Below are 143,719 nucleotides of genomic sequence, written 5' to 3'. Positions count from 1 at the left end.
CCACTGACCATGAACAACAGCTGGCTGGCCTCAGACAAACCTCTGAATCTTCCAAGGGGACAAAGCGGCCGCCCGTGTTAATCCAGAGAGGCAAAGATTCTCAGGGATTCTGGGGTTGCGAGGCTCCCCCCACCAATGACTAGAAGACTGCTTTGCTTCTCAGCGCTGATGCCACAGGACATGACCTCTTCTGTGCGCCCTCCGCCCCCACCAATGCCGTCTCCAGTTTGTGCGATTTGTATAGATGGAGAGGCAGCTTGTGAGACCGAAGGACCTTTTGCTGTACATTTGCAAGAGAAGCCGAGGCCAATACTCAGAGTTTGGACCCTCCAAAGGCAGAAACACTGGGTTTAAGCAACCTGGCAAGCATCTTTCAATCCATGGGCACCCAACGCCCGATGGAATAGACCCCCCCCCCAGGACTGAAAAGTTTGTCTACTAGTAAGATTTAACATTTCAACCATAGGAACCTAGAATCAGAAAATCGTGAAGTTGGAAGGGGCCTCTAAGGCCATCAAGTCAACCCCCTGCTCAATGCAGGAATCCAAATCAAAGGAGATCTGCCAGGTGGTTGTCTAAGTTTTTCTTGAAGGCCTCCAGCGTTGGAGAACTCGCCACCTCTTAAGGCCCTCGGTTCCACTGTCTTACTGCTCAGAATAACGAATCTTGTGACACCTTCAAGATCAAACAAGTTTTATTCGGCATAAGCTTGTGCGGGCTCCGGCTGCCTTTGTCCGATACGTGAGGCCTGCCAGGATCTGGAATCTAAGAAAACTTACCCCAAGAAAACTTGCCTTTAAAGTGACACAAGACTTTTTGTTTTAATGCAAAGGACCGACATCCCCAGAAACCTCAACGTTCCATGAACATTGGAGTCATTCTCATGACAAGTGTACAAATCAAGACACCCTAACAACAACAACAACACAACCCTAACTGTGATCACCACCATGTCTACACCCCTGAAGGCTGGAGAAAAGGCTGTCGGTTAATACCACAATATTGACCTTTCATACTCACTCATCGTGAGGGTGCCAGGCACACTGAAAGCAAAAAGGGGTGGGCGCAGATGGGTATATTTTCCAGCATACACCAGTATTTTTCCATCTGCACCTCTTAAAACGGCAAGCAAACGCCATGCAATGTTCGGTGGCCAAGGGAGAGCCCCTTTCCCCTGGGTGGCTTCTGCTGAACATGCCAGAGAGCCTGGCTTGTGCCTCAGAGCCACCTCAAGAGGGTACAAAATGGCGGGAGATCCCCTCCCACCCATGCACCGATGTGTGGGCACCGGCGGGTCCATCCCTCAGGGGATGTAGGAGGAGGAGGGGGGCAATCATCCAGCCTGAGTTAACAGAGAAACAAAGTGGCCCTTGTGAAATCAGAACCTGGGGGCTGGTGTGCGTGCGTGCATGCATGGGAGGGACAGACCCGGGTGGGAGGAGACAAGACGGTGGGAGCATAAAGCTGCCTGTTTGCTCTCCTCCTTCTCAACCTTGCCTAGAAACCTTTCCTGTTTCCAGGATCCCACCACCACCACCACCACGAAGGACAGGCTGAGTCCCAGAATACGCTGTTTCTATGCTAGTTCTGCTCAGCCCTGGTTTTGAAAAAGAGCCCCCCCCCGCTCCCTCCCTCCCCCTCCCAGCAGATGGAAAACACTTCCCGTCTGGTCAAACCACCTGTATCCCTCTGGAAGCAGGACACGTCCACTTCGAGAAGAGATCACGTCGCATCAGATCTCAGGAGTCTGCCAGGATTGAACCCCCCCAGTCTCTCCTTCTAGTTCTCGTCTCCCTGCCTTTCCAACCTCCTCTGGCTCTGGATTCTTGGCACACTTTGTGGAAGAAAACATAGGCATCTTGGGGGTGGGGGTGGTTTAGCCCCTGCTGAAAGCAGGCAGCCGGAGGGCCTCCCAAGACTGGCCGGGTCAAGGAGGAGACGGATGGGCCGCTGGGGGGTCCAGGGACCCGGCCTCCCCATTCCTTGATCCAGCCCCATCCGTTCCTGCAAACGCTCGCCCCCCCCCACTACAAAAGCTGCACCTGTCCTCATCAGCCCTCGAAAGGCTTGAAGGATAGCCCGGAAAAGACAGGAGGGCAGCTCAGGCCAAAGAGGGGATCCATCACCCGCGCGGGGGGGGGGGCTTTCTGTGTTGGGCTACCTGCGGGTGAGTGGAGACCTTCTAAGGAGCATCAGAAAGGGGCACAGTAAATAGCCGGAGGAGTCAAGGTGGGCAAAGGGACTTACAAGGAAGGAGGAAAGCCTTTGAAGTGGGGAGGGGGAATCAGATGGGGGGGCAGATGTGCCGATGGACCAGGAGGAGGAAGGAAGAGAGGGGCAGAATTGGCGGGGGGGGGGGTTAAAGCGCAGAGAGACCGAGGGAGAGAAAGTGGGGGAGAACGAGGAGTGGAAAGGAAGCCACTCCAACTAATGACTGACTAATGAGGAAATCCAGAAGAGAAGGATGATGCGGAGGAAATCAAGCGCGGGGGGGGGGAGGGGGAGGCAGGAAGGAACTGTTGCAGCCCAGGTTGGCTCAAGCCTCCTGCTGCCATCCTCGCGGGTCTCTTGGGGCTTGCTGGCTAAGGAGAATGGGAGCTGTAGTCCATCGCCCTCTCTGGGGCGGCAGGATTAGGGGAAAGGAGAGGGGCAGCGGGGAAGCGGAAGGGGAAGGATGATCTTAGGGAAAGGGGATGGAGGGGGGAGGGTGGTTAGGGCAGGAAAAGAGGGAAGAGAAGACCCCCCCCCCGGAGTTGGGGGGGAAGGAGGCTGGGCAGCGAAGGGGGGGCTCTGGAAAGAAGCGGGGGGGCGCCACACACACACACACACACACACACTCCCTCCCGCCCGGCGCGGCTCCCAGGGGTGGGGTGGGGGGGGAAGCTGACCTTGTGGAGCTTCCACATGGCGCCCAGCGCCTTGACCTCGTGGCTGGCGTGCTTGCCCTCCTCCAGGCACTGGTAGCAGACGGGCATCTTGCACTGGACGCAGTACATGCTGTGGTTCTCCAGCTCGTGGTCGGTGCAGGTGGAGATCTTGCGCGGGCTGAGGCGGCGGCTGACCCGGCCCTGGGCCGGGGGCAGCAGGCGGTGCTTGGCCAGCGGGCCCCGCGGAGGGTGGCAGCGCAGGCGGCACGGGTCGCAGTAGAAGACGTCGCACTGCTCGCACATGACGGTGGCCTCCTTGGGCGCCTTCTCGCACAGCTGGCAGCGCAGGGCGGCCGCCTTGCTCTGCTGGTAGCGGTCGATCACCCCTTCCAGCACCCGGTTCCTGGGGAAGCCGCGCAGGCCCCGCTCGTCCAGGATCAGGCTGCGGTGGCACTGCGGGCACGTCAGGCAGGAGTTGCGCGGCACCGGCGCCAGCGCCGAGGAGGAGGAGGAGGCCGAGGCGGCGGCGGCGGCGGCAGCGGCGGCCGACGCCGGGGCCAAGTGGTGGCCCGTTCCGCCGGCCGCGGGGGGCACGGCCGGAGGGAAGACGCGCACGCCGTTGGGCGACTTCTGGCACGGGGTGGTGGGCGCGCTGGCGAAGCCGCCGTACGAGCCGTAGCCGCTGTCCGCCTCGCTGTAGAGGCTCATCTTGTCCAGGTCCAGGTAGTCGTAGTCGGAGGCCGTGCTGGCCGAGGCGCGGCGGCTCTGCGGCGAGTCGGCCTCGGGCGTCTGGACCAGGATGTTGCGGGCGCAGGCCTGGCACAGGTTGTGCGAGCAGGGCAGGATCAGCGGCTCCCGGTAGAAGGAGCCGCACACCGGGCACTTCAGCTCCTCCTCCATCTCTTCCATCGGGAGGGCGGCCGGGCGCCCAGGCAGCGGGAGCGGCAGCGCCTTCAGCACCACGGACAGCGGCGCCACCAGCACCACCACCGCCGGCGGCCGCAGCAGCAGCAACACCAGGAGGAGCAGCAGAACTCTCACCCCGCTCGCCCGCCCGCCACCCGCGCTCTGGCGCCCGGACCCAGCAGAGCTTCGCTCCGGCGCCGCCGCCTTCGCTCGCCTTCCCAGGCTCCACCCACCGCGACGCTCCATTGGCGGCTGGCCGCGGGGGTCGAGCAGCCATTGGGTGAGCGTCCCCCCCGAGCCACGCCCCCGTCCGCTCGCTCCGCCCCCGACCCTGCCTAGCGAGGCACAGGCGGTGGGGGGCGCTGTGGCTGCAGACAAACGCGCGGCACGTCTGAACGCGAGCGGGAGGCAGTCTGTGTGTGTGCGGGCGCGCGCGTGTCGGGTCGGCTTCCGTCCTCGCCCTGCCCCACAGAGCCTGCGATGGCCCCGGACGGGGTGGGACGGGTTGGGTGGAGGAGAGATTGGAGTGCCTGTGGGCGGAGGGGTTCCTGAAGGGGAAGCCGAGCAAGGGATAAGGCAGGACGGCCAGTCATTTTGGGGAGACGGGGACCCCTTCCCCCCCCTGCTGCCTTGGCGATTCGCCCGGAAAGCCCTGGAAGTCTCGATCCGAGCGCCGTGGGGATCCGGGCTGTCACTGATTGGGAAAACTGAAGGAGGGGAGTTCGAATCTCCCGGCTTCAAACACTCAATTTCACAAGAGGTTCCGGGAGGGGCGGGGTGGGGGTGGAGGTCTCCTGGTCTTCCCCGTGGAGGCCGTCATCCTGTCTTCCATTGCTTCGGCGAGGAAAAGAAAAATCAGTTAAGGAGAAAAACCCTGATGGAGCTGCGGAAGGGCTTCCGACCACTAGGCACGTCAGGAGTTCACCCAAAGGAAGAAAGTTGAGTCCTGGGATCAAATCCGGCCAGGGTCTAGAGTCCCATCTGGGTGGGGAAACAAGATGCTTCCAGACAGGCGGGCGACGCCTAATAAATAAAGCAATCTATAATGGTTCTCTCTTTGGGTGTTTAATGGACACCATTTTTTCTCTCTGGAAAAATGCGGATTTCACTTGAGGGGAAAAAGAGGAAAGGAACAATGGGGAAAACTGGGCTCTCCTCTGGATTTGCCTTTAGTTCTGAGCCCCATTTTCTGCTTCTGTGTGTTCTGAATCTATTGCTGATCAATACCTCTTGAGTGACAAATGAGTCCGGATGTATCTTGGAAGAGAGGGAGGAAAACCGGTGGCTGGCTGCTTCCTCCAGGCTGCTCACAACCCTCTCTTCCTCTGCCCTGACCCCTCCAGGGAAGACTCTTCAGTCCAGGCTCACAGATCAGTGATGCAGCCTCATCACATATAGAAAGTTCAGCCCCTGGCATCCTCTAATTAAAGATCACCAAGGATACCCTGATTAGCAGAGACTCTGCCATTATTTGCTGCCTCCAACTGTCCCCACCTTATACAGGATGTGTCAGGAGGATGGTTTGGTCTCGAATGGGCAACGAAGAGCCGTTAGCTTCATAAAAGACTTGCTCCTTATTTTTCTGATATAGCCCAAACCAGTTGCCTGTATTTTACAACTGTCCATGGTAAGTGGAAGGGGGCAGGAAGCTAGCCATGGAGACTGTTCCAGGGGGCCACTTGTACTGCCAGTCACAGTAAAAAAAAACCCTCTTACAAGGTCTTTTATAAAGTTCATGGCTCTTCATTGCCCATTGAAGACCCAGTATGAAAGTAGAGTGAATTTGCAACAACATACTGGCTAGGACCGAGAATTCTCCCCCCCCCCACACACACACTGAATCATGCCATGCAGCTCACAAAATCCCCATCTTTTTTAGCAACAGTCAGTGGATAACGCAGGCCAGGTTTCATCCGTCTTCTGGATTAAAATCCTGGCAGAAGAAAAGATAGCATGATCCAAATCAAAGCCAGTGTCTATGGAGAGCCTTTTCTTAGCTGATTCTGATAGAAGCCTCGCCTTTAACATTTCTTGCACCCAAGGCAGGAAATCCTAAGGGAACACACCCTAAAGTGGAAGCAGTTGATGAATCAATCAATGATCAATGGGCGATTGCTTGTCACTTTAATTAGTACCCCAGGATCTCCTCTTAAGACAGGTCACCTCACTTGCGGTCAAATGGACCCGTCTTCCTTCCTGGGCCCATTTTTTTTAGCTCCACAGATGCTCAGAGAACACATTTCCCTGAGGAATGTGAGCATCGCTGGGGGTAGAATCAGCCACATGAACATAGATGGAGGTGGAATACTCCTTGTAAGTAATCCTGACGTCTCTTGGCTGCTGCCTCTCCCAAGGAGTTTATTTGGTGTGGTTTTTTTTAAATATTCGATTGCCTTCTCTACCTGCAAACCTTCTCCACCCCCTTTACAGAGCACGGGCTCCCTCTGGCTAAGCCAAAGAGCCACCCCCCTCTCGTTCTGCCGCCCCCCCGGGCCACCCTGGGTCATTTTTCATGACATCAGGGTGAGTGAGAGAGGTGGGGGCCTGAAGGATCTGCTTAGCATGCTTAGCCGATGGTCTGAGCGAGCCACACGGACCGGGAAGCCAGGGAGCCCAGCTCTGCTTTAGGTAACCTTGCTTCCCTTGATCCTGGACCGTCCTCTCACCTTGCACTTTCCTACCTGATACACAGCAGCAGCAGCACAGACTATTTTCATGCAGGAAAGCAACACACTTTTGGATTGTGCAAGCTGTTAGGGCTTCTCCTTGTCATGCTCAAGGTTGCCTTTCTGTCCTCCTGGCCGTTGTTCCTTTGGGTCCTAGACTCTTTGGTTAGATGTGTGGGAAAGGGGGATACAGTGGACCCTCTACTTATGGAATGAATCCGTATTGGAACGGTGGCTGCAGGTCGAAAAGTCTGTAGGTCACATCTCCATTGACCTACAGTGCATTGGAAACCGATTAATCCCATCACCGGCCGATGTTCCATTTGGTTTTTTTTTCCCTGGTCTGTAGGTCGATTCTCCGGCTGCAAGTCGAATCTAAATTTTGTGGCCAGAGAAGTCTGAAACTCGAAAAGTCTGTAAGTCGAGCCGTCTGTAAGTCGAGGGTCCACTGTAGAGCCAGCTGGATGGCATGGCTTATCAGCTGTCATCTCTGTGCACCATATTGTTGTTGTTGTTGTTGTTGCTATGGGCCGTCAAGTTGCAACTGACTTACAGAGACCCTAACAAGGACTTACAAGGTAAGTGAGATATTTCAGGAGTGTTTTTTTTTTTCCAGTTTCACTCCCCAGATCAGTTTACACGGCTGAGCAGGGATTTGAACCCTGGTCTGCAGCGTCTTCGTCCATCATTCCAGCGGTACACATGCTGAACATTGTTCTTTTTTGTTTTAAAAAACGATCCTTGGTCTCAGAACAAGACTCTGCTCTTGTGACAGGCAAAATATGGGTTTAGCAAAGTAACCGTGCAGGGGCAGATGACATCATCGAGAGAATCTCATCTTATTTAAACGTTCCTCTTTTTTTTAAAAAAAAAGGTTTTTAAAAAGTTAAATTTCTAGCCCGTGTGGCCACACACGACAGGCTTGGAAAGGTGTGGGAAATTTATCTTGATATCTCAGAACTGGATGGTCATAGGGTGGTGGCAGCAATTTTTAGGGGTGAATTTTGAGGCTCTAGTGACTGTTTGCTTCTTCTCGGGAGATTAAACAAACTCATGGAGAGTTCATCTGTCCGTGGCCACCATTCATCATGGGTGATCATGTGCTAACCTCTAGCCATAACTAACCAAGGTTTAGGTGTCCTTAAAGGTGGCAATTCATTGGGAGATGCTCCAGAAATTATCCATGATGTGCAGTCCAGTAATGCTGATGTGCAGCTTCCATGGCCAGGCAACCCCTTTGGTGGATCGGGCCCATGTGAATGGGCAAACAGAGAGGAAAGGAAAAGGCTAAAGATCACACACATGATCTTTAGCTGCCTGACAAATACCTCTGTGACTATGGCAACTGAGGAAACCGCCAGGGGTCAGGACCCGGCTGGTTGTGTACCACTTCCGTGTGTTTCGTGGTCAAAAAGAATGAAAAAGTCATTCAGGAGAGAGACGGTGTGATAGTCAAACAGAGTTCACTCTTCACAAACGGTCCCCAGCATCCCATCTCCCTCCACCTGTTCTTGAGATTCCAGTAGTAATTGGTCACACGTGTTCAAACCTTTTTTTTTTTAAAGCAATCTTAAGAGTTTGAACTTGCAGTTTAAAACAAGGGGAAAAGAAGAAAACGGAGATTCTTAGGGTCACGAATTCTGCACTGCTGCTTTGCTAAACGGTGAGATACGCTCTCCTATTTTGTCATGCCTTGCTTCTGGGCCAAGCCACTTCAAAACACAACCCAGACAGAGAGAGATTGCAGGTAAGCTGTTTGAGAGCAAGACTAGGAGGCTGTGTCTCTGTGTCAAGCTGGCACCGGATGAGCCAGGAAATTTATCCTGCTTTCAAAACTCATAATCAGGATGTAACAGTAAAGAAGACCAAAAAGTGGAAAATCAAAAGGGAGAATCAGGGGGTTGAGGCAGAAGCTCAGCCATGTGACAACCTCCAAGAGAGGATGAGCGAGCAGAAGATATTTTCAGTCTATGGGGGGGAAACCCCACACAGGGGTGGCCTATTGGGCCTGAGGGTCCTGGGAACAGCCAGCTACATTTCTTCACTTCTTTTAACTAGGCCAAAGTCTCTGCTCCATTTCTTGTGCTGTGCTGTACCCCCAACACCTCTCCCTTTCCTTCTCCGTCTTGCTGATTAATTGTTTTGCAGTTTCTTGGTCTTTATTCATTTGCTTTCATATGTCTTCATGGGTCACCCTCTCAGTCCATCTTGGTTCCAAACCCTGATAGCGCAATGGTTGAGACCTCCAGCTGCGGAGCCAGAGTTTGGGAGTTTGATTCCCCCATGGAACCTTCCTTGACAGGGGTGGACTTGATGATCCCACAGAGTCCCTTCCAGCTGTCCAGATCTAAGATTATTAAGACTAAGATTACCCTTTCTATAATAATAATCACGTGTGGTCGATTCAAAGGTTTTCTAGCTCAGGAGTACTCCGAGGTGTATTACCACTTTCGTCCTCTTGGGGCAGCCTGATACAGTACAGCTGGCCCAAGGCCACCCAGGCTGGCTCTGTTCAAAAGAGGCCCCATGGGGGGAATCAAACTCCCAACCTCTGGCTCCACAGCCAGAGACGTAAACCATTGAGCTATCCAGCCGGCACACCCTTTCTATAGCTGCCTGAGTTAAAGACCATGAATGCATGCTTTTTCCTAGCAACAGCAAAGCGTCCGCCCTGATTCTGATTCAGCAGACCTAGGATCCAACAGCCTAAGGGCCAGACGGTGTGTCTACTCAGGACAGCCCTACAAAGCTGGCCACCCAGCCAAAGATCCACTTCCTGGAATGAATGCTGGTTACTGAAAAGAGCGGGGCATCGGCTGATAACACTGTAGTAATGGGGCCCTCTCTGTTCGTGGTTCTTCTCATCTTCCTTGCCAAGATCGGTGACTCACCCACTTCCCATGAGTCATGCCTCCTCCTCAATTCTGCAATGAGAACCGTCTGCCAGAAACCATTCCCTGGCCGAGCATTCTCTCGAACGTTGAGCCCAGATCGCTACAAAACTCATAGAAATGGCTTTGTTGGCCCACCATCTCCAGGATTCGGCACTCAGCCAGAAGACTCCCTGGGAGGTTTGTAAGAAAAGCATGGTGGACATGGCTGATTTATTTATTTATTTATTTATTTATTTATTTATTTATTTATTTATTTATTTATTTATTTATTTATTTATTTATTTATTTAATATCCTGCCTATCTAGCCGGTTAAGACCATTCTAGGCGGCTTACAACATAAAATGGAACAATAAATATATATAAAACAGTATTACATAAAGTAGACGTAATAAAAGACGCAAATAGAGGGGGGGAAAAGACATCAGGGATTGATTGGAGGGGAGGTCTGCCGAAACATCCATATTTTAAGTTGATTTTTGAAGATACCCAGTGAGGGAGCCACACGAAGCTCAGGAGGTAGGTTGTTCCAGAGGCGAGGAGCCACCATGGAGAAGGCCCGATTTCTTGTCTTTTCCTTCTGGGCTTCCCTCGGCGTTAGGCTCCTCAGCCTCACCTCCTGGCTCGCACGAGTGACATGGGTAGACCTTGATGGGAGTAGGCGTTCCGCCAAGTATCGAGGTCCTAAACCGTTTAGGGCTTTGTACGTGAGCATCAACACTTTGAAGTCGATGCGGAATCGGATGGGCAGCCAATGCAATGCGGCCAGAGTGGGAGAAATATGCTGGTATTTTTTCAGTCCACTAAGTAGTCTGGCCGCCGCATTCTGCACCACCTGAAGTTTCCGCAGCAGCCTCAAAGGCAGCCCCACATAGAGCGCGTTACAGTGGTCTAATCTTGGGATTACGAGCGCATGCACCAAGGTAGTGAGCGCCCCAACATCGTGATAGGACCACAGCTGGGCTATCCACCTAAGATGAAAAAAGGCGGTACGGACCACCGATGCCGCCTGGGATTCCATAGTGAGCGCCGGGTCCAGATGGATCCCCAAGCTGCGGACCCCATCCTTGGCGGGGAGGGTCACCCCCCCAAAGGAGAGGGAGTTTCCCAAACCCCCGACTGTGGGGGCGCCCACCCTCAGTACCTCTGTCTTGTCCGGGTTCAGCCTCAGCCCATTCTCCTGCATCCATTGCAGTACAGTCCCCAGGCAGCGCTGAAGGGACAGAACGGCATCTCCTGCAGTTGGTGAAAAGGAGATGTAGAGCTGAGTGTCATCTGCATACTGATGACACAAAGCCCCACACCCCCTGATGACCCCACCCAGCGGCCTCATATAGATGTTAAGCAGCATTGGGGAGATAATTGACCCCTGTGGAACCCCACAATCGAGACTCCACGGATATACTTGTTATCCTCTGTGGATCTGTCTGTCTATAGCTGCCTGGGTTAAAGACCATGAATGCATGCTTTTTCCTAGCAACAGCAAAGCATCCACCCTGATTCTGATTCAGCAGAATCAGGGTGGATGCCATCACTACCTCTGATGGTAATGAATAATAAATTATAATAACCATGTGATGTCAAGTCAATTCTGATTTATGGCAACCCTTTTAAGGGTTTTCCAGGTAGAGAGCACTCAGACGTGGTTTCCCGTTCCCTTCTTCTGGAGCCACTTCTGCGACTGTGCAGCTTGCCCAAGGCAACTGGTTGGCGCTTCTTCCAGGAGGCACAAGTGGGGAATCAAACTCCCAACCTTTGCAGCCAGATTATTAAACCACTTACCTATCCAGCCAGTTTATGACAACACATTTCCTGTGAATTACCTTTCACCTGAAGGAGCCCCACTTTCCTTTGCTTGTCTGCTGTTTGTTGCTTGTTGGTATCGTTGGGCGATCTGGTGCTTCGGCATTCAAGCCTTTGGCATTTAGCAGCACAGAAATTGTTCCAGTCACCCTTTCTGCTCTGCATGCAATTTCGTAAATGTCTGTTTTCTTGCCTTCTCCTCCTCCTTTTTCTCCCACACTGTGAATGAAAAAAAGGAGCGCACGGCATAGGAGTATTTTGAGCCCGGGCCTCCCCAGTTCCCAGTGAGAAGCAGGAAAAAGGTCAACACCTCAGCACCTGCTAATTAATTTCAGAAATCCTGTCACTTTCTTGGAAGCGTTTGGGCACCTTTTTAAAAGGACTCCTAATTTCAAGCCAGGAGTAATCGAAACACGGCTTCCTGGGTTGCTTAATAAGTCATGCAAGTAATTCTCCCCCTTTAGCCTCCTCCTGACCCGCCTTCAGCTTCTTCCTGACCTGATATGGCAGCAAAGCAGCATTGCTTGAAACAAGATAATGTACGCGTTAGGGCTGGATCCTTGGTGATGGCTGTGCTGAGCCAGGACTCGGGAAGCGAAGCCAAAGGCCATGCAAAAGGAAGAGGAAAAAGTGCATACAACGAGCTTAATGACAAACCTGGAGGGATCAAGGAGCTCAGGAAGACCCTGCAAACTCAAACAAGGCTCAACCAGAAGATGGAAGTTCCCTTCTAGGTCTTCCTGACCAGCATGGGTGGGCAGAGTCTGTCCCGTGTCGGAAGACTCTCCAACCATCACCTGCAATTCAGGATGTTACTAAGACTTCTAGCTTTTAGAATGGTTTGCCCTCAAATTAACCTTGAGCCATAGCTATACAGCAGTAAATAGGGAGGCCAAGTAAGGAATTCCAGAGTCTTAGGTTCTTCTGTGCAAGAGATCTCCCAGGCAAAGCTAGGAAAAGGGTTTCTAAGCTTAACAACAACAGCAGCAGCAACAACAACAACAGCAGCAGCAGCAGCAACAACAACACACACACACACCCTTCAACTCTCAGAATCTCACCTTTAGCAGCATCGATGCCCAGAGTGGTTGGGTAGGTATGGGAGCTGGAATCCGAGAAAGAAATAAATAAAAATAAAAGGCAGACATGTTATTCTCAGCAGCTAGAAGTAGAGTTTTTACATGCCGTAACTGAGAGGAACAATGTCATGGAGAGGCAACGGGGCATAGTGGTTAGAGTGTTGCTAAGACTTGAGAGATTTGCCGTATTTTCCCATGTATAAGACTATACTTTGGTCTAAAATCTTTAGACTAAAAATTGAGGGTCGTCTTATACATGGAAGTAAGCTGAGGAGAGAACAAAAACAAGTGGAGTGGAAAGCAGGGATCAAAGCGATTCCGCAGCGCTTTTATCCCTTTTCCCCTACACTTGCTTAGATTTCTTAATTTTGGATTAGAAAAGTGGGGGGCGTCTTATACGTGGAGGTGTCTTATACATGGAAAAATACAGTAAATTCTAAAGCCAGCTGAGCCATGAAACCCTCAGGGTGAGGTTGAACTGGTTTCTTTTCCAGCCTGATCTACCCTACAGGATGGTTGTGAGGGTGATTTAGGAAAGACAAGAATTATATACGTTAGCTTCAGCTTGTGGGGGAAAAGTGGAATATCAATGTAACAGACTGACAAATATCCATCGGAAAGAGCAAGAGCCAACTGCGGGTGCCCTCGGAAGGGTTGGCATTTAGCCGAAATAATACACCTTCCCTAGTGTTTTGCTTCAGCCCCAGCATTGTTGCATGGCTTTCACTCGGTGCTCCTTGGCACCATAGTCGCTCCCGGTTGGACCAGAAACTCTGGAGGAGGTGGACTTTAAAAAAAAAAAAACGAATAAAGCAAAAGTGGGCCAGCATGTTATTCTGCAGGCGGGGGTGAACAGGCTGTCTTCAGTCTAATTCCATGCAATCTGCTCCGCGGTGGGGAGGTTTTGGATACACCGAGGAGGAGGCCAAAAATAAATGCAGAAAAAGTTAGTTTCCTCTTGTATCCTAGCGCCAAAATTCTAGTTGCTGCCATAGCAACCAAATTAGCTAAAAATAAAAAAAGCACTACCTTAAATGGTGAACCTTCCTCTGACGTCGGATGTACCCAACTTGAAATCTGTAATTCCTGGCTCTTTCTGACAGTATTAAGAAGCGCAACAGCTAATTTTTATCCTGGCCGTGGAGGAGGCGAGTTTACCACTGGTGGGCCCCCTGTCTACTCTTACCCCCCCCACACACACACCCCTGAGAGCCTAGGCAGAGCGGCCACCCCGGGTTCTTTAGAAAACTGGGAGGAGAGAAGCCCAGGGGTTTCCAGCAAGCTGGCAGATGGTGGAAAGGCTGGCTGGTGGGAGAGGAGGAAGGCCTGTTGAGAGAGCTCAAGGTGGGGGGGGCAGCCAAGGCTCAGGGTCTTCTTCGGCACTTGGACCCCCCGGGGAAGGATCAGCTGAGTAAGAAGAGACCTTGGGAGTCTGCCGCAGGGGGTCTGGAGCCCACCCTCCGTGTGACGGAAGAGCTAGCTGGGAGCGAGAGGACCACCTTTGTCAAGACCTAGCCAGCAGCGTCCCAGTGGCTGAGGTCCGAAGGCAGGCAGGTGGGACCTCCACCACCCCAGCCCCAGAGAAACGTCCAGCCCCGACAGCTCTGTGGCTTTCCAGATACCCGGCAGGCCCTGTGGAACCCCCCCACCCAGCTAAGGCACTGGTGTCACAAACGTCAGTGCAAAAGGAGAAGACGTTTCCTTAAAAGAGAAGACTCCCTGGAAAAGACCCTGATGTTGGGAAAGTGTGAAGGCAGGAGGAGAAGGGGACGACAGAGGACGAGAGGGTTGGACAGTGTCATCGAAGCGACCAACATGACTTTGACCCAACTCTGGGAGGCAGTGGAAGACAGGAGGGCCTGGCGTGCTCTGGTCCATGGGGTCACGAAGAGTCGGACATGACTTAACGACTAAACAACAACAAGTGCAAGAAGCTCAGTCCTCTGGGGTGCCGGAGGAGAGTGACAGAGCACCAGTGTTAAAAGCACCTGTCTTAAAACAAAGCGCCCAAGCCTAGCAACCTGGAACGGATGGAGAGAGTGCCAGAGGACTCCCAAGGCCACCAGCTCCACCAGGGATGGCAGGCATCGCACTGGCATAATGCCACCCATGTTCATTTTGGCTGCAAATTGCCACAAGTGAACAAGCATCACAGCACACCACAGGAAACGTCTAGTCTAACGTCTTAACTAGTGTCAATTTGCTGCTGGGATTTGCCCCAATACCAATGGAGCCATTGAGACAAACTGGGTCAGTGTTTTCTAATGAATTAATTGGCTTACCTCCCACCTCTCTCCCCTTTGGGACCTAAGGCAGCTCACCACACCCATTTAGAAATGGCCGATTGTGTTTTTGTTTTTTTAAGGAAACTATAAATTACAGTATTAAAACTTTATTAAACAGATGATCGCATTAAACCAAGCCCTCACTGAATACCGTGGAGAAGCATTTAACAGCAACAGAAAGAGCAACAAAACCCACTCTGAAAGGGTGTCAACCGGGCCATGATCCTAGACATCCGATGTAGTCGCATCCTCGTGATATGCCAAAGGTCTCAAGAATCCAGAAGACAAAGACCCTTGAAGCTGTTTTGCTGCCAAGGAATGTTGTAAATACACAAATGTGGAACCTTTGGGATGCACCAAAGTTTTGAAAAGTTACTTTTCAGGGTTATAGCTGTCAGAAAGCAGCTGTCTGGACAGCTCAGTGGTTGAAGAGTCTGGCTGCAGAGTCAAGAAGCTGGGAGTTTGATTCCCCCACGGGGCCCCCTCGGAGAACAGCCAGCCTGGGTTGCCTTGGGTGAGCTGAAGGTGGGAAACGACTTCTGTGTATTCTCTACCGCAAAAACCCTGGAAAGCCAGAATTGATTTGACAGCACAGGATGATGATTACTACCATGATTCACTCTCAGACGCTCAAGTGGCCAGGCAGATTCCAGGATTCTGGCAGTTTTAATCATGAGCAGCAGCAACCACCAAAAATGATGATTTCCTTCTCTGACTCAGACCCCGTGGAAAAGTCACTGATCCCGGGTCTGTTCTAGAAATGATCATGATCTAAGCAGAAGCCCTGTTTCTGTCTGGGATGCTGTCCGAAAACGAACCCCACCCTCTTTACAGGGGGTTCAGAGAAGAAACCAGCCACAAAATGACCGGTGGCTCGGCAGCTTAAGAGACTTTAATAAGATGATTCCCCTAATGCAAGGGAGGGGGGGAGAGGGTTGTCTGAGCACCCGCACCCACCCAGGTGAGATTGCAACAGATGCTGAGTGACCCTCCTGGAAACGCCGCTTTGGAGAAGCTGCCTCTTCACAATAAGAATTAAGCTTCCTGACCATCTGGAGAGAAGAGGGGATATTTCTTCAGCTGCCCATCCCTACAGAAGAAAGTAATTGTGCCAGTTCTGGGGGGTGTTGTTGTGTGTTCCCCCCCTTTTCCTAAAGCTGTTGGCAACTCTGATCGCTTCAGACTCACGGATGGCTTTGTGGGGTCACTGTGAGCTCAGCCAGGTTTTCACATCTTGCTTCCCAACAGAAAATTGCAGCCGTTGGCAGCTAGCTGGGAACTGAACGACCAGGTTTGTTTTAAACATACCGAGCGCCTCCAGAAGAAGGGAATGGAGAACCACTTCTGAAGACCCCATATCTGCCAAGGGACCGCCATAAGTTGGAATCAACTTGACGGCACGCAATTATTATTCACTGCTTTCTTCAACGACAAATATTATGACAACCTTAGTACTGCAGAGTTGAAAGGCACCATACAGATGTTTGAATCCACCCCTGCCAAGGAGGCACCGTGGGGGAATCAAACTCCTAAACTCTGGCTCTGCAGCCACAGACCAAAAGCACTGAGCTATCCAGCAGCTCTTCCTTGGGGAAACCTCACCTTTCAATATCTATGGAAAGCTGGCTCTCTCCATCACGACACCTGTGGGTGGCATGAACCTTAAATGTTCTATCAACTGAAAAGCAACAGAAACAGGCTTGGCTGATAGAGCTAGGGCCAACGAGGCATCAACTTGACAGTAGGGGTCCGTGTTCAACTTTGCCCCTGCCCCCTTGGCCATGCTCCTCCAAGCCGTTCTAGGGTGGGGACCCAAAGCCCTTGCCCTCCACCGGCTCAAGCACCCCTGGCAGGTGGGCCAGAAAAAGCACGCTGAATAGAGACAGTCCCTTCAACTCGTTGCAGAGGTGAGCCTTGGGTACACATGACTGCAGGACCTCGGGTAGCACTGCTTGACTCGTAAGGTCCAGAAGGCCTCAGCATCAGTGCAGTTGAGGACCAGACTCACCTGGATGGTCCTCGATGGCATACCAACGGGAGGAGGTGGACGTGCAGGTCGCAGGGAGGGACAGATAACTCCCTCCCCATTTCAGGGGGTGAAGAGCACCCTTACAGTGGGCTCTCTGTTGATTTTCCGCATGGCGAGACTCACAGAGCCTGGCCTGATCCTGCCTTCTCCAGGGGCATGAACAGGTCCATCCAGCAGCCTCAATCTGGATCATGACAGTGGACAACCTCCCAGCCTTCCTTTTGAGGCTGTGAGTCCCAACGCCATCTCTTCTAACTTGAATACCTCCCAATCATGGCGTCAGCCCACCTGTCTTCTCCATATCATCTCCGCCATCAAGCGGAAAGACTCTACCCTTTATGTCTCTACTTTGTCTTACAGCTGCTTGAAATTACAGGCTTGTGTATGCTGCTTTCTTTACTGCACCCATACGAACAACCAACTAAACAGATCAACAGCAAACAAACAGCTTCCATAGACTACCAACAAAAGTGCAACGGACAGATTACATAACTGATCATATCCTGCCTTTTCACTAGAAATGGGAAATGCTTCATCATTGGCTGGCTTTAAGATACTGGCTTTACGAGGATTACTGTAAGCTTCTGGGAAATGTAGTCCTGCAGACAAATGTTTTCCCATCTCCACTTTTCATGATAGCCCAAACCTGACTGTCTGGGGCCTCATTTGACTAGAACTAGGGGCGGACGTTGGAAAAAAGTGCTCCCAGGATTTTCCACCTCGTGGGCCAAAACAACTTGACTTGGCTGCTCTTGAACTACCAGGGCCCCCTTCACTGGGTAGAAGGACACATCCTTTCTGATTCCACCTCCGTAAACCAACCGTCTTGAACCACTCTGGAGGAGGAGGATGTCTGTCAAGAGGAGGGCACCCTGCCAGCATCTGTCTTTGCCTCCTGCTTTTAGACAGCCCTCGAAAACCATGCAACGTTGGACTACAACTCCCATAATACGCAGGCTGGGGGATTGTGGGACTTGCAATCCCAAACAGGACTACGTCCAAGCTCTGTTTCTAAAGCGATGTGCGTGTAAATAAAACAGGGATCACAAAAACAGGGTCCACCTCCAGAGCCTTCCTCCAAGAGAACCCCACTCCGTTTTTGGTACCTCTTTGGTACCAAAGGCTCCTGACCCTTAGGGGTGGGAAATGGGGTGGTGGGGTGTCCCGTAAACCCCTCCTTCCAACCCAGCTCACATCTGAGCGCCATGAGCTTCCCACAGCCCTGGTGGCTGGTGGATGCTTGGAAAAATGTTCTCTTGGGGGGGGGCAGAGGGGAAAGAGGCTGACACCATGACCAGAATCTATAGAGGTTGCCATGGCAGCAGCGGCCGCCTCAGCAGCAGCACCACAAATGGCTTCGGAGACCCGCTCTGGGGCAGCCTATAAAACATGCCCATGGTTACCAAGGCAAAGAAGCCTGCGAGAGGAATTTTTTAATTGTCTTCCCCCCCCCCCCGCAACCTTTCCATGCTCCAGGATGGATTTGCAACAGTAAAACAAGAGCCATTTATGTACAGAATGGGGGGGGGGAGAAAGGGGATGCCTCACGTCCTCGCTCTGTGCAGAAGAGGGGGGCCTTCCATGGGGCAAAAGCCAATTAGTGTTCTCGAGGGGGGGTGTCTCAGCAGCCGTGGAGAAAGGTCCAGGTGAGCCCCGAAAAATGTTGGCACTTAAAGGCAAAAAAATAAATAAATAAATAAAAATAAATCCAAACCGTCGGGGCCGGCCCTACCATTCAGCAGAAAGTGGCTGCATCCCCAGGAAATGATGTGCATGTAACCAAACAATGGTTATTTCGTTTGCCCTCGAAACTGAACCATTTGTTCAATTTGCTGACTCTGTATTGCAAGGGAAGCGGGGAGGTCCTTGTGGGATGGCCGGCCTCATCGTGGGAGGGTGGTTGGAAATCTGGACTAGGATTCAGGGTCCGAATCTCGTCCGGCCGTGACACTCACTGAGTCAGCCTGACCTGCCTCACACATTTGTTGCGCGGAAGATGGCGTGGAAGGAAGTCGTAAACTCAGAGGGAAAGCTCGCGATACATGTGACAAACAGAACCGAACAGCCTCCTTGGGGTAGAAGGCGCCACGGACCTCTGTACATAAATGCCCCATCATGCTTGCATTATAATCCAGCATAGGGGTAAATCAAGGGCCACATGAGTCTGCTCTTTCTCCTAGAAAGCGCAAAGTGGAGGCATGGAGGAGTCACCTCACTGTTGGAGGCAGGAAGAAAATAGGAGTGTGGAAGGAGGGGGGAGACAAAAGCTCAGCTTTGGTATGTTGACATCATGAGGGTATCCAATCAGACCATATCAAATTAGGTTTATTAAATTAGGAACAAGATGGGTGTTACAGCTGCCCCAAGAAGCCTCTGGAATACAGATGGGCATGAACCTCAGTTCGGAGGTTCGCACCAGGTCATACTCTCCCTTCCCCCGGCTCCCCAGTCTGTGAACTCCCAAGGAAGCCCATGCTCCTGCTGGGAGACTGGCCGAACATCCGAGGAGGATGAGGAGGAGGAGGAGGAGAAGAGCACACTCTGGCTGGTGGGTGAGGGATCCAGCCAGGGAGATGGGGAAAGGCCGCCCATAGAAGCTGTGGGGCTGCGCGTACGAACCAGCACGAACCTCTGAACCGAGTTTTGTGCGCATCTCTCCTCTTGAAGAAAAGGCCAGGAATTGCAAGATGTTGAACGCCAGGTACCAGAGCCTGAAGGGGTCAGTTCAAGTGACCAGAAACAGGCAAGAGTCAAGGGTGTGGGTATGTTGTTGTTTAGTCGTGAAGTTGTGTCCGACTCTTCGTGACCCCATGGACCAAAGCACGCCAGGCCCTCCTGTCTTCCACTGCCCCCCCGCAGCGGGGTCAAATTCATGTTGGTCGCTTCGATGACCCTGTCCATCCATCTCGTCCTCTGCCGTCCCCTTCTCCTCTTGCCTTCTCACTTTCCCAACATCAGGGTCTTTTCCAGGGAGTCTTCTCTTCTCATGAGATGGCCAAAGGATTGGAGCCTCAGCTTCAGGATCTGTCCTTCTAGTGAGCACTCAGGGTTGATTTCCTTCAGAATGGATGGGTTTGTTCTCCTTGCAGTCCAGGGGACTCTCAAGAGTCTCCTCCAGCACCACAATTCAAAAGCATCAATTCTTCGGCTGTCAGCCTTCTTTATGGTCCAGCTCTCACTTCCATACATCACTAGTCAGAGGTTAGACTCTATGAGAGTGAACCCAAGCCAAGACGCTTGTGCGGTGCCCCTCCAGATAAAAGAAGATCAACATCTTTCTCTGGTGCTGTTGCTAGAGTGTGGAAGCCCTGAGTCAGGGGGTTTGCCCAAACGTTTGGCTTGGGCTGAAGTGGCGAAGGGTACAGGGGGCACTCGCATCGGTTCCTCTTGCACCCACCCATCAGTCAGATCTTCACATACTTAGCATGGAGACCCACCAAGGGGAGACGGTCAGCAGGTTCAGCACAACACATCTACAAAACTCCCAGTCATGTTCACGAAGCATAGAGGCAGAGTGGTGCTGGCTGGGGCATGGGGCTCCATCAGCTGAGACTGTAAAAGCAAGCCTGCCCCATAGGTGCTGGTGCTCTGGGGTTTCTCTCTCTCTCTCTCTCTCTTTGGGGTTGTTTTCTAAGGGAGTGATGGGAACACAGTAAATCTTGTAGAGTATTTGCGAAAGCTTTCACGGCTGGGATCTAATGGTTGTTGTGGGTTTTTCGGGCTCTTTGGCCGTGTTCTGAAGGTTGTTCTTCCTGATGTTTCGCCAGTCGCTGTGGCCGACATCTTCAGAGGACAGCACTCTGTGCTCTGATGTAGTTGGCTTGAGAGTGCAATATTTATGGCAGTGAGATAGGCTTTTGTCCTTTTCAGGAGATGGGTGATTATGGTGATCAGTGTGTTTTTGTTGTGGGTGTATTCTCCTCTGAAGATGCCAGCCACAGAGACTGGCACAACGTTAGGAAGAACAACCTTCAGAACACGACCAAAGAGCCCGAAAAACTCACAACAACCAAATCTTGTAGAGATTTGTAATTTTAGATCCAACAGCAAAAACAGCAGCCACAACAAAAATACAAACCCATTGGATGCTAGCATGTACACCATGGAAGATGGTCTTCTCCAGGTCTACCATGGAAAACAGGAACCTACAGGTCCTTATGTAAGGGCAGAAATCTAAACTTTTGTTTTTAAAATATAACTGAACTTTTAAAGCAAAAGTATGAACTCCAAGCTACTTTAATCATTCAGGACCTCCTTTTAGAAGCGGTCTGCACCAGTTTGTCCAATTCTGGGCAGCCTGTATGCCCAAAGATGGAGAGTGGTTCCTTCACTTTCCCTCTACACGTCTCGAAGGCTTAAAACAGCCTTTGTCTCTGCCCCTCTGCTACTGAGGGAAAGTGTCATCTGCCTCAGCTTCCAGTTGTCAGAGGCTGTTAAAGTGTCTCTGTTCACGGCACAATGGTTAAACTGCAATACCGGAGTCAAGACTCTGCTCACCACCTGAGTTCATTCCCAGCAGGCTCAGGTAGCCAGTTCAAGGTGGACTCAACCTTCCATCCTTTCGAGGTCAGTAATTTGAGTAACCAGCTCACTCAGAAAGCGGGGGCAATGTGTGTAGCTTTCATAATTAAATTGTAAACCACCCGGACAGTGCTTGAAGCACTAAAGGGCGGTATTTAAGCAGCACAGTTTCCTCTCTCTTTCTTCTCAAACGACTGGCCCAGGACAGAAGACGCTGAGCCCCTCTGGATCAGCACGACTCCTGATTCCTGAACATACAAACATAATGAGAAATCACCAGGATTTGGGTTTACCGTGGGGCCGCTGCCTCCAAATTAATTAAGATAATGTGGACAAGTTTAAGAAACAAAAAACAGCCGCTGGAATTCGCCGGAGATTAAAATTTTGAAATGAAGTCTTTTTTTTAAAAAAGAGCTGGATGCTTAAATCTGCAGTTTAGCCTTAAAGCACCTCATGATGAATGATCAGTTCTTGGACTTTTAACATCCATTTAGCTATGTAATCAGGGTGGATGAAAAATATTAAAATACCTGACCTACATTTTAACTGGCATTTCTCCCCCACATGGTTTCCGAGAGTTTAAAGGGGTTGTGAAGGATTTCTAGGTCAGGAGCACAAATCCTGCACCAATGGGATTCTCTAAAGATGAGCGTATTTATTTATTTATTTATTTATTTATTTATTTATTTATTTATTTATTTATTTATTTATTTATTTATTTATTTATTTATTTATTTCCTGCTGTGAGGGTTCGACTTTCGGCTCCATGCTCGGCTCAAAGAAATTAGTAGATTTTTGTTGCTTCAAAACAGGTGAAAGATTTATGGGTGTGTTTAACTGTAAATGAATGTCTGCAACATGTTCTGCCAATGGGTCCCGAAGGGGCTTCCAATCTTCAAACAGGAACGGATTTCCACAACTTGTGTTCCACGGTCCCGGTAGATCTGCAGGGACCCGGTCTCTCACGATCTGCCCCGTCGAGCCTTCCAGCAAGGGCAGGATCTCGTCATCCCGATCATCATTACACAGGGTTCATCCCTCGGGGTCTCGGTTCTCCCAGGATCTTCCCTGTAACTCTTCTTCCTCATCTCTCTTACTCTCCATTCCAGCCTTTCTCTCTTTTCTGTCTCAACCCTCTCTTTTCCCTCTCTCCATCTCCTCCTCCACTCTCTCACCTGTTGAGGGTGGCAGGACCGAGAGAAAGCCCTGCCCTGATGATCTTAAAGCCTGAGGAGGCTCATCAAGGGAGACAAAACTCTTTGAACTAAAATTTATAACGAGATAACTCTGCTGGTGTTATTAGCCATGAGCCTCATAGTGCTTGCCTTCTGTATTAGTCTGTACAGTTAATCTGAGTGTCCATCAAGCACACATTTGTTGGGAGATGATCCGGTGTGGGGTTAACATTCCACCCACCATGAATCACTAGCCACCCTAACTGGCGCTAACATCTAATTGTCCCAGTTTTGGGTCCTCAAAGCCAGGGGTATTCTGGTTCCACAGACACTCAGAGCCACGATATAGGATGTGTGTCATTAGAACTGTGAGTATCCACAGCTTGAAAACAATGCTTTTTCGGACTTCAGCTCCCAGATTCTGTCCCCGTAAAAAGAGTAACCTTTCCAGTTTATCCGCGAAAACAATCAAAAGATGCAAGAGGTATAACACAGCGACACGGCAGTGGTCAGCAGCCCTCCTTATCAGGATGTTAGTCTCTAAAGTGACAGAAGATGTTTTCTTGTTTCTTGGGGAAATAGCTTAACACAGCAGCTCCTTCTAGAATCAGTGGTTCCCCAACCTTGGGCCTCCAGATGTTCTTGGACTACAACTCCCAGAAGCCTTCACCACTACCTCCACTGGCCAGGATTTCTGGGAGTTGAAGTCCAAGAATATCTGGAGGGCCAAGGTTGGGGACCACTGTTCTAGACAGTTTTCAGTATGGTTGTTGTGGGTTTTTCGGGCTCTTTGGCCGTGTTCTGAAGGTTGTTCTTCCTAACGTTTCACCAGTCTCTGCGGCTGGCATCTTCAGAGGACAGCACTCTGTGCTCTGTTTTCAATATCCTAATCCCCTCTGATTCCCCATGAGCTCTCTCTCACCCTGTGGTCAGCCTTGGCTGACCCTGTCGTTCCTGCTGAAAGAGAAGAGGTTGAACTGGATTGGAGGCTACTAAAAGATCCAAGATCAAACATTTCCCCAGAAGAACAGGACAGAGGTATGCTTAAGAAGTCCAATAACATGGAAGGAGTGCCTGATTTAGAGGGGGAAGTTGAGAGGAGACAAATATTTTGTCTAGAAAAATATCCCAGGCTTAGGTGGCCGAAAGCGTTTATTTTCTTGCGACAAGGCACTGCGCTGTATTGTGCTTGGAATTCACTGGTTTAGCTGCTGTGATTTGAATATACCTTTAAAGGCAGTGGCCTTCGTGACCAACCTGCAGGTCACCTCTGGTTACACTTTCTTGACCAAAGTTCTGAACCTCCCATTCGGAGGTCACCAGGCCTGCCTACCTGGAAAGCATCTTCTGCCGTCCCTCCTCCCCCCCCTCCAAATCTAATTCTTCAGCTCCCTAACGTGCTGAGTGTGGGAGGAAAATGTCTTGTTAGCATCAGTACTGAAAGTGGGTAGGTGGGAGCGTACAAAGTCATTTGCAGACAGAACGGGAGGGAGGGAGGGACCGCTGATTCGTCACCGGAGCCTTTATTTTATTTTTTTAATCCCTCATCTAACCACTGGCAAGATTGCCGCTTCTAAAAACAAACTCCCCAATCCATATGGTGGTAATGCTTTTATTAGGCCAATTAAAAAGATGCCAAAATGCATGCACGCTTCCAGGATTTCACAGTCAAGGAAGAGGTTAGCAAAGACGCAGGCAGCAAGCTCATGGGGGCTGGGGGGGCTGGGGGGGTGGAGGGCTTCTTTGCTTTTGCCTTCAGATGCCATGGAAGAAGGGGGTGCAAACCGGCCTTAAGCCAACTCAATGACCGCTGCCTGTTTCTGGAAATCTTCGTTTTTCTGAGCCAGCTTAGAAAAGCCGACATTTGCATCAGAGAACATTCCCACGGCGGGCACAGGCCTCCATGTTCCATCTCGTAGAATCCCTGTCATCAGATCCCATAATAATCAAAATAGCTTGGATGTTCAGGTCGTGCATTTGTGCAAAGCAAGCCAGTTGCTGAAATTTCTTGGAAACATCTGATTTGGAGAGCTGAGCCTTAGTTACATCAGCACCAGAATCCTGTAGGGGTTTTTGTGGGAAGGGCTCCCTCTGAAAAGTGCTTGGGCATTCCATCTAGTCCAAAATACTGCAGAGGGTCTGTCCGACACAGTCCTGCTCTGCTCTTCTAAATTCAAGGCTTCCTTTCAAGGGTCGATCCATCTCGTGTTTGGTCTTCCTCTTTCCCTGTGGCCTTCCACCTTTACCAGTGTGATTATCTTTTCCAGATCATCCCATCTTCTCAGGATGTGCCCAGACTAATGCTGTTAGGAAAAGGCCTTTTTATTTCCCAGGTCTTCGCAATTAATTTTAATGAAGAGATCTTAAGTAATTAATTAGTGTTTTAATTTTAATTGTATTTTTAAAACACAGTAAATTTAATTCTGTTTTAATATTGATGACCTTCCACGTTTTAATTCTACTGCTTTTTCTGAACTGTAATGTCATTACTGCTTTTTAACAGTAAGTGCACACGTGACTTCTTTCCAAAAGGCGAAATAGGCTGTATTAACTTTTCTATTTTGCAGAGGTTGAATCCACAAATTCAGTCGGCTGCTCCTTATTGCTGCTGCTTTTTTGCTAAGAGTAGAAGCCAAGCCCATGCATTAAAAACAACAACAACAACAACAACAACAACAACAACAACAACAACAACAACAACAACAACAACAACAACAACAACAACAACAACAACAACAACAACAGAATGGCAGGTTGCTAACACACCCATAAAACGTCCTGGCTATTCTGGAGGTTCAAATTCTCAGTGACATTATAAATTAGGAGAACCTTGTGACTTTAATTCCGGTGCTGGATAACTCCATGGTTTAGGTACGATTTCTCCCTGGGCTTCCTTGGCAGGGGCTGGAATGATGATCTCTAGAGGGTCCCTTCCAGCCCTGCAGTTCTAAGATAAATTAATGGCCATTCAGATGTGTGTGTCTCTTTATTCTAGAACCTGCTTATCTGCAAATCATATGTTCACGTACATGTGTCACTACCTTTTATTTTTATTTTTTATTTTATTTTATTTTTATTTTTGAGAATAGCACTTTGGCTTTCCCTCCAGTACCTTTTGTGGCCCCTGTGGAACTTACAGTACCCTCATCATAGGCATCCTTCAGTCTCGAGAGACTATGGAAACATGCTCTAGTTAATTTGGAAAAGAGCCTGAGACGAGTGATACCGGGAGGGAATAATTCCCAGAGTGCTATAGCGCTGATGCAATATAACCATCTCTCCTGTTGCATCAAATTTCGTCACTACTTAAACAACGTTAATGTAATTGTACAAATGAGAGAGAGAAAAAAACTATTGGACTAGTTTGTGATATCATGGGTGATACAACTATGGTAAGAGATCGTGCGATAATAATGTAACATTTCATAATTCAACTTGTTTTAAAGTCTGCAATGTAGGGAGGTGGATGGGTGATTTCAGTTGCCAGCTTCGCCAAACATTCAGTATTATATTATAGTGTATCATATTGCATTGCACTGCATTGAACAAACTAGTATATGCAATAGCACACATTTGACAGCCTTCTTCCTCCAAGATCTGGGTGCTGAATGGATGAAGTGATGCTTTTTGTGGGAGGTCCGGGATTCTGCCTGCTTCCTCCATCCCAAAATCCAGCTCATCGGGCATTTCATTCGTAAGCAAAAGCCAAACAAGCAAAGGCGTCATCATTCAACAGCAAACCAGGAGACAGATGGTCGTGGGCCCTGAATCATCATGTTGGAACAGAAAATCAAATGTGGGTTTAGGTAGCAAAAAAAGAGAAAATTCATCCACCACCATCCAGCCCCCCGTCATGCAGAGGGACCCTTTCCCCATCAACATGGGAATGGGGGGGGGGACACCAATCCTTGTAAGCAGATCACCTATAGGTGATAAAGGAGGGAAGCCAGACAGCTGAGGAAAAGCAACCCTTTCATTGAAGGAGCATGTGTGTCGAAAAGGTTGGTCCTATCGGCTGGAGCTTCAGAAATTGGCGGGAGACCGTTGAGCCCCTCCCACCCATGAGAGAGAATGAAGCAGTCTCCTCCCCGTTGACGGATGCTCGGAAACAGAGAAGAGGAGTAAGGCTAGGAGGTAGGGCTCGGCGTGTCACATAACCAGTTCTACACCCACAAAGCTGTCTGTGGAAAGATCAGCTTTTTTGGAGGAGGGGTGGATTCCCAGAATTCCCCAGTCCAGGTGGAGCTGGAGACCATGCTCACAAGGGCCTTCTGGGAGCTGATGGGCAAAGAGGCAGCTTTTCTGAGTCCTCTCTCTCTCCCTCTCTCTCTCTCTGTCATGGAAGATGCTGAGTGTTGTAGGAAGGGGCCACCCTGGCGTTGCACATCCTTCAGGGAGCAACATGGCTGTCGCTTCCAAATTATCCATGACTAGCAAAAGCCAGGTAACAAAATGCAACATAACCATTGCACAGAGTGCTCAGCACAAATGATCATGGCCTGCGGCAGGCATACAAAAGCCATAGATACCTGCTTTTTCCCCCCACAGAGAATTCAGATGCTTTTCTCTCAACAGTTCCTTTTCTGTTGTTGTTTTTTAAACGGACAGAGTGTATGTGCATCCTCTGGATCGATGTTCTGCAAGAGGTAGCCTAAAGGCTCTTTTGGATTTGCCTCGAGACTGTAATTCAGGCAGAGATTCCCAAGGACCCTTCCTCCGACTGGGCTATGTGGCCAGTCAGAGCAGCTTAGGCGCACGATCATCCCGCTGGATAAGCGAAGTCAATTCAGAGTGAGGGCAGTGCTCCCTCCACAAAGCACACCTTGTTTTAAACAATTCCTTTTTGAGAAATAAAATCTTCAGAGAGGAGAAGGACATGGATTGATGCAACTGAAAAGGTGTTGTGGGTGCTTCAGATTGCCTTCACTAAGTTTCCAGTTCCCATCTACTTAACAAAAGGTTATCTGGTCTTCTCTTCTGTCTTGAGTGCATTCTAGAATAAATACCAAAGACACCCAAGGTTGGAAAATTTACTTTTTTAAAATCACAATCCCCAGAATCGTGCTGGGGGTTATGAGACTGACTGTCCAGTAAAGGGAAATGTCCAGGCTCTGCTTAGGTCCTATCCTGACCCCGTTCCCCATGTGATTGCCCAAAGGCTTGGATAATTATTACGTATTAAGAAGAATAGATACAGTGGCATGCCAAAGGCATCCATATGTGGGCTATGGGAAGAGGGTGTTTTGACTCCCTTCTGTAATGGAGGTATGGCAGAATGATGCTCACAGTTCTAAATGATGGTGGGATGATGTTTTAGGACCCAGACATCGTCCTATTACAACTCAGTTGTAGATTGTTTCACCATGTCATCCTATCCATTTTTGTTAGGGCCAAACTGTACCCCTAGAGGTAACCCATCACTAGACTTATAAATGGTTTGGCATTAATAGTAGGCCTCCTTCAGTCTCGAGAGGGACTATGGTCACGTGCTCTGAATGGAGGACTTGGAACAGCATCTCGTGTAGCTGAGAAGGCCAATTCGAGAGTGAAAGTCCCTTCCACACTGAAGGTAAATACAATCTGTCCCGTCCAGCTCTCTGGTTTTGCTGATTTCGGGACTGCCTCTTGGCCTCAGCCTGCTGGACAAGGGTCTCTTCAAATTCCATTCCAGAGACATCATTTCAACAGACTTTGTCTGGAAATCTGATCTTAGATTTCCAGACAAAGCCTGTGTTTAGCTTCGCAAGATCAATGACAAAACAAATGAAGCTAACTTGCAAAGCACGGGAGGTAAGAAAACTTCCTGCTGCGACAATCACATTCATTTAGCTGCCGAAGAATTCCTTCTTCCAGCAATAAGTTGACTGCAGTGTGTCTGTTGACCTCTCATGTTCTCACTATCCTCACTAGCCAGGCGTGTTAATCTGCAGCAAAGGTCTTCCAAGTCACAGACAGTCCAACAAGGGCCTCAATCCAGTATCCCTAGTGGTGTGGAAGCGCACACACACACACACACACACACACACACACACACACACACACACACACACACACACACACACACACACACACCTCTTTGCCAGCACCCTCACACTTGTACCAAGAACCCAAAGATAAAGGGGTTTGTGGCAGCTGCTTCCATTTTTTTTTACTCCAAGAGTCTGGAAATGTTCCTTTTTAAAAAAGGCACTGGTGGAGGGAATTCTAGGATTTTTCATCCAAAAAAAAAGAGAGAGAGAGAGAGAAGCGCTATGATGAAGTCAGGGCATGAAGGACTGCAGGGGGACCTCCGCTGGGCCCAGGGTTGTGTGTTTTTTGTTTGTTGTTGTTCTTTAGTCATTAAGTCACCATCTGCAGTGCTCATAGAGCCCAAGAAAGTAAAATCTGTCACTGAAGATACGATAGCATTCTGCAAATACCGGTAAAGTTGTCATACAGGAAGGGAGACTCTGTTCTCTGTCGTCCCACAGTGTTGTTGTTTTTTAGTCATTAAGTCGTGTCCGACTCTTCGTGACCCCATGGACCAGAGCACACAAGGCCCTCCTGTCTTCCACTGCCTCCCGGAGTTGGGTCAGATTCATGTTGGTCACATCAGTGACACTGTCCAACTATCTTGTCCTCTGTTGTCCCCTTCTCCTCTTGCCATCACACTTTCCCAACATCAGGGTCTTTTCCAGGGAGTCTTCTGTTCTCATGAGATGGCCAAAGGATTGGAGCCTCAGCTTCAGGATCTGTCCTTCCAGTGAGCACTCAGGGTTGGTTTCCTTCAGAACGGATAGGTTTGTTCTCCTTGCGGTCCAGGGGACTCTCAAAAGTCTCCTCCAGCACCACCATTCAAAAGCATCAATTCTGTGTGTTTACACGTAATCTAGTAGTTGTTCCCAGGGATGCTGACAAGTCTTTGTGGGGCAATTCCTAACTCCCGAATCCCGAGTCTGAGTCCATATTAGAAACAAGCTATGACTTGAGTTCCCATCCCTCCTTGTTTCTGACAGCCTAATGACCTTTAGAAGATTTTTTACCATTGGCACATCCTTAGCAATTCAAATCAGCCTTTAACAGAATATTTATTCCCAGACGTGCTGTTTCACATGCACCGTGTGTCCGATTGCTTTCACCGATGCCATCCAATCGGAGCCTCCCCAGGATAATGGATCTAAGCAAAGCTTTTCTGCTTTTCTTAGGTGCTTATATAAGACACTCAAAATACACACCGACGCCATCCCACCCATGACTTTGTCTGCTCTTCCTAAACTATAGAGATATAAATACATCCACCCTGGGCTGTGAGCAAGATGTTGCAGGAATAAAAGATTATGCGTACAACCACCCATGGTGCCGATGCTTCCTTTCCAGTTTGTGGATTTGGGGGATATTTTCCATTTTTCTCATCCCCAGTGAAATTGCTGGCGTCGGGCAAAGGAGGTAGCATGCTTCTCTACACTGGCTGCTTGCTTGGTTTTTGTGTGGTGGGCTCAGGAGAGGCAGGAATACCTCCATCTTTCCTCCCCCTGTGCATTCATTGGCAGACTTTGCTTGCTTAGACAGATCCTGGTCAGGTATGGATGCCAAATTAGTGCTAGAAGGGTATCCTAAAGGCGAAAGGGAAGTCTCGCCTAAGGGTCGTCAACGTGCAGCTTGTGAGCAGTGTTTAGCCCTTGAGAGGTCCAGACTTGCTTACAGGACCCTTGCCTCCTCAGCAATCCCACCTACAGATTTTTAAAGCATTTTTTTAAAAAAGAATTACATTAATAAAATCCTTATGCCCTCTAGAAAGCATAGGGGCAATTTAGCAGTGCTGTCAGGCTCCTGCAACACTCTGGGACCTCCCCAATCCTCTTTGTTCTTTTCCATTTTAAAATATATATTCGTGCCCACTAGAGGGCGTAAGGAAGATTGGTCAGTTTAAAAAAATGTGTTTTAAAACAGTGAGGGTTGCAAGAATGGGTGCTACCCTTCCATTCGTTAAGTGCCCGGGAAATCAAGGGATGAGAAGGCAAAGGAGGTCCAGGGCTGGTTGGGTGGTCTCTGGACTTTTGGAAGTGGCCCTCCCTTGATCTGACCTGTCCAAGCTAAATCCATGCTCCTGGCAGATCTTCGATCAACAATGTTGCCTGTCTCCTCTCTGGCTTTTCCACCTGCCATGTTTCTCTACCCCACCCATTCCAGAAAGCCTTCTTGATGGTCAGAGCCCTTGGCCAGCACCATTATTCGGCTCTTGGATGAGAGATCAAGTCACGTGTGCTAATTGAGGAGTCGCAGCGGAGGAGCAGGTATGCTCTTTTGAAATCCACCACAACTCAGGCTTTGTGAAGTGCCAATAAGTTGTCATTTGCTGTATTAGGTGCACAATGGTTCATTGAAACATGCAAGTTGTTACTCAGAGCTGATGCCATCGCCTGATGAACATGGATATGTACAGCAGCCCTATGAGAAAGCTGTTGTGCTGGCCACAACCTGCTTTGGGTCGGAATCTGAAGCTTGCCACCTCTTAGTCCCTCGTTTCGTATTCCTGATACAAGAATACGACAAACTGAAACAAGATGATCAGGGGACTGGAAACCAGGCCTTTATTTGGAAAGACTGAAAGAGTGGGACACGTTTAGTCTTTAGAAAAGAAGACAGAGGGAAGAGAGAGGATAAAACTTTTAGACTTCTTGAATGGTACAGAGGAGAGGCGGGATCTATTCTCAATCATGTTGTTGTTTAGTCATTAAGTAATGTCCGACTCTTCGTGACCCCATGGACCAAAGCACGCCAGGCCCTCCTGTCTTCCACTGCCTCCCGGAGTTGAGTCCAATTCATGCTGGTCTCATCCTCTGTCATCCCCTTCTCCTCTTGCCTTCACTCTTTCCTAACATCAAGGTCTTTTCCAAGGAGTCTTCTCTTCTCATGAGGTGGCCAAAGGATTGGAGCCTCAGCTTCAGGATCTCTCCTTCCAGTTCTCAATCATCCCGGACTGTAATTTATTAAGAATGGGCTCAAGCTACAGGAAATCAGATTTAAGCTTGAGTTTCACCCTGCCATGGTGGTGCAGGTCCACCCCAACTGCTCTGCTCAGAAGCCATCTGAGGATGGGGAACCAGGACCTTCAAGGCCCCTACTCCTGAGCCATCATGGGCTTCTGGCCTTGGAAGCAGGAGTCCATGGAGAGAAGGCATAGCAGCACCCATTTTATAAAGTGTACCTGCCATCTCTCTCATCCCCGTATCGTCTTCTTTTCCCTTCTGTTCTATCATCTCTTAAGATTTTCTAAAATCTTTCCATTGGCCATTGCTTTTCAGCCGTTCTTTAGTCCCTTGTTCCAATTCAGCAGGTGCAAAAGGCTGCAACCCGACTGCTGATGGATCCTTGTTATAGATAATCACCCTGGCCGTCAGTCAGTTCCCAAGCCTAACTTTAAATGTGGGTCATGACCTATAAAGCCCTAGATGGTTTGGGTCCAGGCTACTTAAAGGACTGTATCTCAGGGGAGGCCCTCCTCTCGGTCCCATGGCCAGCCCAGGCACCGCGGTGGATGGGGACATGAGACGGGGCCTTCTCGGTGGCAGCTCCCAGGTCATGGGATGCACTCCCGCAGGAGATCCGTCTGGGCCCCGTCCCGTCTCTCCTTCTGCCAACAGCGGAAGACCACCCACCTCTTCAGGCAGGCTTTTAACCATCACGATGGAGTCCCTGAAAGCCTTTTTGAAGTTAAGAATGCTTACTTGCTTTGAATGGTTCAATCGTATTTTAATTACCATATAGTTTAATTGCTTTTTAATGTTTCACTAATTACGTTTTTAATTCTATTCTTTTTAATATCGCGTGTCCCCTTGGGTCCCTTTATCGGGAGAAAGGCAGCCTACAAACCAAACAGACAGACAAATAATGGTATTAAATTAAGCCCGGATATTTCCCCCTTTTCTAATGCTGTCCTTATGTGTTCCTTATTATTCATCTCCCAATCTTTTAATTTTTATTTTTCCCAAATTTTCTTTCACATTCTCTGCGAAGCTTTCTGATTCTATTAGTGGATAGAACGATGAGCCTGATGGAATAATTCTTTCCCCATACTTCATCCAAATTGGTCCCATATGTTACATACAGCACTGATGTTACCTGTCTGTCATGGGTTTGGAGGGAAAGTTCCATCCTATGGGGAGTGGAAGGCGGGACATCAGGAGGAGGGGCTGTACTGTATATATATGTGATGCCTGTGTGGTGAGAGAGAGATGCTGGGAGATGCTGAGAGACACTGGGTTGTGACGAAGCAGCAGCTGGGAAGAAGAAGCTGTTGTGGTAGTCTGTGTGTCAGACAGGGTACTACTGTGTGTCAGAGTACCAACCTGATAGGTTCAGGTGTCTGTTGGTTAGCCAGAACTGATAGGTTCAGGGTCTGTGCTTTTAGTTAAGGGTTCTGTGTGAACCAAACTGTATGCTTGTATGAGTGAGAATAAGCCACGTTACTTTATTTTATTCACCTGATTGTTTTATTTTCCCTGTGTGTATTTAAAATAAACCTTATTCCTTGTTTGTTTGAAAATCCATCCCTGGTCTGTGTGACTTCTTACAGGGAATGGTTGGTGGCAGCTTAGTGTAACTGTGTGACATATCCCAGTAGGTCTGGGTTTGTCACATTGATTGGTGTCCAGCGTGTGGGATACGACTGGTCCAGTTGTCCAGCGGTCCAGCAAAGCCTTGGCAAGTGTGCCCAGAGCAAGGGGGGTCTAGTCAGGGACAGTTTGAGGCGCGTAGGTAATCTTCTAGGTGTACCTCACGGGGAGGTGCGCTAGTAGAAGAACGTGCCAACTGGGGAGACTTAGATTAAGGTGCTCTGAGGCAGCCTAGTTTTGGCGGGAAAAAGCTGAGGAAAAACTGCGTAGCAACAGCGAGCTAGCTTGCCAGCTGAGAGGCCCAGCAGAGGGGGGTAGGCTCTGACTCGATACTGTTGCAAGTTTAGTGCTGAAGAACAGCAGCAATCTCTATAGGGAAAGCTGGTTCTGAGGCAAAAAGGAAAAAAGTGGTCGTTTTATTTTGAGGCTTGACTTTTAAAGCAGCCTGTTCTGAGGGGGGATTATGCCCTTGACTCGAAGCCAGATGGCCGAAATGAGTGAAGTGAAAGACCCCCAGATTGACCAAGGTTCTGAGGATGAATTTGGCTCAGTGCAGGGTGACAGCACAGGAGAGCAGAACCCAGAGATCAGAAAAATACTCCTAGCCCAACAGCATGAACTGAGGGTGAGGGAAATGGAGAGGCAGGAAAGATTGGAGAGAGAGAGAATGGAAATGGAGAGAGAGAGAGAGAAAATTGCTCTGGAAAAAGAAAGAATGGTGTTTGAATTAAGAAAACTGGAACTGATGAACCAGAACAATAATAATAATAGGGATTCTGAGGGAGGCCAATTGTCTAAGGCTGACCTGAAGAAATTCCCTGTGTACCACAAGGGAGATTGTCCTGAAGTGTTCTTTTCCTTAGTGGAAAGAGCGTTTGTGGACTTCTCAGTGAGGGAAACTGAGAAGATGACCATCATGCGATCTTTAATCAGTGGTAGCCTGGCTGAGGTTTATGCCGAGATGCCTGAGGAACTGATGAAAGATTTTGCAGAGTTTAAGAAACTGGTGTTTGCAAGACATGGGATAAATGCAGAGCAGCTGAGACAAAGATTCAGGTCCCTCACCAAGAAACCAGAACAGACTTTTACCCAAGTGGGGGCCCAATTGGTGAGGCTGCTTGAGAAATGGCTATCTCAGGAGGGGACAGAGACCTATGAGCAGCTTAAAGATTTGATAGCACTGGAACAGTTCTATTCAGTCCTGCATGGGGAATTGAAATTCCAGGTGAGGGAAAGGAAACCGAAATCTGTGGCAGCAGCCGCAGAGATCGCAGATTTTATTTCCCAAATAAGAAAGCCCTTGGGTGAGGGGAAATCTGTAGGTAAACCCAAAGAAGCCTACAGCAAGTACTCTCAGGGACCAGGGAAAAACCAGCAAGGGGGAGGGGCCCATGGTGAAGGGAAGCCCTCAGACATGAAACAAAGACCTCAGATTTTGGAGGGAAAACCAAAACAAGATGAGAGAGAATCAAAATACACCAGAAAATGCTATTTCTGTCAGGGAAAGGGTCATCTAATCTCAGAGTGTGAGAAATTAAAGCAGCTAAAAGGAATGGTGCCTCAGAATTCTAGTGGGACCAAGCCAAAAGCTGTGTTCTGTGTCCAGAAAGAGCAAGGCTCAGTGTCACAGAGGGAGCCGGTTGCCATGGCTACTCAGTCTGGAACAGCTACCGCTGCTGATCAGGCTGAGGAAAATGGTCCTCTTGTGGAGGTAAAGCGCTGCTTGCTGATAAAAACAGATTCTCAGTTGTTTGAGACAGCAGGGGTGGACGTAGGAATACTTGACCGTCAGTATAGGGGGCTGCGGGACACTTGTTCCCAGGTAACCCTGTGCCATCCAGATATTATTCCTAGGGAGTTTATAATCCCAAATGAGAGCATGAAGGTGGCAGGGATTGAGGGGCAGGTAATCTCTCTGCCAATAGCAGAGGTACCTGTCAACTTTCAAGGCTGGAGGGGGGTTTGGCGGCTAGCGATTTCACCGACTCTGCCAGCAGCCGTGCTCGTGGGAAATGACCTGGCTGAACATGTGAAACGGGTGCTAGTGATTACACGCTCACAAGCCACCACGGGGACAGTTCAGGGGGGTAATGATGAGCCAGAGACGGAAGCAGAGGGGAGTTCAGAAGCTGTGGTGGAAACCTTAACCACAGACAGCAGATTTGGACAGGAGCAAAAGGCAGACGCCACTCTCCAAAAGTGTTTTGAACAGGTGACTGACGCCCAGCTAACACCTGAAACCCCAGTGAGATTTCTGGAGAAAAAGGGGATTTTATATAGAGAAACCCTGAGGAATATCTCAAAAGGGGGAGATGGGATCAGAAGTCAGCTGGTGGTACCTGAAAAGTATCGCCCCATGATCTTACAAAGGGGTCACTCTGACATGTCTGCTGCACACTTAGGGGTGAAAGGGCCCCTTGATTTGATCAAACAAAATTGGGAGCAGATCACCCAGGATGACCCACAAGACGTTGTAACATACATAGACACCTTGATGAATGACCTAAAGAGAAATCTAGAGCTGGCAGCAGAAAACCTGCAAGCTCAGAAGGTCAGACAGAAAACATGGTATGACCACAAAGCTAGAGAGAGGCACTTTGACCCAGGGGAGGAAGTGCTTTGGCTTAGGCCCTGCAGAGAGAATAAACTGCAGCTCAAATGGGCAGGACCATATAGGGTCATTTCCAAGATGTCAGACCTGAACTACCTAATAGAGCAGGAGGAGAACCAAGCAAGGAGGGTGGTTCATGTGAATGCCCTAAAACCCTACTACAGAGGGGAACAGAGGGTTTTATTCGCGATAAAAGCAGCTGAGAGTGAGGAAGCTGAATTACCCTTCTGGGAGGGTAGAGGGGAAGTAAAATACAACCCAGAGGAGGTAAAGATCAGTCCTGCACTCACCCAAGACCAGCAGCAAGAACTAAAAATGCTGCTTAGTAAATATCAACAGGTGTTTTCCAACAAGCCGGGGATAGTGAAGGGAGTGATGCATCGGATCCACACAGGGGATGTACCCCCGCAGGCAGTATCCCCATACCGAGTAACGGGACCCTATAGGGACAAGGTGCGGAAGGAGCTGGACGAGATGCTGAGGGAGAACATAATCGTCCCCTCTTCTAGTCCTTGGTCCTCTCCGATAGTCCTTGTGGACAAGCCTGATGGGAGCATTAGGTTTTGTGTCGATTACAGGAAATTAAACCGTGTAACCACTCCTGATGCCTACCCAATGCCCAGGCTAGACAACCTGATTGAAACCATAGGGGGTTGTCGGTTCATCTCATCATTGGACCTGGTAAAGGGATATTGGCAATTAAGAATTGATCCCAGGGATCAAGAAAAAACTGCCTTTTGCAGCCCTTTTGGTCTCTATGAGTTTCGAGTCCTGAGCTTTGGTCTCAGAAATGCACCAGCCACATTCCAAAGGCTGATGGACCAGACCTTGGCAGGGCTCAGTGACTTTACAGTGGCCTACATTGACGACATAGGGATCTTCAGTAATACCTGGGAAGATCACCTGATACACCTGGAGTTAGTGCTGCAGAGGTTAAATGCAGCAGGGCTAACAGTAAAGGCCAGCAAGTGTCAGCTGGGTAGCCCAGAAATAAAATACTTGGGTCACATGGTAGGGGGAGGAGTAATAAAACCCCTGGAGGCCAAAATAGAAGCAGTTCGTGATTGGCCTAGACCCAACACCAAGAAAAAAGTCAAATCATTTCTTGGGTTGGTGGGCTACTACAGAAAGTTCATCCCGAGGTTTAGCGAGATTGCGGCTCCGCTGACCGATCTGACGAGGAAGACGGCTGATGACCGCATCCCGTGGACCAGCGACTGTGAGGCGGCGTTCCAGAGGTTGAAGGAGGCGTTAATCAACTATCCTGTCCTGCGTGCTCCAGACTTCGACCGGGAGTTCATCATCTACACCGATGCGTCTAACAGCGGGATAGGAGCAGTTCTGTGCCAGGAGGATGAGAATGGTGACCAACATCCAGTGTCCTACCTGAGTAGGAAACTTCAAAAAGGTGAGAGACATTTGGCAACCGTGGAGAAGGAGTGTTTGGCCATAGTCTACGCGATCCAGAAGGCCAAGCCTTACATCTGGGGAAGACATTTTATTCTGTGTACTGACCATTCACCACTGCAATGGTTAAAGACAATGAAAACCCACAATAGCAAACTTATGAGGTGGGCTTTAAACCTACAGGACTATGACTTTGAAGTGAAGGTGGTCAGAGGGTCAGTGAACTGTGTTGCTGACGCCTTATCAAGAAGACCTGAAGATTGAAGACGGCGAAAGAACATGGACTATATGTGTATATAATGATGACAAAAGTTAAATGTACCTGGTTTTGAATTGGTTTGTATGAATAAAGGTAAATTGATGTAATGTATATGGTAAATGTTTAAATGCCTGATTGAAATGTTTAACTTAGAATGTAAGGATAAGTAAGTATAATATGGTATGTATAACTGTTGTTGTGTATTTTACCCAGGTTGTTTTTTGGTGAAAAGCACGTTAGCTTTCCCCCTACAAAACAACTTATAAAGAGGGGAGGTGTTACATACAGCACTGATGTTACCTGTCTGTCATGGGTTTGGAGGGAAAGTTCCATCCTATGGGGAGTGGAAGGCGGGACATCAGGAGGAGGGGCTGTACTGTATATATATGTGATGCCTGTGTGGTGAGAGAGAGATGCTGGGAGATGCTGAGAGACACTGGGTTGTGACGAAGCAGCAGCTGGGAAGAAGAAGCTGTTGTGGTAGTCTGTGTGTCAGACAGGGTACTACTGTGTGTCAGAGTACCAACCTGATAGGTTCAGGTGTCTGTTGGTTAGCCAGAACTGATAGGTTCAGGGTCTGTGCTTTTAGTTAAGGGTTCTGTGTGAACCAAACTGTATGCTTGTATGAGTGAGAATAAGCCACGTTACTTTATTTTATTCACCTGATTGTTTTATTTTCCCTGTGTGTATTTAAAATAAACCTTATTCCTTGTTTGTTTGAAAATCCATCCCTGGTCTGTGTGACTTCTTACAGGGAATGGTTGGTGGCAGCTTAGTGTAACTGTGTGACATATCCCAGTAGGTCTGGGTTTGTCACACCATATTCCTAAAGGAAAGAGTTTTCTATGTTTTGAACAAGATCCCTGATGATGTTTTTAAAATACCTACCAGTGATCCTGCAAGTTCTTGAAATATAGACTTTTAAATTATCGGGGCTGCAATACAATCCTTTCATCCTTTGTGAGCCGTTTTACAATTACAGTGTGCTTAAATGTTTAACAGGATAGCCTTCCTAAGGGGGTGGGGGATGAAGATTGCAAGGGTTTTGTAAGTTACCAAACTTATAAAGTTGTAAGTTTGCCAAGTTACCCCCTTGGCCCAGAACCACAGATCAGAGGATGTTTGCAGTTTGGCTCGCCAGGAGGCGCTCTTCCCGAGCCATGTCAAAAGAGAGGCCCTCCATCAAACAGTGGGGAGCTACCCTCTGCACTCATTTTTTTTTTTAATGAGAATCCCCCCAGAAAGGTGGCTGGCTTGCTGGCTTCTTTTCTGCAGGTAGCCTTTCTGTTCTGTGTTTTTCCCTCCATGAGCAGAAAAGACAGCATTTAAGGACACACTCTGGGTCACAAACAAAAAAACAAACTGAACGATAAAGCCTGCAGTGCTGTTGATGGATGGCTGCTTTGGTCTCCCGGCGGATTAAATGATGGGTTTCCTCGAAATGTTTGAGATTTTACAGGACCAGGATGAGATGTAGTTGGATCTACTCTTCCTGGGACCAACTTTTCGCTCTTTCCATAGGCTGACCATCACCGCCACTACAGGCTCATGTTGTGAGACACACACACCCCATCTTTTATTCCTGCCACCTGGACAACCAAGAATCCATCCGAGTCGCTGACTTCCGCACCACTAGCCCGTTCCTTCTAGTCCTCGTTCCCTCTTGCCTGCTGTTGTCGGGAGTGTCTTAATATCCTAGCTTTAAAAAATGTAGGCAGAGAAGGAATGTGAGTAGAGGAATCCACAGACAGTTGATGCCAACTGCAAAGCTAAGCGTGCTGCTGGTAGACCACCCTATAGTGCTTAAAGCACTCTCTGGGCAGTTGACAATTTAATGATGCAGACTATTGGTTCTACGCACATGCTCCAGCCAGCCGGCAACTCAGTGAACTGACCTCTTGAGCGGAGGTTTGGCAGCAGTACTGCAGTTTAACCACTAAATCACCTTACAGGTACATTAGGCTTCTCTGGGCTATTGTATGGCATGCCCTGCCATATAAATGGCTGGGAATCGCTGTGAAGCATTTTGCAGACTGTGCCCCCCCCCCCCAGTTCCTTGTCTGCTTTCTGCTTCCATTTTCGTGAAAGGGTGATATGTGCCGGGGCAGCCCTCCAGCCTTTACTAGTACTTTTCTCTTGAATGAAGGCTTACACTCAACAATCTATTTTCTAGCTGCAGCACATTTTTGTTAGGGTTTATTTATTATGATGAGAGACAGTGTAGTGTAGTAGTTAGAGCATTGAACTGGGACTCTGGAGGCTTGAGTTCAAATCTTTGCTCGGCTCTGAAGCTCTTGGGTGGGCGTTCTGGCAACAGCGAACCAGTCCTTGAACTTCTCACATCCCTCAAAAACCATATTAAGGTCCCCTTAAGTCAGAAATGCAGCAATTTATTATGCTAGCCAACCTTTCCTCTGAAAGGGGTCACCTGAACCAGAATTAGCTTTAGCTGCGATTTATTTTCATATTTGTTTCCTCCATTAATACATGCCTGAATAGCAAAAATCACACCGTAATACAGTGGACCCTCGACTTACAGACGGCTCGACTTACAGACTTCTCTGGCCACAAAATTTAGATTCGACTTGCAGCTGGAGAATCGACTTACAGACCAGACAAAAACCAAAATGGAACAAAAATAGAATAAAAACTGCCAGTTATGGGATTAATTGGTTTTCAATGCATTGTAGGTCAATGGAGATTCGACCTACAGACTTTTCGACTTGCAGCCACCGTTCCAATACGGATTAATTCCTTAAGTAGAGAGTCCACTGTAGCTGAAACCATGACATCTTGATGGGCTGAAAGCCCTCTTCTCCTAATGCCTGAGTATGCAATAGCTTCCCCCCTTTTTTGCAAGTCAAAAGAAGCAGAAATAGTTCACCAAAGGACTAAGTGATGGAATTATGATCAAGCCTTCTGCTGGCACAGGGTGGCAGACTCAAACGAACATACAGTACAGACTAAGTTGGGAATCACAGCTTGATTTGCGGTAAGTCTCATGAAGCCTTAGGTCCAAAATGTTAAGTAGAATTTCTTATCTGTTATTACGTGCTCACCTCCCAGACTTTGTGTGAAGGATCTAGCAGGGCAATTATGGTTTCTTTGCAACAAAGAAATATCTGAGGAAGGAAGGAAGGAAGGAAGGAAGGAAGGAAGGAAGGAAGGAAGGAAGGAAGGAAGGAAGGAAGGAAGGAAGGAAGGAAGGAAGGAAGGAAGGAAGGAAGGAAGGAAGGAAGGAAGGAAGGGAAGGGGAGGGGAGGGGAGGGAAGGGAAGGGAAGGGAAGGGAAGGGAAGGGAAGGGAAGGGAAGGGAAGGGAAGGGAAGGGAAGGGAAGGGAAGGGAAGGGGAGGGAAGGATCTCCACTGCCTTCCATCCTCTGGACCGTCCTACCTCTGGAAGGTTGCCACACTGTCTCTGAGAAACTGGCAATTCTGTAAGAATCATCCATGGGGATGAAAGAAAGGATGACAGAAGAAATCTACCCAGAAGGTCCAGAGAGGTCCATATAAAATGACTTTGGGGGGGGGGAAATGGGGGGGGAACTGTTCCCCCCCCCAATGTTTCTTTTCCCCCCCACCCCAGGCCTTCTCATCTCTAGACTGGTGACAGTGGGTTGAGCAGGAGGAAGATGGGGGGAAAACCTGTGTGGAGACATCCGAGTGACCCAATGGGAGGCTGCCAAGGAAATCCCACGACTCGTGAGTGGTCATTGGCCACAAGGTGCTATTGTTCCGAAGGAGATGAAAGCCACCACACCCTGGGTCTGCCTCCTCTCCCACTCGGCTCTGACCCCGAAAGAGGTCAAGACCATTCAGTCGCCTCCTAGCAGCCGGAAGCCGAGGTGATGGCCCTCCATCCCATGACCTCCTTCTACAGAGATTACAGAGAGACAGGCTCTTCTGAGCCTCCAAAGACATGTACGGGGAAGGGGAAGCAACGGTCCCCATCTTTGGACTTGGGAACCGCCCAAGAATGGACCGCTGGAGGATGGGCAGAGTTGGAGCAGTTCTCCAATCTTCCCTTGGCTTAGCCATGAAAGAAACCTGGGCCTCTCTGACCCGGATGCCGGGACCCCGGGGTGCTCCCCTGACCATGGAACCCGGGGCGGGGCGGCACCTGCACCCCTCTTTAGGCTGCTGCTTTGGAAATAACTGCCTGTTCAGTGGGGTCCAGGAATACATGAACTGCTACTTTTCCGTTGCCTCTAAACGACTCATTTCCTGTTACATCAGGAAAGAGGAATTAACTACTGGGTCCCTGCATGGTTTCTTTCTTCTTTCATTGTAAAACCATTGCTTTTTCACAAGTTGGAGAGCAAATAGGAGAGAGCAGTCAATCGAGGCTGTGTGTGCACCATGCCATCTCTTCCATGTGTGTGTGTGGGGGGGGTCATGGAGCAGAGAGGTGGCCCTGAACAGTTTTTATCCATTCACCCAACTATGAGAATGGCTGATGGTCGGATTCCAAAAGATCTCCTGTATGGAGAATTAGTGCAGGGAAGCCGCCCCTGAGGGAGACCACAGCTGCGTTACAAGGACATCTGCAAGCGGGATCTGAAGGCCTTAAGAATAGACCTCAACAGATGGGAAACCTTGACCTCTGAGCGTTCAGCCTGGAGGCAGGCGTTGCATCATGGCCTCTCCCAATTTGAAGAGACCCTTGTCCAGCAGGCCGAGGCAAAGAGGTAGCCCCAAAACCAGATAAATAAGGGAGCTGGACAGGGGAAAGACTGTATTTGTCTTCAGTGTGGAGGGGATGGTCACTCTCGAATTGGCCTTTTCAGCCACACAAGACACTGTTCCAAGACCTCCATACAGAGCACGTTACCATAGTCTCTCGAGACTGAAGGATGCCTACCACCCAACTATCCAGAGTTGGCAAACGGAGGGCTGGGCATTATCCTGGCCTGACATCCTTCTCCCCTCCCCGAATCCGGCCATGGCCCTTTGCTGGGCCCAAGTTCCACTTACTGGCCCCCAGCTTCACAGCCCATGATGCCTCTGAGGTTCACCTACCCCACAGGGTTGTTGTGAGAGCAACAACAGAGGAGTTGCAAGGCTGATTGGCAAGGAGGGAGAATGGAGCTGCGGGACTCGTTGTGGAATTAGACTTAAATCAGACCAGTGACTCAACTCGAGTTGTTTCCCCCACCCCCAAATGACTGAGATTCAACTCGTGACTCAGAACCCACCCACCCCTTCCTTTTTTCTGGGGGAAAAGCTTGTTTTTTATAGGGACCCGGGACTTGGAACCAAAGACTTGCTCAAACTCAAGACTTCATAACAAAGACTCAAACTCGGGACTTGGAAGCAAAGACTCGAACTCGGGACTTGGAACCAAAGACTTGTCAGCATCCCTGCAGTTTTGTACACTGAGAAGTGCGATAAAGAGGTCACCACTAGCAGTCTCAAGAAGAAGAAGAAGAAGAAGAAGAAGAAGAGGAGGAAGAGGAAGAAGAAGAAGAGGAAGAGGAAGAGGAAGAAGAAGAAGAAGAAGAAGAAGAAGAAGGGAAGGCAAGTATGAACACTGCCTGGGGTGTCTCTCTTTTCTCTTTTGTGAGGATCTCCCTTTCCTACAGCCTCCCGTGGCTTCAAAAGCAGCCACGGTTTGGGGGAGGAAGTCAGGAGAGGGAACTGTGGATTTCATGATCTAGACCTCGTGCCTTTCCACTCATCCTCGGGGGCAGCGATGTTCCCCTCTTGATGACCAGTTTAATAAGGAAAGCAATTAGAATAACTTACTTACCTTGTTACTAAGCAACTTGCAGCCTTATTTAATTGCACAATGCAAAACAACTAACTCCTGGAATAGCTACGGGGGGGGGGGGGAATGAACTGCTCAATCCCTGGCGTGGCTTGCCTTCGGAGTGACCCAGCTGAGACCGGGGGTCACTCAAGGGCTGCAAGAAATGGGTTGGTTTCCATGTGGACCCCCTTGTCTATCAGTTGATTTGGGTACCCAAAGAGCCTTCCAGAAAGCTACCAGGACATGCGTGAGTCTTGCTGCCTCTGACTGTGCTCTTATAATGGTCAGTTGCTCTAGACAGACTGTAAAACCCTTGTTGTTGTTACGCAGCCCCAAGAATGTTGAGTGCTGGCTTTGTCAGATTTTTAAATAGAAGTCTCTGCCCCATCCCGCTACAAAAGAGTGAAAGAACGAGAATGAGGGAAAGGAAATATATATGTGTATTTCCTTTTCCTCGTTCAGGATATGTCAGTAGGTAGGCCTATGTATTAATGTAAGGTGGCTATATATATATTTTTTAATTATCTGCTTGCCAGTGATTCCATGAATTATTTGACCTTGAAAAAGTTCTGCCATCAACAGCCCAGTTCAGGCCCTGCAAAGTCACGGCGGGGGCTTCTTTTAGGAATCATTGGGCCAACTGGAAAGGATAATAATTATGCCTACTTAAGACCTACACACCAAAATAGGGAGGCTTTTGAGATCATAAGCCACTTCTTCAGATAGTCTATTACAAAAGCAAGCAGGGTGGGGAGGATGGAAGAGGGGAAAGGGGGAGATCCTGATGTTGAAACTTTGCAGGAAAATGTCTTGAGGTGTAATGGAGGAGGAATCATAGAATCCTAGAAAAGTGAAGTTGGAAGGGGCCCACAAGGCCATCAAGTCCAACCCTCTCCTCAAGGCAGGAATAAAAATCAAAGGATACCTGCCTGGTGATTATCTAAGTTTCTCTTGAATGCCTCCAGTATTGGAGCACTCACCAACTCCCGAGGTCATAGGTTCCCTTGTCGTACTGCTCTAACAGTTAGGAAGTTTTTCCTGATATTCAACCGAACTCTGGCTTCCTTTAACTTAAGCCCATGGTTGCGTGTCCTGCACTCTGGGATGATCAAGAATGTATCCTGAACCACCTCTCAAATATTTGAAAAGTGCTATCCTATCACCCCTCAGTCTTCTTTTCTCAAGGCTAAACATGCCCAGTTCTTTCAGCCTTTCCATCAGGTTATGTAGAGCTTCAAATGAGATTTACCAGGCGACTTAATGTGGTTAGATTTCACCTGGAGGCTAGAGAGGTATAAAGGTTCTCCTCCACCTTTAGAACAGAGTAATCCTCCCCCCACAATCAACTCAGACCCGTTCCCGCCCTCCCTCTGCTCACAAGCTCCAGAGTTAGAGAAAAGGGCAACAGCAGGCAAGCTTTACATTAATAGGAAGGCTGGACGTAAATTTGAATGGTGGGAAGCATGCATATGAATTATGGGCACGGAACGGGTACGGATTCTGCTTGAAGAAGCTTCGAAAGAATTGCCCAGGAGGACCATGTTGGTAGGAGAAGGTCCAAAGTCTACACTAAGGGGGGTGCATATAATCAATAGGTCAACGAGAAAGGTACGAAAAAACTGGTGTGCAAAAGCAGGGGGTGAAACCTGCAAGTTTTCGAGAGAACACTCTCTTCATCAGCAGAGGAAGAGGAGAGAAGAGGTAAAGGCTTGCTCTCTAGACCTTGTTTGCAGGTTCCCCCCAATGGGATATTTATTTATTTATTTATTTATTGGACTTATATACTGCCCCATAGCGCTACAAGCACTCTCCGGGAGGTTTACAATTTTTAATTATACAGGCTACACATTGCCCCCCCCCCAGCAAGCTGGGTACTCATTTTACCGACCTCGGAAGGATGGAAGGCTGAGTCAACCTTGAGCCAGCTACCTGGGATTTGAACCCCAGGTCGTGAGCACAGTTTTAGCTTGCAGTACAGCGTTTTAACCACTGCGCCACGAGGCTCTTGGAGATAATAATCCCCACTGAAATGCAGAGCTGGAAGGGACCCGATGGGTCCTCCAGTCCAGCCCCAGTTTGGGAGGCACCACTGGGGAATCAAGCTCTCGACCTCTGGCTTCGCCACCAGACACCTGAACCACTGAGTTCTGTTTATGAAGGGGAGGATACTTCTGTGGCCTCTTCCGGACCGTCCGCTTGTGAGTTGTGCTTGGGCAGGCATGTGGAACAGATGATGCCATGTCCTCTTGGCTTTCCTGCCATCACCATGTGTGGAAATGTGCCTGCCAGGCCAAGTGGATGGAAAGGGAACATCCAGGAGGACCACGGTGAGAGGTGCTATAGATGTTAAAGTCCCTGGTTGCAGGAGGCAGCTCTCCCTCTCGTTGCAATACTCAAGACTTTGCTGCCAACCAAGCACAGCATGATTCTCCCAACACCAAGTGACACGGGTGTTAGATCTGGTACGGGAACAGCCAGCATAGATGTCTCATAGGGCTACCCTGTCCATCACAGAAATCACGAGAAGAGGTCACAAAACCAAGGATTCGCAAGCAACGTTCCTGATTGGAACAGCTTTGCGTTCCTCCAGCTCTACACGCTGCCAACCCTCTTCCAGGCAGTGACTCACCTCTTGTGGGCCGGAACGAGTGACTGTGCTGCTCAGCTTGTAGGGTTTCCAGCAGAGATGGGGGGCTGGCAGCCAAACCTGCCTCTCTTGCTCACTGGAGCAGAGAACCGATGGGATGACAAAGCCATGTGGCAGAAGAAGCCACATATTCCAGCTGTCTGTACCTTTCCTGCTCCACTGTGCAGTGGCAGCTGGTGGCAACTCTGATTTGAGGGGGTGATGCTGATTGGCTCTGGGTCTTTCACAGGAGCTCTCCTTGGTGCTGAAAGTCCTTCTTCCAAAGAGGTGCCAGGAGAACTCAGAGAAAGGGCAGACCAACACTCGGAGCGGATTGACCGTCCGTCCAGTACTGTCGACACCAGCCACCACTGCAGGAAGCAGATAGGACTGCAGAAAGAGATCCTGACAAGGAGATTTCGGATCAGGTCCACACATACATGTTGCTCCACAGGGTCTCATGGAAAGCCACCAAGCTCAGTCTCCGGCTTCTGGCTGAGAAGCAACGGAGGTCGCTCTGAAAAGCTCTTCTCCCCCACTTCTCGGACTTTTTCACGCTCTTCTGCAATACAGCAAAGCCTTTTCTTTTCACAAAGGATTCTGGATTATGAAATGCGCCAACGCAGCTTTTTAAAATGTTGTTCTTCTGCTGTCATTTGATGTGGATGCTTTTAAGAGCATTCGGCGCTCTTTGTATAGTTAATAAGCATGTTAGTGCTTCAGCCACTTCTGTGTACAGTATTTTTGTCTTGCTTGTTTTAGCAGGAGTTGCAACTCTCTTTCTGTTGCTGTTGTCATTTTGTTTTTTAATGCTTGCATTATTATTTTGAATTGCAAGGTTTTTTTTTTCTTACTTTGAGCCTTTGAATTGCAGAGCTGGAAGGATCGCGGAGTCCAGTCCCTCTCGAGGAGCCACAGTGGGGGACTGAACTGCCAACCTCTGACTCTGCAGCCAGAGACCTCAACCGCTGAGCTATCCAGCAAGAGCTATCGATTCACTTCTGACTTCGGATGACTCTATGTTGTCTGCCTGCCTGCCTGCCTGTCTAAAATCTCAGGAAAACATTTCTGGCTCAACACTGGGAGGATCACCTGAGCTGGGAATGCAACAGACTGCCATGGCAGATGATGGACTCTCCTTCGTTGGAGGTTTTCCAAACAGGGCCTGGAATTGTGATCTGCCAGTTCTGGATCCTTGCATGGATAGGAACTGGATCCGATGATCCCTGGGGTTCCTTCTGACTCTGCAGTTTTGTGAAGTGGTATGCTACGGCCACTCTGCTGTGCAACAGGAATATTGAGAAAGGTTTGTTTCTTGGAGATCCAGAGAAAGAATAAAGATGGGAAGGAGGGCTCCCACCTAGTTTTGCCCGTTGAGTGAGGCATAAGACAAAGTAACAGCACCAACACAAGGGTTCCCCTGTCTTTTAATCCCATCCAGAAAGACCCTCATTTCAGCCTTGGATATCTCTTGCTGAAGGATCTCAGCTGCCATGGCAATGTCCATACCAATCAATGCACCCATTTTATTAGCTATTCAATGAACAGAGTGGCAAAAACCAAACAGAGGACAATTGGCACTGAAATTGGTCAATCCCTGGAGGAGGGCTAATGTTGTCCCTATGTTGAAAAGGGGCAAGAAAGAGGAACCTGGGAACTACAGGCCACTCAGCCTGACATCAATCCCAGGCAAAATTCTGGAACAAATCGTAAAGCGGTCACTATGCAAACACCTAGAAAACAAGGCAGTCCTAACTAGAAGCCAACATGGATTTGCCAAGAACAAATTCTTTCAGACTAATCTGATCTCATTTTTTTTGATCGGGTAATCTCCTGGATAGACAGAGGGAATGCTGCAGACATAATATATCTTGACTTCAGCTAAGCTTTTGACAGAGTGCCCCATGATATTCTCATTAGCCGCCTAGAGTGGTCATTCGACTAGATAGGTGGGGTATAAATAAATAAACAAACAAACAAACAGACAGACAGACAGACAGACAGACAGACAGACAGACAGACAGACAGACAGACAGACAGACAGACAGACAGACAGACAGACAGACAGATAGATAGATAGATAGATAGATAGATAGATAGATAGATAGATAGATAGATAGATAGATAGATAGATAGATAGATAGATAGATAGATAGATAGATAGATAGATAGATAGATAGATAGATAGATAGATAGATAGATAGATAGGTAAGCAAGTTAACTAGGTATGGTCTGGATAGAACAATTGTCAGGTGGAGACACAGTTGTCTACAGAATTGTACTCAGAGGGTGGTGATTAATGGTTCCTTCTCAAACAAGGAGGAGGTAAAAAGTGGGGTACCCCAAGCTCAGTTCTATTCAATATTTTTCTTAATGACCTGGAGCAGGGGACAATGGAATGCTAATCAAATTTAGCTGGAATAACTAACACCCTGGAAGTCAGAAACAAAATTCAAAATGACCTTGATAGGATGGAGCACTGGGCCGAAAGCAACAGAATGAAATTCAACAGGGAGAAGTGCAAAGTCCTACACCTCGGAAAAAGAAACCAATTGCACAGTTACAACATGTGGGATGCCTGGCTCAGCTAAACTACGAGCGAGAAGGATCTTGGAATTGTCGTAGATCACAAGCTAAATATGAGCCAACCGTGTGATGGGGCGTCAGGGTTGTGCACTGTTGCCTTCAACAGTGGGAGCAAGGACGCCAGGAGCCAGCCAACAGCACAGAGGGCCAAGCCCAAACTCACAAACAGAACAGCTAGCCAGGATAGGAGCAGAGGAGAGGAAACCAGAGTACCAGGAATGGAACTGGGCCGCAGGAGTGGGAGCGCTGAGCCAGAGCAGGAATTACTGTACAGGGTTAGGAATACCAGAATTCAGAGCAAGAAAGGAAACTGGAGCAGGAGCACCAGGGCTTAAGAGTACAGGACCACCACAACACGGCTGAAGACCTATGTTGCTAAGGCTGCTTCTAGGAGGGAAAAGTCCTTCCTTAAGTAGACCTTCCCTCAGAACTCCCAAGTGGACCTCACAAGAGCCCCAGCAGGGCTTGATCCTGCAAACACTGGGCTCTCCCTGGGACCAAGCTGGCCCCAATCCTTTTTTTTTTTAATTTTTATTTTTTAACATAAGGGGTGACAAAAAAGGAAAAGGGGACTTAGGAATTTGTGAGGAAGAGGAGAGACCATAACATGCTAACACCATTCTGTACTTATTGCCATATCAAAGTTTTAAGTTATTCTGTTTTCTCTTTTCTGCCTTTTAGATTAAGTTCTCATTTCAATATATGCTATTTACACGTTGCCTGTTAATTTGATCCATTTGTTGAATAGGTCCCATCTTTCTGTTGCCTTTTGTAGGGGGTAGTCCTTCATGACTTCTGATAAATTGTCCATTTCTGCTATTTCCCGTATTTTTTCAATAAGATCTTCTTGCTTCGGTATCGTCGGACTTTTCCAATTTTTTGCATATAGAATTCTAGCTGCCGCAAGCTGGCCCCAATCCTGAAGCTGCCAGGGTGGTGGTGCAGGGGAAGCCCTGCAGCCAGCCAGATCTTTACACGTGGCTAAAAAAAAAAAAAGGTAAATACTATTTTCGGGCTGCATTAACAGAAATATAGGCTAACAGAAATATAGTCCCCAAATCCCATGAGGTTCCCATTTCACTCTATTCGGCACTGGTTATGCCTCATCTTGAGTATTGTGTCCAGTTCTGGACACAACACTTCAAAAAGGATGTTGAGAGATTGGAGCAAGTTCAGAGGAGGGCGACAAGGAGGACCAGGGGACTGGAAACCAAGCCTTACGAGGAAAGGCTGAAAACACTGGCCCTGTTTAGCCTTGAGAAAATAAGACTGAGGGGGTGATAGGATAGCACTTTTCAAAGACTTGAAAGGCTGTCCTTCAGAGGAGGAGCAGGATCAGTTCTCCATCATCCCAGAGTGCAGGACACACAACCATGGGCTCGAGTTAGAAGAATTTCAGTTGAATATCAGGAAAAACTTCCTAACTGTTAGAGCAGTACGACAACGGAACCAATGACCTTGGAGGTTGCTGGTGAGCGCTCCAACCCTGGAAGCCTTCAAGAGAAACTAAGACAACCTGCTGGCAGATCTCCTTTGATTTGTTTTCCTGCCATGAGCAGGAGGTTGGACTCGATGGCCTTCGAGGCCTCTTCTGACTTCATGATTCAAGAAAGAAAAGGAAGGGCACCTGGAAATCCAAAGAGCTTGCCCTGGTTAGAACAGCAAAACAACGGGCCTTCCCACGACTGCTACCCGGAATCTTTAAATTAAGAGGATGCAAGGGATTGAACTATGACCTCTTCCTCAGTTGTCCTTGGCAGAGCATTCAACTCAATGACTTGATTCCTTTAGGACGATCAATGGGTCAGATAATGATCTCTCGGATCCCTACCAGCTCTACGACTCTGCAATTTGATGAGCAGAAGAAAGAGAGATGCCAGGTTTGAGAGAGAGAGAGACAGACAGAGAGAGAGAGAGAGAGAGAACATGGAATGGAACATATTAATCTATTCCAGTGTAGGGCTACAGGTTTTAAAAAGAAACTATTGTTTCTTCGCACACTACATTTTTACGGAGAAGGTGCTTTCCACGACTGTCTTGGGTCCACCCAAAAAGTTGCTTTCTATGAGAAAACGCTGGCCTCAGAAGAACCAGCCATTTCCCGACAGCAGAATCCCAGGAAGGTGTGCTTCAGTACTTCAAAGACAAAGCCCAACCAGATGCTTTGCATTAGCGAATCGCTCTACCTATGGCCGGGGTGCTTATTTATTTATTTAACTTATATGCCGCCCACACTACCCAAAGGTCTCTTATATAATCAACATTGTAAAGGTTTGCTGACAATGATCTTCTGTACCCATTCCACCGAATCCCCAGTCACACAACCATGAACTTTGGAGAGACAAACGTTGTACTCCATGTTCTGAAAACAGCCAAAGACCAGCATCTCCATGTTCTGAAGAAATGGATTGCAATAAATCTGGAATGAACCCGTTATTCTTAAAGTTGTCAAAAGACATTGGGCTTTTTTTTTTTTTACTGTTATGCATGCAAGGAACAATTTAGCCGATACTTTATGTAATAACAGCTGTGCCCTAGATTAATTTGGATGGGGAGGAGGGAGTGTTCCCTGGCATACATCTTTGACATAAAGCTGTGAGATGCTTCGTGAGAATCACCCACATGCCATTTCTCCACAAGCGTTGGGAGCTGTGTGTGGGCCAAAGCAAAATGTTCCTTCACCCACATATCCTTTTATGGCACTAAGGAGGAGGATTAACATATCACCATGGAATCTGTGCGAGAAAGATCCTTTAGGTAAAGGACACAAAAGAACGTTCGTAGACTAAGTCAAACTAGCAGTCCATCTGGCTTACCGCCACCTCTACCCTCTCTTTCCACAGTTCAGACGCAAATGTTGCTCCATCAATACCATCATAGCAACAACATGTCAGTTCTGACTTAACGGCAACCCTTTTTCAGGGTTTTCCAGGTAGAGAGCACTCCAAGGTGTATTACCATTTCCTTCCTCTAGGGGCACTGTGGAACTCTACAGCTTACCCAAGGCCACCCAGGCTGGCTCTTCTCCCAGGAGGCCCAGTGGGGGAAATCGAACTCCCAACCTCTGGCTCTGCAGCCAGAGACCTATCTCATTGAGCTATGTAGCCAGCTCCAATAATAATCACGTCCTATCAAGTAAATTCCAACTTATGGCAACCCTTTCCAAGGTTTTCCAAATAGAGAACATTCAGAGGTGTATTACCCTTTCCTTCCTCTAGGGACACTGTGGAACTGTACAGCTTGCCCAAGGCCACCCAGGTTGGCTCTTCTTCCAGGAGGCCTAGTAGGGGAATCAAACTCCCAACTTCTGGCTCTGCAGCCAGAGATCCAGTTTACTGCTATAGCCAAAAATCGCACCATTCATCCACCAGAAGAGGGAACGAACATTTCAAGGGATACCTGCTTGTTTATATATTTCCATAATGCTTTGGGGAGAACCCCAAGATCTTCAGAAGTACCCAACGGGAAAAATGATTAAATCACTAGGAAAAATAAAAAGCCTAGCGTGAGGGCAAAGGGTTAAACATCACCGAATAACCATGTAATGTTGACCACTAGGGCAGGAGGAGGTAACCAGAGAACCAGAAATTGCCATCAGTTTCTTCAGAAGCACCACAGTACAATCAATAAACATATCAGATAGGCCACATAAAAGACTTTGGGGTTAGCTAACATTAAGCCACAGTACCTGTTGATTTATTTTATTCATTTTATTAGATGGTTGGGGTCCCGAAGTTGCCTGTTCTTCTTCGCACTTGCAAAGATGTTCAAGGGTGCAAAAAACCCTCATTTACTTAGGATCACCTTGGTTCTGCCAACTCTGCCCTTTCAGCCGGTTGTTGATGTAATGAGAGGCTAAACTTTCCTGGAGTTCCATGCATTTTTCGAAACGAGTAATTCTTCTTTCCAAATTATAGTCCTGGCATCTTCTGTTGTTCCTTCAAGAGGTTGGAAAAGCTTTTCCTTGATACTAATCTGCAAAGGATGAGATGGCAGCCATAGAATGGATATGCATCGGATGTAACTGCTTTGAGCCATTCCGTGATAGCTACTACGTGTCCTCATATGTTGCTGGTGCAATGCCTGCTAGGTCATCCAGAAATGACTCTTGAGTGCTACCTCTAACTGATTTGCATGGACTGAGCTCTAGAGACCACACCAGGCAAACATATTTGCCTGCAGAGTAGCATAAGGCCTAGGCTGTCATTCTTAGTGCTTATGGTTGTGTGCTTTCAAAGGACATGGTTCCTTGTGGAAACCTTCTGCTTTGTATTTAGGTACTGTATGCTGATTCTTATAGGTCCATGGTGAATTTCGTTGTATGGTATACTGTGTATATACTTACAATGACAATAAATTATATTATTATATTATATTATTATTATTATTATTATTATTATTATTATTATTATTATTATTATTATTATTATTATTATTATTATTATTATTATGTATGATCCAAAGTCACACCTTGGTATCCGGGGACAACACATGATCTAGCTGGATGCCCTTTGAGGCGACGTTAAGTTTTCCAGATATCTGCTCGCCTCACAGATAGAAGAACCATGTTTTGTTCTTAGAATGGCTGGGACTGAGTGGATTTCTATCATAACATGCACCAGGTTCCTCTAAGGCAGTGGTCCCCAACCTTGGGCCTCCAGATGTTCTTGGACTACAACTCCCAGAAGCCTTCACCACCACCTGTGCTGGCCAGGATTTCTGGGAGTTGAAGTCCAAAAACATCTGGAGGCCCAAGGTTGGGGACCACTGCTCTAAGGCATAGAGGTTCTACTATCTGAAAACTGGCCAACGGAACAGTATGTGTGGGATTGCCAGCATAAATAAAACTTGGTACCTTGAGGAAGTGGTTGGTTGTTGATGTAAACGTTAAAAAATAACAGGAGCCAGTATGCTGCTCTGGGGCAGATTATTCTGCCTGGGTTGCCAGATGGGAGGTATAGAAATAAATCCATCCATCCATCCATCCACCCATCCATCCATCCATCCATGAATTAATTAAATTCTTTTGAGTCCTCTATATATAACCATCAAACAAAACTCTTAGAGCACTATGGAATGTTATAACACCTCCTGGTAGTTTGAGTATGGGATGGTCTGTCACAGCTACCATTTATCCCTGAACAGGTTAAATACCAGTGTGAACCAGATACTCATGACAATTGCATCATAGTCCATGTGCCTATAAAGGTATAAGTCATTTACTTGCTCTTGCCTGGTTCACCAGAAGTATTTAATTTTAAATAATTTAATTTTAATCTTCAGAGAATGAGAATAAATACTGTTTTATGCTTCTATGCATAAAGACCCTGAAGTTCTTAAAACATGTAACTTTTTGATCAGACATGTGGGCTCTAAATATCATTCCTACAGTTTTGAGCAACACTGTACAATAAATACAAATGCGCAGAAATATATGAAGACTGAACTAAGTTGTAGGCAAATACAGTGGTGCCTCGCTTAACGAGTGCCTCGCTCAATGATGAATTCGCATAACGATGGCCTTTGCTGGAAATTTTGCCGCCTCACCTAACGATGTTTCCTATGGGGGATTTTCGCATAATGATGTTTGGGACCTTGCTTCACTTAACGATCACAGTTTTAGGTCCCCTGTTTTGCTTAACATTTTTTTTTGACAGCCCTGTTTTCGCTATTTTAAAAATATTTTAAAATGTTTAAAAAATGTTTTAAATGCTTGGAAGCGTTAGTGCACCTAATAAAACCTTCGTTAAAGTAATTTGGCTTCGTTCTGAGTCTTTTTGAATTTTTGGTGATTTTTTTTCACCATTGAAATGTATTGAATAGGCTCCTATTAGAACGGATTGACCGGTTTTCAATGCATTCCTATGGGAAATGGTGTTTCGCTTAACGATGTTTTCACATAACGATGTTTTTAATGGAACCAATTAACATCGTTATGCGAGGCACCACTGTACTTAAGTCAGACCAATACATATAAGTTTTTAGCTAAAAAATTACTCTCACAGACAAGAACTTAATTGTGATTTCAACCCCAAAAATATAAGAGCTTATAGCCTTAAAAAGCACATCTTGTAAAAAAAGTTAAAATCTATAATAGTAGAAATACTACAGTATTAGCCTTTTAGCTTATTTGAACAAACACATGAAAAACAATACAATTTCTAATTGCTCACCACATCTGCCAGTTTAAATTTATGGAGGAAAATCCATGATTTCTCTGTGTTGCCTCTGTGCTGTCATCTCCAGCTGCTGTTTCATTGCCTCCCCTCTCCCCCCAAGCTTGCCTTGTCTTGATTTGTTTCTGTTGACTCTATGCTGGCTGGCATCTTGCTTACATTACAACAGTCCTTTATGTAAGTTCATCCTGCCTTGCAGATTCCAGTAACAGCAGACTAATGCAAAATCTCATAAACTTTGCTTCTGAAGCAAATATTTACTGATAAGAGAAAATGTCAATCATTTATCTTAACTTCTTATTCTCCTTCACCTAGTAGACTCGATATATTTTCTCATGAGCCTGTTTTCGTAGCAAACTCCATGCATTCTCTATGAGAGTTGCCATAGGGGCCGACCAAATGGACTTTTACTTAGATATACATGGGTATGTATGGAAGGTTTGTGCTTTGGTGACTATTCCCAGTGTTAGGTAGTTGGAGGTAGTTGGTTTTACAGCCTTCGGGCAAAGACGGTCTGAACGATCTTTTTACCGCCTCAACAAACTGTTCATAGGCCTTGGGAATCCAACAGATGTTTGATGTAATTCTGTCCTATGTTGTGCGGAATTTCTGCTAATTAGCTTTTTAAAAATTGTATCTCCTGTGGAATGTTTGTGATAAGAGTCAGACAACCACAGCGACCTGGCATATTGCGGACCAGTTATGCCTATTTACAAGGGACGTGGTGGTGCTGCGGGTTAAACCCCAGAAGCCTCTGTGCTGCAAGGTCAGAAGACCAGCCGTCGTAAGATTGAATCCAGGTGATGGAGGGAGCTCCCATCACTTGTCCCAGCTCCTGCCAACCTAGCCGTTCGAAAGCATGTAAAAACGCGAGTTGATAAATAGGTACCACCTCGGTGGGAAGGTCATGGCATTCCATGTCTAGTCACACTGGCCACGTGACCATGGAAACTGTCTATGGACAAACGCTGGCTCTACGGCTTGGAGACAGGGATGAGCACCACGCCCTAGAGTCGGACACAACAGGACTCAATGTCAAGGGGAACCTTTACCTTTACCATGCCTATTTGGGATTGGAGTGCAAATTGATTTCATGCACTGTTTGGCTATAGATTTACTTTTGTTATTGTTGTTTGGTTGTTAAGTCATATTTGACTCTTCGTGACCCCATGGACCAGAGCATGCCAGGCCCTCCTGTCTTCCACTGTCTCCAAATTCATGTTGGTCACTTCAATGACCCTGTCCAGCCATCTCGTCCTCTGTCATTCCCTTCTCCTCTTGCCCACACACTTTCCCAACATCAGGGTCTTTCCCAGGGAGTAGACTCACTAGCAAATATTAAGTCCGGATTATACCTATGGAAGGAAGTTTGCTATCATACATAACAGGTACTTGTGATATTTCTGCCCATTTTAGCATTGTTTCTCTGTTGTTATCATCAGGTGCATATCCACAGACACTGCTATGGCAATTGTAGTCTCTGATTATAAAATGTACTCTTTGCTATGGAAATTGTCCAAGGTTTAAAAAACAAAAGCTACATTTGGTGCTTTATGAATTGAGGATACCAAGCAATTACTTGGCTCCACTGTTATTATCTCTCCGTCATCCTGTTCTATGCCAGCAGTAGATGATATTTGGAGACCAGACTTGATCAGTATGGTACTTCTGTAATGTCTTTAAGATCTCTCAGCTGGAAATCTCATGCCAGATATTTGGGGGCCTTCACTGGTGGCTGATTTTATGCATTTCTTGAATACAAAGTATATCTCTACGATGTGTCTGGCAGAGCTGACACAGTGACGCTTCTTTAGGTGTTGAGAAGCCTTTCTATCATTAAAAGGGAGACTGAAAATAAAACAGCCAACATTCTAATGCAATTGTATAAAACTCTGGCAAGGCTGTTACCTGGAGTATTGCATACAGTTCTGGTCACTGCACCTCAAAAAAGACATCGTGGCACTGGAAAAGGGGCAGAAGGGAGCGACTCAAATAATGACGGGGCTGGGGCACCTCCCTGATGAGGAAAGGCTACAGCGTTTGGGGCTCTTTTGTCTTGAGAAAAGGCCCCTGAGGGGGAACATGACTAAGATGTATAAAAAGATTCAGGGGGTGGATCAAGTGGAGAGAGGGAAGCTCTTTTCCCTCTCACGCAATACCAGAACCAGCGGACATCCATTCCAATGAAGTGTTGCGAGAGTGAGAACAGACCAAAGAAAATCTTCCTTTCCCCAGCATGTTGCTAGTCCGTGGAACTCCTGGCCACAGGATGTAGTGATGGCACCTGGCCTAGATGCCTTTCAAAGGGAATTGGACAGATTCCTGGAGGAAAAGTCCATCGCAGGTGACAAGCCATGATGGGGATGTACTATATCCTCCAGGCTTAGAAAGAAGGGACCTCCAAATCCCAGATGCAGGGGAGGGGGAATCGGGAGGCAGGGATCTCATGGTCTCTCATGTGCTCCCAGAGACATCTGGTGGGGCCACGGTTGAGATACAGGAAGCTGGACTAGAGGGGCCCTTGGCCTGATCCAACAGGACTCTTCTTATGTTCTATACTAGTGGAGATTTTTTCTAGCTGTGTTCCTGATTTGGTCCTTTTTGTTCTTGGTGACCACTTGCAGGTCATTGACAGAGTCATACAGTAGGAACCCCCGTTTCTACAAAAGGAACAGTTCCACAATCTGCTATGGATACCTGAAACCGTGAATATTGTTGTTGTGTGCTGTCAAGTCGCCCCAGCTTAGGGGACCCCATGAATGAGCGAATATAGGAACCCAATATATAGAGCAGACAAGGGGTGATGGTGGCAAAGACTACAAGGGCATGTTGCATATAAGGCTGTGGTAAACCAGGGGAAAGTGAGACTGCAGAACCCCGTTTAGGGGATACAGAGATCTCTCTGTATAGTCAGACTCTTCCAAGGTTATTCTCACCACCTCATGTGGGTACTTCTGGAATGGAAGGATCGGCCAACCGGTGCTGTCCTTGCCTGGAGATGCCCGAAGGGGTTCAAATTCTTTTGGAAAGCTCCGTCCTTCTTCTCCTTCTTCAGACGTGTCTGAAGATGCCACAACCTCTTTGTTTTTCATTTTTGCCTGGATCAGATTCTCTTGATTTTCCCACTACAGGCTACCCTCTTTGGAATTCATTATACGTTACGCCGGCTGTCTAGGCAACCATCAGCAGCAGGATCTCTATGCACATCTCCCAGATAGGACCTGTTACGGCAAAGGCGCTTGCCGCCTGCATTAGAATACAGGCATTACCTCCTAATCATGCCAGCCCAGCTAGATCACAGCGCAAGGGATCAGAATTCCAGGCTGCCTGAAATGCACCCGTGTTTCATTTTAGGACAAACATCCCCACATCGTCTCAGGGTGCATAGTAACCTTTTGCCTTCCTCTGCCAAAGGAAGAGAAATGGAAATGTGTGCATGGCGCTGCCTGTGTGTAATCCCAGTTCCAAGAAGACATGAACGCTCAGGTTCTAGGGTGTTGAATGGGCTGTGCTGAGCGGGGTGGGTGGGTGGTGGTGGCTAAGATCTGCACCAAGCTGGTAGTCCCTCAGAAACTACACCAAGTTGCTTTTTTAAAAAATGGTACAGTGGTGCTTCGCTAGACAGTTACCCCCGCATGACAGTTTTTTCGCTAGACGTTGACTTCTGACAGTGATTCCTATGGAGGAATTTCGCTCGACAATGTTTGGTCCCTGCTTCGCAAACCAATTTTAACTAGACAATGATTTTGACAGCTCCCTCCGTGCTCGCAAAACGGGTGTTTTCGGGACCTGAGCTTCGCAAGACAGCTATTTAAAAAGCTGATCGGCGGTTCGCAAAGCGGCTTTCCTATGGCCGATCTTTGCTAGACAATGATGATTCTTCCCCATTGGAATGCATTAAACAGGTTTCAATGCATTCCAATGGGGAAATGCTTTTCGCTAGACAATGATTTCACTAAACAGCAATTTCAGTGAAACGGATTATCATCATCTAGCGAGGCACCACTGTATTCCTGAGCTCCCAGGCTCGGTGCAGCTTCTGAGAGACGACCAGGTTGGTGCAGATCTTAGCAAGGCAATGTTTAGAACCACTGTTATGTGAGAGCCGGTGTGGTGAACAGAGTGAGGGAACTAGGATTCAGAAGACCCGGGTTCAAATCCTACCTTGACCAAGGAACTTCACCGGGGGCTAGTCATTCCTGGAACATCTCATATACTTTGTAAATCATATCAGGTTTGCCCTGAGTTGGATACAGCTTGTTGGCACATCTTAACGTAATACATAAGAACATGACATAACGACGAGACCAGTTGTCAGTTTCATTGCCAAAAAGCAACCGTTTAGAGTACCCCTCTAAACTGACAAGAAGACAATATTTTGTGGTTGTGATTGAAATAAGACAGGGAGCAGGATCAGCGAATTGAAGGTTTATAGCAAAATCAAAACAATGAGATTCCCAGAACAGATGGCCGTCTACAATATGGTCTAGCTCAGTGCTGCCACCTAGTGACTCTTTGGCTCTGTCGAGAATTGACTGCGGTCACACCAGGGAAAAGTTACGTAGTTACCCACCAGTTATGTCGGTACCCCAGACATTTTTCCAGCTAGCGGTGTAACTGCAGAACATTTCCCCATCGCCAGGAGAGTTGTGTTATTTTGTACCTTGGTTGTAGCGGTGCATTCCTTTCTGGGATTGCTTGTGTGCATGACCACCACCCCCAACCCGAATGAGGGTGAAAGAGGAGAGGGTTGAAGCTCTATATCAAAAAAACCAAGATCATGGTCCCATCACCTCCTGGCAAATAGAAGGGGAAGATATGGAGGCAGTGACAGATTATACTTTCCTGGGTTCCATGATGACAGCAGCCACAAAATTAAAAGATGCCTGCTTCTTGGGAGGAAAGCGATGACAAACCTTGACAGCATCTTAAAAAGCAGAGACATCACCTTGCTGACAAAGGTCCACCTAGTCAAAGCTATGGTTTTTCCAGTACAGTGGACCCTCAACTTACGGAATTAATCCATATTGGAACGGTGGCTGCAGGTCAAAAAGTCTGTAGGTCGAGACTCCATTGACCTACAATGCATTAGAAACTGATTAATTCGTAACTGGCCATTTTTGTTCCATTTTGGGTTTTTCCCCGGCCTGTAGGTCAATTCTCCAGCTGCAAGTTGAACCTAAATTTTGCGGCCAGAGAAGTCTGTAACTCGAAAAGTCTGTAAGTGGAGCCGCCTGTAAGTCGAGGGTCCACTGTAGTGATGTATGGAAGTGACAGCTGGACCATAAAGAAGCCTGGGGATTTCTGTAAAAAAAATTTGTTTGTTGTTTAGTTGTTAAGTTGTGTCCAACTCTTTGTGACGCCATGGACCAGAGCACGCCAGGCCCTCCTGTCTTCCACTGCTTCCTGGAGTTGGGTCAAATTCATGTTGGTTGCTTCGATGACACTGTCCAACCATCTCATCCTCTGTTGTCCCCTTCTCCTCTTGCCTTCACACTTTCCCAACATCAGGATCTTTTCCAGGGAGTATTCTCATGAGATGGCCAAAGTATTGGAGCATCAGCATCAGGATGTGTCCTTCCAGTGAGCACTCAGGGTTGGTTTCTTTCAAAATGGAGAGTTTGTTCTCCTTGCAGTCCAGGGGATTCTCAAGAGTCTCCTCCAGCACCACAGTTCAAAAGCATCAATTCTTTGGCATTCAGCCTTCTTTATGGTCCAGCTCTCGCTTCCATACATCACCAGTCAGAGGTTAAACTCTATGAGAGTGAACCCAAGCCAAGATGCTTGTGCGGTGCCCCTCCAAATAAAAGAGGAGTAACATCTTTCTCTGGTGCTTTTGCTAGTGTGGAAGCCCTGAGTCCAGGGGGTTTGCCCAAATGTTTGGCTTGGGCTGAAGTGGCGAAGGGTACAGGGGGCACTCGCATCGGTTCCTCTTGCACCCACCCATCAGTCAGATCTTCACATACTTAGCATGGAGACCCACCAAGGGGAGACGGCCAAAGGATTGGAGCCTCAACATCAGGAGCTGTCCTGCCAGTGAGACCTCAGGGTTGAGGATTTCGATTTGTCCATTACGCAGTGGTATTTTTAAAACCAGAGAATTAGAAAAATTCCTTTACCTGGTGATTCTGTTGAGGTCCACAAGATGGCAACAGTTTACCGTGGAAACGCATTACAGTTGCAAGAAGAGTTTTGTCCTGGAAGGAAGCAGTAACTCTGTTCCGAAGGGACAGCCCTGTTAAGCAGTTGCACCAAAATAAAGTCTCGTGGCATCTTGTCGTGGTGTGGGATTGCGATTCCTTCAGCCTCCCATGAAGCGAGCCTGCTGCAAAAAAGCTTATTCCATAGTATGTGTGTTCAGGTGTGTTTAAGGTGCCACACTTTAAGAAGGATGCCAAGAAACTGGAGCAAATTCAGAGGAAGGCAACCAGGAGGCTCAGGGGACTGGAAACCAAGCCCTCGGAGGAAGGACTGAAAGAGCTGGGTACATCATAATGGGCTCAGGCAACAGGAAGCCAGGTTTAGGCTGAATATCTGGAAAAAATTCCTAACTGTTAGAGCAGTACGACAATGGAGCCCATGAGTTCGGGAGGTGGTGAGTGCTCCAACGCTGGAGGCATTCAAGGGAAAATGGGACAACCCTCTGTCAAATCTGCTTTGATTGGGATTCCTGCCTTGAGCAGGGGGGAGTTGGACTCAGTGGCCTTGGAGGCCCCTTTCAACTTCATTATTCTAGGATTCTACAACTTTGTTGTTTTTTTCCCACCAGGCTAAATCCATATTACTCTTAATATTAATTTGCTTGCAAACCATTTCTGAAACATGATTGTTGTGGGTTTTTTGGGCTCTTTGGCCGTGTTCTGAAGGTTGTTCTTCCTAAAATTTCGCTAGTCTCTGTGGCCAGCATCTTCAGAGGACAGCACTCTGTGCTGAAACACTTACGTGCCAGCTTCATGCTGTAAAGCTGGGTGGTTTCCCAGATTTCTCCCTACACTCTGATCTCCTATGGGCCAAATAATGCCAGGACATCTCCAGGTTGGCTTGGAATCCAGCTTTGCTTCCCACTTACCTCTTACCACACTTAAGAAAGCGCGAAGGAAAAAGGAGAAGAGGATGACAGAGAACGAGACGGTTGGACAGTGTCATCGAAGTGACCAACATGAAATTGACCTAACTCCTGGAGGCAGTGGAAGACAGGAGGGCCTGGCGTGCTCTGGTCCATGGGGTCATGAAGAGTCAGGCATGACTAAATGACTAAACAACATACCTTCTTACACTACAGTTCACAGCTAGCAGTGGCCCAGTCAGTTCTCAAAATGTTAACTCTGGTTCATTTCTCTTAGACTTTCTTGTGTAGATAAAATGAACATAAAATTGAGGCCGGACCATCTCGTCTTCCTCCTGGTCATCTGCCTTCTGCCTAGGTGGCACTTACGGCAGGGGTGACCAGCCTATCATCACAAGCAGCAGCTGACATAAATATTTGTTTGTTCTTTTAAAGTATTTGTATACTCATTGTTTTTAGCTTTAAATATTGTCTCTAAGTGATGTAATACTGTTCTATACTCATTGTTTTTAGCTTGAGATATTGTATTTTAATGACGTAACACCTTTGTATATTAATTGGTTCTAGCTTAAAATATTGTCTTTTAATGACCTAACACCTTTGTGTACTTCATCGTTTTATTTTTAAATATTGCCTTTTAATGATGTGTGCTACCTTGGGTCCTTTTTAAGGAGAAAGGTAGGGTAAAAATAGTTAAAATAAATACATTAAATAAATGTGTGTTAATAATGTTGCCAATAAATGTAAATTAGAAAAATAGGCCAACATTGAACACAGTGAAATTAAGGACATGAGTTAAGATTCTGAAAATCATTAATATGAATGGCCATAATCCTACTGCCAATTTATGCTTGCATAAGGCAAATTCTGTACATCTTGGGCACAAACTGTCAATCATTAATAAAGTACTGGATGCATTCTTAGACACATACTTGATTAAAGTGATTTTAAATTTGATTACTTCTAAAATATTATTGCATCTTTCCTAGTTTTCTTAATAGGTGGAATCTGGTTGCACAACTCCATGTACATAACAGAAGATGTCACAATCAACTGTGGACTCTAATCTTTAAAATCTTTTAAAACTTCCCCCTCTCCCCAGGTTCTGAAGCTCCTTAAGGACCCCTTTTGACCTGGCAAAGGTTTTGGGAGCCCGAGGATGGGAAGGGATAGCTTTTAAAATCCGAAAATTGCCAGTCTTACTGTCAGGATTGGGATTAGCAAAGGAAAGTGTGCTGCTTATATCACCCCGTAGCGCTTTAAGCACTCTCTGGTTGGTTTACAAGCCTTCCCCACGTTGAAAGGGATCCCCAAGTAGACTCAGAATCTGAAGTCAGGGGGAAGAGGCCTTTATATTAAAGATTAACATCCATGGCTGATAACATCATCAACCTTTACACATGCCGAGTTGTGCAACAGGACTCCGGTCAATGTATGTTTAAATGTATCTATTTTTAACCAATTATAGCTGTCTTTGATCCCTAAAATGGGAGAAAGAAAGCATAGAAAATAAATATGATAAACAAATATGTGTAGTTTACTTATTTGGGATTGATTTATCTCAATTTTAAAAAGTAGAGTAACCAGAATTTAGACAACATGCAGTGTATCAAAAATATCAAATACAGTAATACAGCAACAACTGCAAGTAAGGTGATGATACATAAAGCTGTTACAAAACTACCAGCCAAATAAAAGTGAAAAATATCTAAAGCAGACTTTTGTCTAGAGTAGACTTCGGTCTAGATGGGCGGGGTATAAATTAAATAAATAAATAATAAATAAAGCACTAAGAGTTCTCACCATTTAAGAGGAGCATAGTAATTTCCAAACCTTCTGTTCAAGCTACAGTACCTCATCCATGCCATGGTCTCCTCTTTTCTTGATTTGAAATCATCTACTTTCCTTCCTGGGGGTGGGTACAGAGTGGCACGGAGAGGTTGCGCTACCCCTGTGCATAGGTTTCCTGGCAGTGAATAGCGCTGAAAGGTGTTGCTGTTTATTTTCTCAACACTGTCTAGTTATTAATTAAATATTTAGGGTTTGGACCCAACTTTAGGCAGATAATCCACCAACAGTATTCACATAATACAGCCACAGTTATAGTTAATGATGGTATAACTGAGACAATATACCTAGGCCAAGGCACAAGACAAGGTTGCCCTTTATCTCCAGTATTATTTACAATGATAATTGAATTATTGGCACAGATAATTAGAGATGATAAACAGATTAGAGGGATAGACAATAAAGAAAATGGTAAAATAAACTTGTTTGCTGCTGACACATTATTAAGGATTAAAATCCAATTCAAACAATAGAAAGGCTTAAACTACATTTGAAGGAATTTGAGAGTATAACTGGGTTAAGGGTAAATTGGCGGATAGTCAGAATGTTTATTGTTAAATGACTCGGTTGATTGTGGGGAATTCTAAGTTGCCTTCATGCCTCCTTCTTTCTTGCGCCATTTGCACGAAGAACACCATTGATGATCACCCATGGAATAAAAGGTAGAAACAGAAGCATTGGTAATAATCTCTGCCTTTTTAACCTCTTCTCCAGACAGAACTTCTGTGATGTTTTTAGCTAAACCTCTCTGCTCTGGCCCCATCTACAGTGGAATCTAATGGTTGCATTTCCTCACCTCTTGCTACCATTACCAATTTCCCATTTATCACTCTGTCCTTTCATTTTATTCCCCCCACTGATCATGACTTTTGTACTTCCCTGACACTGGAATTGTTTTAAGGAAAACACTCCCCTATTTGTGAAGGTAAGAGGAGGGGACGAAAGAGCATGAGATGGTTGGACAATGTCATTGAAGCAACCGATATGAATCTGACTCAACTCTGGGGCAATGGAAGACAGGAGGGCCTGGCGTGTTCTGGTCCATGGGGTCACGAAGAGTCGGACATGACTGAACAACTAATCACCACTACCACCATAGACTCGCTGAATCAAGGAGTGTTGGAGGAGTCAATATTTACCCAAGTCCCACGATTCAGTGGGTTGGCTCCTGTTGGGACTGACTGTGGGACTTTGCTTATTTTAAGACTCTTTCATCAAGCTGGGCAGCAACCTTGGGAGTGAAAGGAGAGGCAGAATTTTTGATATGCCATTCATTGCCGCCACGAGTAAACGTTGTCTAGAGGGGCGGGGTAAAAATCGAATAAATAATAAATAAATAAATAAAATTGTTGATTCTGTCACAGGGAAACAGCTTTCTCTTCTTTTGCTCTTATCATTGAAGGAACCTTGATGAAAAAGCCCCCAATTAAATTAAACGCGAATTAAATTGCCCAATGTAAGTTACTGTAATATGTGAGTGCTATCTTTGGGATTAACATGGCAAAAAGGCTTTATTTGCTTATTTATTCAATGTGTTTATTTATTCAAGTTGATGAATTGTGGTGTTACTCAAAGGAAAAGGAAAACCCTTTTCCCATGTCATTGTTTCCAGGAAACTCTTTTACCACCCTTTTGGGCTTTTATCTGCATATATACAGTAGTGACCAGGATCACTACCACGTGGAATTCCAAAACGTTACTTTTTTCCATTCCCAGAATCCCACATTCCGCTAGATGGGGGGATTATGGGAATTAGAGTCGAAAAAGCAACGTTTTCCAAAAGTCCTGCGACTCCCATTTATCGTTCCTCCTCAGAGAGAGAGAGAAAAAATGCTAACTTCCACCTACGAGACCATTCCTTTTTTTGCTTCCTCAGCCTGATTTGCCCCCCCTCCAAAAAAACCGTCGTATTTATTGCGCAGGCGCCCAACGAAAGCGGCGCTGTTTCTAAGGCCCCTTTCCGCCGCCACGCGCCTCAAGGAATTTCTCCGGCGCAGGCGCCATTCTGAGTCGCTCGTCATTGGATGGCACCAAGCGGACATCCTCGAGAGCCGGCGCGCGAGCGACGCCTAACTGCGCATGCCCAAAGCTTGGCAAGCGATTAAAACGCCCGGGAGCTGCTGATGGACTGTCAGATCCGCTGCGTCTGCTTGAGAGGGTGTTCCTGTACTGTTCGTGCCCCCTCCCGTGAATGCTGCAGATCTTATTTTCGAGTGCTTGTCTCTATGCTTGCCTATTGGATCCCTGTTTATTTGTTTAATAGCTTTTGATTTAACTCCTGCTGGCAATAAAGGATATGCAAACACAGTAGCAAAACAGTAAAATAAAAAATCGCAACGAGTGTGCTGTTTTTGTTGAGTTGTGCTGGGGCCAGGCTAATTTGATTTACTCCGAAGCAAGATCCTGATGCGATGCACGTTATCTTGCAAATACTGTACTAGAAGATCCCAAGCGGAGAAATTGCCGGTGTTCTGAGGGTAATTTTAACCGCAAGCCATCTCCAGGCTTAATATCTGGATGGAGAAGAAGCGGGCCTGAAATTTTCTGTGCATGGGGAAGAATTGCATTTTGCACTTGGCTCAGGGACACTTTTCACACCGCGTGAGCACGAGAGCTCCGGCACCCGCGAGGCCCCTCCAGGAGCTGAGCGCCACTTTGCAGCCTGCCAACAAATCTCGGAGCGCGTCTCCTCGGGAGAAAGTCCCGCTGCCTTCAAAGTCAGCGACGGGAGCACTGCAGTGGCTTGCTTCCGAGTCAACCCCTCCGCTTCTAGAGCCGCTCCCAAGGGAAGCCGTTCCCACGGGGGTCAGGTCACGGCTTGCACCGGGCGTTCCCTGGACAAGAGATAACAAATGTCCTCGGTAGCGGCCCCGTTACCTGCCGCAGACGGCAGATGCGCGCCCATTTACTCACAGGCCAACCCGAGCGTGCTCAGGGAGGCTGAATGAGGTCCCGATTCACCAGCTTCTCCACAGACACTGAAGGCGGCGGCCCTTTCCTCCCGAGGAGACCCGCCCGCCCGTCCGCGGCTGGGCGGCTCCCCGCTTTGCGCCACTGGGCGGGCGGGCGGCCTTCCTTCTTCCCTTCCCTCAGCGGCCGCTGCGGCTCGGAGGCGGGACGAGGGCGGGCCCGGCCTAGCAACTGAAGGCGGGAGGGAAGGAGGCCGGCCGGCTGGCCGGCCCTCCCGCCTGCCTGCCTGCCCGCCGGCGAGCCACCGGGCGAAGGAAGCAGCCGGCTTGGCAGCAGCGGCGGCGACGTCTCCCTCCTCTCTTTCCCCTCAGCATGGAGAGCCCCGAAGCGGCCGCTCCCAGCCGCGGCGGCGGAGGCCTCCCGCGCCCGCCGGCGACGCTGCGGAAGGCCCCTGAGGCGGCGCGGGGAGTCCGGGAGGCGGAGGAGGAGAACGGCCACGGCGGCGGTTCTCCTCAGGAGACGGCGGCCTGGCGCCTCGCCTCACCCGCGTCGCCGCCTCCGCTGGAGCTTCTTCCCTCAGGGCTGCCTCCCCGCCCCGGCTACCCTTCGCCGCCTCAGGCGCCCGCGGGGTCTCCCCCTCAGCAGCAGCAGCTGCCGCCGCGCCGCCACCCCCGCCGCCCCCGGCCCCCGCGCCGCCTGCTGCTCCTCGACCCCGGCGGGGCCGCCCTCATGGATGCCGGCGGAGGGGCCCTCCTCTACCGGCCGCCGGGCCGCCACCACCAGGACGACGACGACGAGGAAGAGGAGGAAGAAGAGGAGGAGGAGGAGGACGAGCTGGACGGCGAGGAAGAGGAGGCCGAGGAGGAAGGCAGCGGGCTGGGCAGCAGCGAGAGCGCCGGCAGCGGCTTCTCGGCCGAGCCCGAGGGCGGTGGTGGCGGCGGCGGCGGGTCGGAGCCCCGCAAGCGGCCTCGCGGGAGCGGCCCCGGCAGCCGGGCCTCGGCCTCCGGGTCGTCGTCGGCCGCCGGGTCCGCCCGGGGCTACGAGGTGGTCCGCGAGCTGGGCCCCGAGGAGGTGCGCTGGTTCTACCGCGAGGAGCAGCGCAAGAGCTGGAAGCCCTTCATCGGCTACGACTCGCTGCGCCTCGAGCGGGCCTACCGGGCCCTGCCGCGCCGCCCGACGCCCGAAGAAGAAGGTGGAGGAGGAGGCGGTGGCGCAAGCAGCCCGGAGAGACCCTCGAGCCCCGAGCCGGTGTGTGTCCGCGGCGGCCTCTACGAGGTGGACGTGGCCCACGCCGAGTGCTACCCGGTCTACTGGCACCGTAAGTCGCCGCCTCCCCATCCCCTTTCCCTGGCCATGCGGCGGCCTCTCCCCTTCTCGGCTTAGCCCGGAGTGCCGTGAAATCATCGGCTGGTTCCCCTCGGGAGTGTTCCCAACCCTTGGAGGCCTGCAAGAAAAACAGAATATGGGACAAGCCTCTGTCCGATCGATTTGGATTCCGGGGGTAAGGTGGGGGTGGACTCGATGACCTTTAGAGATCCCCCTTTCCCGCTCCAGGATTCTAGGATGGTGTGAGAAAAGGGCTCTGAGATGGGAGAAGTCTGAAATGATTCGCCCAGAACCGGTGTTTTCCATCGGGTGGGGATGGGAAGAGGGATCCTGGGGATGCAGGCCCCTGGTTTGCTTGTTTGTTTGTTTGTTTGTTTGTTTACCCCACCTTTCCTCTTTGGAAAGGACCCAACGGTGGAAAGACAGTGGCTACAGTTGAAAACAGGTAGACTACTTTTTCCCCCTTAACAACGTGAAAAGGCAATACTATTGAAAGCTAAGAACCACTAGGATGGAGAGGCGTCCTCCTGCATCATTTTTAAAAAGCAGTGCTAAAGATAAGAACAATAAGTGTGCAAATATATAAAGGCCACTCTTGAGAAATGGAAAACACAGGGCTTCAGGATGTGTGAAATAAAAGTGGCTTCCTTCCCCCAAGGGGTGGTTGACAGCAGGACAAGCCCTTCGGCTTGGCTTCAAAAGCACCGTTGCCTTTTGTTGCATGCTGCTTAAAAAGTAATGGAAAGCTTTAGGGCATGTATAAATGTCGCCCCTCTTCACAGACAGGCTTATAAATATGGCAGGGGTGCACCTGATTTCAAGTTGATCCATCTCGTGTTTTGTGTGCCACTTTCTTATTCCCCAAACACTTGTCATTAAGTACTTTTTCTCCTGTTGAAAGTTTTTTTTATTACTTTTAACGCATCAATAAATAACGCATGGAAATAACCATTATCTCAAATTCACCCACATGTTCCTACTCACGTCCTCAGCACTAACCAGGTACGTGTGTGGTGACAAGTGCGATTGTTGTTAGTAAGTTATGCCTAGAGACGGACAAAAACAAATTAAGTACACAAAACATGGGCTGAGAAAAGAGGCCAGCGCAGGAACAATAAAAGGGTGGAGGAAGCAGGAAAGGTGATTAATAACAGTTTTCTTGTTTCCTCATAGATCTAAAGGAGCTATCATACTGGATGTGTTCACATGACAGAGTGATCCACTATGACACTGCTTTTTAACTGTCATGCTTCTATCTTGTGGAATTCTGGGATGAGTAGTTTGATGAGGTTGTTAAAATTCTCATGAGCTTTTTCTCTCCTCTAGCCATATAATTCCACTGCCAGCATGTTCAAGGGAAGGTCTAGCAGAGAATTCTAAGTAGCTCAACAAACTACAAATTCTGGGAATCATAGAAGGGTGCCTTGACAGTTAAAGTGACATCAGTTTACTATGGTTTGAACATAAATGCACTTGAAACTCCACAAATGTAGACTAGACTTCCAGATATTCTCCACTTGCCTGTTAAATGCTGTTTTCCTTTCATTTAGTTCCTTTTGAACCCTCATCCTGGCAGGAAGGAAATCTTATTTATTTATGCATTTATTCAGTTATTTATTTAATTCGGCTGACATGCCAACCACAGTACACACATTGCCTTGGCAGTTCACAGCACATTAAAATCACTAATTTAAATAAACCAAATACTAAAATAAATAGGTTTATTCTTAACATTCTTTCTTAACATTCTTTCTACTTTCAGAGTAGACTATGTCTAGATGGGCGGCATATAAATGCAGTAAATAAATAAAATGAATAAATTTCTCTCTCTCTCTCCCTAACCCCCTCTGTCTATCTCTCACATGCGCACACATGCTATTTTTGCAAAAAGGATGATAAAAGTGATAAACTTTCCATTCTAAAACACACATCTGTTCTCTTAGTAGGCATCCTTCAGTCTCGAGAGACTATGGCAACATGCTCTTACCACTTAATAATGTAATCCAGACTCTGATTTATTTTCCTATTGCAGTCCTAATGAGTTAAAAACAACATCACATTCTCATAACTCATAACCCTTATCTTCTAATTTAGAATGGGTTGTAGGCTGCTTGTTCTTCTTTTGTGCAATTTTCTCTTGAAAGCAGTGTGTGACGGCTAAGTGTCAAACTTTGCACGACTACTCTTTGAGTCCAGGGACATGCATTCTCCATGCTGCTTAGAGGAAGTTACTTACATTGTGTCCCAGCTGGTTTGCAAGTTCAGAAATTGAGTTTAAGATGGAGGCACGAACATTCTTAGTCTCCAGGATGCTTACATTCTGCAGGTGGGAAATTGATACTATCTTTCATCCTGACAAGTGGAAAGGTGTGTGTTTCATGTAGGCAGTGGTGGTGGAAAGACTGGCAATTTAGGCAGCACTTCTTGGCTGATCATCGTGTAGAACAATCCATACAGAATGAAGGAGGATTCCTTTCTTCTTTCTGTTTCCCTTTGTTACTTTTGCCATATCCTTGCTTCACACGCTAGGTTTTGATGCATATACAGATGTCTTCCATGCTGCATGGCATGAGCCGCCATACATGTTCATTCCTCCGACCACTGCATAATTGTGTACAGCGGTGGTGTGAGTTTGAATTTGCTACATCAGATAGGAGGGGATATAGGTGAGGGCAGTGGAGCTGTCTTCTATTCCTCCAAACAATCCCCACACATTCTTGCCAACTTACCACAGGCTTCTTTGCATGTCTTTCCATATAATTCTGCTGCCAGCATGTTTTCTTCCATGTTGAACAGTTGCCATGCAGGATAATTTTACATGTATGTGTTTCTTGCAACAGAAAAGCTTTTTTTGATTCTCTGAGATCATTCCAGGCTGCACATGAAATATTATCTAGTGCAGAATTTTGCATCTGATTTCTAAGCCTAATCAGCACAAACATGAGTTTGAGGACATGTCAAAAAGGGTGTCTGCATCTCAGAAGCCATTTGAAAGCTCTAGAGCAGGAACAATGCTTATTTGTTGCTCAGCTCTTTAGTCCTACTTCTATTGTTCTCCCTGAGGAGAGAAATCAGAATGTGAGACTATGAATGTAGAAGATAAATGGTCATTATTCTGTTTTAAAAGTGGTCAACACATTTCAGCAAGAAGCCTCCTTCAGGAGCTATGTATTAAAATCAGAAATAAAATTACATAAACAATAGGCCCAGGACTACCGTAACTATCTGTAACTAATGCTAATTTTTGTATTGTAGATAACAGTATTATATCAGTGAGCATGCATTCATTTTTTTCATATGAATTCTTTAACAGCATAATCTCTATGTTTCTAGTCTGCCAGTATGAATCTATGACAACATAGCAAGATATTAGAATTTATTATGGCTCATTTGCCATACCGTCCTTCTTTACGGTCCCACTTCGAAAACATGAATCTTGGAAACAGAAGTAATGAAGCAAAAAATGAGCTGATTAGCAGTTCTGCAGATTCTCAATGCAGGTGTCCCTGCCGCTGAGTTGTTGAGGCAGAGCACGTGCGGGCCCGGCAGTCAGTGCCTTTGCCTCTCTCTCAATTTATCCTTTGGAACTGGGTAGAGGAAAAGCTGTGTCTTTGTGAAGTATGTTGGCAGCTGGGTGGTCGGCTGGCCGGCCTGAATGTTTGGACGTGATGGATCCCTGAGAAAAAGAATAGGAAGATGAATGGCTTAACTTTCTCCTTCTCTATGAAGAGAATACAAAGTAAGGGAGAAGGTTGGCTGTCTGAGGAGCCAGCGGGGTGGGGGAAAGGCAGCCTTCTGCGTTGCTTCCATTTCGGCAGCTGTTTTGCCTTCTCGTTAAATCTGAGTGGCAGATGTTTAAAGTAGCAGCATATTCTGTTCACTAAAGGGATTTCTGAGGCTGGAAGGAGACGTTCCCAGATACCTGCCCCAAAAACAAACAGCATTGTACAGAGAGAGGAAGCAAGCATGTGATCTTGAGAAGATTATGGGTTTTAACGGGGAAGCGTCCAAGCAGTATTAAAGTAGTAGTGACCTGCTTGGCTCGGGTGGCTATATCAGTTTGCAGTTCTAACATCACTTGTTGTTTAGTCGTTTAGTTTAGTCGTGACCCCATGGACCAGAGCAAGCCAGGCCCTCCTATCTTCCACTGCCTCCCAGAGTTTGGTCAAATTCATGTTGGTCGCTTCGATGACCCTCTCCAACCATCTCATCCTCTGTCATCCCCTTCTCCTCTTGCATTCACACTTTCCCAACATCAGGGGCTTTTCCAGGGAGCCTTCTCTTCTCATGAGATGGCCAGAGTATCGGAGCCTAACATCACAGTTGGTCCTTAACCCTGTAATACTTAGAATCATGGAATCATGAAGTTGGAAGGGGCCTACAAGGACATAGAGTCCAACCCCCCCTCTCAATCTCAGTGCAGGATTGCAAATCTAAGGATATCTGCCAGGTGGTTGTCTAAATTTCTCTTGAATGCCTCCAGTGCTGGAGGCATCCACCACCTCTTGAGGTAATTGATTCCGTTGCCGTACTTAACATTTCATGTGAGTATCTTCTTGATTCTTTTGTAGAATACTTGCCTTCCTCCCACTGAGTCCTATTTTCTAGACAGGTCATTCTCGACTGCTCGGTGCATCTCCTCTGCTGCTTTTCTTATCTGACTGGTACACTGTTGTGTTGCTTCCTGCAGCCTCACTTTCCAGGGACCCTGTTTTATGGTCTTGCCTACCACTGTTGTATGCTGTTCTCTGTATGGCCTCAGTTTATTTTAGCGCAGTTGAAATTACTGGCACTGAAATAAACTGGACTCTGATTTTAGAGATTGCCATCAAGTATTCTGCCCCCTGGAACTCTGGTGAAACGAAAGGTGTTATGGTTTGCATGACAATGGCACGTAGTGATGCTGAATCTGTGTTGTATCATAGACGTTGCAGATTTTCTTTCCGTCTGTTTCAGGTTGCTCATCATAACATTGCTGAAATGTGCATGTCTTGAATAAGAGTTTCCACAAATCAGTAATTCCATACAAAGTTTTTGTGGCCTCCTTTAATAAACGTCCAGTGATTTCTTGCCCTATAAGTTGTGTAGTCATATTGTTGGAGGAACAGAATCAGCAAAAGATTTCTCCTTTTCCTGGTTCAGCAAGGGCAACCTGAAAGTTTGATTTTTTGCTTCTGTTCATGGGAAATCTAGATTAAAGTGGGATAATTAAAATTTTAGCCACCTTTTCTTGTGTCCCAGTGTTCTGAATCCTTATCTTAGTGCGAGATAAAGATAAAATTAAATTTAGCTTGGTGAAAGCTATTCAGTGGAATATCTAGAATTCAGAATTTTTACAGGTCACCAAAGTTGTCTAGAAAGAATCGGTCAGTAGAATTCTGAGAAAGCAGACTTTGCTAGAACGCTGGATGTGAACCCCCTTGCTTCAGTAATGTTACACGTGATTAAATAACACAGAATTGTAGGCTTATTGTGTATTTTGAAAGCTTGGGAATCATAGAATCATAGAAAAGTGAAGTTGGAAGGGGCCTACAAGGCCATCAAGTCCAACCTCTGATCAAGGCAGGAATACGATGGAAGCATATCTGCCAGGTGATTATCTAAGTTTTTCTTGAATGCCTCCAGTTTTGGAGCACTCACACAGTCCTGAGGTAACTGAAGATATTGTGGGAGGTCCAGCAGTGTTTGTTTTCATCTTTACTGTAATGTATAAACTGGATTTCTTCCAGTTCACTGGGTTGGCTAGAGGCCAGCAGTGCATTACCTTGCCAACTGTTGACAAGTGTTTTTAAGGCTACTCACCTGAGTAACCTTAAAAACTATCTTTGGCTAAAGTCCGAATGACCTGACTTCGTGGCTCAGCGGGTTTTAGTAGCTCTGTTGAGTTCTGTGGTCTGTATAGGGAAAGCTAAAATCTTTAGCAACTGAGGAGTATAATTCTTGCTTGCAGAATAAGTCGTTTTGGTGATCTGTTTCTCTGTGATTAACAAATTTATTCCAGTGTAATATTCAACAGATTACAGTCTGCTTCATCAGAAATGCATGACATTATTTCAATTAGGTAATTTATTAGTCTTATAGAGGCCATGGTATCATTGTTTTTGTTTTATTTTTCTTTTGTGGCTGGAACAGCTTCTCTGAAAACTACTGTTTCTACTTTGCAATTGTAGCTTAAACTGGAATCTAAGTTTAGTCATAAAAATTGTGTTTAATTTTTGGATTCAGAGAAATCAAAGCTGAAAAATGTGAGCTTTGTACACAAGAAGAGTATCTGTAAATAAAAGGTGGTTTGGATAGTGAAAGCAAAGTTTGCCTCTTCCTTTCAGCCCAAATGTATGTATAGCTCCTTGGAAAATAGACTACTTTGTTCAGCGGACAAGTAGAATACTATGCTACTTATGACTATTGCAGGTCACTCCTATTCACAGATGTTGCCTTTAATCTCAAACTCTGATATCTGACAGGGTCATCTTTTTCTTGCTTGGCCCCACTTCTGTTTCTGCAACAAATACTGTACAGCTTTCTTCCTTGATTCAAAGAGTGTGTTTGCCATTAACAAATTGGCTTCCATTTTATTTGTGTTCAAATACTAATTCTAAGTTTTTAAAAAACTGGCTATCGCTGTAAGAAGCTGTCAGTAGAATCTCCTGCAGTTCTTCTGTGCTATAGATATGTTTGGGGTAGCATTGTTCGCAGTAATACTGTGTATCTTCATTTTTTAAAAATTTATTTGTAGTTGTCCTGGATGCTAAACTATCTGTGTTTCCTTACCATTTTTAGAATCGGAAAAAATCCCTGTGATGCGAGGGCAGTGGTTTATTGATGGGACGTGGCAGCCCCTGGAGGAAGAAGAAAGTAATCTGATAGAACAGGAACATCTCAGCTGTTTCAAAGGGCACCAGATGCAGGAGAACTTTGACATGGAAGTCTCAAAACCTTTAGATGGAAAAGAGGGTAAGAGATGGGTGGACAGCATGCCTGGCTGCATGTTATTTCTTGATCGTCCTGGCTTCTTGTCTGCTAGCTTGATGTATTCTGCATGATTTACCATTATTATTACAGTATTATTGTCAGGAATACAAGAGGCTGGTTTCTTCTTAGTCAGACAGTTGATCCATCTGTCACTTGAAGGCTATTGGCTCTCCAGCATTTTAGGCAGATGTTTTGCAGCCCTGCCTGAAAATGCTTACGATTGAACCTGGAACCTTTTGCATGCAGGTCATATGTTTTATCTCGGAATGATTCCCTTCCCCACAATATATCTGAGAAACAGTTTGTTTTCATTACCTGTTATGCTGTGTAGCATAATACATATGCATTCATGACTGAATTTCATATGTGTCATTTTTCTTTGTTTAATATTAAGGTGCTGTGTTTCTAGAACTACATTCCAATGCTCTTTGGGTAGGGGAATAATCGGTTTTGTAATTGTGAAGCGGTCCAATTGTCTGTGCTTCTGTTCTGTTCTTTAAATTGCTTTATGGGAAAACAAACATACTGTTTTAAGATGGACAAACTGAATCTTGACATACCATCTTTAGGTCGCAAATTAAAATCACTTCATAGTTTTATGGCAGTAATTTTGGACATAATTTGTTAATTTGCCATAGTCTTACATTCCATGAAGCCAAAACTGGTAGCTTACTTAATATGACTTAATGTACATATTTCACAATAATAGCCTCCTGGCTCTTGAACATTTTTTCTAAATTGTGGTTTCCAAATTTAATGTCAGATAAGCACTGTGGTTTTACAGATTATATCAGTTGAGCGCTATGTCACCTGCCAAAATTGCCTTTAAAAAAGATGCCTCACCATCAACATGTCCCTAGGACAAACCTGACACTTCCCCTTTGTACTGAAATAAGACGTTACACATGTGGAAAACAACTACAAGAAAAAAAAACGAGTGGAATACTTAAAAATAACATTAACCACTGCCAGCTGAGTGAAAACAATGAATGCCTATGAAAAAAAGACTGCGTACTCACAATTAGTTGTTTGTTGTGCAGTAGACGGTAACTGTGCCAACTTCTGCAGAAACCAGGGTTACAGCGTTGTCGTTCCTTAAGCCTAGTAGCAAAACTGGCCCAAAGTTTTGTGTGTCCTGGGCAGTGAGGCAGCTTTGTGCTCTGTATTATTTCCGCCTGCTATCCCTTCCCTTGCTTTTTCTCACAAAACCCCATTCCCATCTGTCTGCTTACGTGCCAGCTTGAGGATTCAGGAGTAGATTGCTGCAAGATAAAAGCAGAAAGAGAATTTTTGCCTTTTTGGCCCCTTCTTCGAGGCTGCTGAAAAAATGTGCAAATGTCATCTGTTCCCATTATTTCATTTTCAGTAAACAAAATGCCTGGCATCTTGGTAAAATAGTTTGTTTCTTGTTAGAGATTTTTTATGAAAAGGGAACAATTGGGTGTGGGAGTCTGAATAGAAAATGCCACATAAAGTAATTGATTTTAAATAGTTCTGTGTGTGTTCTTTTCTCTGTTCATTAAAGTTACTGCATGTTCTCCTTCAGATTCAGCATCCTGAATTCTTCTGCTTTTTTTTAAGATGGTAGCTTTTGGTTAGTTAATTACATAGAATTTTATATTGCTGTGGCTGGAATCCTACTGATGTTTCTGTTGTGTTGTGTTCCCTTGCTGAAGGGAAAATCAGCATGGCTTCAGTAAGGGTTAGTCTTGCTTCACAAACCTTTTAGAATTCTTTGAAAAGGTCAACAGGCATGTGGATGTGGGCGAACCAGTGGATCTTCTCTCTCTGGATTTTCAGAAGGCGTTTGACGCAGTCCCTCCTCAAAGGCTACTGCGAAAACTCCACCGTCAGGGGATCAGAGAGCAGGTCCTCTGATGGATTGGGAATTGGTGGAGAACCAGGAAACAGACAGTGAGGGTCAATGGGCCGTTTTCACCACGGAGAGAGGGGAAGAGCGGTGTGCCCAAGGGATCTGTCCTGGGATCTGTGCTTTTCAACCTGTTCCTAAATGACCTGGAGATACAGGGATAAGAAGTCAGGTGGCCAAGTTTGCAGATGACACAGAACTTTTCTGGGTGGTGAAGGTCAAAAGGGATTGTGAAGATCTCCAGGAGGATCTCTCCATACTGGGAGAATGGGCGGCACAATGGCAAAGGCGTTTCAGTATAAGTACCTGTAAATGTAAAGCAATGCACTTTGGGGCAACAAATAAAACTTTAGTTATCAGTTGATGGATTCTGAGCTGTCCGTGAGGGATCAGGAAAGAGATCTTGGTGTGCTGGTGGACAGCTCGATGAAAAGGTCAACCCAGTGTGCGGTAGCAGTGAAGCAGGCCAATTCCATTCTAAGGATCATTAAAAAGGGGATTGAAAAGAAGACAGTCAACATTCTAATGGCCTTGTACAAAACACTTATTTTTAAAATAAAAATGTGTTTATAGCAACTTCACTATTGGTTGGTTATGGCTACAAGTCAGCTCATTTCTAAATAGAGTATGAGACAAGACTGAAGTGTCAAGTGTGGTGTTGAGCTTAGAGGGTTGGATTTTAAATTGTGGCAGCACAATACTCTCATACGCTATACTCTCTCTCAAACTATAAATCCCATTGAGTTACTTATTCATGTCAGAGAACTGCAATATTTATTTATTTTATTTATTTATTGTATTTATACCCCACCTATCTAGTCATTTCGACCACTCTAGGCAGCTATCAAATGATAACAAGTTCTAAAAAATTTATAACAATTAATTAATTAGATGATTCTATAAGATGGGAAAAATAAAAATAAATCAAATAAAGAGAGAAAGAAAAAGGAAAGAGGACAGGAATTAATTGGAAGGGAAGGCTTGCCTAAACATCCATGTTTTTAGTTGGTTCTTGAAAGTACCCAGCGAGGGTGCAGCGCGAATCTCCGGAGGTAGGTTATTCCAGAGACGAGGAGCCACCGCCGAGAAGGCCCGGTTTCTAGTTCTTTCTTTCTGGGCCTCCCTCAGCGTCAGGCTCCTCAGCCTCACCTCCTGGCTCGTGCGGGTGATCTGAGTAGATCTAGGTGGGAGCAGGCGTTCCGCCAAGTATCGGGGTCCTAAATCGTTTAGGGCTTTATATGTAAGCATTAACACTTTGAAGTCAATGCGGAAACGGATGGGCAGCCGGTGCAGCATGGCCAGAGTAGGAGAGATATGCTGGTATTTTCTCACTCCAGTAAGGAGTCTGGCCGCCGCACTCTGCACCACTTGAAGTTTCCGCATCAGCTTCAAAGGAAGCCCCACGTAGAGCGTGTTACAGTAGTCTAATCTAGAAATTACGAGTGCAAGTACTAAGGTAGTGAGTGCCTCCGTGTCTAGATAAGGTCGCAGCCGGGCAATCCGCCAAAGGTGGAAAAAGGCGGTGCGGACTACCGATGCCACCTGCGTTTGCATGGTGAGCATCAGGTCCAGGTGTACCCAGGCTGCGGACCCCACTCTTCGCGGCCAGGGCCACCCCCCCAAACATGAGGGAGTTTCCCAAGCCACCATCCACAGGGCCACCCACCCTCAGAACTTCCGTCTTGTCCGGGTTCAACCTCAGCCCGTTCTCCTGCATCCACTGCTGTACGGCCCCCAGGCAGTGCTGGAGGGACAGGATGGCATCACCTGCAGTTGGTGAAAAGGAAATATAGAGCTGGGTGTCATCGGCATATTGATGACACGATGCTCCACATCCCCTGATGAGCCCACCCAGCGGCCTCATATAGATGTTAAACAGCATTGGGGAGATGATCGACCCCTGTGGAACCCCACAATTGAGACTCCACGGGGCCGAAATACTCTCCCCAAGCTGCACTCTCTGGGGGCGGTCCTCCAAGAAGGAACAGAACCAGGCCAGAGCTAAGCCACCAATACCCAACTCAGAGAGCCTCCCCAGGAGGATACTGTGGTCGACGGTATCAAAGGCTGCTGAGATGTCGAGGAGGACCAACAAAGAAATTTTACTGCTGTCGGCCTCCCTCAACAAGTCATCGTATAGGGCGACCAATGCCGTCTCTGTACCATGGCACGGCCTGAAGCCCGACTTAGAAGGATCCAGGGCATCTGTTTCATCCAGATGTGCCTGAAGCTGGTCAGCCACCACCCTCTCGACTACTTTGCTCATGAAAGAAATATTGGCGACGGGCCTATAGTTGCCAATTTCGTCCGCCGCCAAATTAGGTTTCTTTCTTATGGGCCTAATGAGTGTCTCCTTGAGGGCAGAGGGAAACCTGCCCTCAAGGAAGGACCCATTTATTATTGCAGTGGCCCATTCTGTTGTTTTCAGCCTGGTTGCTTTGATTAGCCAGGCTGGGCAAGGGTCCAAGGAGGAGGTGGTGGCTCGACAGCGGTCAAGCACTCTGGCCACAGAATCAGGCGTGATAGGTTGAAAGGAGTCAAGGGTTACCAGGCAAGACGGAGCGCTGGACATCTCTGCTCGACTTACTGTGTTCAAAAAAGGAGAGCGGTCCCGTCGGATGGCCTCGACTTTAGATTTTAAAAAGGCTGCAAACTGGTCAGGTGAAAAACTAAGGGGAGGCCTATCATCCAGACCAGTTCCGGATAGGTCGCGCACTATACGGAATAACTCCGCCTGCTGGTTGGACGCTTTGCTTATCCGGTTAGCGAAGTAAGTTCGACAAGCAGCCTTTACCTTAGACAGGTAAAGGTTAGTTGCCACCTTGACAGCTATCCTATTATAATCCATCAGGTTCTTCCTCCATCTGCGCTCTAGCCTTCTCCTATGTCGCTTCAGCACTCGAAGCTCCTGGTTAAACCAGGGCGCTGGACGAGCTCTACGACGGAGAGGGCGTTTAGGTGCGATTGTGTCTATAGCCCTGGTTACGAAGGTGGACCAATTATCAACCAGAGTGTCGACAGGAGCGCTAGCCAGGTCCGCCGTGACCCCTCTCATGACGTCCTGGAAGCCAGCCGGATCCAGTAGCCTTCGAGGGCGGACCATAGAAATAGGTCCCTGCTCCCTGCGAGGGGGGAGAGCCACTGTGAGGTTACATTTTATTAGGTGGTGATCTGACCATGACAAGGGGAGTGACGAGAGGTCCGTCACCACCAGATCACACTCGCTCCAACTGGAGGAAAAGACCAGGTCCAGTGTGTGACCACCCACGTGGGTGGGGCCGTTGACATGTTGGGACATGTTCAAGGAAGCCATGGTTTCCAAGAACTCAAGAGCTGACCCAGATGGCTCTGCCCCCGCGTGCACATTGAAATCACCCAAGACCAAAAGCCTCGGGGATCCCAATAGTGCCGCGGAGACAAAATCAGTCAACTCCGGAAGGGAAGTGACTGGATTGCAGGGAGCGCGGTAACCCAGCAAAATCCCAAAACCATCCCTGGCCCCAATCGATATGTGGAGTGCCTCTAGACCTGGCTTTACCACCGAGGAGCGCCTAGTAACCTCCAAGCTGGATTTATAAACAATGGCTACTCCTCCCCCCCCGCCCCTCCAGTCTACCCTGGTGCTGAACAGCATAACCGGGCGGACAGACAAGAGCCAGGGGAGGACCACCCTCCCCACTGATCCATGTCTCGATTATGCATGCCAGGTCTGCATTCTCCTCCAGGATAAGATCGTGAATCACCTGAGGCTTGTTGGCTATAGACCTGGCATTCAACAGTACAAGAGTTAGAGTGGAGGGCAGGCTGGACTGGCTACCTCGATACTGAGGGTTGGTCACAGTCTCAGAACAACAGACAGCCTTCAAACATCTGTTCACTGTTCTTCTGTCACGAGTAGGGACTGGGCCAACACCATATCCCTCTACACAGAAGTATAATCATAATTGTATATAAGATATTTGAAAAACCTTTAAAACATCAAATGAAGATACACATAAAATGAAATAAAATAACAGATGATTAGCATTAATGTGATGTTACTCCAGCAGGTAAATATCCTTAATTTCTCTACATTTCCCTCAGATCCTCCAACACAACACAAACATCATGATCTGTTCAGGGACACCCACACATCCCATCCATCATCCTAACCTGGCAGTTGCTGCTCAACTGGTTCCATCCATTCAACTAAATGGGTAGTTCTAGTCTCCTGCGTGATTCTGGGCTGATGTGACCCTCAGTGAAACCTCCTTTAGAGCTGAGATAAATAGAAAATAAAGAGCTCTCTTCCTCTTGTTTTTCTGATCAGATGATCCTATTTTATCCATAAAGATCAGTCATTTGCCAGCATTTTTATAGTTTGCTCCATTCATTCTGGGTTTTTTTTAAAGCACTAAAAACAGAGATCCTTTGCTCCTACTTGTTGAGCTGGAGATTGAGAACGCCAATTCTAAAATCTGAGGAAAATTGGAAAAGACTTTTTGAGTGATTCTTTCCAGCTTCTATACAATCAAAAGAAAATTGTAAGAGACTTTTCAAGCAATTTTTCCCTATCACTCCCCCCTTTCCCCCCTCCCCATCATTTATGGCCCCTCTTCCCCTGTTTAAAAGATGCACCCCTCACAAACGTGCTGCACAATTACCTTGTGGCCATGGGAATTGGCAAAAACGGGGGAAGAGAAAAAAACTGAATTGAATCGAAGGAGGAACAAATGGTACTGGACTATGCAATGAAAAAACTGATGACATACTGGACAACCTGCAGAAATTAAGAAAAACAGCACGATCATACAACACCCAGCCTGCCCCTTCCTTCCAACCTTGACACGGGGTGCAATGTCAACGCTCCTGGGTCCTCACCATCATTGCCATGGTTACGCCATAGAATTCATTTTCCCTCCTCCACCAAGGATCGTTCTAACCTCGCCATCCATTGCTATCAAACAAGAAATTCAATCTCTTCTCCTAAAGGATGCCATATCACCTGTCAGTCCTTCAGAAGACAATCCAGGGTTCTTCTCCCGCTATTTTACCATCCCAAAACGAGATGGCGGCCTATTCTTGGCCTTCGGGACCTCAACTATTATATCATTCAGAGAATTTTCACATGGTTACATTAGACCGAATCTAACCCTTCTTCAGCAAAACGACTGGTTCGCAGTTACAGATTTAAGTGATGTATATTTCCACATTACCATTCGCCAGGACCATTGCACATTTCTCAGATTCACCGTAGGACCCCATGCCTACAAATTCAAAACCCTTCCTTTCAGCCTCTCTACAGTGCCATGAGTATTTACCAAATGCATGGCACCTGTAGCAGCCCACCTGCGTACTTTGGGAATCTCCATCTTCCCCTACGTAGACGACTGGCTGATAGTCTCCCTTTCATGTTCTCAGGCTTTAAAAGATATCCAGTTGACCCTTTCTCTCCTCGCGGATCTGGACCTCAAGATCAACGAAGAAAAATCCATTCTTGCCCCTACACAATGGATCAGCTATATAGGTGTAGTCCTCGACTCTACGAGGACAAGAGCTTTTCTTCCTCCAGAGGGAGCAGCCAAACTTCACATGCTCATCGGACCATTCCTTCCTCACCTATTCGTCAAAACACATTTGGCTCAATGTCTCCTAGGCCTTATGGCCTCCACCACATCGACCATTCAGCATTCCATGCTAAAGATGTGCTCCCTACAATCTTGGTATATGTCCTTCTTCCATCCTATGACAGACCCATCTTCCAAGTCTCTCCAAGTCACCCCGGCGCTCCATCCAACCTGTTCATCAGATGGTCCTTTGCTCCTCTCCAACTATTGGTTCAGATCACCACCAATGCAAGCCCTATTGGATGGGGGGCACAATATTCATGCTACTTGGTCCCATGCCGAGCGAGCTCTTCATATAAACAATCTCAATCTCTTAGCCATTTCCAAAGCCTTCCGAGCCTTCGAACCCATCATTCTCGGCAATGCTGTTCAAGTCACAACCAACAATACCACCGCATTGTTTTACATAAACAAACAAGGAGGCACCCATTCCCTTCCACTGCTGTATCTCACTGACCAATTCTGGGAATGGTGTCTAGAACGCCTCATTTTTCCCGTAGCAGTACACATTGCTACTCAAGACAATCTTGTAGCGGACACACTCAGCAGACTACATACCCAGATGCACGAATTGACTCTAAACCAGTCTGTAATTCACCACCTTTGCAAGTTCTGGGGTCAACCATGGATAGACATGTTCTCCACGTCCCAAAATCCCAAATGCGCCCTCTTCTATTAGAGGTTAGGCATGGGACACGGATCCCTCGGAGATACACTGATGGCAGACCGGACCACACATCTCATCTATCTCTTCCCCCCCATTCCTCTCCTTCTCAGAGCAACAGCCAAGATCCATCACGATTGCTCCAACACAATCCTCATTGCCCCTTGGAGGCCAAGGCAACCGTGGTTCACCATGCTCTCCGCTCCATCGCTACAGATTACCTCCAACTGCCTCATTCCTCACTTCCTCTTGCAACATCAAGGCAGGACTCAATACCCCATCTTCACATTCTCCGTGTCACGGCGTGGAGGATTCACCCTCAGTAGATGCCATCTTAGCTAACACCCGAAAGCCTGCCGCTGTTAATTCGTATAAATGGACCGTCTTCACAAGGTTTGCTCTTCAACATCATTTTCCAGTCAATCCTACAACCCTGTAAGCTGTCCTTCAGTTTCTCTCCCATCTGTTTTGTAAACAACTCTCCCTCTCTACTCTCAAGGTTTACCTGTCTGCTGTAATAGCTCATCAACCTCTAGGTTCCGATGCTGCTATGCTTTCTCGTCATCCCACATTAAAACTCTTCCTTTGGGGTGTCTCCAACATGCGTCCTTCTGCACCTGCACAATCCCCAACAATGGTCTTCACTGTTGTTCTTCACTGGCTTTCCCACGCTCCATTTGAGCCACTTGCTACCGCCTCAGAGCACCTCCTTTCTCTTAAGGCGCTTTTCCTGGTTGCCATTACTTCTTCTCGTAGTGCCTAGGAGCTTGCTGTCCTCCAGGTCGATCCTCAATTTCTTCAATTTCACCCGGACAAGGTCACCCTTTTCTCTGATGTCTCCTTTCTGCCAAAGGGTGTGTCGGATTTCCCTCTCTCCCAACCTATTGTTCTTCATCGTGGTCTTCTGTGAATGCACACAAAGGGTTAATACCAGCGCTAGCGTTGGGCCTCTCGGAACATTCTCTAGCTGCAAGAGAAAAGTAACAATGTTTAGGACTACCCTCACTGCGCACGCCCAGCCTAACCGTCCCTCAGTTCCATTTTTCCGCCTGGCGGTTTGGAGCCTCTCGTCTTAGCTGCGTTATTGCGATCGATTTGATTCTTGGTTTTGACCTAAGCTTCGCTCACGGACTACCCTAGCGCTTTTCCCTTCAACTTGACGACTCAGTGTATTTTTGGCTTTACTCGGACTGATTTTGGACTGCTCTGCCTTCTCCCTTGGACTTGTCGTTTCGGTTCGGCTTCTGCCCTATGTCCCCTTCCGGGCCTTTCAGCAGGTGTGTGGTGTGCGATCGTAAAATTCCCCACCAGGACGGCCACGATACTTGCCTGTATTGCTTGGGGGAATCGCACAATTCCAAAACTTGCCCACACTGCAAAGTCTTCACTAAGGCCGCTCTTAAGGCTCGCCAGCAGCGCCTTAAACTACATCTGTGGGAGTCCACGTTGTCTTCCACGGCACCCTCTGAAGGAGAAATGGCTTCCACTTCTCGAGCAGCTCCTGTTCAGTCGGTCGTCTCCAAAGTTTCCAAAATGTCGAAGAAATCCGCGTCGTCGAAATCGGCCGCTCCTGCTTCGAATCCCGAGCCTCCGGCTTCTAAACCTAAGCCGTCGAAGGCATCTAAGGCTAAGGCAGCCGCCCAGCTCAAAATGACATCCATTCCACTTTCTCCGGGCTCGGGTTCGATCCCATCACCGATTCTCGAAGAGTTGTCGAGACGCTTCGGGGCCTCGTCCGACGCACCCGCCCCTCCGGCTCGACATGCTGAGGCGGCACCTCCATCGGGAATGTCTTCCCCGACGCCGAGCCAGTTAGTCGGTGTCACTACTGGTCTCATTTCTGCCCCACATAGCCCTTTTCCTGCGGGCCAGGGGTCACCTCCGGTGTCGATCTCGTCCGTGCACTCGGAGTCGAGATCTCCTCCAGACAAGGCATCTTGTTCGCCGGTGCGCTCGAGGTCGAACTCTCCTCGAGGTAAACGCTCCCGCAAGGAGAAACACTGCTCTCCGAGTCGGTCCCCTTCCTCCGACCACTCGAGGTCGAAGTCTCCTCGACGGAAACGGTCGAAGAAGAGACACCGGGCTTCTACCCAGTCCGACTCTTCCCATCGTTCGGACTCAAAATCCTCTAAACACAAACGCTCTAGGAAGAAGCGCCGCTCCCATCGACGTCGTAGCAAACATCGACGTCGATCCTCTTCTTCCGGTACGGCGGAATCCGACCACCCTAAGCGCCGTAAGCGCCATCGACGTCGACGCGAGCGTTCGAGGTCCCCTTCCTCGTCTTCGACGTCCGCATCTCGAGACCGGTACCGCAAAAAGATCCGGTACATATATTTGTCTTCTTCCTGGTGATGACATCATAGAATAGCTCGTCGACGCCGAGCTATTCGAGTCGGGGAACAGCCTCCTGCGCTACCTGTTGCTCCTATACCGCAACCGGTTCCTTCCACCCCGGCGCCAATTGCTGTCCCTGCTCGACCCCCGACAGCGCCGGTCGACAGCGAAAAACCCCCTCCAAAAAAGAAGAGGGATGTTTTCTCCTCCGATCCGGATGAGGTGTCCACGGAGCACTCTTCGGACTCTGATCAGGAACAACCCCCACCCCTGCCACCACACGATTTACCTCCCGGTGATGTGGTGCTCTCCGATACGGGCGATCTTCATGCTTCTTCCCCATCTGAGGATTTTTCTTCCTACGCCCAAATGATGTCCAGACTTGCCAAAACTTTAAAGCTGGACCTAAATCTCCCTTCCCCTCCGGGGGAGGACTTGTTCTTCGGAGACATCAAGAAGGACTCTACTGCTCCTCCTAGCATAGCTTTTGTGCCCGTAGTTATGGAGGCCATTAAGGAGTTCTGGGCCCAGCCTGCGACTACACCTAATGTCCCTCGCCGCACAGAACATTTTTACAAGATTCATGGGACCGACACTCACTTCTTACTTAAGCACCCGATCCCGAACTCACTCATTGTGGAAACGAGCTGTTCAAGGCCATCGGCCAAAGCTCACGTCACCCCCGTTGACAAGGAGGGTAAGAAACTGGAAATCATCGGCAGGAAAATCTACTCCCTTGTCACCTTGTTACTCCGGGTCATAAACTATCAAACTGTTCTAGGGGCTTATCACAAGCAGTTATGGCTTAAGCTCTTGCCAGGACTGAAACTGATACCTGAAGACGTCCGGCAAGCCTTCCTGAATTCATACGAGGAAGCTCAGACGGTATCCAAGTATGAGCGCCTTTCCATCAGGCACGCAGCCGAGATCTCTGCTAGAGTTCTCATGTCTGCCATCTCTATCCGACGCCATGCTTGGCTCCGTTCTGCTGACATAATGGAGGACGTCAAGTCCAAAGTTGAGAGCCTTCCCTTTGACGCTACCGGGCTGTTTAACGAAAAAACCGACTCCCATTTGGAAGACCTTCACAAGGCTAAGAGGACGGCCAAGTCCTACTCTGTCCAAACTCAATCTAGACAGCGTCGACCTCAGTGGCGTAAATCTTATGGTCAATATCAACCCTCCCAACAATACCGTCCTTACAAGCACTTACCTCAGCAACGCTCTGGCCAGTCCTCTTCTTCTGTCCAGGGCTACCAAGGATACCGGCCTCGTCCACCTCATCGCCGCCAATCCTTTAAACCTGGAAGGAAACAAAAACAGTATCTTTGACTTTCGGCCCCCCATTTTTACCCATTCACCACCTACCACCCGTCTTCAGCCTTTTCTTCACAACTGGTCTGCCATCACAAACGATACTTGGGCTCTAAGAATTATTCAGCACGGTTACCAGCTGGAGTTTATAAGATCTCCTCCGCTGGGGTTCATAAATCATTCTCCATTCGACTCCTCGCTCGAAGAAGAAATATCATCCCTCTTACAAAAAGAGGCCATCTATACAGTACCACCCAACGACATACAACGCGGTTTTTACTCCCGCTATTTTGCTGTCTCAAAAAGAGGAGGAGGCATAAGGCCCATCCTCGATCTAAGACTCCTAAACACTTACCTGCGACCCAGACGGTTTCGAATGCTCACTTTAGAGTCCATCATGCATCTGCTGAAGAAAAACAACTGGTTCATCCTCATAGATCTAAAGGACGCATACTTTCACGTCACTATCCACCCCGACCACCGCAAGTTCCTTCGGTTCATTTTTCAAGGCACGATCTACGAATTTCAGGCCCTGCCATTCGGCCTGTCCACAGCTCCCCGGACCTTCACCAAGGTCATGGCCCCAGTGGCAGCTTACCTTCGTCTCAAGGGCATCCACGTTTACCCTTACCTGGACAATTGGCTCGTGGTCTCCACCTCACGAAGACAAGCCCTGAAAGATACAAAATTCACCCTGTATCTTCTCTCCAATCTCGGTCTCACTGTCAACAGACGGAAGTCTCAGCTCATCCCCTCCAAAGCGGTACAATACATAGGAGTCTGCTTAGACGCCGTAAGGGGTCGAGCATTTCTTCCCTCAGAGAGGATACACAAGATTCAACGGGCCATCAGGAAATTTCATCCTCGTGCTCGGGTGACAGCCCATCACGCCCAACACCTTCTCGGCCTGATGTCTTCTACCACACCGGCGCTCGCTCACGCTCGCCTCAAACTCCGGTCGCTCCAGTCATGGTTCCTCACTCTTTTCGACCCTATGATGGACAGCCAGAGGAAGCGCCTTCGTGTCACCCCGGAACTAACCAGACAACTCCAGTGGTGGATGTACACACCCCATCTCACGGTTGGCCGGCCTTTTCGTCCACTCCGTCTCACTGTTCAGGTCACAACAGACGCCAGTCCATCCGGCTGGGGGGCGCACTGCGGCCGTCACACCATTCACGCCCTCTGGAAACCACAGGAAGCCATGCTCCACATCAATCACCTGGAGCTACTTGCAGTTATCAAGGCCTTCAGGTCCTTCCTTCCTCTACTGCAGGGCCGCGGAGTTCAACTGGTGACGGACAATACTACCACAATACACTATGTCAACAAGCAAGGGGGAACTCGCTCTCACTCGCTCCTGTACCTTTCCATCCTCCTCTGGGAGTGGTGTTACCGTCATCATATCTACCCGGTGGCCATCCATGTAGCCACAGAGGACAACACGGTCGCGGACACTCTGAGCAGGCTTCAACATCAGACACACGAATGGGAATTGAACCCTCTGATCTTCCAGGACCTTTGCCGCCGATGGGGGACCCCAGTGCTGGACTTGTTTGCATCCCCTCACAACGCGAAATGCTCCCGGTACGCGTCTCGGGCGGGTCTCGGTCTCCACTCGTTCGGCGACGCCTTCATGATCCCCTGGAACCAGGGTCTCTTGTACATATTTCCACCAATTCCGTTGATACAGAGATCCCTGATCAAACTCCAACGCTCAATGACTCCGGCCATTTTCATTGCACCCTTTTGGCCTCGCCAAGTGTGGTTCCCCACTCTAGCCAGCATGGCTGTGGACTCTGTAACCCTTCCGTTATGGCCAGACCTGCTGACTCAGGAAGCAGGCAAAGTCCTTCACCCCGACCTCGACACGCTCCATCTGACGGCGTGGAGGATCGTCCAGAAATCCAAGAGGTCTTGACCAACGCCGTCAAGCCATCCACGTCTCGCTTGTATGCCTACAAGTGGAAAAGTTTTTTGAAATTTACCCAGCAGAGGGATCTCGTCTCCTCCCCTGTATCTCTTTCTACGCTTCTGCAGTATCTTCGTTACCTGTTTGATTTCCACCTGTCTGTCTCTACTATCAAGGTGTACCTCGCTGCGGTTGTCTTCTTCCAGCCCAGAGCTTCTCCCTCTTCCCGCTTTTTCTCCCATCCTACCGTCAGGATGTTTTTGAGGGGTCTCTCTAACCTCCGACCTCCCGTTCGTCCTCCACTCCCTCAGTGGTCCCTTCACTTGGTTCTGCATGCCTTATCCAGACCCCCATTTGAACCCATGGCTACATGTGACCTCAAGATGCTTTCTTTAAAAACGCTGTTCCTGGTGGCTATCACCTCTGCTCGTCGAGCCAGCGAGTTGGCAGCTCTCCGCCATGACCAACCTTTTCTTCAATTCTTTAAGGACAAGGTTATGCTTTACCTGGACGTGTCTTTTCTTCCGAAGGTGGTCTCTGACTTCCACGTCAATCAGCCACTCATTCTGCCAACCCTGTTTCCGTCTCCGACTACTGATGTTGAACGCATGCTCCACATGCTTGATGTTCGACGATCTTTAGCTTTTTATGTGTCCAGAACCAAGGACTTTCGCCTGGCCAAGAGACTTTTTCTGTGTTACTTTGGCCCAAAGAAGGGTTGCCCGGCCTCGCCGTCCACTCTCTCTCGGTGGCTCGTATCTACCATCACCCTTGCCTACGAGCTCAACCACAGAGACCCTCCACAAGGACTTAAAGCCCATTCCACCAGGGCTGTTGCCTCATCGACTGCCTTACTCCGTGGCGTTGACCTGCCCGACATCTGCCGGTCCGCTACATGGTCCAATGCCTCGACCTTCATAACCCACTACAGATTGGACGTGAGGGCAAAAGAGGAGACCAGATTCGGGAGGGCAGTGCTAGCATCGGCTCTTCAGTGACAGCCCACCATCCGGTTAGTAAGCGTGCTAATCACCCTTTGTGTGCATTCACAGAAGACCACGATGAAGAAAGAAAGGTTACTTACCTGTAACGATGGTTCTTCAAGTGGTCATTCTGTGAATTCACACAATCCCGCCCGGCCTCCCCTCTGTCTGTCTGTCACTGGCATCTCTATGACTCGAGGGCCTATGGCGGACAAATGGAACTGAGGGACGGTTAGGCTGGGCGTGCGCAGTGAGGGTAGTCCTAAACATTGTTACTTTTCTCTTGCAGCTAGAGAATGTTCCGAGAGGCCCAACGCTAGCGCTGGTATTAACCCTTTGTGTGAATTCACAGAATGACCACTTGAAGAACCATCGTTACAGGTAAGTAACCTTTCTTTTTACCTACCTTTTTTCTGTCACCTATGTCTGACCTTGAGCAATCTTTGCACATGTTGGACGGTAGACACACGCTTGCTTTCTGTGTCTCACGGACTACTTCCTTCCCCGAATCAAAATGACTTTTTGTAACACTGCGTCTCCTTCACAGTGGTTCTCATTATTTCGTCTCCAACTGTATCCTGTTGGCTCGTTGCAGCTACAAAACTGGCGTACCAACTCGCCAAACAGCCTCTACTTGTTGGTATTAAGGCTCATTCTACCAGAGCTCTGGCTATCTCTGCGGCCTTTCTTCGTGGAGTACCACTCCCAGACATTCTACGTTTGCCGCCCATTATTGCCTGGATCTGAGAGTCAAAAAGGATGCATCATTTGGGAGATCTGTACTTTCTTCTGTTCTTCCATGACGTCCCTCCGCTGGCAAGTTAGCTTGTTAAATCACCCATTAGTATGCATTCACAGAGACCACGAAGAAGAAAGAGGGGTTACTTACCTGTAACTCTGGTTCTTTGATTGGTCGCCTATGAAACCACACGTCCCGCCTAGCCTCCCCTCTGTCCGTCACTCCTGTATCACCTTGATGTGATGCAGGGCAGGCTCTTCTTCGTGGTCCGCCCAGGATGGACGGACCATGTGTACTGGGGGGGGCGCTCCTTGACAAACGTATCGTAAAGCTCTAGAATATTCTGGAGACCTCTGCGCAAGCGCAGATTAAACCCATTAGTGTGAATTCACAGATGACCACTCGAAGAACCAAAGTTACAGGTAAGTAACCTCTCTTTTTAGTTTGTGTTGTATCCAAAGATCCCTCTAACATGCGCACAACTCCACCTCCCTCCACACAGCAATTGTTTTCAGCCCCTTTGGTTCTGGTCGTGACGGAACCTCACACGGGGGACGGAGTCATGAGAGGCGGAGCCCCACCTAACGGGGCTGAAGATTAGGGGGCACATTGATTATTATATCCATGTTATGTTCATCAGGAGTAACGCAACATGCTGAAGGAGTTCTGAAAGAATTTGTGCATAAAGTACTTTTAAATCAGTATCTTTCTGGTTCACGTTGTCTGTGTTGACTCACAGCTCTGTTGGCGACTTACCCTTTACTTCTTCCCTCACTGCTGTGCCCTGTTGCAGAGCCCCAAGTGACTGTCCGATGATGCCCTTCTTCGAAACAATAGCAGTTTAATGCTAAGCTGCATTGTTATTTTGAAGCATACTATACAGTATTATGGCAGTGTCACCTGAAGTGTGTCAGTGATGCGCTAGAGTTAGCAAAGGGGTAGGAGAGTTAAACTAGGAGGTAAGAGCAGACCCAGGAGTCCAGCATGGCTGGAAGGTAGTGGGAAATAAATATGGTGAAAAACAGAGGGTTGTGTTTGAATGTGGTTGTGGCAAGAACTCGGATCTGTGAAGAGGGAAAGTTAAGCAATGCTTCTTTTAAAAAAACCCATTTGGAAGAGCCCCTAAGTAAACCAAGCACTCACAAATTAAACCTTACTCTGTCTTATTTTGAAAGCCGTAGGGGACATGAGCGTGGTTGCCTAGAAAAACAGCAGGAAGAGAAGGGATGGTTTACCTTCTTTCCTTAAAGACTTTCTGTACTCCAGTACTGGTGCCTGCCTGCAGTTAGAGGTGACAATATTGCTCAGGACCAGCAGTAACGGATCTCTCTCCCCTCTCTCTTTGCCTTAGGGGCATGATCCCTTCCCATGTCTGGCAGTAGTCTGGCCAAACAATATGTTACGTTAAATGTGTAGTTCACCATTGCTTGATTTGTGCTTGGCCCATTCAGAATTAAGAGACCGCAACAGACTGGAGGACATTTAGCCTTTAACTGTTTCTCTCCACTTGCAAAAGAACTCACTTATTCCTTCTGAGGCATATTATTATAAAGGCAACGATCTGCTTCTTTGGAAATAAAAATGAGCAGAAGTACTATTAAACATTTCACTGAGTAGGTCCTTCTTTAACAGGTAAAGTTGTATGTCTCTTAATTGTATGGAGTCTCAGAAGGCAAAGTATAGTTAGTTTTGCTGGTGAGTTTTGCTGGAAGGGTGGGTGTCTGAACAAAGTGAGATGTAGGGCCACTGTAAAAAATTACAGTGGTGCCTCGCTTGACAAGGATAATCCGTTCCAGCAAAATCGCTGTTAAGCGATATCCTCGTCAAGCAGAATAAAAAATTCCATTGAAATGCATTGAAAACCCGTTCAATGCGTTCCAATGGGCTGAATAACTCACCGTCCAGTGAAGATCCTCCACAGGGCGGCCATTTTCTGCTCCCTGTCTTGTGAAAAAGCCTTCCTAAACACAGCGGGGAGCCATTTTATACACCCGGTGGCCATTTTGAAACCCAACGATCAGCTGTTTTTGATCGTCGTAATGCAAAGAATCAGTTCCCAAAGCAGGGAACGGATCGTTGCAAAGTGAAAAAACCCATTCTTTTGCGATTGCAAAAACCTCATCATGAAGCAGATTAGTCGTCAAGCGGGGTAAGTATTAAGCAGGGCACCACTGTAATTGCTGTTTCTGGAAGCTTTTTGTTGTTGTTTAGTTGTTTAGTCATGTCTGACTCTTTGTGACCCCGTGGACCAGAGCATGCCAGGCCCTCCTGTCTTCCACTGCCTCCTGGATTGTTCCTCTTCTTCAGCAGGAAGAAGGGCTACTTGGAGAGAACAGGGCACAGGGTCTAGAGAAAAGGGTGTGTTGCCAGGCCGTGTGCCTTCCCACTCTTGTTGTAGACCTTGGCTGATCAATGGATTCTTCTGCTTTTAGTTCAAGGAAATCTACGGCTTGCCTTCATTAGCTTTAGCTGAAAGAGTATTGATTTTGTTCCATTTCCAAAAGAAATATTCTTAACCTTGCCAAAAATCAGACTCAGCTCTTTTCAGTGAGAGATTGGAAACAGGCTGTTCTCTTGGTAGGTTTTGAAGGTGGTACTGTATTTAAATAAAATTGGTAACGTTATCATTATCGTTGGGGGTGGATGATTGGTAGCGTGATTTTAAGGATTTTTGCACCACTTTTCAGGGCCAATACACTCTGGAAGCAGCATATGTTTTTTTAAAAACAACAACCCTAAAATCACAAAACTGGTACAAAAAAAATTCTGTATTAAAACTGTAAACCAGTTAAGAATTATCTACATTTCTGACTAAAATATAAGCTAAAAGCAGAAAATACTATCACTGTTATGCATTAGGTTTATAAAATGGCACTCTCCGCCTAGCAGGCATTCTGGATTATGTACAGTACAATATTAAATATTTACAGAAAGCCCCAGCAGCAGCTGGAAGCCTTTCTCCTGCATAAGGTTCTCTAGGTCTGGGAGCAGGAAATCCTACTGAGTTTTTCTTATGAGAAATCTTATGTGCTCCTAAAGGACAAAATGGATTGACCGTTACTCCTAATATTACAATTACCACACCAGCACAGGGTCCTTCTTCCAGACCTGACATAATAAACTGGCCCAAATCCTGTTGCTAAGCTGGGCTTCAAGAAGGCAAACTATGTAACTTGCACCAGCTTTTTTCTTTCTTACTTACACAAGAAAGGGGTGTCGCTGGTAAACTGAGTGAAGGAACCCAGCTTGTTTTCCCCCCATGCAAGGCAGAGGTACAAGCCAATAATAAACCATTGCGTTTAACATTGAATTACTGGGGGAGGCAGAAACTGGAGTGCCAGATTCAGATGCCACGGTAAAAGAAAGCACAGACTTCTTTCTTAACCATGCCTGCGATTTCAGTAAACAAGGTGTTGGATTGAAATAGAAGATATGCGTCCTTGGGGTAGAACGTAGGCAGCTGATTTATACCAAGTCAAATCCATCATCCGGTATTGCCAGCTGTGGCACTGGCACCACGGATTCTCCAGGGATTCTGGCAGAATTCTTCCCTAGTCCAATGAAGAAGATTGTTCTTCGTGGCCTCTGTGAATGCACACAAATGGGTTTTAGTGCACCTGCACAGAGAACCTTGGAAACTTCTAGAGCTTTTACGCTTGTGTGTTAGGACCTCCCTCACGTCGCGCTTGCCCTGCCCATGGGACAGAGTGCCTCACTTCCTTTTTTTGCCACTGCTGCAGCAGCACCTCGGCTACGAAGGTGCGTTCTTCTTTGTGGCCTCTGTGAATGCACACAAATGGGTTTTACTGCGCCTGCACAGGCCTCGGAATATTCTAGAGCTTAAAAAGACGTAATTAGTAGGGCCCCGTGGCACGCATGCTCTGCCCACCCAAATTACCTCAGTTTCTTTTAGCCACCACTGAAATCGGACTCCTGTAGTGACTCCTAGAGCAATTTTGTGATTTTCTGATCTTACAGTTTTTCTGATCTTTCGGACGGCCTGATGTGTTCGATTCTTGGATCATGGACTTAATCAAGTTTTTTTATTTACGAACGTTTCCCTGTGAGTTATCTCTTCTTTTTGTCCCCCCCCCCACCTTCTCGCCCTTTATTAATGGCCTCTTCAAGCCCATTCAAGCGTTGCATGACGTGTGTCAGTAAAATTCCTTTTACTGACGGCCACCACGATCGTTGCTTGTTCTGTCTGCGTGAGAGCCACCAGACTCACTCCTGTCTGGAGTGTAAAAAGTTAACAAAACCGGCTTTTAAACTCCAGCTGCAACGACTTAGGTCCCGCTTGTGGGAAAAATCCTTGGCACCCTCCAGTCCTCCAACCAGCCCCACAATGGAACCTCTACCCCTACTCCAGGGCCTCGATCTGCGCCCTCTCTTCAACTACTCCCTTGCCGAGGACCTCCACCAAGGTTTCCAAGCCAAAATCCCCCTCGGCATCGACGTTGATGTATTCCTTGGTTTCTGTACCGAGCTTGTCTGGAGCAGCTGTAGCATCTTTTGGCAAAACAAAAATAAATGGTAATCAGTGCTTATACTATTAGATGTATAAACACATTAGAGTGAAGTGCAGGGATTAGTCTAGAAACAGGGAGGAAGGAAAGGGGAAAGAGTGCTTTCTTTGAAATGGATAGAGGCAGTGTGCTAAAACAGCAGTCCCCCACCTTTTTGGGACTGCAGACCGGCTGAGCCTCTGAGGTGGGCAGGGCACCCCCGCGCATGTGCATGTTCTCTTGGACGCATGCGTGAAGCGGTGGAGAGCATGTGTGTACGCCTGCCAGCACTGGCGTGAGCGCTCCTTCACCCCTTTGCACATGTGCCGAAGCGCCTGCATGTGAGCCCCCACCCCTTCGCGCGGGCGCTCAGGTACATGCATGAAGGAGTGGGGGAGTGCTCACTCTGGTGCTGGCACGCATGCATGGGCGCAAAGCAGGTGTGGGGAAGGGAGTCTCCGCGGCCCGGTCTTGCTCAGGCCACGGTCCGGCCACGGACTGGGGTAGATCATCTCTGTGCTAGGAGATTGTCATGTAATATTTCTGGATTCTCCTTTAGCTCTCTGGGAACCTCGTGTGTCAGAGCTTGGCAGCATCAGCAATTCTGTAATTTAACCTGCTCCAGATGCAGGAAAATTCCTCCCTAATAACAGTTCTCTGGAATGTTATCCTGGCTTAATTGAAATAAATGGGGTGGGGATTGAATTGTGCTATACCAAGCTGAATCTTCCCCTTGATCCGACTGATTCAGTCATTGAAAGAGAGGCAGTTCAATGTCTCCTCTCCAGCCCTACTCTTAAGAACGACTGTGGAGGTGTAGGAGAAAGCAATTTGAGGTTGGACTGCAGGAAGGAGAGGAGACAAAAATCCCACCCTATGAGTGTACTTTTTCTTGAGTGCAGTTTGATTTCGCTCACTAACAACCAATGCAGTAGGGTTCCCCTAAAGTTCCTGGGGTCTGTGCCACCCCCCATAAAAGAAAAGAGGGTTGCTAGACTCTCCTGGCCCCTATTTACACCCAAACTGAAGTGAGCTGGCTGGCCAGAGACATAGGCGGTGGGTAGGTATTCCTCTTCTGCTGATTTGCCCTGCATCTTGCCATTCCCAGCTCTCATGTTCCTGTAAAACTTGAGAAATGCACCATTGGGGGGATCACACATATGTCAGATTAATGGTTTGTTCTGCACTGAAGCACAAGAGCTGTGTTTTTGTTCAAAGCTGAAGGCGCTCTCTGCAGCCTCTAAAAGTCTTTTGAGAGCTTTATGGATTAAGATATGCTCAAACAGGATTCTCTCTCTCTCTCTCTCTCTCTCTCTCTCTCTCTCTCTCTCTCTCACACACACACACACACACACACACACACACACACACACACACACACACACACACACACACACACACACACACACACACACACACACACACACACACACACACAATGTTGCATGTGTTGCTGACTTGACAACAAGATCCAGAGCGATCACTCTTGCAGAAGTTTGGTAGGCGGGCAGCCTTTTCTGAGCATCGGTATTTCTGCTATCCATGCATCATGCCAATCATACCTGCTGCCTCCATCGCTCAAGGTTGATTTTAATGTAGTCAGAGTAGGAAATCATGCAGCCGTGCAGTAAACAGCTTCATGTACGATGAAAACTTTCATGAATATGTGGCTCACGTGGCACAGTTTGGGAATTAACTAAACCCATGGCATGAGGGAGCCGTCTGGCTGTGCGTAGGGCAACCTGCCCTCCTCTTACATATCTGCTTTTATTAGTTGGTAGCCTCTGCCGCGTCCTTCATTCCTAGGCCTTGCTAACAGCAGATCACAAAAGCCCAGAGGAAAAATAAATAAATAAATGCATCAGTGCCCTCCCAAATACTGTTTTTACCTGGTCAGGATGATTGAGTCCAACTGGGGCTGATGAAGGTATGTCTCCCCCCCTTTTGGGGGGGGTGTTAAATTAGCCACTGCAGTTTTTCAAGGTTCTGTTTTTTTGTACCAGGTTCAAACAGTCTTTTCAAGCAAGGGCTAACTTTTAAAAAAAACACCTCAATATCAACACATAAACATGCAGGAGCAGGAGATGCTTTTATTAGACCACTTAAAAAATCAAGCAAACCACAGACAACTCTTATTTTGATGGTCATTCCTCTCCAGGCTGTGCACCACATTTTTGCGAGTCGTTCAGAAAAATATATATTTTTATGAAAGCCCCAAAGTCTATAATTATCCTCAAAAGCAAGCTGTCTGATGTCTGCTTGATATTTTTTTATTTCTTTGTTTGTTTAAGTGATCTAAGAAAGATACTGCCCGCCCTTGCATTTGTATTGTTTTCGAGACCCCACGGCTCTCTCTTCTGCTTTGATCCACCCCTGAGGTTCTGTGTTGTCGTGACTCCCTGCTTGACTCCCGACTGACCTTGGTGGTCCTTTGTTGTTCTCCTGTTTCCTAGGTGGGGAGCAGCACAGCCACCGCCTTCTCGACCCCTCCCTTCCCACTTCCGAGACACCACAACAGCATTCACTCACCTTGTGATGTCCCCTTTCCACACTGAACAGCACTGGCATCTACCTGTAAGGGTAAGGTAAGTCTGTCAAACCACAGCGCCATGATTTCAAGGAGGTATCCCCTTGTGTTTCAGTATCCTCGCAGGGATAGCTTGGAAGCTGTGAAATGAGTATTTGGAAACTTCGCAGTGGACCTGCAGTTACCCCCACAGGGAAACTCCAGTGCTGTTCAGGAATGGAAGGCCTGTTGTAGACAATGCATGCTGGGATGTGTCTTCTTTTCTTGGGCGAGGTCTTAACAGCAGGCGGTATCTGCTGGTCCAGCCGCCAGCGGGCTATCCCCATTCTAGCGGCCAGGAGAAGGGATTTAATAATGTCTTCACAGCCGACTTAACGTTTTGAGGCCATGATTTGGAACTGTGCATGGTAGCTGTCACAGTGCAGCTGTGTGTTTACATTGACTGGATGAGTCATTTATTGCATGTCTCTTGTTTTTTCTGTGCTCTGAGTTCAGTCTTGTTTTCTTGTACCAGTAAACCTCTCATAAAAAGTAGAAAAGAAAACAATAATTCCCCCACAAGTGGGAGGGGGTGCTCTTTTGTTTTTATAAAATTTATTTGTAGCCTTCTCCTCCTCCTCCTCCCCAATATTTTCTATGTTCATCAGTTTTTTATTAAAGTTAGTACTCTGGAAAATCCAGTGATGCCCTTTTTTAAAAAAAATCATGTTGAAGCTCGGTGTTTTTTATTTTAGTTATCTACTACTTCCCTTCCTTCTCCCTCCATTCTCTGTTCAAATGGAGAGGATATAAGGAGAATGCAGAGGCAACAGGGCTTAAGCGCAAGTGGTCTGAAGGTACAGTAATTGCAGATTTGTCTTCTTGTCTTCTTGTCTAGGCATTTTTCTGTTGTAGCTATAGCCTCTTCTGGTGTAGTGCTCTAGAGAACCCCATGCTTCCCCTCTGCATGGTCTTGATACTACTCTCTTCCGAAATAGAAAAGCATGAAGAAAGCAATAGCGGATCTGAATGAGATGATCCATGCAGACAGCATTAGAGGCTGGCAATGGTCCTAACCACGTGCGCCAATGATTCATTAGGGATCCAAAACGCTGCCTATAATAGCTGCTTAAAAATTGGTCCATGCTCTAAAAGTAGGATACTTCTACCTTCAGAAGCTTATTGTACTGTCTGCAAATCTTATCCAGAAGATGTGATGTTCAGCAGTTAACTGACTAAGGATTCCTGCGGGATCCAGGCTCTTCCTGCTCAGCTATGGTGTACTCATTGGATGGGTTCTATCCAATCTCTGTGTATATTGTGTAATTGCATCCTGCTTTTCTCCTGCCACCTCCTTGGAGGCCTATTTAACTAGTACAGTGGGGTCTCGACTTACGAACTTAATCCGTATTGGAAGGCAGTTCTCAGGTCAAAAAGTTCGTAAGTCGAATCTTCATTTCCCATAGGAATGCATTGAAAACCATTTAATCCGTATCTGCTCTTTTCGTCCATAGAAACTAATGGGAAGCTGCTATTCCGCCTTCTGCCACTAGAGGGGGATATTTTTTCTTTTTTTCCTTTTAACCTAAGATGACTTAGCTTTAAAAAAAGGAAAAAAAGAGTTCGTAACTCGAATCTAAGTTCGCAAGTTGAGTCCATATATTCCTATGAGAGCGGTTCGTAAGTCGAAACGTTCGTATGTCGAGCCGTTCGTAAGTCGAGACCCCACTGTAGTACTCTACAAACAGGGCTTATGAAACAACCAGTAAGTGGTGCATGCTGGAGAGGTTTAGAGGCTAGCACTGCTAAAGGCAAGTACTTGCCAACCAAGAAGGGTCCCTTACATCTCCGTTTTGTGGGTTCACTTGCCTGACCGCTGGAGAGCAGTACAACAGGCTAGCTCTTTAGCAGAAGACATGTTGTTCCTTTGCAGACCGTAATACAGTTTGCTAATTCTTATCATTCGTAACATTCCCAGCAGTGCACTTGGAAACAAATAAAGGATTAAAGTTTTTTTTTTACAATGCAAAGCAAACACTCATTTGGACCCCCACAATTTTTTTTAAAAAAAGTAGGGGGCAGCAGGAGATGGAGTTTGGAACAGAGAAGGAACAGGCAGGGAAAGGATAAATCCAGCGCTCTGCAATTTTACGTTTTCTCACCCAAATATGTTTGTTGTTTCTAGTAAGAGAAGAGAGCTAGCAGAGACTTGTTAGATGTGTACATGTATCTCATCTAGTTCAGCCTTACATAATGCATGATCTCTTTTGTTTAACATCTGTCAGCCCATTCCTGAGACTTGCTAACAAATGCTTGCCTTTTAAAGCACCGTCTTCTCTCCTTTTGCTCCAGAACAAAGTGCCACATGAGCCTTTTGTATCTGCTACACACGGGGCCTCTTCTTTCGCTCTAAGAATATTGCAGTAGCTTATAAATATTTCATAGTCCTGGATCGTGGCACCAGATTTTTAGAAACACAGACATCAATTTGTGGGCATGTGATTTCCCCCTTCCTGCACAGATGAACCTTTTATTTGGGAAGCAAACAAGGGAAATTGATTTATACTACTTCCTCTTATGAAATGATAAATGTATGGTGCAGTTGGAAGTGATAAATAGCTACATAGCCCTCATCTAAACTGCTTAATCTAGTCTTCAGTTACAGCCAGGCTATGTGTATTCTGCAAGTTCTTCCTGCCTCCCATGGCTGTATGGAAATCATACAGTAAAAGAGTGCGCAGAGTGAACTTGTAAAAATTATGCAGATCCAAAGAAAGCATACATTTTAAGGTGTGATGCTTCAGCATGGTGTTGAATGGTTGAATGCATAAGAAAGAAATTAAACACTGGAGGTTTGCTCCATCCTTCTGGTTTCTGAGCTTTTAGCAAAAGCAGATTGACAATTGATACTTTCCCAGACTTACGTGGAACTTTTATATCCTTTAACACCATATATTAAATTATATGCTGTGACAACATAGATGTATAGAATACACATGGTCGTGGGCTTGCTTTTCTGTGTTATTCCCACTCTTTTTTTCTCTACCTAGCTTTGTGAGAATTCCTCCTGTTTCTTCATTAAGGCAGTCTTCTTCTTCTTTTTTTCTTTTCTTTTTTTGCTACAGCTATTCATAGCTTGAAGCTGAGCCGAAGCCATGTCGACTGGCACAGTGTGGATGAAGTGTATCTTTACAGCGATGCAACAACTTCGAAAATTGCAAGGACTGTCACTCAGAAGCTGGGTTTTTCCAAAGGTAAACTTTTCTTATTTTTAGTGCATGCTGGCAAATAATAGATCACCTCAAGTAGCTTTTGCTCCTCTGTAAAAAAAAAAAAAAAAAAGCATAGGATATAAAGTCCTAAATCATGTTGCCAGTCCTAGCTGATTGAATCAGTTCTTCTTTGTGGTTTCTGTGATTGATAGGTGAGTCTTGCACCTGTGAAGATAAGCGTCCAGAACATTCCATGACTGAGTTGCTTTGGGCCAGTTTGTGTCAGTTGATTCATTAGCTTTGCAGTGATCCATTAGCTTGCAAAGAGAGTAGCAGACCCATAATCACTCGCAGTTTCTTGGTGCTCTGCCATTCCAGCCATTTTAAGGTCAGCGGAAGAGTAGTTCCATTGGATGCTCTCTTCATAGGCAATATTTGGCATCAGGATTCCTTCTTCTATGGACCTTGGCACGTTGCACAGATCCTTGCAACTCCCACACTGCAATGGAGCAGTTTTCTTACCTTTAGAAGCAGCAGCACAGGAATGCAGTAAGTTCCAGGTGAATTGTGGGACTGGAAAGTCCCACAACTGCCTACAACTGTGTTTCTTTGAGTGGCTGTCTAAAGTCACACAGCCTTCTAAGCTCCCCTCTAATTTCTGCTGCTATTCTTTGGTGGGAGTATATTGATTGATTGATTGATTGATTGATTGATTGATTGATTGATTGATTGATTGATTGATTGATTGATTGATTGATTGATTGGACTTATATACCGCCCCATAGCGCTACAAGCACTCTCCAGGCGGTTTACAATTTTAATTATACAGGCTACACATTGCCCCCCCCCCCAGCAAGCTGGGTACTCATTTTACTGACCTCGGAAGGATGGAAGGCTGAGTCGACCTTGAGCCGGCTACCTGGGATTTGAACCCCAGGTCATGAGCACAGTTTTAGCTGCAGTACAGCGTTTTAACCACTGCGCCACCAGTATAGTGGTGCATCACTTAACGATTGCCCCGCATTACGACAAATCTGCTTTATGGCGATCTTTTTGCGATCGTGAAACAATGGTCTAAATGGGGGAATTTCACTTTGCGATGATCGGTTCCCTGCTTTGGGAACCGATTCTTTGCAAAACAATGTTTTTTAAACAGCTGATTGGCGGCTTCAAAATGACTGCCGGTTTTCAAAATGGCCTCCCACAGGTTTCAGTGCATTTCAATGGGGTTTTTATTTTCGCTTTACGATGTTTTCGTTTAACGGCAGTTTTCCTGGAACGGATTATTGTCGTTAAGTAAGGCACCACTGTACTGATCTCCGATCACTGAGGCTTGCTGGAGCAAACAGTATGTAGATGAGGGTGGCATTCTCTTTCAAAGCTGCACAGTTCTGGAATGTTTTAGATGTGTCTGTGCACAGGTGTAAGGCCCACATGGGAGTGTTTGCAAGTGACTGGAAAAACAGTGTTACAGATAAGCAACTGTTCTTACTGAATAGAAATCCATACTTAATGTAAATTCCATTGTTTTAGAGACTCATTGCGACAGGTACATGGTTTTAGGCCATTAAATTTTAAAAGTCAAATAGATTTTATTGTCTATTGCTCTCACGCATACAATCTTTTCAAAGAATTTAACTACAATGCTGGCTCTCCAACTCTAAAGTGCTGTTCAGACGTCAGACACTGTGAACTCACTTTGAGGAAAACACAAAACTCCCAGTTCACACACAGTTGGCATTTGTCCAGTTGAATTGGTAACTGCGGACAAACAAGGAACAATATCGGCATCATACAAGAAAGATCAGTCATGTTCATCTTACCTGTCTTTAGAGAATGTTCAGCAACAAATAAACAGGATAAAGTCCCTGAACCTTGAGCGTTGGTGAAAATACAGATGACAAGCATTTTTACATTCTTTGACATGTAAAACTATGACAACTTCATTGAGCTAGTCATGTCATCAGGGTGTTGGGTGGCCGTCTTAACGAAATGTATTCTCTGTGGGGAGCTTGTTGCAGGGGATTTATTGCATGATGGACCAGAGCAACTCAAGGAGACACTGAAGTCAACATGGAAAGAATTTTATGTTGACCCTATCAACTGGAAAGCTCTCACTCAAATCCAGAGTGCCTGGTGAAACAGAGTCAAAATAAGAAGCTAAAGAATTCAAAATATAAAGAACCAAGGATGAACAAAGGAAGAGAAAAACGAGAAAACAAGGATGCAACATCTCAGCAGTCAGACCAGCCAGGGTGGATTAAAATACATGATTTTTTTTAAAAAAAATTAAAAATTGGATTTTTAAAATTTAAATCAGATTTTTTTAAAAATTTAAAGAAATGCATTTGGAAGAGGTTTTTCCTAAAATATTTTTCTATTTAAGATACATTATAGTTCAAAGGTTATTCGGCATGAAATATAACTTAGTTATGTAGCATGAGGCTGTATAGTTGTGCAATATTTAAATTTATAAAGTAAGCAAAGTTCAAGATAAGACCTTAATCCCATTGTTGTTCGGCAAATCTATGTACAAACAATGAACACATTACAGTGTTATCCGCGGGGGATCGGTTCCAAGCCTCCCCGTGGGTGCTGAAAACCGCCGATGGAGCAAACGCTATACATTGTGTGGTCTCTGGATCCCTTTAGTGGCCAGTTCTGGTAAATACACCCTGGAAATGTTTGTTTGTTTGACTTTTATACTGCCCAACTGGCCACCAAGGCTACTCTGGATGGTTCACAACCTTAAATAAATACAGTGGTGCCTTGACTTACAAACACCGCGACGTACGAACATTTTGACTTACAAACAGCTCCATTCTAAATATGAAATTTTTTTGTGGTTGCAAATACTAAAGATTATAAATACCAGCAAAAATGAGACTTTACATTTACAAATCATGATTTAAATCAAGTCTTACTGACTTGTGATTTAAACTGACGTGATTTAAATCAAATCCACCATGCAACTAGGATTACCTAGCCTATCCCCACTGTTTCTTCTTTGTGGTCTCTGAATGCACACGAATGGGTTAAACTGCGCCTGATTAGGACTCTTCAGAATATTCTAGAGCTTAAATAACAGAATATTCTAGAACTTACATAACGTTTCCCCGTGGTGCGCATGCCCTGCCCGCCCCGGTACCTCAGTTCCTTTTTGCTGTTGCTGTAATTGGACTCTTTTGCGACGCCTAGAACTATTTTCAATTCTTTCAAGTCTTCTGGTTTTCATTCGGGCCTGGTTTCTTGACTACGTTTTTTTGATCTCTGGAGTATTTTGACTCGGACTGACTGAATCTGATGGAGAAGGTGTTCTTCAAAAATGAAGTACAAGTTCCTGTCCAATGAACAATCCCACTTGGAAGTAAAGGAGTAGACCCCCAAAAGAGAGAAGAATCTCAGCTCCATTTACAAGGGGCTGTAATAGTTGATTTTAGCCTGCGGAGAAACATTTGCTGTCTCAGCAGATGTAAAGGACCCATATTACAGAATCACTGCTGCAGAAATGACCCCAGCCTCTTCCCCTTGTGTGTGCATGCATCATTTGTTGCATTACCTGAGCCCAGGTGGGAGAGGGGGGGGAAATGAAAGGTGTCCGGAAGCATTTATCCTTGATCGTGTATTGGCCACTTTTACTCGCCCCCTGTGACAAAACAGAGAGCCCGAACAAGGTGATGATAGTTCCTCTTTTGCAGCTTCAAGCAGCGGGACGCGTCTTCACAGAGGCTACGTTGAAGAAGCCACGTTAGAAGAGAAACCATCGCCAACAACTCACATTGTGTTCGTTGTTCATGGCATTGGGCAGAAAATGGACCAAGGGAGGATAATCAAAAACACTGCCATGTGAGTGCTTCTTGGAAATCTGGAGTGGGTAGCAGGGTGGTTTTTCATGTGCAAAGTGTGTTGTTTTCAGCGATGACATTTCTTGGTACCAGCCAAACCTTTCTAAAAAAATTTGTTGTGCACTTTTTAATCCCTGAATCTTTTGGCAAAAACATGACTGGGCCCAGTGTTGCCCCTAAAGGGTCTAGAGAGGCTGAAAATTTGGCTCTCAGCACCACCAAAGTTGCCCATACCTTCTATATTAGAAGCTCCCTTTTGGAAGCAACCCCTGCTTTGCTTCTGTTTTGGAGAAAGACAGTTTTGATTGCAGTTGCCTAACCCTGTCGCTACATCAGAGTGGGACTGCTCGGTCCGTCTGACCTTAAAGAGCATTTGGAAACTGCTGTTGGTAAACTATATGAGTAGTAGAAGCTCTTACCCAGAACTAATTTCAGGAAACATTACTCCGTTCTTGCCATCATACTCACTGATTTGCTGGCTGTTTCCTTTTAAAGCCCTCACATCAAGGAGTTAAATGGCTTTGATTTAGGCACAGGAGATCTGAAGAAGCAGATGTGCAGTTTTTCTAAATATCCTGCAATCAAATTAGAGTCTGTTGGTGTGAAGTTCCAGATTCCCCATGAAATTGATGGTTCGTCTTCGTGGTATCTGTGAATCCACACAATTGGGCTGTTCTGCACCTGCACAGGATGTTTCAGAAGTTTCTAGAGCTTAAAGACATATGATTAGTGGGACGTCCCCTCCCGCGGAGCACATGCTCCGCCCGCCCGAAGTCTCATCAATTCCTTTTAGCCGTGGCTCAGGTCAGACCTTTTGATGAGCTAGCGTACTTTTTTCGCTAGATCAGAGCTTGCTTTCTTTCAGCCCTTTGGGCCTTCTACCCTTCATTTGACGTTCCCTCATGAGTTAATCTTCCATTTTTATTCTTCCTGAGTTTTTCTCTCTCCTTTCCTCTACACTGTCCCCCACCCCACCCACCCTCTTCCTGCTTCTTTTATTCCCCCCCCCCCCGGCTGTTCAAGCGATGTGTGCTCTGCACAAATAACATCACACTTTCCGACCGGCACGACTGTTGATTCTTCCGCACACTCTTGTTCAGGGTGTAAAAAACTTATCAAGCCAGCTGGCCTTCTCTGGAATGATTTTATTCTCCTGGATAGATTTTTTAGCATTTAGAGATTTTGGATTTATTGTAATATCAATGGCTTTTATTGTTGGAGGGGATTTCTATTCGGATAGGTTTTTGACTTTTACAGTAATCTGGCTTTTGGGTTTTAACAGCGGGTGGCTGTTTCTTATTAATGTGTCTTCATTCTGTTTTTAGTTGATTTGTTTTTATGTCTTGATTATAGTTTTTATCCCCAGCCTTCCTGTATTGTTGGCCCCTTGAGCATGATTTTAACAAAAAGGTGCCCTGTAATACATCTAATAAATAAAGATGAAACATAATAAGATGCCTGAAGTGCTTGGCTTGCACTAAGAAAGTGGAATCATCCTTGAAGGGAAAAAGCTGCGCCTTCTTCCCAAGGCCATCAACAGAGATAAACGTTGGCCGGTAGGGTTCTCTGGGCATTGCAAAAAGCCAGATATAAAGTGAGAGCAAGCCTGAAGTGGCTGAAAGGCCCCATTTACTCTGCACCCTCTTGGGGCTCAGATCCCATTGCAAAGGAGAGCCGTGTTGGTGGGTTGAAGGCTTCTAGGGTCCTTGTCCTGTGTTGTTGTTCATTCTGAAATGTATAACAACAGGTTTCTTACAACAGCTCAACATCTCAGTTTTAGGAATCCAAATGGCTCAAATCCTCTTAAACTGCTTTGGGCATATAGGAGAAGGTAGCTGAAGTATGAGTGTCAGAAGTGAAGCAAAGTGACAAAGACCCGATGAGGGAAGGAAGCGGCAGAGAGGGCCAACTGAAGGCTTGATAGAATAATATTGTGGCTATTCAGCAAGTGCAGACCTTTGAATGTCTTACGGCAAAGTCTGTTAAATTAGAGGGATACGTTCTCATCCAGAGGAAAAGAAAAGAGGGTGTTTTAGTCCTTGTGAGGTATCGTTTACACTGTATCGTGTAAATCTCCAGTACAGGAAGATCTACCACCTTGTAAGGTAGACCATTCCATTGCTGGGCAACTCGTATAGTAAGGAAAATTATTTCTAACATGTTGTTGAAATTGCCTTCCTTGTAAATTGAATGCACTGGCAAGTCCTCGCTCTTTGTCCACCAGGTAATCCTGACTCTCGTCTCATATTTCATATAGAATACATTCATATGCCTTTCTGAACAGTCCATGGTATCCATAGGCCTGTCATATAGACATTGGTCCGATTCGGCTTATCAGCTAGTAATGGATCAGTTAGCAAGTTCATCAGACCAGTTAACGTGGTCTCTTCTCAATCACTAGGCAGATCTAGATTAAATCCAGGTGTGGGCAAACTGCAGCTCTCTGGAATTTGTCGGGCAGCCATTCTGACCAGCCTTAGCCGGCACTGTAGGCTGGGAGCTCTATTCCCAGCAGCATCTGGAGAACTGCACATTTCTCACCTCTAGCCTTGGAGATGCTCCCGCTGTGGTCATCTGCCCTGCCAAAGATCCTAAGTTCCTGGAAGCAAAAGCCAATTAAGGCAGAACACACAACACCTCCTAGGCATCGTCTCCCATTTGCCAGAGTGAATGTTTCCCCTCAGTAATCCAGAATCTTAAGAGCCATGAGACCGATAACACAACTGAGGTAGCTGGGGGAAAACCTACAGCGGAGGGCCTGTCTGTCCTGTGTCGCTTGGTGGCAGATGTTTTATGCTCCCCAGAGTTTTTGCACCTTGGGCCATTGGGGTGGTTATGCAGGCACTGTCATGAAAGAAAGGCTGGAATCTCCAGCGGTTCGCTGTGATCATTCTATAGATCATTGAGAATAACATTTAGAAAACAGAAAGCAAAGCCATGCGGACCATTGTTTGGGTTTCTGTTTCTCTGTTGATGCCTCATTCCCAAATTACTATTAAAAAATCAAGAGTGCTCCTTACACATTGAGAATCATTAACAGTCACATCGTAGGAAGACCGTTTTTTTCAACATGCTGTATGCTTTATGTCCAATTTCTTTAGGATGCGAGACACCGCGAGGAAAATAGAAGAAAAATATTTTTCCAACCATGCAACGCATGTTGAGTTCCTGCCCGTTGAATGGAGATCCAAACTTGCCCTTGATGGGGGTACGTTTCATTTCATGAACTAAAAGAATGCTATTTGTAATACTTGAATCGTAGACGGATCAGACCAGGAGCCATGCTACCTAGAGAGTTCTGGGAGTTGTAGTCAAAACACACACACACACAAACCCAGTCTGCACAGGCTCTATTTCAAGGGTGATTCCCCCAGGTTACCCTTTCAGTATCATCTGCCCAAGAACTGGGGCTTATGGTGATGATTTCCCCGATGCTCACTGGGCCGCAGGCAGGACCACCTTAGTCGGACAGCTATGCCTGTCGCTCAGATCACGTAGCCCTCTACAGCAGACCGTTGGTCTGTCTGCCTCGAAAGTTTGTCCCTCCCTACTCCTCTTCTCACTGAGGTACTTCTGGATCCTCTGAGGAACCACACGAGTTTCCTTGGGATCCAGTTTGGAGAACGTTGTGTTGTGGAAACACTGAATACTTTACAGGCATGCTTGAGTTTTATCTCTGCACTTGAGAGATTTCTTTGCTTACTGATTTGAATGCCCCTATTCAACGTGTGCCCATACTGTGCTGAACTGTTTCATATTTAAATCTACACTTATCTCACCTCGGCCAGACACTTAGATTTCTTTTCTTTGTTTTAGACACGGTTGACTCTATCACTCCAGATAAAGTCCGAGGTTTAAGGGATATGCTTAACAGCAGTGCAATGGACATAATGTATTATACAAGCCCCCTCTACAGAGACGAGGTATGTTCGTATTTTGAAGTGTTTGGTTGAAAATATGCCCAAATAATAGGTTCCGTAAAGCTTGGGTTTTCCAAAACATACTTGAGTTCCTTGGTCAGAATGGAGGGTTGAGTCATTGTGGGGGCTCTCTGGCATAGGAGCAATTTGGAACAAGGTCCGTGCTCTGTTAACTGTTCATTGTCAGGTACGTACTATGGCCAGATCTCCTCAACAGGGAAAATGAGGTGCCTCAACCAGCTCTCCACTTGAGTCAGCCCATGGAATCTGGAGCAGCATGGCTAGTCAACGCTCGTGTAAGCTCCATCAATTCAACGGGTCCATTGTGGTTGACAGTAACAGCCAGATGGAACGCTAGTGTGGGTTAGAGGTTATAGTATTGGACTATGGCTGAAGTTCTCCTTGGGTCAGATTCCCCCCCCCACTAGACATAGAAATTCACTGAGTGATCTTCAGCCAGTCACCATTTCTTGGCCTTACCTACCTTGCAGGTTGTTGTGAGGATAAATTGAACTGAAGAGAGTCCTGTGCACCACCTTTTTATTTTATTTCAAATATTTCTGTCCTGCCTTTCTCCTTAAATAGGACCCACCTTTTGCTCCCCGAAGAAAAGGCGAGATACAAATGTGACTAAGGATACAAAGAACAAATTTGTGTGTGTTCTCTCTCTCTCCGTGCTGTTGAATTGTGTTTTAAGCACAACACGGCCAAATAGCTGCACAGTGTGAAGTGGAATTTGGGGGCGGGAGGCATATCCTGAGAAGACAAGACTCGCTAGAAAAGAAGTAATGCTAGGAATAGTGGAAAGTGGTAGGAGGTGAGATGAATTGACTTAGTAAAGGAAGCTACTAAATTTGCAAGGCTGGAGTTAATGATAGGATATATAAACTTATGGGTGGTGTACAGAGTAGATAGGGAAGTTTTTCCCCTCTCTGGTGAGATTAGAACCCAAGGACATCCACTGAAGCTGAGGAGGGGGAGTTTCGGACAGACAAAAAAGCAAGTAGGGAAAACATCAGACCAAAGGCATCTCCTCTTGAGGGCCCTGCCAGATGCTTCTTAGATGCCGCTTGGCAAACCACTGGTAATTTGAAAGAAAGACACACGGCCTCTGGTTCTGGAGGTATCCCATAGCCATTGTGATTTGTGCATTCTAACAACCTCGCATGATTTTGGACCTTCTAAGAAAATCCATTCGGATTTTGCAAACTCCCCTGCCTTGTCAGTTCAGCTGCCACATTGGTTCTGCTAAGGCTTGCACATTTCAAAATGTTGCTTAATCTCACTGGGGGTCAAGGAAGTGGGCCAAGGATCAGTTGGCTGACTGCGAGATTGCAGGGGTGGGTGGGTCAACTAAGAAGCCATTGTCAGAGGCAGCAGCAAAGTACGCTGTAGAAGAAAAGGCTGTTTCCCCCTTCCCCGTGCTGCATTCTGATTTATTTTGATTATTTTGTTTTATGATGTCCTATCCATTTGGTTACGTTGTGTTTTTATGGTTGTTAATTATGTTTAGTTCTCTGTTGTACACCGATCAGTTGGAGCCCCCAGGCCAGATGGCACGGTATAAAACTATAAATCAATAAATAAATCTCCTTGGTGAGAGAGTAAACACTCTCACCCCACCTCCCGATTCCTGCAGCAGGGAACTCTGGGGAGTAAAAGCCAGTGAGGTATGTTCTGAGTGAGAGCAATGTTCACTCTTACCAGCCAAAGAGTTGCCATGCAGCACAAAAGCCTCCAGTGTTTCAAAACAGCAGTGTCTACCTGAGCAGAAAAGGAACCTGCTGGACAAAGACAGAACTAGCTTGGCATTGGTTTTCACATGCATGTCAAGCAGGGAGTCCTGCTTGTGTTTATTTGCTGGTCTGCCCCAAAGCATCTCATCACAGACTGCATAGGAATAGGTCGGTCCAGAGTATTGTGTATCTAGGAGTAGCCACTCCAAGCCTCCTCCTGGCCCGTTGGCTTTCCCTCTTGTGATTATAGGGTCCAGTAGACAGAGATTCAAGGCAAAACCCGGAGCCGGAGTCCTGAAGGCAGCATGTGTCGTTCTGCCAACTCCTGCGACATTGCTGGAACCAGTCGTATTGGCTCTTGCCTTTCCATTGGGCCATTTCAGCAATGTGGAGAGCGGGGATCTGCTGCTTGGGTAACAGCCTATCCTCCATATTACCTTACCCGGGCTTCATGCCCTGGAGAGGACACTCCTCAATTCAGAGCATGTTTCCTTAGTCTCTCGAGACTGAAGGATGCCAATGATGAGACAGAGATATACTCTTCTTATATCTGGAGTCTTTACATTTAGCTATCATTGTGTAAGACTCTGATAGGATTCAGTAGACTGTGGAAGACAATTCTTTTTGAAAGCCACCAGAAAGTCTAGGGCAATCTGTTTTCCGAGGGAATTCTGCTTTTAGTCTGATTGCATGAAGCAGCATGAAAATAAATTCATCAAATGCAGGTTCATCAAACGAACATTTAAAAACCTGATGGATGGAAATCATTTATCTTTCTGGATAAAATATATTATTTTCACAATACAAAAATTATAATCCAGAATCTTTAAAGGATAGCTCAAGATTAGAGAAAGAAGAAAGCAGAGCAGACTCAGAACCAAACTAGATGCAGTATCTGGTTACCGTATTTTTTGCTCTATAAGATGCACTTCCCCCCCCAAAAAAAGTGGGGGGGAGTCTGTGCATCTTATGTAGCAAAGCTGGCGATTTTGCCCCTGCTGGCCCCACGGAGGGGGCAGGGGGAGCCTCCCAAGGGTCTGAGTCTGCCTTCCAGGACTCTTGGGAGGCTCCCCCCACGGGGCCAGCAGGGTCGAAATTGTGACCTACTTTTGGCCTCAAATGGGACGTGGTGGCGCTGTGGGCTAAACCGCAGAAGCCTGTGCTGCAGGGTCAGAAGATCCGGCAGTCGTAAGATCGAATCCACGCAACGGAATGAGCACCCGTCGCTTGTCCCAGCTCCCGCCAACCTAGCGGTTCGAAAGCATGCAAATGCGAGTAGATAAATAGGGACCACCTCGGTGGGAAGGTAAACAGCGTTCCGTGTCTAAATCACACTGGCCATGTGACCACGGAAAGATTGTCTTCGGACAAACGCTGGCTCTATGGCTTGAAGAGCGGGATGAGCGCCGCCCCCTAGAGTCGGACACGACTGGACAAAAATTGTCAAGGGGAACCTTTACCTTTTGGCCTCAAACAGAGGTAATCATCTTTCCTCATGCTTTGATCTTTCCACCCTGTACCAGACATGGAAAGAGCCTTCAAAGTTCAATTAGACAAATAGCCTGCCATTAAAGCTAGAATCTTGTGCACTTATTTGGGAGAAAACTGTGGAAATCAGTGAGAGTTAGTGAACATATTTAGGACTAGACTGCAGAACTCTCTAGGTCTGGGATCAGATTATATGAAGAGCTGCCTTCATAACCACTAAGACTGGCCCCTGATGTCCCAATCACAGATCGACCAGTAATTATATCAAGTTGTTGAGACAAGGCAATATTGGTAGTGGCTTCCTAATGACAGAACTCTATTACCTGGGAAATTTTGCTTTGCCCCCTCTGTGTTATGTTTTTAAACATAGCTTTTGAAGACTTGATTATTTACACTTGATTAACCTAAGTTGAACAAAGCTTTTCAATGATTTTTAATTGTTTTTTATTATCAATCAAAGATGACATTACTGAATTATGATTGCTACTGGGTTTGCAGAATATTTTTTTGCCAGAATATTTTTTTCCTGTTTTCCTCCCCTAAAAATGAGGTGCATCTTATGGAGTGTTGCGTCTTATGGAGGGAAAAATACGGTAATTTGTTAGTTTTGGTGCGTGAAACTTCTGTTTTAATCACCAGAATCCTGTTACTTACTGAGGCAGCGTAAGTCCTCTCTGATCTGGAGATCAGGTCGGCTATTAAAAGTCTTTCTGCACTGATACAGCTGTTGACTTTTAAAAAAAAAGCCAAGGGTCAGCAAGAACATGAAAGTTAAATGAACAGCGGCATGCAGAATGTAAGAATTGCATTTTCTGTCTCCCACTTCTTTCAAACAGCTGGTAAAGGGCCTTCAGCAGGAGCTGAATCGCTTGTACATGCTTTTCTGTTCTCGGAATCCAGAGTTCACCGAAAAGGGTGGGAAAGTATCCATCGTGTCCCATTCTTTGGGATGCGTCATCACCTACGACATCATGACGGGGTGGAATCCAGTCAGACTGTACGAACAGTTACTTGAGAAGGAATATGACGACCTTGAGGACACGTGGATGAGTTATGAGGAGCAGCATCTGCTAGAAGAGTTTTACTTAACCAAACAACGGTAAAGGATTCTTCCTTTCTCTTCTTGAAGAGAGACTGGGGTCTTGAAAATCCCTCAATAAATCCAGATCTGATTTGAAGTTGATTCTTTCTTTGACTCTTAATTTAGCCGTCTCTCAGGAAAGCAGCTGCACTTTGCTTGATTGTGAACAGCAGCTCTGTCCTTTTCAGTTGGCTGTTGTGCCCCCCCCCCAATTGGGGTAAATTTGCCAACAATGGGGCTTGTTACCAGATAGTGACTCATACAATGCTTGGATGCATCTTTGAGTCTTCATCAGGGGCCAGAGAGGATGCTGTAAGACAAATACAGTGGTGCCTTGCAAGACGAATTTAATTCGTTCCACAGTTAAATGTTGTCTTGCAAAAAATTCATCTTGCGAAACGCATTTTCCCATAGGAATGTATTGAAATATAATTAATGCATTCCTATGAGCAAAAAAAGTCAGAACAAAGTCAAATTTTGTTTAAAAAGGGATTATTAAGTGCTCTTTAAAGCCATACATATTGTGTAGATGATTTTTAAAAATTCAATCAATAAACTTTAACATTTTTAAACATCATAGAAAAACATTTAAAAATCAGCAAACATGAGGCAGGAACAAAAAAACAGAAAACCTTGCGAAGCACGTCCATAGGAACATTTGTCTTGCGAATCATCAACACACACACACACACACACACACACACACACACACCATAGCCAAAACCATTTGTCTTGCGAGATTTTTTGTCCTGCGAGGCATTTGTCTTGCGAGGCACTACTGTACTTAAAAACCAGCACATGGGGAAGGCCGTACATGGGGGGAGGGGTTAAACTTTTTCCTTGACCTGGTTCCCAGGTGAAGGCCTCTATTCTTTGAACATATCTTGCCATATGGTTAAAAAAAAATCTTACAGGGACTTGAGTGAAGAAGATTTGAGCCACAGGGAAGAATGCTCCACCAGGTCCCAATTCTGTATGTACCGTATGTCTAGAAACACCCCTGGGATCCCTTTCTCTGGCTTAAACTACCAAGATGCAGGAAGAAAGTGTTCCACTTGTCACCTCCGAGCCCAGAAGCTGAGAATCCCAACAAGAGTAAATTTGTGGAATCGAAGTTTACATCGGTGTTGGCACACCGCTCGGTAATTAAATCAGTCGGTGTACTTTGGTTGGGACGACCAGTAGAATGGAGGCCATGGAGGTTGCATCTAGAATATTTGTTTTGCCCAATTATACTAATTTACATGGCGTTCAGTGTAGCTCTTAAATACAGAAAATTGTGCCTTTCTCACCTAAAGGGTGTTAGATCTTTAAGAAGAAGAAATGTAATTAACAGTGGGTTAGTGCAGGTGGAGTTATTTATTTATTTATTTACAATATATATTTTAGCCGCACCATTACCAGTGGTCTCTGGTGGCGTACAACAATATTAAACTTTAAAAACATTAAAATAGACAATATTATAAAAATATCCTATACAGTGGTGCCTCGCTTAGCGACGTTAATCCATTCCGGAAAAAAAGTCGCTAAGCGATTTTAAAAAGCCCATAGAAACGCATTAAAACGCATTTAATGCATTCCTATGGGCTTAAAAACTTACTTTTCAGTGAAAATCCTCCATAGCGCCGCCATTTTCGCTGCCTCTTAAGCGAGGCAAAACAGCGGGCGGCCATTTTGTTTTCCAAGCGGCCATTTTGAAACAGCCGATCAGCTGTTAAAAAAGGGTCGCTTTGCCATGATCGCTTCCCTGCGATCATCGCAAAACGAATTTTCCCCATAGGGACCATCGGTAAGCAATCGCTTTTGCGATGGCAAAAAGTCCATTGCTAAGCGATTTCATCGCTCAACAGAGCAATCACTAAGCGAGGCACCACTGTATTATTAAAACAATTATTAAAACATTAATATTAGTAAGTCCTGCTACTCATATGGCCAGCTAAAGAATACTGTTTAATTAAAATGCTTGCTGAACAGAAAGGTCTTTGCCTGGCGCCGAAAAGCCAAAAGTGTATCCAGGCAGATCTCTATAGGGAGGGCGTTCCAAAGTGGGGGGGGGCAACAGCCGAGAAGGCCCTATTTCGGCATGCCATCCCCCTCACCTCTTTCAGGGGTGGCACCTTCAGAAGGGCCTCCTGGCCTGATCTTAGAGGATGGGCAGGCTCGTATGGAAGACAGCGGTCCTTATTTAGTCACTGCCTACAAGACAAGGAGGACACAGCCGTGTGGAATGAACTACCATGAGGTGAACCACTAATTTGGTTGGTTGGAGGTAGTAAAAATTAAGAGGCTAGTTAGTGTGCCCCTCACAGTTCTGTTTTGACTGTCACGCTTACGTTCTGTCCGTTTGACTGCTGAATGCTTATGTTTATGTTCCCGTGAGCACTATGTAAATATGTACAGCAAGTAAATGTTCTCTGCACTTATTCCTGGTGTCTTCCTGTCTGCCTTACTCCGCTGGAGCTTCGGGTCCAAACCTTCCTCAGGAGAACATCTTCTGCTGTGACTTTAAATGCTAACCAAGGGCTCATGCAGTTTTATGTTCTTTTGTAGACTGAAGGAGATAGAAGAGAGGTTGCACGGATTGAAGACATCCACTATATCAAAGACACCTGCCTTAAAATTCAAGGTATGAACGAGCAGGGATATGAAGGTATCTGAACCCAGGCTGGAGGCTTTGAGCTAAAAGCACCAATTTCAGTCACTGCCTCTCGCTTTTGGTGAGAAAGAGGCATGGATGTGTTTCCATATTCTGCCTTATCACCTCATCAAATGGCAAAGGTACTTTTCCCCTTGGAAGTTTGGGTTTTGCTAGAATATGATTTTCTCTGTTCATGTCAGAAGCGCCACGGGACAGATCATGTTCACCCCATAGCAGGCAACGTCAGAAGCATGTGGGGCAGCTGGCCTCCATTCTTCCAGGGTACTTGTGGAGGGACACCAACGGCCCGACATAGGTGTGAAATTGCCTGTCTGCACTTAGCCAGAGACTAGGTTGGTGCAAAGGCCCATTTCCTTAGCCTCGCTTTACTGCTTCGAACATCTGCTCCTGGGTTCACGTGTGTGCGATGACACCCTCTCTCTTTCTCAACTATTTCTTTCTATTTCCTCTCATGTCACGGAGATGGCTTAGTTTTCTTCTCTTGGAACAACACTGTTTCTTAGTTACATCTTGTCATGATTTTTCAGGGGGGTGTAGCTGTTACTCTAGGCTCTGGGCTGGAGCTGACAGACCCCAAGTGAACCGAAGAAAATGGGATTTTAACTTTCTTCCTGCACATCCAGTTAGAAGAGGTATTAAAGCACCAGGGACCGTGAGGGCTGCTTTCACCTCCAGCACCTTGCTGTGTTAAGGAAGTCGCGCTAGACTCAAAGACAGCACAGAGCGCCTGAGAGAGGAGCTGCCGCTATGGCAGAAGCCACTAGCCAGACACCCCGCTGGCGAACAACCCTAGTATAGGAAGGCATGATTGTATTCACCCTGGCTGTCATAATTTCCTTCTCCCCTGCATCCCAATCCATCTTGCAGGGTGTAAAGTTATTTGAACTAATTTAAAAAATCCAGTACCTCAAAAAAGCAACATCTGTACTTCATCTTGAACAAGAAAACTTAAGGCACATTGAGCTGCAGGATAGCTCAGTGTTTTAGTTCTGTGGCTCTGGAGCCAGAGGTTGGGAGTTCGATTCTCCCCCGTTGAGCCTTCTTGGCAGGGACTGGATTCCATGATCTGTAGGGGCCCTTCTAGCTCTGGCGTTCTAAGATTATGGTATATTATTATTGATCAGTTTCCCTTGGGATCAGCACTGAAGAATTTTAAGGGTCTCAACTTAGACCAAAGTAGGTTTCTTAGAGGAGGAGTGACAGTCACCTGGCCTGTGAGTCACCCAAGCTTCTCAGGGTCATTACTGCCACTACGGCCCCTTCATGCATCTCTCCGTGTGGGTGGGTGGGTGGTCTTTTCAGATTGGGCCCAGCCTCCCTGTTTTTTTGTTTGTTTTTTGGCCAGTCCCTCCTCCACCCCAAGAGTTTTTAAAAACCAACCTCTGCCTATTCTCCGTTTTGATGTGGCCTGTTGAAAACCCATGGGGAATAAGTGTGGCCCTGGAGTTGGCCCACGGGGACGTAGTGGCGTTTCCAGTTTGCTCCCCAGGATCTCGAGGGAAGTGGGATAAAGTGAAGAGCACTTCTGGTCAGAACAAAGCGTTCTGGGTTAGAAGGTGCAAGGGTCTGACTTCAGATAAAGCAGTGCTCTGTATTAACAGGTAACGTATTTACACATGTCCGATTTTTCGCAGAATTTGCTCTCCTGTTTCCTTGGTTTTCTGTGTGCTCTAAAAATGAGACCCATGCTCTCTTGAGATGGATCTCAGCGGTGATCACAGGCTTCTTAACTTACTCCGGCAGTCCTGACCACCCCAATCTCTGCTGTGAGATATACCCCAAGAACTCACCTTTGTTCCCAATCCCCCCTCTACTTCTCACGGGGGGCCCTGTTCACGGGGATGTTCCTGCAGAGAGTAGTCCTGACTATCACTGCAATCCATTCCGGGCGAGCATGTCGGCTTCCTCTGAGGATGGAAAGAGGTACAACGTGTGACGTGTGGCTCTCCTTGGGTTCTAGGGTGTCTCAAGGCAATAAAATTACAGCCTCCATTTCCCCCATCTGTCCTCCACATGTGCTGACAAGCTGCCTTTTCCCACTGCCTGTTAATATCACATGCAATGTCTCCTTAGGTTGAGAATTTCTTCTGTATGGGGTCTCCCCTGGCTGTGTTTTTGGCCCTGCGTGGCATCCGTCCAGGGAACAGTGGGAGTCAAGATCACATACTACCCAGAAGTATTTGCAACCGGCTGCTCAACATTTTTCATCCAACAGATCCCGTGGTGAGTCTTCAGCGCAGGAAAGTTGAGATACGTTGGACCCCAACTCCCATGGTCTCCCTAGCCAGGATGCTGATTGAGGACGATGGGACTTGCGATGCAACATGTTTAGATGTTGCCAGATTGGGGGAAACGGGTTGGGCAGTTTTGATCAGCTGACTGTTTTTATCAGTCAGTTCTTTAACTGAATCTAACAAGAGAACAGCTGCTTTGTCAGTTAAAGAAAACAGTACATGTCTAGATAAATATTGAGAGCCTACAAGAAATGAGCGGTTTCCTTCTGACTCAGAATCTTGTTTCTTGGTCTTCTCCTTTCTAGGCCTATAGACTAGAACCTTTAATTCTGAAGCATTATAGCAACATTTCCCCGGTCCAAATCCACTGGTACAACACTACGAACCCTTTACCTTATGAGCACATGAAGCCAAGTTTCCTCAATCCTTCCAAAGAATCTACCTCAGTCCCTGAGAGCGAATCTCTCCCGACGATACCCAGCCCCACAACGTCTCCCGTCCTGGCTCGACGGCCCTACGGGGAGTCTATAACCAATATAGGCAAAGCAAGTATTATGGGTAACTATTCTTGAACCCTTGACAACCTGTGTTTCTGCCATGCGCTCCAGGCTTACGTATAAATGTGTACTTGTGCTATGAGACTGCCTGCGTGTTTTAAAAAAAAGGGGGGGCTCTTTGTACCTGGACAGTAGTGGATCTAAACCAGGGTTCTTCATCGTGGTCTTCTGTGAATGCACACAAAGGGTTAATACCAGCGCCAGCGTTGGGCCTCTCGGAACATTCTCTAGCTGCAAGAGAAAAGTAACAATGTTTAAGACTACCCCTACTGCGCACGCCCAGCCTAACCGTCCCTCAGTTCCATTTTTCCGCCTAGCGGTTCGGAGCCTCTCGTCTTAGCTGCGTTTATTGCGATCTATTTGATTCCTTGGTTTTGACCTAGCTTCGCTCACGGACTACCCTAGCGCTTTTCCCTTCAACTTGACGACTCGGTTTATTCTATTCTCGGTTTTACTCAGACTGATTTCGGACTGCTCTGCCTTCTCCCTTAAACTAGTCGTTTCGGTTTTGCTTACTGCCCTATGTCCCCTTCCGGGCCTTTCAGCAGGTGTGTGGTGTGCGACCGTAAAATTCCCCACCAGGACGGCCACGATACTTGTCTGTATTGTCTGGGGGAATCGCACAACTCCAAAACTTGCCCACACTGCAAAGTTTTTACTAAAGCCGCTCTTAAGGCTCGCCAGCAGCGCCTTAAACTACATCTGTGGGAGTCAACGTTGTCTTCCACGGCGCCCTCGGAGGGGGAAATGGCTTCCACTTCTCGAGCAGCTCCTGTTCAGTCGGTCGTCTCCAAAGTTTCCAAAATGTCGAAGAAATCCGCGTCGTCGAAATCGGCCGCTCCTGCTTCGAATCCCGAGCCTCCGGCTCCAAAAGCTAAACCGTCGAAGGCATCTAAAGCCAAGGCAGCCGCCCAGCTTAAAATGACATCCATTCGACTTTCTCCGGGCTCGGGTTCGATTCCATCACCGATTCTCGAGGAGTTGTCGAGACGCTTCGAGGCCTCGTCCGAGGCACCCGCTCCTCCGGTTCGACGCACTGAAGCGGCACCACCATCGGGAAAGTCTTCCCCGACGCCGAGCCAGTTAGTCGGTGTCACTACTGGTCTCATTTCTGCCCCACATAGCCCTTTTCTTGCGGGCCAGGGGTCGCCTCCGGTGTCGATCTCGTCCGTGCACTCGGACTCGAGATCTCCTCGAGACAAGGTGCCTTGTTCACCTGTGCGTTCGAGGTCGAAATCTCCTCGAGGCAAACGCTCCCGCACGGAGAAGCATTGCTCCCCGAGTCGGTCCCCTTCCTCCGGCCGCTCGAGGTCGAAGTCTCCTCGACGGAAACGGTCGAAGAAGAGGCATCGGGCTTCTACCCAGTCCGACTCTTTCCATCGTTCGGACTCGAAATCCTCTAAGCGCAAACGCTCTAGGAAGAAGCGCCGCTCCCATCGGCGTCGTAGCAAGCATCAACGTCGATCCTCTTCTTCCTGCACGGCGGATTCCGACCACCCTAAGCGTCGTAAGCGCCATCGACGTCGACGCGAGCGTTCGAGGTCCCTTTCCTCGTCTTCGACGTCCGCATCTCGAGACCGGTACCGCAAAAAGATCCGGTACATATACCTGTCTTCTTCCTCGGAGTCGAACCGGCCTCGACGTCGACGCCGAGCTATTCGAGTCGGAGAACAGCCTCCTACGCTACCTGTTGCCCCTCCACCGCAACCGGTTCCTTCCACCTCGGCGCCAACTGCGGTCCCAACTCGACCCCCGACAGCGCCGGTCGACATCGAGAAACCCCCTCCAAAGAAGAAGAGGGATGTCTTCTCCTCTGATCCAGATGAGGTGTCCACGGAGCAGTCTTCTGACTCTGATCAGGAACAACCCCCACCCCTGCCACCGCACGATTTACCTCCGGGTGATGTGGTGCTCTCCGATATGGGTGACCCTCACGCCTCTTCTCCATCTGAGGATTTTTCTTCGTACTCTCAGATGATGTCCAGACTTGCCAAGACCCTGAAGCTGGACTTGAATCTCCCTTCCCCTCCGGGTGAGGACTTGTTCTTCGGGGACATCAAGAAGGACAGTACCGCTCCCCCTAGCATAGCCTTTGTGCCTGTAGTTATGGAGGCCATTAAGGAGTTCTGGGCCCAGCCTGCGACTACTCCTAATGTCCCTCGCCGCACAGAACACTTCTACAAGATCCATGGGGCTGACACTCACTTCTTACTCAAGCATCCGATTCCGAATTCGCTCATTGTTGAAACGAGCTGTTCAAGGCCATCGGCCAAGGCTCACGTTACCCCCGTTGACAAGGAGGGTAAGAAACTGGAAATCATCGGCAGGAAAATCTACTCCCTGATCACCTTGTTACTTCGAGTCATAAATTATCAGACTGTTCTAGGGGCTTATCACAAGCAGTTATGGCTTAAGCTTTTGCCAGGACTAAAATTGATACCTGAAGACACCCGGCAAGCTTTCCTAAACTCATACGAGGAAGCTCAGACGGTATCCAAATATGAACGCCTTTCCATCAGACATGCAGCAGAGATTTCTGCCAGAGTTCTCATGTCTGCCATCTCTATCCGGCGCCATGCTTGGCTCCGTTCTGCAGACATAATGGAGGACGTCAAGTCAAAGGTCGAGAGCCTCCCCTTTGACGCTACCGGGCTGTTCAACGAAAAAACCGACTCCCATTTAGAAGACCTTCACAAGGCCAAGAGGACTGCCAAGTCCTACTCTGTTCAAACTCAATCTAGACAGCGACGACCCCAGTGGCGAAAATCTTATGGTCAATATCAGCCCTCTCAACAGTACCGTCCGTACAAACACTTACCTCAGCAGCGCTCTGGCCAGTCCTCTTCTTCCGTACAGGGCTATCAGGGATACCGACCTCGTCCGTCCCATCGCCGCCAATCCTTTAAGCCGCCTGGAAGAAAACAAAAACAGTATCTTTGACTTTCGGCCCCCCATTTTTACCCACTCACCACCTACCACCCGTCTTCAACCATTCCTTCACAACTGGTCTACCATCACAAACGACACTTGGGCTCTAAAAATTATTCAGTACGGTTACCAGCTGGAGTTTATAAGATCTCCTCCGCTGGGTTTCATAAATCACTCTCTATTCGACTCCTCGCTAGAGGAAGAAATATCATCTCTCTTGCGAAAAAATGCCATCTATACAGTACCACCCCGCGACATACAACGCGGGTTCTACTCCCGCTACTTTGCTGTCTCAAAAAGAGGAGGAGGCATAAGGCCCATCCTCGATCTAAGACTCCTAAACACTTACCTGCGACCCAGACGGTTTCGAATGCTCACCTTGGAGTCCATCATGCACCTACTAAAGAAAAACAACTGGTTCGTCCTTATAGATCTAAAGGACGCATACTTCCACGTCACTATCCACCCCGATCACCGCAAGTTTCTCCGGTTCATCTTTCAGGGCACAATATACGAATTCCAGGCCCTGCCATTCGGCCTGTCCACAGCTCCCCGGACCTTCACCAAGGTCATGGCCCCAGTGGCAGCTTACCTCCGTCTCAGGGGCATCCACGTCTACCCTTACTTGGACGATTGGCTCGTAGTCTCCACCTCACGAAGACAAGCCCTGAACGATACAAAATTCATCCTGTATCTTCTCTCCAATCTCGGTCTCACTGTCAACAGACAGAAGTCTCAGCTCATCCCCTCCAAAACAGTACAATACATAGGAGTCTGCTTAGACGCCATAAAGGGTCGGGATGGGTCGGGCATTTCTTCCCCCGGAGAGGATACACAAGATTCAACGAGCCATCAGGAAATTTCACCCTCGTGCTCGGGTGACGGCCCATCACGCCCAACACCTTCTCAGCCTGATGTCTTCTACAACACCGGCGCTCGCTCACGCTCGTCTCAAGCTCCGGTCTCTCCAATCATGGTTCCTCACCCTTTTCGACCCTATGATGGACAGCCAGAGGAAGCGCCTCCGTGTCACCCCGGAGCTAGCCAGACAGCTCCAGTGGTGGATGTACACACCCCACCTCACGGTTGGCCGGCCCTTTCGTCCACTCCGTCTCACTGTTCAGGTCACAACGGACGCCAGTCCATCCGGCTGGGGGGCGCACTGCGGCCATCACACCATTCATGCCCTCTGGACCCCACAAGAAACCATGCTCCACATCAATCACCTGGAGCTACTCGCAGTGATCAAGGCCTTCAGGTCCTTCCTTCCTCTGCTACATGGCCGCGGAGTTCAGCTGGTAACGGACAACACTACCACAATGCACTATGTCAACAAGCAGGGCGGAACCCGCTCTCACTCACTCCTATACCTTTCCATCCTCCTCTGGGAGTGGTGCTACCGTCATCATATCTACCCGGTTGCCATCCATGTAGCCACAGAGGACAACACGGTTGCGGACACTCTGAGCAGGCTTCAACATCAGACACACGAATGGGAATTGAACCCTCTGGTCTTCCAGGACCTTTGCCGCCAATGGAGGACCCCAGTGCTGGACGTGTTTGCATCCCCTCACAACGCGAAATGTTCCCGGTACGCGTCTCGGGCAGGTCTCGGTCTCCACTCGCTCGGCGACGCATTCATGATCCCATGGAACCAGGGTCTCTTGTACATATTTCCACCGATTCCGTTGATACAGAGGTCCCTGATCAAACTCCAACGTTCAATGACTCCGGCCATTTTCGTTGCACTCTTTTGGCCTCGCCAGGTGTGGTTCCCCACTCTAGTCAGCATGGCTGTGGACTCCATGACCCTTCCGTTGTGGCCGGACCTGCTGACCCAGGAAGCAGGCAAAGTCCTTCACCCCGATCTCGACACGCTCCATCTGACGGCGTGGAGGATCGTCCCGAAATCCAAGAGGTCTTGACCAACGCCGTCAAGCCCTCCACGTCTCGCTTGTATGCCTACAAGTGGAAAAGTTTTTTGAAATTTACCCAACAGAGGGATCTTGTCCCCTCCCCTGTATCTCTTTCTACGCTTCTACAGTATCTCCGTTACCTGTTTGATTTCCACCTGTCTATATCTACTATCAAGGTGTACCTTGCTGCGGTTGTCTTCTTCCAACCCAGAGCTTCTCCCTCTTCACGCCTCTTCTCTCACCCTACCGTCAGAATGTTCTTGAGGGGTCTCTCTAACCTCCGACCTCCCATTCGTCCCCCACTCCCGCAGTGGTCCCTTCACTTGGTTCTACATGCTCTTTCCAGACCCCCATTTGAACCCATGGCTACCTGTGACCTCAAGATGCTTTTTTTAAAAACGCTGTTCCTGGTGGCTATCACGTCTGCTCGTCGAGCTAGCGAGTTGGCAGCTCTCCGTCATGACCAACCTTTTCTTCAATTCTTTAAGGACAAGGTTATGCTGTACCTGGACGTCTCTTTTCTCCCGAAGGTGGTCTCCGACTTCCATGTGAATCAACCACTAATTCTACCAACCTTGTTTCCGTCTCCGACTACTGATGTTGAACGCATGCTCCACATGCTCGATGTTCGACGGTCCTTAGCTTTTTATGTCTCCAGGACCAAGGACTTCCGCCTGGCCAACAGACTCTTCCTGTGTTACTTTGGCCCAAAGAAGGGCTGCCCGGCTTCGCCGTCCACGCTCTCTAGGTGGCTCGTATCTACCATCGCCCTTGCCTACGAGCTCCACCACAGAGATCCTCCAGAGGGACTTAAAGCCCATTCCACCAGGGCTGTTGCCTCATCGACTGCCTTACTCCGTGGCGTCGACCTGCCCAACATCTGCCGGTCCGCTACCTGGTCCAATGCCTCTACCTTCATAACCCACTACAGATTGGACATGAGGGCAAGAGAGGAAACCAGATTCGGGAGGGCAGTGCTAACATCGGCTCTTCAGTGACAGCCCACCATCCGGTTAGTAAGCGTGCTAATCACCCTTTGTGTGCATTCACAGAAGACCACGATGAAGAAAGAAAGGTTACTTACCTGTAACGATGGTTCTTCAAGTGGTCATTCTGTGAATTCACACAATCCCGCCCGGCCTCCCCTCTGTCTGTCTGTCACTGGCATCTCTATGACTCGAGGGCCTATGGCGGACAAATGGAACTGAGGGACGGTTAGGCTGGGCGTGCGCAGTAGGGGTAGTCTTAAACATTGTTACTTTTCTCTTGCAGCTAGAGAATGTTCCGAGAGGCCCAACGCTGGCGCTGGTATTAACCCTTTGTGTGAATTCACAGAATGACCACTTGAAGAACCATCGTTACAGGTAAGTAACCTTTCTTTTCCCAACCTTGTGTCCCTTGATATTCAAGGACAAGAACTCCCAGAAGCCTTCACCATGAGCTGTGCTGGTGGCCAGTAACCCAAGAACAATTGGGGGGGGGGGAGAGGAAGAACCCAAGGTTGGGAACCTCTGGTCTAAACGGATTGGTCCCAGTCATTCACACCCACCAAGAGGTGTTTTTGCAAGACCATTTTACAATTAAAATATATAAAATTTATTTATTTATTTAATGTATTTATTTTTATTATTTATTTATTTATTTATTTATTTATTTAATTTATGTGCTGCCCACACTACCCAAAGGTCTCTGGGCGGCTTACAACATTTAAAATACAATAAAAATACAGAACAGTTAAAATACAATTAAAATAGAGTGGTGCCCCGCATAGCGACGTTAATTCGTTCCAGGATTAACGTCGCTATCCGGAAACATCGCTAAACGGAACGTAAAACCCCATAGGGACGCATTAAACTCAGTTTAATGCGTTCCTATGGTGGGAAAACTCACCAGTAAGCGAAGATTCCCCATCCGGACGCCATTTTCGCCGCCTTGGTAAGCGAAAACGCTGCGGGCGGCCATTTTCTTGATCCGGCGGCCATTTTGGAACCGCTGATCAGCTGTTTCCCTAACATCGCAATGCGGAGATCAGTAAGTGAAATGCTTACCAATCATCACAATGCGATGTTTAGCCTATTAAAACACCGCAATGCGATCGTAAAAATGATTGCAAAATCCGCATCGCTATGCGGATTCGTCGTTAAACGGTGCGCTCGTTAAGCGAGGCACCACTTTATATTGCCATCGGATCCACAGCTAATATTATTTCAATTAAAAGCCTTCTGGAACAGGAAGGTTTTGACCTGGCGCCAAAATGTCATCAGCATCAGCGCCAGACGAATCTCAGTCAGGAGGGCATTCCATAGTCTGCGGGCAGCTGCTGAAAAGGCCCTTTGCTCCCTGGTTGCCTGAAAATGAATGGGAAGAATTCCAAGAGGGGCTCAAGATAGTGAAATGTTCATCATTGTTCGCATTAACTTTTGTTTGGTTTGCTATTTTTTTAAAAAGCCAGTTACATTTTTATGAAATGTTACGTCATTTTTTAAAATTTTGTGAATATGTTTAATTTTAAGTTTCAAATGGATTTTTTTAAAGGGGTGGGTGGGTTGGATAATAGTATAGAATTAGTATGGAAGTATGAAGGTTTGTCAGAAATCAGAAAGTTGGTTCTTAGTCCTGAACTAAAATTTCCAGTTCTTCTTGTTTGTTTCACATACTCCTGGAATTCGTATATAGACACCGGAGATGGTCTGATTTGTGGCCTGCTTTTCTTTGTACATTGTATGGACATTATTATTAGTGTTAATCCTAGTATTGACCCCCATTAGAAGTGATCCTTCCGCTCCTCTTGTGCGTAAGACTTCATTTGTCTTTACCTTTGTGCTTGCGTCTCCCTCCCCCTTCCAGTTCAGCATAACACCCTCCCCAAGAAGTTCTTCATGCTGTGGCCAAACACATTCTTCCCGGTTCTTGTGAAATGCAAGCCGTCTCTTCCTAGCAGTCCATCTTGCTCCTTCCTACTCAACTGCAGCATACTCAAAGGAACAATACACTGTAGGAAATTGCTGCCACAATTTACACGATTTTCATTTTTGTTGCTTGGTCGTTTAGTCATGTCTGATTCTTTGTGACCCCATGGACCAGAGCACACCAGGCCCTCCTGTCTTCCACGGCCTCCCGAAGTTGGGTCAAAGTCATGTTGGTCGCTTCGATGACACTGTCCAACCATCTCGTCCTCTGTCATCCCCTAATCCTCTTGCCTTCACACTTTCCCAACATCAGGGTCTTTTCCAGGGAGTCTTCTCTTCTCATCAGATGGCCAAAGGATTGGAGCCTCAGCTTCAGGATCTGTCCTTCCAGTAAGCACTTAAGGTTGATTTCCTTCAAAATTGATAGGTTTGTTCTCCTTGCAGTCCAGGGGAGACAAGAGCCTCCTCCAGCACCACAATTCAAAAGCATCAATTCTTCGGCGATCAGCCTTCTTTATGGTCCAGCTCTCACTTCCGTACATCACTACTGGAAAAACCATAGCTTTGACTATGCGGACCTTTGTCGGCAACGTGATGTCTCTGCTTTTTAAGATGCTGTCTAGGTTTGTCAGCGCTTTCTTCCTCAGAATCAGTCGTCTTTTAATTTCGTGGCTGCTGTCTCCATCTGCAGTGATCATGGAGCCCAAGAAAGTAAAATCTGTCACTGCCTCCATATCTTCCTCTTCTATTTGCCAGGAAGTGATGGGACCAGTGGCCATGATCTTAGTTTTTTTTGATGTTGAGCTTCAGACCATTTTTGCGCTCTCCTCTTTCACCCTCATTACAAGGTTCCTTAATTCTTCCTCACTTTCTGCCATCAGAGTGGTATCATCTGCATATTGGAGGTTGTTGATATTTCTTCCAGCAGTCTTAATTCCAGTTTGGGATTCCTCCAGTCCAGCCTTTCACATGATGTATTCTGCATATAAGTTGAATAAGCAGGGGGACAATATACAGCCTTGTCGTACTCCTTTCCCAATTTTGAACCAATCAGTTGTTCCATATCCAGTTCTAACTGTTGCTTCCTGTCCCACATATAGGTTTCTCAGGAGATGGATAAGGTGGTCAGGCACTCCCATTTCTTTAAGGACTTGCCATGGTTTTTTGTGGTCCACACAGTCAAAGGCTTTTGCAGAGTCAATGAAGCAGAAGTAGATATTTTTCTGGAACTCTCTGACTTTCTCCATAATCCAGCGCATATTAGAAATTTAGTCTCTAGTTCCTCTGCCTCTTCGGAATCCCGCTTGTACTTCTGGAAGTTCTCAGTCCACATATTGCTGAAGCCTACCTTGGAGGATTTTCAGTATAACCTTGCTAGTGTGTTAAATGAGTGCAATTGTATGGTAGTTGGAGCATTCTTTGGCACTGCCCTTCTTTGGGATTGGGATGTAGACTTCCCGTCCATTTTAGTTCACTGATGCCCAGGATGTCAATGTTTATTCTTGCCATCTCCTGTTTGATCACATCCAGCTTCCCAAGGTTCATAGATATTACATTCCAGGTTCCTATTCAGTATTTTTCTTTGCAGCATCGGACTTTTCTTTCACTTCCAGGTGCGTTCCCAGCTGAGCGTCCTTTCAGCTTTGGCCCATCCACTTCATCAGCTCTGGAGCTACTTGTATGTGTCCTCTGCTCTTCCTCAGTAGGACGTTGGACGCCTTCCAACCTGAAGGGCCCATCTTCTAGCATCATATCTTTAAGCCTTTTGTTTCTGTCCATGGAGTTTTCTTTGCATGTTACACAGCAACCACTCTGGGTGGGTCATGGCTCTAACAAAGATGTGCCAGCGAGCATGCTTGCTATGTGCCTATGTTGAAGGTGCCGAGCAAAAGACACCAGGAGTGCCAAGACCCACTGGAACACTCAGTGGTGCTAAGAAGGTAAGACTTAAGCGAGGGCAGGGCAGACCTTTATGAGACCAACCTTGTTTTCTTGAATTAAAAATAGTCTTCCTTAGGTTGTGCACCAATACATTGGTGCAATATGTTGTGGACAGTGCAGAGAACAGGTACAAAAGTCTTCGAAGTTAAGCAGGGTGTGTGTTCCGAGTCTGCTCTTTAAAAGTGAGTTCCAAAATGCAAATACGGCTTTTATGACTTTGGTGGTGGTGGATTTTTTTTTCTCCTGCACCATCCTCAATATATTGGTGCACAGCCTGATGAAGACTAGTATAGGTTGAAAACTAGCTTTTTTTTTTCTTTTAATTTAGTGTGGTCTAATAAAGGGGTCTCGCCTTCCCTTGCTTTTGCATGGTGGAAGGGATGGCACGTCTTCGGCTGTTTTTTTTGTGGGGGGAGAGGGGCTTCCTTGCTTTATCCACAAGGGGGCAGCAGAGTCGGGCGGAAAAGGCAAGGCCAAGCCAGACCCCTTTAGATGCTAGCCATGCTTTTTAAATACATGGACCCGTCGTCCAGACAGTTTGCTCTTCTGTAGAAATGCTGGCAGTGCTGGTTCATTGGGGTGGGTGGAAACATCCACCCAACACTGGGTTTAACAATGGGAGCCAGGAAACCGCCACCTTGGAGGGAAAAAGAGGAGCAGGAGGCGCCTTCTGGTTTGGGCCCCAGTTGTTGTGTTGCTCACGTAAATGTGCAATTTACCCTAAGAGGAGTAACACCTGCCCCGTTGTGTTCCGTACAGGAGCTGCAAGCATCGGCAAGGGCCTCGGCGGGATGCTCTTCTCACGTTTTGGGCGCTCGAGTGCTCCCGCCTCCCAGGTCCTCGAGGCAGGAAAGGACGGGGTGGAAGTCGAGGAGAAGAAGGTGGCCTTGAGCCAAACGTCCATCGGGACTCAGACCTTCCCGCACAGCAGTTCTGGCTTCCTTGACCCAACACGTAAGGCCGCCGGTTGGCTCCCTTGCCCCTCTTTGCCAGTCCTGGTTTTGCCCTCCCTCTCTCCTAAAGGGAATTGTTTTCCCCAAGGATCGTAAGAGGCACCCCGATTGTAGATGAGCGACGGTCAGATCACAGGGTTGTCGTCATCCTTCCCTAGCTGTTTTTAAGGACTCGGTTCGTTCCTTCGTTGCTGAAATCTGACAAATCGAGGCCTGAAAACCAGAGCCCTCAGATGCAGAATAGACGCTTTCTATGAAGCTTTTTAAAATCCTCTCCTATCTGGTTTCACATTCCTGCTTGGCCATGGAAATTTGGCGGCAGGGGGCATTGTTGGCAATGGTTAAACCGCTCCTTCCATGCCTCACTTCCCTCAAAAGCTCTGTTAGGGCTGCACATGTACCCCAGCTGTGTATGTGTGTCATGTGCCAGCAGGTCCCACCTGACTTGCAGTGACGACACCCCTCCCCCAAAAAATAGGGCTCTGAAAGGGACAGGGGGCGTAGGGTCCTTTCATGGCCATCACAGCGGCAAACCAGGAGCCTGTCTTGAGTCTTGAGTTTGAGTTCACCGAAGAAGGGTGAGGGTGAGTAGCTTTCCGAGCCACATTGAGGGGCTCAAGGTCTACGGAAGAGTTCCTCGTAGAAGCCCACATTTCTTTGGAGTAGCTCAGCTGGCCTCCAGGATGTCCAAAAAAACCCCGGGCAGAATTCAGACCGTGGCAAAGTCGAATTAATTCCAGTTCATTTTGCTGCTTTCCAAAGAGACAGGGAATGGATTCAAGTCTCCTAGCCCCACAGAATCCCTCTCTCACTTTCATGGGTCCCTGCCCCCTTTTCCAAAAGGCCAGAAAGGGGCAGCTCTAAAGAACAGGTGCCCTACCATCCACCCCTGCCTTGGTCGCCTGGGCCATTCCCTGCTCTCCCGCGCTCCCTGCTTCAACGCAACTGTCCTCCTCTTGAGAGAGCTGTCCCCAATCCACAGCTGTTAGGAGAGCAGGGGTGCCGCTTCGTGCCATGGCAACTTTTCTACCCTCCTGTCCCCGTGAGCTGGACAGGGAGAAACTGGAGGACAAAAAGCCTGGAGGAAGAAAAGGGGTGTGGGTTTCTCCTTCGGAACGTGGCATTTAATCCCCACCCTCTTTTGCTTTTCCCTGCCTAGTGGAGCTGGAACATCGGATCGATTTTGAGCTCAGGGAAGGCTTAGTGGAAAGCCGGTACTGGTCTGCGGTCACATCGCACACGGCCTACTGGTCATCTATGGACATAGCTCTCTTTCTGCTCACCTTCATGTACAAGCAGGACCAAGAAGAGGACAACCTCAAGTCACACATAGACTCTGTTTGATTTCCGCTTTTGTGGGAGGGTAGGGGAGAACAGCATTGGGAGGGGAGGGGAGGAAAGTCTGAGCTTGGCAAACAGCAGGCGACCATCTGAATGGGCAGCATCTGTTTGCAAGGCATGGTGGTTTCAGGTTTAAATGCATGTCTGGATTTCTTATGAGACGATTCGTCGTTCGAGCCACGTTTCCAGTTCTGTGCTAATTGAGGCCTTCTTGGAAAGACGAATCTCCGTTCCCACGCTTCCAACCCAGACGCATCAGCCGGCTGTGGTTACGTCGGCATCCGTGGTAGGGCAACTCCTTTAGAGATCAGCTGTAAACCCTTGTTTAAGCAAGTTCGTTTTCTCAAAGTGCAAAGATTAGTCTGCTAAAATGGAATTCATTTTCCTTTAAGAAAAAGGCCTGCAAACCTCAAACAGCCACGGTCTGCGTCCTTAGTGCCAGTAATTAAGAAGCAAATGGGTATCATTGTGGTAATCTGACGTCTTTTTCCCCTCTTGGGTCCACCGGGGATTCCTCCCGAAAGGCAGACTCAGAAAGTTGTGCTAACAGAACTCATTCAAGGCACTAACACTCGCAAACAGGCATGGGGCATATATTTTGAAATACTGTAATTATAATTTATTATTACCTCTGACTAATTGTTTTGTTTTATTCCACTGTGTAAAAAGCGTTACTTTTTCTACTGTTCGTTTCCCCCTGTTTCTTTTTTCCTTTGGAACAAGGAGACATAATTTTAAAGACCACATTTATTTTCTACAGTGTTAAGACTTTATTCCTCAAGATGACATATCTTTGTACTTCTCAAATGGAGCTATGGACACCGTGGGACACTTTTCAGTATTTTTTCATTAAAAATAAACCTTTGTGGTATCACACAAACCACGCTTGTGAAATAGTAGTTTTTCTCCCAAGCAAGTCCTCTCTGGTGTTACCATGTTCCTTTGCTTCTTGTCTACTTGGGAACATTTACTTCTTGCCTATGGTTTACCTGGGAACAATATACTCCTTCCTGTTCTTCTGAAATCATGAAATCTCCGGATTGGGATTCTTAGCGAGCAAGTGGCAGAAGAATTTACAGTTTCTCAGTCATCAAATGGGTTAGTAGAATCAGAGACAGATTTAGAGCATTGTTTAGGATCCTTTGATATTGTGCTGGTCCGGATCCAAAGAAAATGCATGTAACATCCTCCCAAAGGTAGCACAGGGACCAAATGCGCGACACCTTGAACTGCCAGCAGGTGTTTTCGCACGCAGTTTCCTCCTCAGCTGCCGTGTGGCTCACGGCTTCACAGAGAAGAAGATGTTGTGGAGGAAAAGAGGGCAAAAGTAAACGACAGTTCATTCTGAGTTGGCCAGCGGCGTTCCTTCTGACTTTCTCGTGCACGGCTGCTCCTAAGCGGTTAAAGGTGACTATTTCTCTCCCCCTCCCTGTTTTCCCTACTATGAAGTCAAGGCATCTTGCACTGTCGATATAGGGCAAACACAATTCCAGCAGGTAGCAAGCAAAATACTTTAAAGCCAGCAGAATACTTGTTTGAAATGTGATTTTTGCAGGTGAAAAGCAATTTGCTGCCCTATTTTGGCTGCCTTGTTTTGAGGGAGCTGCAAATTTATTTTATTTATTTATTTATTTGATTTATACCCCGCCTATCTGGTCCAAACGGACCACTCTAGGCGGCTAAGCACTGTATTGTCCCACTCCCCCTCACTCCTGTCCTAGAAAACACTGAAGTTGCCCACCTCAATGCTGTCTCCTGAAAAGGCAGACTTTTGCAAAGAATCCAGGCCGTCTCTGCACAGTCCTGCCTGGTTCCCCAGAGGTGCAGAGCCCATGGGGGAAATCCGTGTGAACTGGCAGTTCGTGGTGTCACACATTTGGTCCCTATGCTAACAGCCTTTGGGAGCGTGTTACTGTCAAAGAAGGGGCACGTGATTCTTTCTGTTCGCTGGAATGTTAGATGGGGCTTCATTTCCGTCCGCTCCAGAATGCAGGCAGGCATCTTGCTGACGATCTTTACAAGCGAAGAGGACAGACTCCACTCAAATCCTCCCTTGATCTCCGATCCTGACCTATGCCTTTGTTCTTCAGAAGAGTGCTTTAGGATTGTGTCTTGTGTGTGTAGGGTTTTGTGTGTGTGTGTGCTGGGAGAGGAAAAATAATTGTGTGGCAATGAAAAACAACATCTGAATGGGTCTGAGAAAATGGTTTTTAAGCAGGTGGTGATGCAGTGGAGCGGAACCTTCAACCCCGACAACTGCAGAAGTGGCCTTTGTGTGACAGACGGACAATAGCCACTGACAAGATCAGAGACGTTGTTTATTTCTGCCGAACTTTTCCTTGGGGTTCTGCCTTGGTACTAGTTTCCAGTGGCAGGCATTTTCCCAGTAATGTGATGAAGCAACATTTAGACCAAAGTGCCACTGAACCTTTAATAGTATCATCATCATCATGTGCCGTCAAGTCAATTCCGACTTAATGCAGACCCTTTCCAGGGTTTCCCTGGTAGAGAATACACAGAGGTGCTTTACCCTTCCCTTCCTCTAGGGGGTGCTCTGGGACTGTGCAGCTTGCCTGAAGGGAAAGGTCTCTCCCTGCTTGTGAAAGGACAGCCAAGAGGGGGCTAGTCGGGCATCCAGTGGGAGGGAGTTCCAGAGTCTAAAGGAGCAGCCACAGAGAAAGCCCTCTTCTCCCGTGTCCCCATCTGAGATGCACCTGTGAGGGTGGTGGGACCAAGAGAAAGGCCTCCCTTGAGGACCACAACATGGGACTGTGCCCCATTGGGTAGGGGCCCAATCCTCTCAAAAGAGCGTGAAGACTGCAACCTCCCTTTCTGCCAGTTCAGATCCCAGTCCAGTTGTCCCCATTTTGCCCAGGCTAATTTCGACCTCAGCTGACTGAACTGGGGTGCACCCTTGAGTCAACCCATCTCCCACTGGCCATAAATCCTGGTGGCATGACTTTGCATGCCACAAACCCAGATTGGGTACCAAAAGTATTCAAAGAAACTGAAATCTCTCTTCTGCTCCTTTCAGGTTCAAAGGCTCACTTTTGACCCTGGGGAAGGAAGCCTTGCGGTAGAGTGAGGGGAGCTGTTAATAGTAAGAAGTCACTCATGGATTCCCCACCACTAGAACCCAGGCCAAAAATGACCATTATGGGTTTGTTTGTTTGTTTTTAAAGATACGGCAGCACCTCAGAGGAGATTAATCGTGCCAAAGTACAGATAGATTTCAGTTAGTGTGCTGTCTATTTATTTATTTACTTACTTATCCACCCTGCCTCTCTCCTTAAAAAGGACCCAAAGCGGCTTACAACAAGGAAAGACCCATATTTAAAGCTGAAAATAATGAATATACAACGGTGGTTAACATGATAGAAAGACAATATTTTAAAATTATGAACAATGAATAAGGAAGCATCTTACCTCAACTAATAGGCAACATTAAGGCAAAGATCCATCAGTATACAAAAATTATAAAAAGGTTTCTGAAAAATGAAAACCACAAAAATAGAAACCACAAGTAGTACTAACAATCCAGTCAAAGCGGTAGTGTATGAAAAGCTGTCTAAAAATGTACTTTGGATACTTGCTTTAATTTTTAAAAAATTCCACTCTCACAGAGGAGAAAGCAGGGAAGAGCAGGCAACTTCACACCCATGACTGTGTCCTCCATGCTCCTTAACACATACCAGGGAAGACATGGTGCTTTTTGTTGTTGTTTAGTCGTTTAGTCATGTCTGACTCTTCGTGACCCCATGGATCAGAGAGCGCGCCAGGCCCTCCTGTCTTTCACTGCCTCCCAGAGTTGGGTCAAAGTCATGTTGGTAGCTTCGATGACCCTCTCCAACCATCTCATCCTCTGTCATTCCCCTTCTCCTCTTGCCTTCACACTTTCCCAACATCAGGGTCTTTTCCAGGGAGTTTTCTCTTCTCATAAGATGGCCAAAGTACTGGAGCCTCAGCTTCAGGATCTGTCCTTCCCGTGAGCACTCAGGTTTGAGTTCCTTCAGAATGGATAGGTTTGTTCTCCTTGCAGTCCAGGGGACTCTCAAGAGTCTCCTCCAGCACCACAATTCGAAAGCATCAACTCTTCGGCGGTCAGCCTTCTTTATAGTTCAGCTCTCACTTCCATACATCGCTACTGGAAAAACCATAGCTTTGACGATGCAGACCTTTGTCGGCAAGGCGAGGTCTCTGCTTAATTTTAGCTGCTCTAAATGCACATAGTGTTGCCTGCTGTTGTAAATGTACCTTAATTGTACTGTGATGCTTCCAACATGAACAAAGAAAGGAGATGCAAAAATATGTACACTGCTTTTCTGCAGTACGCTAGCCTCTGGTGCCTGCATCCACAGTTAGTATCGTGCACGTTCCTATGTGTGAAAGTGACATGTAGTATACAGACTGACAGACACAAGAGAGGAAAAGAGCAAACCCTGAACAAGCAGCAGATTTGTGATCAGAATGAAACCTCAGCTAGAAAACGGGGATGGGAATTGGAGAGGAAGTAATAATGGTAGAACAACACTGAGACCAACATGCATGTTCCACAACCAAATGTAGCTGCAAAAAAGAAAAAAAAATTTAGGATACATTAACAGAAGCAGAGTCTCCCTGTGAGGTTCTAGTCCCCCTCGATTAGGCACTGGTGAAGCCTCATCTGGAATACTGTGTGTACACTTCTGGACACCACACTTTAAGAAGGATGTAGACAAACTGGAACAGGTTCAGAGGAGGGGAACAAGGAGGATTAGGGGGCTGGAAATCAAGCCCTAGGAGGAGGAAAGAGTGAAAGAACTGGGCATATTTAGCCTTGAGAAAAGAAGACGGAGGGGAGATAGGGTTGTTGTTATTTAGTCATTAAGTCGTGTCCGACTCTACGTGACCCCATGGACCAGAACACGCCAGGCCCTCCTGTCTTCCACTGCCTCCCGGAGTTGGGTCAGATTTGTGTTGGTCGCTTCGAACCATCTCGTCCTCTGTCGTCCGCTTCTCCTCTTGCCTTCACACTTTCCCAACATCAGGGAGTCAGATTTCGGCTGAATATCAGGAAAAACTTCCTAACTGTTAGAGCAGTACGACAATGGAACTCATAACCTCAAGAAGTAGTGAGCGCTCCAACTCTGGAGGCGTTGAAGAAAAAATGGGACAACCCTCTGTCCGATCTGGTTTGATTTAGATTCCTGCCTTGAGCAGGTGGTTGGACACGATGGCCTTTCCAATGCATTTATTCTGTGAATTATGATTCTAAGCAGCAAATAGTAGCAATGGAACCGGATTAGGTCCTGGTAGGAGGAGCACAGGCTACATGAAACATGGAAACTGCCACCAGGCTCCCCCCAAAAAAAACTCTTGCCAAAAAGGTTCCTGCTGCTGGCCTAGACTAGTGATGAGTCTCAATCGCTCTTCCTTCCCTTCTGTGGCTGGAGAGGGCCGGTGTGATTCTTGTCTGAGGACGAGAAGCTTCCCCGGCCAAAGGGCAAAGTCAGCTCTAGATGCCTACCTTCTTGCCTTTCTGTTTGCCTAATGAGATGCTTTTGTTTCCTAGCCTGTTGAGAGTCATGTGGTCTCTTTCCTTGCACTGCCCAGTTGAACTCAGTCCCGAGTTCAAGTCAGACCAGTCTGATTCAGACCTGATCTTGAGGATTTGGCCGAAATGCTTGCCCGGGCAGCTTTCTGCGACCCACTCGATTCCTTTGGTCGTTGCCGAGGGGTCTCGCTGCTGACCCCTGGGGTGTGCTGGGATGTTCCCAGGACCCAGGGAGCTTTCTGTGCAGGGTTTGTTTTGTGCATGTGAAAGTGGCTCAAGAGTCCGTCTGGTTTTGACTTGCTTCCAAATCCCTCGGCTGAACAGAATGTCATCCTCTCGAGATAATCAGGCCTGGGCGAATGCTTCGCGGTGATCTGCTTTTGTATTTATATGGCCAGGAAAGCCGCCTGTTTTATCTCTGGCCTTTAATAGAATTTGTGTGAGTCATGAGGCTCCAGCCCCAGCAGGGAGAGGAACCCTCGCTCGCTCGGCACATTGTCATGCTGTCTTCTGCTTTCTTCATTAACTCAGAGGGTGCAACTTTTCCTTCCTGGTCACTCAACACACACCCCACAACTTTTCCTTGCTGTTTCAGCCCCCAAATAACTCTGTAACCTTGTTCCTTGTTTTCTACTGTTCTGTAGTTAAGAATGCACTTTCCCCCCATGAAAACGTTTCACCTTCCAAAATGTTGCATCTTCTGTAAATCATTTACAGTACTTGGGCAACTAGCAACTGGGGATCCTTGATCTCCTGTTTCGTTGTCATCTGTTCATAAGAACATCAAAAGAGCCCGGTGCTGGATCAGGCCAAGGGCCCCTCTAGTCCAGCATCCTGTACCCCACCAGATGCCTCTGGGAGCGCACGAGACAACAAGAGACCTATCTCCTGACCCCCCCTCCTCTGCATCTGGCCTTTGGAGGGACCTTCCTTCTAAGCCTGGAGGATATAGTACATCTCCATCATGGCTTGTCACCTGCGATGGACTTTTCCTCCAGGAATCTGCCCAATTCCCTTTGAAAGGCATCTAGGCCAGATGCCATCACCACATCCTGTAGCAAGGAGTTCCACAGACTAACAATATGCTGGGTCAAGAAAGATTTTCTTTGATCTGTTCTCACTCTCCCAACACCCCATTGGAGTGGATGTCCCCTGCTTCTGGTATTGCGTGAAAGGGAAAAGAGCTTCCCTCTATCCACTTTATCCAACCTCTGCATCATTTTATACCTCTCAATCATGCCCCCCAGTAGCCTTTTCTCTAGACTAAAGAGCCCCAAACGCTGTAGCCTTTCCTCATCAGGGAGGGGCCCCAACCCAGTCATTGTTTGAGCCGCTCCCTTCTGCCCCTTTCCAGTTCCACAATGTCTTTTTTGAGGTGCGACGACCAGAACTGTATGCATTACTGCAAGGTTCAGCCTTGCCAGCGTTTTGTACAATGGCATTAGAATGTTGACTGTTTTATTTTCAGTCCCCTTTTTAATGTTCCCTAGCCTGGAATTGGCCTTCTTCACTGCCGCCGCACACTGGGTTGACCCTTTCATCGAGCTGTCCACCAGCACACCAAGATCTCTTTCCTGATCCCTCACGGACAGCTCAGAATCCATCAACTGATAACTAAAGTTTTGATTATTTGTTGCCCCAAAGTGCATTACTTTACATTTACAGGTACTTATACTGAAACGCCTTTGCCATTGTGCCGCCCATTCTCCCAGTATGGAGAGATCCTCCTGGAGATCTTCACAATCCCTTCTGGTCTTCATCGCCCGGAAAACTTCTGTGTCATCTGCAAACTTGGCCACCTGACTTCTTATCCCTGTATCTCCAGGTCATTTAGGAACAGGTTGAAAAGCACAGATCCCAGGACAGATCCCTTGGGCATACCGCTCTTCCCCTCTCTCTGTGGTGAAAACTGCCCATTGACCCTCACTGTCCGTTTCCTGGTTCTCCACCAATTCCCAATCCATCAGAGGACCTGCTCTCTGATCCCCTGACGGTGGAGTTTTCGCAGTAGCCTTTGGTGAGGGACCACATCAAACGCCTTCTGAAAATCCAAAGAGAGAAGATCCACTGTTCAGGGCGGGGGGGGGGGAGAGCAAAACACACCCATTTTGTCAGAAGTGCTTTGTTGTGATGCTTTGTGAATATGTATGGATGCATCCCCGCTTAATTTTAAAGCCCTCTCAGGCTCAATATAAGTCGGTTCTGACTCGGCACAACAGAACAGAGGCACAGGGACCCACAGAACAACATCTCAAAGCCCCTTTCTCTCACTACAGTAGTTACTACTTCTAAAAGGGGGGCCAAGCACAAACCGCTGGGATGAGAGGCTAGAGTCCTTCCAGGCTCCCTTGAGTCCTAAACACCTCCTCTCCTCTTCAGATCTCTGGTTGTCGCCAACCTCTAACCAGGCCCAGCCTATGAGCTACTCTATGGAAAGGGCTGAAGCTCCATCCCATGCTTTGCCGTCTGAAGCTCCCAGGCTCCGTGTCGCCAGGTAAGGCTAAGAAAGGATCCAGCCAGAAACCCCGGAGAGCCGTGACTGCCAGTCAGAGTGGTCTGCACTGATTCAGATGGACAAAGCCACTTCCTCAGCTCCCACACTTCAGCTTCCAAAATCAGAGGGTGCCGGGCTTCCCGGCTGGTTCAGAAGTTCTGCCTCCAGCGAAAGAAGCCGGGGAATGACTTCCTGCTCGAGTTTTGTTTTCTGAACTTCTGCAGAGTGGTTCCTACCTGAACTAGTGGGGAGACCCCTTGTAATAATGAAAAGGGGCCACAATGTCCTTTATGCCTTGCTACAGGCAAGAAGGAAATGGGTAGGTAGCGGCTTCAGAGACCAGGTGTTTGCCCTTTGGTCTGAGGAGTTAAAACCCAACTAGGGTTTAGCTCCGGAGGGCAGGAGCTTCCCGGTCTTTTTGCAAAAGGGCACAGAGAGTAGCCCAAGCCTGTTCCGTGTGCAATGTCTGAGAAGCTCTCAAAAGGGCAGGCGGGCTTGTATCTAGATTTATATCCTGGTTTTTCTACCCAAAAAGTGCTCAAAGCTTTTTTAAAACCCAGTGACGGGAAAACCACAACACCCTTGAGGCTCCTTTGGAATGTATACAATGAGTTGAGCATTCCACCAAAACGCAATTTCGTAGCTCTCACACCATCCGGAAGCAGTTGCACCAGAGTAGGGCTTGATTTATTCTCCTCGAAAAAGTCCCTTAAAAAGAGCCTAAAGAGCCGTTTCCTTTGAGAGGCCGGTCTGACCCTCTCTAGACTTCTTCTTCTTCAAACTTGGATATCATGCAAACTTGGGGAGCAAGCAGGACAATCCAAAAGTCTGACCGGACATAATGACTTTTTTTTTTTCCGGAGGCAGACAACTTGAAAGATGGAGGTTACCCAGTGAGTTGTCAATGGACGCGCCATCACGAAAGCAGCACGCCGTCTTGCTCCCTTGAGATCGCTGTAGCTCTGCCCGCTGCTGTCCCATCGCTGAATCTTGCCATCTCCGTTCTGCGAGTGGTCCACCATCGAGAATATAGGCCAAGATGTTTGGCCAGATTGTTTTTCTGCCCGACAGAAGGGTCTCTGTTCTTGAGGGTGGGCCACTTCTGCTGGTTTCCCCACTTCTTGGGAGCCGACCCTTTTTGCCCACCCTGGGAAGGGTGGGGGGATCCTAGTGAGTTCTGCTTTCCTTCTGAGGAGTCGCCTCCTTGCAGCTGTCACTGGCATTTCCCCTCCAAACCCCTCCAGCTCCTTTTATTGCTTTCCCATGAATGCTCCTTTTTCTCTTTTGCCAGGAGGAGCGTCTCTCGCCGGGCTATGCCAAATTCCAGCCTCTGTGCATTGTTTTTGGCTTGAGTCTGGGTTCGGGAGCTCTGCCCAGCGCAAGAATGGATTCCATGTGGCCCATGTACAGCCACTCCTTGGGCGCTCCCGGGGAAACGCCTCTCCCTGTGAGCTGCAAGGGCTGGGCTCTCCTTCACAGCCTTGGCACAAGGCTGGGCTCGAACCTCACCGAACGCCGTTCACGTTTAAATGGAAGATGTCGGTCAACAAGGCAGAGGATGAGGTGCAGCTGCAGAAGTCATGTTGTGTCTTGTAAGTCATGGCAGGATCAGCTCCTGCGAGCCGGGACTATATCCTTGAATGAAATTCAATCCTGCAGGCAAGCCGTTTAAGGTTTGCTTGCTTGTTTCCCCTTGCAAAATATGCATTTTGAAAACTGAATGCATTATGCAACACAAACAAAGGAAGGTCTTTCAGTTGTGACCAATGGCCCTGTGTCTTCTGCATTTGTTATCTTGATGGGGAATTATACCATGCACTGATATTTATTTATTTATTTATTTATTTATTTATTTATTTATTTATTTATTTATTTATTTATTTATTTATTTATTTATTTATACCTTGCCCATCTAGACACAAGCTTACTCTGGGCTGCTAACAATAAAAATGGAATAAAATAGTATAAGAGTGGTCCGATGTGATTCAGATAGGCGGGATATTAAATAAATAAATAAATAAATAAATAAATAAATAAATAAATAAATAAATAAATAAATAAATAAATAAATAAATAAATAAATAAATAAATAAATAAAAAGCAACAATACTAATATGGTTCAAGATGGGGGAAAAAATAAAAATAATCAAGTGATGACAGGAGGGAAAGCCTGCCTAAAGAGCCAGGTCTTAAGTTGGCTCTTAAAAACACCCAGCGAGGGAGCCACACAGATCTCTGGGGGCAGATTGTTCCAGAGACGAGGGGCCACTGTTGAGAAGGCGCGGTTTCTTGTTCTTTCTCTTCGGGCCTCTCTTGGCGTTAGGCCCCTCAGCCGCCCCTCCTGGGTAGAACGAGTGATTTGGGTAGATCTAGGTGGGAGGAGGCATTCCGCTAGATATCGAAGTCCTAAACCGTTTAGGGTTTTATATGTCATCATTAACACTTTGAAATCAATGCGGAAACGAACCGGCAGCTAATGCAAGGCTACCAGAAGCTGAGGCTCCAGTACTTTGGCCATCTCATGAGAAGAAAAGAGTCCTTGGAAAAAACCTTGATGTTAGGAAGGTGTGATGGCAAGAGGAGAAGGGGACGACCGAGGATGAGATGGCTGGACAGTGTCTGCGAAGCAACCAACATGAACCTGACACAACTCTGGGAGGCAGTACAAGACAGGAGGGCCTGGCGTGCTCTGGTCCATGGGGTCACGAAGAGTCGGACACGACTAAACGACTAAACACACACACACACACCAGAGTGGGGGAAATGTGATGGTATTTTTTCACCCCAGTTAATAATCTGGCGGCCATAATTCTGGACCATTTGTAGTTTCCATGTCAATCTCAAGGGTAGCCCCACGTAGAATCCATTGCAGTAGTCTAATCTCGAGATTACAAGCGCATAGGCCAAAGTGGTGAGGGCCCCGCCATCAAGATAGGGTCGCAGCCGGGCAATCTGCCACAGATGAAAATAGCTGGAGCAGACCACTGACGCCCCCTGGGTTTCCATAGTGAGTGCCGGGTCCAGATGGACCCCCCAAGCTGCGAACCTTACTCTTTGCGGCGAGAGTGACTCCCCCAAAAGAGAAGGAGTTTCCCAAACCACCAATGGAGGGGCCACCCACTCTAAGGACCTCCGTCTTGTCCGGGTTTAGTCTCAGTCCATTCTCCTGCATCCTTTGCAGTACAGCTTCCAGGCAGCACTGAAGGGACAACGTCATCCACTGTGGTAGGTGAAAAGGAGATGTAGAGCTGGGTGTCATCCGCATACTGATGACACAGAGCTCCACACAGCCTGATGACCCCACCCAGCGGCCTCATATAGATGTTGAAAAGCATTGGGGAGATAATCGAGCCCTGCGAGACCCCAGAATTGAGACTCCATGGGGCCGATACATTCTCTCCAATCCGCACTCTCTGGGGACGGTCCTCCAGGAAGGAACGGAGCCAGGCAAGCGCCAGGCCACCGATTCCCAGCTCGGAGAGCCTTCCCAGGAGAATACCGTGGTTGACAGTATAGAAGGCGGCTGAGATATTGAGGAGGACCAGCAGAGCCATTTTGCCCCTGTCGGCCTCCCTCAGCAGGTTATCAAACAGGGCAACCAATGCCGTTTCTGTACTGTGGCGTGGCCTGAAGCCCAAATGGAATGGATCCAGAGCATTGGTTTCATCCAGAAGAGCCTGCAGCTGATTGGCCACCACCCTCTCAACGGCCTTGCTGAGGAAAGAAACATTGGCAATGGGCCTATAATAGTCAATGTTGTCCGTGTTCTTGAAATATTCGCATCATTCAGGGGCATTTGCATCAGCCAGGCCTGGAAGGGTTTCCTCAAGTGCTTGGGCAAATTCCTCCACTTTTCTTTGATCACGAGTCTTGCTGATGTCAATACGTGGTCTTCCTTCCTTTTTCGTGTGATACAATCTCTTTGTTCGCAGTTTTACTCTACTACACACCAGGGAGAGATCAGTATCGCAATCAGCACCCTGGTAACTGTGTGTGATCGTAATACTAGGAAGGCTGGAACGTCTAGTGAGGATTAGATCGAGCTGATGCCAATGCTTGGATCTTGGATGCCTCCAGGAAACTCTGTGTTGCAGCTTCGTGTTAAACAATGTGTTGCTGGAGCAAAACTAGAGCAAGCGTTGGCCATTTTCGTTCATCTTCCCAATGCCAAAACGGCCTAGACAAGTGGGCCAAGAGTTGTGATCAGCACCAACTCTAGCGTTAAAGTCTCTGAGAATGAACAGCAGCTCTCTCTTGGGGATTTTTTTTTTTTGATGCTTTGTTCAGGAAGGACCCATGGAGGTATTGGTCCATCCTAAGGCTCTTTGCTCTGTGGTTGACCCAAAATCACACAGATATACCTGGCTTGCTTTTAATTTGCATAGTTGTCCAAAGATAGCATGCATCCCTTAGGGAAAACAGATTGTCTTTTCTGTGTTTCAGATCAGAAAGGGAACTATAGAGAAAAGAGCCAAGGAGGCTAGGCATGCAATCCCGTGGTTTTACAAAGAAAACAGAAAGGTCTTTAGTCCTGAAATAGGGAAAGAAACTATCAAGAAGCTTTAATTGTTGCAGCTAATGTTCAAGCAGAATCAGAAAAAAGTACAAAAAAGTTATCTCCTGGAAAACATTTTTGTTTCATTGAAAGCCATTGGAATCTGGTACGTATATGCATCTCAATTTCAATAAAAGGGACAAAAGTAAAAATTTTTGATGGCAGATCTCAGCTCCTTCTGCAGAAAAATCCATGTAAACACACACATAAAATCTTGCGTGTTTTTAAAGTGTGCCCAGGAAAACAAAACAAAAAGTAACCTTTATTTTGCTCAGGAGTTTTCTGGTGTTTCTCTCTCAAATGCCCAAGCCACTTTGCTCCTTTTGTAACAACAGACTAGCGAGAGATTATTGCCATCCTGTGATGTTGGCGGGAAGGAGAGGACCCCCTGCCCTGAAAGAAGGAAGAGCGTCATCCAACAACTGTGGACCTGTCACAGTGACAACCTGTACAATCCGGGCAGAAATTCACAGGATCCACTTCATCTGCCAAGAGACTCAGCCACAGAAAGAGGGTGCAACTACATGGGGATTTGTCTCATGGTTTGATCTGTTGTGGTTTCAGGACAGGCTGATTCACTCCTCTTTTTTTAGCAACCACATGATGTGTAAAGGCGAACAAAAACCAGCCCGTCCTTGATGCACGCCTGCCAGCACCTTTCTGGATCCTTGTCAGGAGCTATTGTTTTATTCTGGGGTTTATTTGTTTGGTGCAGGTAAGACTGCTCCGTTTTGGTTTCATTGTGCTATATGGAATTGCTGGGATCACAGCAAAGCAGGGAGCTTAAGCTCTTACTTTGCTTAAGCCACTTGTTGATTTTGGGAATTAAGAGGAAATAGAAGAAGTAAAGTTAGGCTTATACAGCCCATAGTGCTGATGCGCTATGCCACTTAGAAAATAAATAAATAACTGAAAGCTTCCTCATCTTCCCCCATGGAGACAGAGACAGGAGGAAACGGGGGGATCTATTTTTGAGTTATTTCTGTCTCCCCCTCCCAATTCTCTTTAAGGGGAGGAAGGCCAAATATGGTCTCTTTGAGGTGTGATGTAGTTTCCTGCCACATAAGCGCTTGATCCTTGCATGTAGATGCAGGGATCACCCCAAATGCCATACCACCCTCAAAATGACCCCATTTCGGACAATCTAGCCTGATCTAGGCTGGGATAATTTGGCTGTCTACCCACACCCTGGGTTGGTGCAGAAACTGTTCCTTCCAACAATTTAAAATTCAAGGATATTGGAGAGAGAGAATCACCTAGGTTGGCGTTTGGGGATGTCATGCCAAGTGACAGGAAGGCGAGAGCAAAAATAGCAGAGCTGTTTTGGGGGACCACGAAACCTTGGAACACCTCCGGGAACCCAGAGTTTTGCAAAGGCCATGGCCTTTTTGGGCAGGAGGGTGTTTCCCAGTCGCTGGCACTGAGTCCAAAATGAAGCAAGCAGATGGGCACCAAGAACGGCCCTGCAGAGAAGGGCAGCCGGCTGAACTCCCCTGGTCGAAACCTGGTCGCAACTCTGGATACCAGCAGTGGCACACCTGGGGAGAGGGGGCATCACTACGTTGCCCAGAAACATCTCAGAGTATAGTATTTCCATTCACTCATCCATAGAAGTGCCAAGCAGGTTG

General features: G+C 47.2%; 2 protein-coding genes across 12 annotated transcripts in view; one reads left to right on the top strand and one right to left on the bottom strand.

The window, feature by feature from the left end:
* The window catches only part of TRIM9 (tripartite motif containing 9), a 77,837-nt gene extending 73,890 nt beyond the window's left edge, over nucleotides 1-3,947 (bottom strand). For all 9 annotated transcript variants that reach the window (XM_072986889.2, XM_072986891.2, XM_078384251.1 and 6 more), the window contains exon 1: nucleotides 2,889-3,947. In XM_072986889.2, coding sequence (XP_072842990.1) covers nucleotides 2,889-3,776 — 888 coding nt within the window. In that variant the 5' untranslated portion in view covers nucleotides 3,777-3,947. The remainder of the gene's footprint in view (nucleotides 1-2,888) is intronic.
* A 62,316-nt stretch (nucleotides 3,948-66,263) lies between these two features.
* Nucleotides 66,264-130,389, top strand: DDHD1 (DDHD domain containing 1). 3 transcript variants are annotated; one of them, XR_012082722.2, is made up of 13 exons: nucleotides 66,264-67,373; nucleotides 74,162-74,335; nucleotides 97,545-97,646; nucleotides 99,915-100,043; nucleotides 103,700-103,847; nucleotides 106,948-107,054; nucleotides 107,663-107,769; nucleotides 111,827-112,089; nucleotides 114,622-114,697; nucleotides 116,804-116,953; nucleotides 117,270-117,509; nucleotides 127,975-128,169; nucleotides 129,328-130,389. XR_012082722.2 is itself a non-coding variant. In XM_072986887.2 (13 exons), the coding sequence occupies exons 1-13, from the start codon at nucleotides 66,428-66,430 to the stop codon at nucleotides 129,510-129,512; spliced, it is 2,835 nt and encodes a 944-aa protein (XP_072842988.2). In that variant the 5' UTR covers nucleotides 66,267-66,427; the 3' UTR covers nucleotides 129,513-130,389. The 3 variants fall into 3 exon arrangements, 2 of the variants coding, with proteins under 2 accessions (XP_072842988.2, XP_072842989.2); XM_072986887.2 differs by having other exon boundaries at nucleotides 66,267-67,373; nucleotides 117,270-117,522; XM_072986888.2 differs by lacking the exon at nucleotides 97,545-97,646 and having other exon boundaries at nucleotides 66,268-67,373; nucleotides 117,270-117,522.
* The last annotated feature ends 13,330 nt before the right edge of the window (nucleotides 130,390-143,719 follow it).

This window comes from Pogona vitticeps, chromosome 1, assembly GCF_051106095.1.
Source record: "Pogona vitticeps strain Pit_001003342236 chromosome 1, PviZW2.1, whole genome shotgun sequence".
NCBI classification, from domain to species: Eukaryota; Metazoa; Chordata; class Lepidosauria; order Squamata; family Agamidae; genus Pogona; species Pogona vitticeps.
The sequence above is the reverse complement of the archived record's forward strand: the minus strand, read 5'-3'. Positions and strand labels throughout refer to the sequence as shown.

What these genes read in the sequence shown, in the direction of transcription:
- DDHD1 (XM_072986887.2), top strand. Translation starts at nt 66,428, where the DNA reads ATGGAGAGCCCCGAAGCGGCCGCTCCCAGCCGCGGCGGCGGAGGCCTC. An exon ending in CACCTGCCTTAAAATTCAAG is followed by an intron (nt 114,698 to 116,803) that starts GTATGAACGAGC and finishes ATGTCTCCTTAG; the next exon opens with GTTGAGAATTTCTTCTGTAT. An exon ending in TGGCTTCCTTGACCCAACAC is followed by an intron (nt 128,170 to 129,327) that starts GTAAGGCCGCCG and finishes TTCCCTGCCTAG; the next exon opens with TGGAGCTGGAACATCGGATC.